Here is a 121,896-nt window from a genome sequence, read left to right on the forward strand (position 1 = left end):
TGTTCTGGGGTTGATTTGCACTTTTCGCACCAAAGAACTTTCATCTCCAGGAGACAGAACACATCTTCTTCCTGAGCGGTATGATGGCTGTGTGGTCCCATGGTGTTTATACTTGAGTACTATTGCTTGTACAGATGAACTAGGTACCTTCAGGCATTTGGAAATTGCTCCCAAGGATGAACCAGACTTGTGGAGGTCTACATTTGTTTTCTGAGGTCTTGGCTGATTTCTTTTGATTTTCCCATGATGTCAAGCAAAGAGGCACTGAGTTTGAAGGTCTTGAAATACATTCACAGGTACACCACCAATTGACTCAAATGATGTCAATTAGCCTATCAGAAGCTTCTAAAGCCATGATATAATTTTATGGAATTTTCCAAGCTGTTTAAAGGCACAGTCAACTTAGTGTATGTAAACTTCTGACCCACTGGAATTGTGATACAGTGAATTATAAGTGAAATAATCTGTCTGTAAACAATTGTTGGAAAAATTACTTGTGTCATGCACAAAGTAGATGTCCTAACCGACTTGCCAAAACTATAGTTTGTTAACTTCTTGGTGACAGGGGGCAGTATTTTCACGTCCGGATGAAATGCATGCCCAAATTCAACTGCCTGCTACTCATCCCCAGAAGATAAGATGTGCATATTATTAGTATATTTGGATAGAAAACACTCTGAAGTTTCTAAAACTGTTTGAATCATGTCTGTGAGTATCTCTGTATTCTTGCAGTTCCTACTGCTTCCACTGGATGTGACCAGTCTTTAGAAATTTGTTGAGGTTATTCTTTTGTGTAATGAAGAAGTAGCCCTGTTCAAAACGAGGGTCACTTCAATTGTACTGTTTGATCGAGGCGCGTGACCGAAAAGGTAGCGTCAGTTTGTTTTCTACCTGTATTGAACACAGATCATCCCGTCTTCAATTTGATCTATTATTTACTTTAAAAAATACCTAAAGTTGTAATACAAAAGTAGTTTGAAATGTTTTGGTAAAGTTTACAGGTAACTTTTGAGATATTTTGTAGTCACGTTGCGCAAGTTGGAACCGGTGTTTTTCTGGATCAAACGCGCCAAATAAATGGACATTTTGGATATATATCGACGGAATTAATCGAATAAATGGACCATTTGTGATGTTTATGGGACATATTGGAGTGCCAACAGAAGAAGCTCGTCAAAGCTAAGGCATGATTTATATTTTTATTTCTGCGTTTTGTGTCGCGCCTGCAGGGTTGAAATATGCTTCTCTCTCTTTGTTTACGGAGGTGCTTTCCTCAGATAATAGCATTGTTTGCTTTCGCCGAAAAGCCTTTTTGAAATCTGACATGTTGGCTGGATTCATAACACGTGTAGCTTTAATATGGTATCTTACATGAGTGATTTCATGAAAGTTTGATTTTTATAGTAATTTATTTGAATTTGGCGCTCTGCATTTCCTCTGGCTTTTGGCCATATCCCAGAGAAGTTAACAAACAATTTGTGGAGTGGTTGAAAAACGAGTTTTAATGACTCCAACCTATGTGTATGTAAACTTCTGACTTCAACTGTAGTATTTGTAGATGTCCACATATTCTAAGTCAGATCTGTCCAGAGTAGTGATGCTTGACGGGCTGGCGGGTGCTGGTCTCGATCGGTTGAAGAGCATGCATTTAGTTTCACTTGCATTTAATTAAGAGCAGTTGGAGGCCATGGAAGGAGAGTTGTATGACATTGAAGCTCGTCTGGAGGTTAGTTAAAACCTATTTGGGATAGGCGTGCCGCTAGCGGGACACCTCGACAACATCTGGGGAAATTGCAGAGGGCCAAATTCAAATTAAATGACTATAAATATTAAACTTTCATAAAATCACAAGTGTAATACATCAAAATAAAGCTTAATTTGTTGTTAATCCAGCCATCGTGTCAGATTTCAAAAAGGCTTTAAGGCGAAAGCAAACCATGAGATTATCTGAGGACAGCGCGCTGCATACCAACACATGAAAAACATATTTTAATCAGGCAGGTGCGACACGGAAGTCAGAAATAGCGCTATAAAAAAATACCTTACCTTTGATGATATTCTTCTGTTGGCACTCCAAAAGGTCCCAGTTACATCACAAATGGTCCTTTTGTTCGATACTGTCCTTCTTTATATTCATAAAAGCTCAGTTTAGCTGGCGCGCTTCAGTCAATAATTCATCCAGTTTCCCTCCATCAAAATGCATACAAAATTAATCCCAAACCTTACTAATAAACTTTTCCAAACAAGTCAAACAACGTTTATAATCAAACCTTAGGTATCCTAATATGCAAATAAATGATACATTTAAGACAGAGAATAGTATGTTCATTACCGGAGATAAATAAGAAAGAACGTACTTTCCTCCACGCACTTGGAAACACTACAGCCAAAATGGGATCCACCTAGAAAAACTACCATTACTGGGTCATTTTTCCAAAAAAGAAACCAAGGAACCAAGGCTGTTGAGTGTGCCGATAAGAATGTGGGGATTGACAGAGTCAAAAGCCTTGGCCAGGTCTATGAATACAGCTGCACAGTATTGTCTCTTATCGATGGAGGTCATGATATTGTTTAGGACCTTGAGCATGGCTGAGGTGCACCCATGACCAGCTCGGAATCCAGATTGCATAGCGGAGAAGGTATGGTGGGATTCTAAATGGTCGGTGATCTGTTTGTTAACTTGGCTTTCAAAGACCTTAATGACAGCTTTGCACACTCTTGACATTATGTTTTCACTATTATTTTACAATGTAGAACATAGTAAAAATAAAAAAAAACATTAAATGAGTAGGTGTTTTAAGACTTTTGACCGATAGTGTATATGTTGAAACAAAGATGTCTTTACTGCGTATGTCTTCACACCCCAGAGGTAATACTTGGTGGAACCTCCTTCAGCCATTACAGCTGTGAATTATTTTGAATAAGTTTCTACCTACATCGCACAACTCTTAGAGCAACATATATCCATTGTTTTGGTCAAAATTTCTCAAGCTCTTTATATTTGGTTGGAAATCATTGATGGACAGCAACATTTAAACCATGTCACTGATTTAAAAGCTAATTGAAGTCAGGACTGAGACTCGACCACTCAGGAACAACATCACCTCTTGGAAAGCCATTCTGGTGTGTCTTAGGCATTAAAATTGTCCCGCTGAAAATGTCAAATATATCCCAGGGTTAGGTTTTCAGAAGACTAAGGTGGGTTCTCCTATAACTTTTTATCCGGGCTTTGCTCCTTTGATATTTATTTTGATCCTGACAAACTTCCCAATCCCTGCCGGTGACAAGCATCAAATCAAATCAAATTATATTGGTCACATACAGTGAGGGGAAAAAGTATTTAATCCCCTGCTGATTTTGTACGATTGCCGACTGATAAAGAAATTATACGTCTATAATTTTAATGGTAGGTTTATTTGAACAGTAAGAGACAGAATAACAACAAAAAAATCCAGAAAAACGCATGTCAAAAATGGTATGAATTGCATTTTTATTGAGGGTAATAAGTATTTGACCCTTCTGCAAAACATGACTTAGTACTTGGTGGCAAAGTCCTTATTGGCAATCACAGAGGTCAGACGTTTTTTGTAGTTGGCCACCAGGTTTGCACACATCTCAGGAGGGATTTTGTCCCACTCCTCTTTGCAGATCTTCTCCAAGTCATTTCGAGGCTGACGTTTGGCAACTCAAACATTCAGCTCCCTCCACAGATTGTCAATGGGATTAAGGTCTGGAGACTGGCTAGGCCACTCCAGGACCTTAATGTGCTTCTTCTTAAGCCACTCCTTTTTTGTCTTGGCCGTGTGTTTTGGGTCATTGTCATGCTGGAATACCCATCCACGACCCATTTTCAATGCCCTGGCTGTGGGAAGGAGGTTCTTACCCAAGATTTGACGGTACGTGGCCCCGTCCATTGTCCCTTTGATGCAGTGAAGTTGTCCGGTCCCCGTAGCAGAAAAACACCCCCAAAGCATAATGTTTCCACCTCCATGTTTGACGGTGAGGATGGTGTTCTTGGGGTCATAGGCAGCATTCCTCCTCCTCCAAACACGGCGAGTTGAGTTGATGCCAAAGAGCTCCATTTTGGTCTCATCTGACCACAACACTTTCACCCAGTTGTCCTCTGAATCATTCAGCTGTTCATTGGCAAACTTCAGATGGGCATGTATATGTGCTTTCTTGAGCAGGGGGACCTTGCGGGCGCTGCAGGATTTCAGTCCTTCACGGCGTAGTGTGTTACCAATTGTTTTCTCGGTGACTATGGTCCCAGCTGCCTTGAGATCATTGACAAGATCCTCCCGTGTAGTTCTGGGCTGATTCCTCACCGTTCTCATGATCATTGCAACTCCACGAGGTGAGATCTTGCATGGAGTCCCAGGCCGAGGGAGATTGACAGTTATTTTGTGCTTCTTCCATTTGCGAATAATCGCATCAACTGTTGTCACCTCACCAAGCTGCTTGGGGATGGTCTTGTAGCCCATTCCAGCCTTGTGTAGGTCTACAATCTGTCCCAGACATCCTTGGAGAGCTCTTTGGTCTTGGCCATGGTGGAGAGTTTGGAATCTGATTGATTGATTGCTTCTGTGGACAGGTGTCTTTTATACAGGTAACAAACTGAGATTAGGAGAGTGTGCTCCTAATCTCAGCTCGTTACCTGTATAAAAGACACCTGGGAGCCAGAAATCTTTCTGATTCAAATACTTATTTCCCTCATTAAAATGCAAATCAATTTATAACATTTTTGACATGCGTTTTTCTGTATTTTGTTGTTGTTACTCTGTCTCTCACTGTTCAAATAAACCTACCATTAAAATGATAGACTGATCATTTTTTTGTCAGTGGGCAAACGTACAAACGAGACAGAAATCTTTCTGATTGAGAGGGGTTCAAAAACTTTTTTACCTCCCTGTACATATGGTGAGCAGATGTTAATGTGAGTGTAGCGAAATGCTTGTGCTTCAAGTTCTGACCATGCAGTAATATCTAACAAGTAATCTAACAATTTCACAACAACTACTTTATACACACAAGTGTAAAGGAATGAATAAGAGTATGTACATATAAATATTTGGATGAGCGATGGCCGAACGGCATAGGCAAGATGCAGTAGATGGTAAAGTGTACAGTATATATATATATGAGAAGAGTAGTGCAGGGTATGTAAACCTTATATAAAGTGGCATTGTTTAAATTGGCTAGTGATACATTTATTACATCCAATTTTTATTTATTAAAGTGGCTAGAGATTTGAGTCAGTATGTTGGCAGCAGCCACTCAATGTTAGTTATGGCTGTTTAACAGTCTGATGGCCTTGAGATAGAAGCTGTTTTTCAGTCTCTCGGTCCCTGCTTTGATGCACCTATACTGACCTTGCCTTCTGAATGATAGCCGGGTGAACAGGCAGTGGCTCGGGTGGTTGTTGTCCTTGATGATCTTTTTGGCCTTCCTGTGACAGGGTGTGGGTGTCTTCGAGGGCAGGTAGTTTGCCCCCGGTGATGCGTTGTGCAGACCTCACTACCCTCTGGAGAGCCTTGAGGTTGTGGGCGGAGCAGTTGCCGTACCAGGCAGTGATACAGCCCGACAGGATGCTCTCGATTGTGCATCTGTAAACGTTTGAGTGTTTCTGGTGACAAGCCAAATTTCTTCAGCCTCCTGAGGTTGAAGAGGTGCCGTTGCGCCTTCTTCACCACGCTGTCTCTGTGGGTGGACCATTTCAGTTTGTCCGTGATGTGTACGCCGAGGAAATGCAATCATACCCATAACGTGATGCTACCACCACAATATTTGAAAATACAGGGTGTTTCACTCTGTTGTATTGGATAGGACCCAAATCTGTCATTTTAAATTTAGGCAAAAACATTTTTTATTTGCCTTATTGTCTTGCAGTATTACTTCTTGTCTTGTTGCAAACAGAAGGGATGATTTGGAGTGGATTTTTTTTAACACAGGCTTATTTTTTATGCAGGCCAGTAATGTCGCCTGAATGCAAGGTTGTTGATCCTCTGTATTTTCATGTATTATGGTGTCAGCATCATGTTATGGTCACCGGCAGGGACTGGGAACCTGGCTTGGTTTGGTTGGGGAGTTTGGAATGGTTCAGAATATTTAATTAGACGCACAAAGGTTTCAGTTACACATAATATACACTCACCTCTCCACATGCATGTGACTGCATGTACTTCTTAGAATAATAGATTATACATACAAATGTAATTGGTCTGTTGAGGTATTAGAGACATTACCAGTGCTAAGCATGCAGCCAGCCGGCTAAGAGGTATAGTCAAGATGATTTTGCCTCTGTCATGCAAACCTCCCACCTCCCCTAGCTGAGAGAGAGAGAGAGAGAGAGAGAGAGAGAAGCTGGAAGCAGGGGAGGAAGTGAGAGCAATTAAAGAACCATTAGTAGCACCTCTGAAAAAGCCATTAATCAGGCAGGCGCTGCCCACTTGTCACAACGGCAACAGTTACCACACACTGTACACAGGAGTGAACTAACCAACGACAGATGAACGAACCAGGGGAGGGATTCTTCATTTTACTTTGACTTGGGCTGTGCGGGCAGGGACCTGCAGTAGTAGAAAAATATGACTTTATTGTCCAACGTCCAACTCCTTTAAAAAACCTGTGCACATGCTTACATATACATACAGAGGTTGGAGAGTAGTTGTCCTGCTGTCTCAGTGTGGTCCAACTAGAGACGTGTGGGTCAGGGGTTAGCTTCTATAATGGGAGAGACAGACAGGGAGATCGTTTGGGGGTCTGACAAGAAATGCTGGAAAGGATATTCAGCTATTTTGGGCTACACTCTTCTGAGTGTGAAAGTAGCCTTAGTCCAAACTGAATTGCTCTGTTTCCCAATTGTTCCATCGTTTCACTTCACAATTTCAATTAACCTTTGTGTCAAATGAAGGTTTTTGGGAGGGTTGAGGGTTATTGTGGTTCAATCTCGTTCGAGACAGTTTGGTCTTAGCTTCCATAATGTGAGAGACAGACAGACAGACAGGCAGCCATACAGACAGACAGACAGACAGACAGACAGACAGACAGACAGACAGACAGACAGACAGACAGACAGACAGACAGACAGACAGACAGGCAGACAGACAGGTGCAATAGACAGGTCTATCATGTCAAATGATGTGCTGGTTGAGGGGAGCATTGGGGGTTGTTGTGGTCCAGTTAAGGACAAGACAGTCTTGGTCTTAGCCTTCATAATGTTTGTATAATGTGAGAGGCAGACAGGGAGACGGGTCATTTCAAATGAGGAGCAGATTGGAAGGGTTGGAGGTTATTGCCTCCAGGACATTGTGGGTGAGAAGTGACTACCATATCTCTCAGAGAGAAAGGTCAATCTTATCACAGCCGGTTTAGGGCTTCAAACAATCTGTTATGAGGATACACTGCACTGTATATATTTGACACTGGAAGTAGACAAGCAAGTAGACAATGCTGTTGGTTAACTATGACATTTCTGAAGAAGCCAAATATACATTTTGAAATAATATCTACGTTTTAATTCCTATACAGCAGGGTTTCCCAAACTCAGTCCCGGGGCCTTCCATGGGTGCAAGTTTAGTTTTTTTCCCCTAGCACTACACAGCTGATTCAAATAATCAACTCATCATCAAGCTTGGATTATTTGAATCAGATGTCTAGTGCTAGGGCAAAAAAACAAACTTCCAGCCCTGGGAGATCACAGGACCGAGGTTGAGAAACCCTGCTAAAGAAAATGCTAATATAGACAAAACCTCCAGTGGCATTTAACTACGAAACCGAGGGCCATTTAAATTAGCCAGCATAAGAGCAGCGTCAACATTCACACATTAAATGTGAAAAATGTTAACCAGCCATTGATTTTCATTACTCAGCCACATGGTATAAACACTGTCAAAAATATGGCGGGCGGCTATTAGTTAAGAATATTGATAAAACATCAATGAAGCTGGTTCAGCAGGTCACACATTATTAGGGAAGGTTAAGTGCACCGTGCCACAATTTAATATATTTTCTCTCCTTTTCATCTCTCTCTCTCTGTCTCTCTGTCTCTTTCTCTCTCTTTCTCTGCTATCTCTGCTATCTCTGCTATCTCTGCTATCTCTGTCTGTCTGTCTGTCTGTCTGTCTGTCTGTCTGTCTGTCTGTCTGTCTGTCTGTCTCTCTCTTTGTCTGTCTCTCTCTTTGTCTGTCTCTCTCTCTGTCTCTCTCTAACAGGTACTGGACAGTCCTAGGTAGTTGACTTATAGAGCACTAAACTAATCTCCACAGAAAAGTTCCCTACCTATTTCCCTCCCTTCCCCAAACCACCCTCCCCAGTTCCAGATCCCACTGCTCTCTGCTCGCCGCTTCTCTCCTGTCACTTGGCAGCATCCCCTTCAGCATGTGTTTTCAAGATGGATGCCCACTCGCGCGCATTCATCCGGCAGGTGCCCTAGTGCTTTATTATCAAATTTTGACAGGCCGGTCCCGCCCACCGTGCCGCCGTGTCGCTCCCCCGGACGTGTCCCTCGGGACAGCCTCCGCTGAACCCAATCGCAATGTACTAAACGCGCGCCGCGGCTCGAATGCTAATTTACTGTAACCAATGCGCCCAGTCTCTCACCACCTACGGTGCTGAAAGACCTCCTGTCATTGCAGAATGCAGAACCACCCACCCCACCTCTCCACCCGAGAACGGAAACTAACCCCCACCACGCCTGCCCCAAGTTGACTGTTTTTATTTCCCGTCCATACAAATCTACATCTCAAATGCTAGTCCGGGGTCCAAGGTTTACGGACGCTGATAACCATGACGATTTGGAAGAGAATGTATCTCTGGCTCAGCCTGAAGGGAAAGATGACACACTAGATTGAATTGAGGTCTCACTGACTGCAGAGAGAGAGAGAGAGCTGTGGTGATGAAGGATGGTGTCTGCTCCCTCTGCAACCTGAGCGGATGAAACATTAAGCCACCGTAGGATAACGGATGGTACGTTGATGAAACATTAAGCCACCGTAGGATAACGGATGGTACGTTGATGAAACATTAAGCCACCGTAGGATAACGGATGGTACGTTGATGAAACATTAAGCCACCGTAGGATAACGGATGGTACGTTGATGAAACATTAAGCCACCGTAGGATAACGGATGGTACGTTGATGAAACATTAAGCCACCGTAGGATAACGGATGGTACGTTGATGAAACATTAAGCCACCGTAGGATAACGGATGGTACGTTGATGAAACATTAAGCCACCGTAGGATAACGGATGGTACGTTGATGAAACATTAAGCCACCGTAGGATAACGGATGGTACGTTGATGAAACATTAAGCCACCGTAGGATAACGGATGGTACGTTGATGAATCACAGTAGTTATTATCATCGTCATTCATCGCCACTTTTAGCATGATTGTAATTCATCAAATACATTACAGTTTATATTGGGATTAGCCTGCCCTTGTTTTCTCTTTGTCATTCAAGTCTTGAAGTGTGGTAATATAGCATCTTCATAATGCTGTCATACTATGTCATGACAGGTGATGACAAGTGACATAACACTGATGTTGCCATTGTTTTTGAACTGATGTAAGAAGTGATGAAAACCTCTGGATCCAGTGTCTTCTCTGGATGGCCAACAACGGTGTCCAGTTGGGATTTTAGGGTTGCAATAGAGTTGGATCCAAAACCAGTGTCTCCCCTCCACTTTGGCAGAAGCTGAAATGAAATACAGTCTGAAATGGAATACAGTCTTAAAATGGAATACAGCCTAAAATGGAATACAGTCCTAAAATGGAATACAGCCTAAAATGGAATACAGTCTAAAATTGAAATAGTTTGAATACGGACTGAAATGGAATACAGTCTGAAATGAAATAGTTTGAATACAGTCTGAAATGGAATACAGTCTTTACTGGAGTACAGTCTGAAATGGAATACAGTCTAAAGTGGAATACAGTCTGAAATGAAATACGTAGTTTGAATACAGTCTGAAATGGAATACAGTCGTAAATGGAATACAGTCTAAGTTGGAATACGCTCTAAAATGGAATACATTCTGAAATGGAATACAGTCTGAAATTGAATGCTGTCTGAAATGGAATACAGTCTAAAATGGAACACAGTCTAAAATGGAACACAGTCTAAAATGGAACACAGTCTAAAATAGAACACAGTCTAAAATGGAACACAGTCTAAAATGGAATACAGTCTAAAATAGAACAGTCTAAAATGGAACACAGTCTAAAATGGAACACAGTCTAAAATGGAACACAGTCTAAAATGGAACACAGTCTAAAATGGAACACAGTCTAAAATAGAACACAGTCTAAAATAGAACACAGTCTAAAATGGAACACAGTCTAAAATGGAATACAGTCTAAAATAGAACACAGTCTAAAATGGAACACAGTCTAAAATGGAACACAGACTAAAATTGATTACAGTCTAAAATGGAATACTGTCTGAAATGGAACGCGGTCTGAAATATAATCTGAATGTGGTGTCAATCTGAGGCCTACCATTCAGCAGATGACAGATTGTGACATCAGGCATTTCCCTGGAGCACCAATGCTCTCCTTAGATCATCTCAAGTGTTTTCGCTATATGACTCAGTAGCGAGGTCTTCTGGAATCTTGACCAATTAGCATTCACTTTGACGTATGGTAGATCACATCCGTTTGATCGAAATTGGTTGAAATGTACTGCAAGGCTTTATCGTCTTCAATTAGAATTCATCAGATAATTTGGAATCATTTTCCTCATGTCTCATCGCACTGTATCTTCATTTTCCCTTTCTCCTCCCACCGTTTTTGGTGGAATATGTCAACATGTCAGTTAGAAACTGGAGGGAAAGTGGAAGAGATCGTATAGCGTATGTAGAATGTCAACTGTCGTTGTAGTGGTTGGTATGTCTTTTTTAAATGAAGAAATGTCATCAGCCAGGAAATCTTATTTTCCCCTTCCCACTCAATAAGTGAGCAATTCAACAACTGTGTGCATCGACTATATCTCAGAAAATCCTATTTTACCAGTTCTTCTCCCCAACCAAAAACATCATTATACATTTTTGGCCTGGAAAGAATAGACTTCGAGCAGATAATTGCCAATGCAAACGTGGGGCTTTTATCTCTTGACTATTTGTGTGGAATCTACATACCACCTCCTTCTTCCCTTCTCCCCACCCCACAAAATTGGATAATCCTCATTTAGGTCTGGTGTTTACAACAGTGGTGCGGTGCTTTAACCAATTCATTGGTCATTTCATTTCAGGCGCCCCCTAAAACCACCTCGGCCTCCCGCTTCAGCTACCCCCGTACCCCACTCCACCACCCCCGCCTCCCATCCTCATTTTGCAGGGGCCCCGCATTTGGTCAAATTGCCCCTAAACCCAGAGCTGTTGTAATTTGTGGAGAGGGCTACAGAGTGGGTGCTTTGAAGAAGGGAGGAAAATGAGAAAAAAGTAACAAAAGCAAAAACAGTGATGGCGATGTCATTGGGTGTACGGGCAATCAGAGGAGAGGAGAGGTGAGAGGTGGGGAAGGCGGAGGCTGTGTTAAGTGCTCTCAGCGAGGAGTCGAGTCCCCCTCTCTCCGGTCGCCAGCCTCGCTCTAGGCAGTCAGATCCCCTTTGAAGTAATTACCCTTTAACCTGGACAAGCTCATCAGACCCCCTCAACACACACCACTCACACACACATACACACACACAGACAAGACTGGAGGGGAATAAGACAAGGAGGGAAAGAGGAGGAGGAGGAAGTAAACAAAACAAGACAGATATGTCTCCTGGTCCACCTTCTATCCAGACACTGCTGTATGGATTTCTAGAAGTGAGCATGGAATAGAAAGAGATACTATTGAAAGATGGCTCTGTTAGCACTGCTGTGGTGGTTAGCTGTAAACAGTCACCTAGCTACAATTGTTGTTGTGTGGGTAGCTCTAAACAGTCACCTAGCAACAACTGTTGTTGTGGTGGTGTTTAGCAGTAAGCAGTCACCTATTGTAGCTACAACTGTTGTGGAGGTGATGTTTAGCTTTAAACAGCCACCAAGCTACAACTGTAGTTGTGGTGGTTAACTGTAAACTGTCACCTAGCTACAACTGTTGTGGTGGTGGTTAGCTGTAAACTGTCACCTAGCAACAACTGTTGTTGTGGTGGTTAGCTGTAAACAGTCACCTAGCTACAACTGTTGTTGTGGTGGTTAGCTGTACACTGCCACCTAGCTACAACTGTTGTGGTAATGGTTAGCTGTAAACAGTCACCTAGCTACAACTGTTGTTGTGGTGGTTAGCTGTACACTGCCACCTAGCTACAACTGTTGTTGTGGTGGTTAGCTGTAAACAGTCACCTAGCTACAACTGTTGTGGTACTGGTTAGCTGTAACCAGTCACCTAGCTACAACGGTTGTTGTGGTGGTTAGCTGTAAACAGTCACCTAGCTACAACTGTTGTGGTAGTGGTTAGCTGTAAACTGTCACACAGCTACAACTGTTGTGGTGGTGGTTAGCTGTAAACTGTCACACAGCTACAACTGTTGTGGTACTGGTTAGCTGTAACCAGTCACCTAGCTACAACGGTTGTTGTGGTGGTTAGCTGTAAACAGTCACCTAGCTACAACTGTTGTGGTAGTGGTTAGCTGTAAACTGTCACACAGCTACAACTGTTGTGGTGGTGGTTAGCTGTAACCAGTCACCTAGCTACAACGGTTGTTGTAGTGGTTAGCTGTAAACAGTCACCTAGCTACAACTGTTGTGGTAGTGGTTAGCTGTAAACTGTCACACAGCTACAACTGTTGTGGTGGTGGTTAGCTGTAAACTGTCACACAGCTACAACTGTTGTGGTACTGGTTAGCTGTAACCAGTCACCTAGCTACAACGGTTGTTGTGGTGGTTAGCTGTAAACAGTCACCTAGCTACAACTGTTGTGGTAGTGGTTATCTGTAAATTGTCACACAGCTACAACTGTTGTGGTGGTTAGCTGTAAACTGTCACACAGCTACAACTGTTGTGGTAGTGGTTAGCTGTAAACTGTCACACAGCTACAACTGTTGTGGTGGTGGTTATCTGTAAACTGTCACACAGCTACAACTGTTGTGGTAATGGTTAGCTGTAAACAGTCACCTAACTGCAACTGTGGGGATGGTTACTGGTAAACAGTCACCTAGCTACAACAGTTGTTTTGGTGATTAGCTGTAAACAGTCACCTAGCTACAACTGTTGTTGTGGTGGTTAGCTATAAACAGTCACCTAGCTACAACTGTTGTTGTGGTGGTTAGCTGTAAACAGTCACCTAGCTACAACTGTTGTTGTGGTGGTTAGCTGTAAACAGTCACCTAGCTACAACTGTTGTGGTACTGGTTAGCTGTAACCAGTCACCTAGCTACAACTGTTGTTTTGGTGGTTAGCTATAAACAGTCACCTAGCTACCACTGTTGTGGTGGTTAGCTGTAAACAGTCACCTAGCTACAACGGTTGTGATGGTGGTTAGCTGCAGACTGTCACCTAGCTACAATTGTTGCTGTGGTGGTCGTTAGCTGTAAACAGTCACCTAGCTACAATGTTGTAGGACTGCTGCTATTGTGATTTATATACAGAACAGTGGTTTCTTTGTTTTCTCAAGGTTGCTTTAAGTGAGACCTTAATTAATGTCACATATATCTGATAGACAGTATTATGCTAATATTCTACTTCTCCCAAGGCCTCAATGCATCTATGACATACTATAAGACAAAAAATGATGTATTATGCTTCTAAGTTTTGGAATTGTAGAGACCACCATAGATACTAAACAAATAACTAAGCCTCTGTGTATATAGCTACATAAATAATATATATGTATATATATGTAAAGTATGTGTACAGTGGCAAGAAAAAGTATGTGAACCCTTTGGAATTACCTGGATTTCTGTATGAATAACATTTTATCTGATCTTCATCTAAGTTACAACAACAGACAAACACAATGTGCTTAAACTAATAACACACAAATTATAGTATTTTTCTTGTTTATATTGAATACATAATGACTTAATTGGAGTCAGGAGTCAGCTAACCTGGAGTTCAATCAATGAGATGAGATTGGAGATGTTGGTTAGAGCTGCCCTGCCCTATAAAAAACACTCACATTTGTTTTATTTGCTATTCACAAGAAGCATTTCCTGATGTGAACCATGCCTCGAATAAAAGAGATCTCAGAAGACCTAAGATAAAGAATGACTGACTTGCATAAAGCTGCAAAGGGTTGCAAAAGTGTCTCTAAAAGCCTTCATGTTCATCAGTTTCCGGTAAGACAAATTGTTTATAAATGGAGAAAGTTCAGCACTGTTGCTACTCTCCCTAGGAGTGGCCGTCCTGCAAAGATGACTGCAAGAGCACAGCGCAGACTGCTCAGTCAGGTTAAGAATAATCCTAGAGTATCAGCTAAAGACTTACAGAAATCACTGGAACATACTAACATCTCTGTTGACAAGTCTACGATACATAAAACAAGAATGGTGTTCATGGGAGGACACCACGGAAGAAGCCACTGCTGTCCAAAAAAAAAACAATGCTGCAGGTCTGAAGTTCACAAAAGAGCTCCTGGATGTTCCACAGCACTACTGGCAATATATTCTGTTAAACTAAAGTTGTGTTGTTTGGAAGGAACACACAACACTATGTGTGGAGAAAAAGGGGCACAGTACACCAACATCAAAACCTCATCACAACTGTAAAATATTGTGGAGGGAGCATCATGGTTTGGGGCTGTCTCAGGGCCTGGACAGCTTGCTATCATCTACAGAAAAAGGAATTCCCAAGTTTATCAAGAAAATTTTGCAGGAGAATGTAAGACTATCTGTCCGCCAATTGAAGTTCAACAGAAGTTGAGTGATGCAACAGGACAACGACCCAAAACACAGAAGTAAACAACAACAGAATGGCTTCAACAGAAGAAAATACACCTTCTGGGTGGCCCAGTCAGAGTCCTGACCTCAACCCGATTTGAGATGCTGTGGCATGACCTCAAGTGAGCAGTTCACACCAGACATCCCAAGAATATTGCTGAACTGAAACAGTTTGTAATGGTTTGAATGGTCCAAAATTCTTCCAGACCATTTTGCAGGTCTGATCCGCAACTACAGAAAACATTTGGTTGAGGTTATTACTGCCAAAGGAGGGTCAACCCATTATTAAATCCAAGGGTTCACATACTTTTCCCACCCTGCACAAGACATGAAAACGCATAATTGTTTGTGTGTTATTAGTTTCAGCAGACTCTGTTTGTCTATTGTTGTGACTTAGATGAAGATCAGATCAAATTTTATGACCAATTCATACAGAAATCCAGGTAATTCCAAAGGGTTCACATACTTTTTCTTTCCACTGTATATATGTGGGTGTGCATCTATGTGATTGCATGTGTGCGCATATGTTAGTGTGTGTGTGTGTGTGTGTGTGTGAGCCAAATTCCATAAACACACACTAACACACACACACACACACACACACACACACACACACACACACACACACACACACACACACACACACACACACACACACACAGTGCCATCCATGCGTTGGTTGGTCCTAGGCTGTCAGAGGTCTGTGTAGCTAATCTTTATGCACTCTGTGACCTCCTCACTGCAAACCCTGCTAAATATATTATTCCCGTGGGGCTTTCATTGCTGCTTGGTGTCAGAAATCAATATGTATGAGGCGCGTAGATGGGAATTTCTAATAGATCTCCGAGGCCCCGCGCTGCTCTTCAATATCTGCCTGGCGCTATTAGTGCCGGCTCAGTGGCAGTGAAATAACCGAGATAATCTTTTAAGGTACCTTTCTTAAGGTGGAACGGCGACGTTGCCAGGTCTCATGCATTCTCTTTTGCATCTGAGTGCCTGAATGCCTGACGCTGAACGTCAAGGAAGGTTTTTATGGATGGGGGGTATTTGTACAGTGATACATAGCAGCGTGTTTTATCATGATTTGAATTGGATCATTTGTGTTGTTATATACAGAAATGTTACTTTCCCACCTAAAGAGAAAGCGTTGACTTTTACAGGCTCAGGAGATCACCCTCCTCTGCATCCACCTGTGTTTAAATGAGGTGATATGGTATAGCCACATACATAGCATATCATATACACACACACACAGGAAACCATCATTTACACAAACAGACCGACAAATGGAAACCCAGTACAAAACATCTCTCACACACAAACACAAACACACATTCAACATGCAAACTGTAGACATACACACTACCTTTTTATAATTTATGCGGAGAAAGATTAGAAAGGAAAACTGAATGTAATAGTTGTGTGTGTGTGTTTATGTTTGTGTGTGGCTCTCTGTATGTGTGTGTGTATGTGTGTGACTCTCTCTGTATGTGTGTGTTTGTGTGTGTGTGTGTGTGTGTGTGTCTCTCTCTGTATGTGTGTGTGTGTGTGTGTGTGTGTGTGTGTGTGTGTGTGTGTGTGTGTGTGTGTGTGTGTGTGTGTGTGTGTGTGTGTGTGTGTGTGTGTGTGTGTGTGTGTCTGAAGGGATGTGCCACAGTGCTAATTGCCCATATTCCTAATGTGGGGATGATTTGCTGCAGCACTTAGCTGCAGAACATAGGAGACAGAGTTTCTCTCTCTCTCTCCTTATCTCTCTCTCTTTCTCTCTCTCTTTCCCTTCCTACCCTATCTTTCTTCCCCTCTCTCTCTCTTTTTCTCTCTCTCTCTCCCCCTACGCCGTAGAAGATGAGACATCCGGCTTCAGCAGGCAGTTAGGGGATTGGAGGAGGAGGAGTAGGAAGAGGGGAGCAGAGGGGAGTGGAGGGGGCTAGAGCGAGGGAGAGGAGGAAGAGAGAGAAGAGGAGAGAAGTGAGGGAGGGAGGGAGGGAGGGGGTTGGCTCTGAGCTCAGACAGCGTGAGGTCCCTGGGGAAAGAGAGAGGCTGGAATTATTCTACGGTCATGGGCTTTTTTCCCCTCCCATCTCGTCCCCTCCCTCCCGCCATCTCACACGGCGAGGACCTCTGAGTATAATCCTCCACCGCTCAGCCCAGCTCGTATATCTCTCTGCCGTCCCTGAGACAAAGGTTATCACTCCCCCACCTCACGGTTGGCCGGCGGCTGTAGAACCACTAACCACATCCTGGGCTGGTATACATTGAAACAACAGGAACAATCCTATAGAATATTATAATATTAATTATGATATTAGGGAAAATGCTTATTAATTGTTAATGAAAGCATGATTAATTACACCCACAATCATATGATCATCATGAGAAATCACAAATAAATATTGTTGTACTGTATATTAGCCATAATGCTGATTAACGTGTTTTTTAATATTGCTACATTTTAAATTCCAGGTAGCTAGCCTACCACTGTGGTTTAATTCATCTCCATTGTTGACTCAGTGGCCTGCCAGAGCATGTAATTCTCCACATTCAGAGTGGGAGAGAGCCTCTCCTTCTCTACTCCTTCCCTCTCTCACCGAGCCACATACCTTCAGCAGTGATCACCCATAAGATGAGAGTGAATACCCCTCCTCATTCCCCCCATCTCTCTCTCTCTCTCTCTCACTCCACCCCCCCCCCCCCCATGTTAAGCCTCTATACGGCTCAGCCATTACCTGTCGTTGTCCAAGGCACTTGATACCATTTCTCTTTAAAGATAGACTTAGAAAGACATTCAGATTCATGGCACCTCTGTCCCTATGACTCAGAGAGAGAAATAAGACACACACACACACCACAAACACACACACACACACACACACACACACACACACACACACACACACACACACACACACACACACACACACACACACACACACACACACACTCATTAGACTGGGGTGAGAAGGGCAGGATCGACAGAGGAGGGGAAGTAACAGTTAGGATTTGGTTATGAAGACCCTGCTCAGTGAGTGGCTCAACAGGGAAGAGAGGGATGGAGATAGAGAAAGGGGGATGGGGAAAAGAAAGAGAGACAGAGAGGAGGGCGAAAGCGAGAGGGACAGGAGAAAGCAAGGTACAGAAATAGAGAGAAAGAAAGAGAGAGAATTACAACCCCCCTTTCCTAGTGATTGGAGACCCTTCTGGCCTGGCGGGCTGCCTAGGTGTTAGGTATGCAGCAGCAGTGTTAGCCAGGGCCACGCCCCCCTCGCTCTGCTCATCACCATAATGACCTCCCCCAGGTATAAGTACACAGGGACACGCCGCCACCACACGCGCCACGCCGCACACACGCCACCACCGGGGGCACTGCGCCAGGGACGGCAGACGGCGACCAGTCAGGGAGCAACAGAGGGGGATGGATGGAGGGGAGGAAGAGAGGAAAAGAGAGGGGGAAACAGGGGGGCTTCTGAGAGACAGGTGTCATGGCAGAAGGAAGGATGACTAATTACACAAGGTATCTCCCTCTATTAGGAGCTGGATGTGACTGGCTATGGAACAATAGAGTAGGAAGACCGTGTTGCTGCGATGTCCTGATGCCGTGTCCATATATTTAGACTGATTTATAAACATTTTTGTGACATCACATTTCATGTGGGTTTCTCCCATATGGACAATGATGTAAAACAAACCTAAACTTGAACCTGAGCTTAAATCTGAACTTAAACCTGAAATTGAACTTGAACTTGGCTACGTTATGCAGGCATCTTCTTTTACCTTTCAGTGGAAGGTATACTGAAATGAATGTTCTGTATAGAAATAAAGAACACAGTTAAGGAGACACAAGGATGGTAGACATGTGCAATGTGTGGAAAGAAAGTATTAACAACCAAAAAACAAAAGGTTGAATAATATTCATCCGTATAATATTAAAATGACTGCATTTCATTTCATTTCATGTGTGCACACTATAAATAGAGATTTTTTTTAGAAACAGTTTTTTTAATTGATGTATTTACATAAAGCTTGGATTTACAAGACCACAAATGCGATTGAAATATATTTTGGTGACAGCTTTCATATACCTCAACATTTCAATGTTTGTTTATCAAAAACATCCCCTACTTTTACATCAACAATGAATCTATTCTGTCATGAATAACAGACATGATCCTTAATAATCAACAATCGAGCATTAGATAGACGTCCAATTAGAAACCCACGAAATACAGCACATCACACCATGATTGGCCGGGGTCAAGCAGGAAGTAGGAACTCAATAGTCATGAGGCTGCATGACACCAATTTCCCCTCAGTCTAAGCACATGGACCCAACACACATGGAAATGGATAGATGATGCTCGCCCCATCGCTGCCATGACTCCATCTCCCTTATGGAAGTCAACCTTGCTTAAAAAGTGGTGAAATTGGAACTCCCTGAGGAGCTTGAAAGAGAGATAGAGAAGGGAAAACTATTCTGCATCGGGTGGACGTTTGTTTGTGTGGTCCTGATTACAAACCATGGTACTGTGATTTCTTAAGGACTGTGATGTCATACTGTCAGGATCTATCCCATGTCACGTACACTGGACTCTCCCAGTGCGTGAGGTTTGCCAGGTCTGTCCTACACTGTAACAGGGTGAGAGGAGGTGCTGGCTCTGTGTAGTTCCCTCTGCTTCTCTGCCACAGCCAGGCCGGGGGTGCAGGACGCAGCAGGTTCTGGCAACGCTCCAGAGCGGCCCAGCCGACTGAGCTCATTTGGGCACGCTTCTACAAAGCCGTGCATCTGCACCCCTGCACCTGTTTAAAGTAACCCCTCCCCCTCACTCCTCTACCCTGGTAACCAGGTAACAGGAGCAGGCGCCAACGACACCAGCCTGCCAGGGTTACTGCTGTACCAGTCAGGTGGTGTGCTGCATATGATAAGGAGAGAGAGAGAGAGAGACACAAACACACACAGAGAGAGATATTTGTGTGTGTGTTGTGTGAGTGAGAGAGAGATACACACAAACACACACAGAGAGAGATACAGAGAATAAAGAAAGGAAAAGTATGAAGGATTTTTGCTGATTAAAGTGTATCTAAGCCTGTCTATGTTGTATCTCAGTCCCAAGACACTGTTCCTTTCCTTCCCAATGTCCTTATTTATCACCAAAACAACAGACACAACGCGTATTTATCACCAAAACAACAGACACAAAGCTTATTTATCGCCTAAACAACAGACACAAAAGTTATTTACCACCAAAACAACAAACACAACACTTATGTGTTGCCTAAAGAGACAAAACTCTTATTTATCACCAAAACAACAGACACAACGCTTATTTATGACCGAAACAACAGACACAAAGTGTATTTATCAACAAACAGACAACGCTTATTTATCACAAAAACAACAGACACAAAGTGTATTTATCACCAAACAGACAACGCTTATTTATCGCCGAAACAACAGACGCAAAGCTTATTTATCACAAAAACAACAGACACAATGCTTATTTATCACCAAAACAACAGACACAACGCTTATTTATCACCAAAACAACAGACACAACGCTTATTTATCACCAAAACAACAGACACAACGCTTATTTATCACCAAAACAACAGACACAACGCTTATTTATCGCCGAAACAACAGACGCAAAGCTTATTTATCACAAAAACAACAGACACAATGCTTATTTATCACCAAAACAACAGACACAACGCTTATTTATCACCAAAACAACAGACACAACGCTTATTTATCACCAAAACAACAGACACAACGCTTATTTATCACCAAAACAACAGACACAACGCTTATTTATCACCAAAACAACAGACACAACGCTTATTTATCACCAAAACAACAGACACAACGCTTATTTATCACCAAAACAACAGACACAACGCTTATTTATCACCAAAACAACAGACACAACGCTTATTTATCACCAAAACAACAGACACAACGCTTATTTATCACCAAAACAACAGACACAACGCTTATTTATCACCAAAACAACAAACACAACGCTTATTTATCACCAAAACAACAAACACAACACTTATGTGTTGCCTAAAGAGACAAAACTCTTATTTATCACCAAAACAACAGACACAACGCTTATTTATCACCGAAACAACAGACACAAAGTTTATTTATCACCAAACAGACAACGCTTATTTATCACCAAAACAACAGACACAACGCTTATTTATCACACAAACAACAGACATAAACGTATCGCCAAAACAATGGACACAACGCTTATCACCAAAACAACAGACAGGTCGCTTATTTATCACCAAAACAGACACTAAGCTTATTTATCACAAAACAACAGACGCAAAGCTTAGAAAGACTGGGGGAGCACAACACTGTGTCTGCATGGCCTCTAGAGTAGCAGTCTGAACGGTTGGTATCAGACATCAGACCAGCGTCACTCTGTGCTGTCTACCAGACTAACTCATCTCCCTCTCCTCCTCCTCCCTCCTCTCCTACTCCTCTCTTCTCTCTCTCTCCTTAGTTTCTGTCCGTCTTTGCCTCTTTCCCTTTTTAAAGGCGAACGCAGGCGGGTAGCGGCGTCCGTGGCGCTCCTCTCGACACGTGGGCCCATCTTCTCACCTTGGAAACGGAGGATGGGCATGCGTGGCGCGCTTTGATGGCTTAATTATCGCTGTGGAAACAGGCAAGGGCCAGACAGAGAGCGGTAACGGACACACAGACACAGCCAGGTAAAGGCTCCAGTAGTCATGCTAACGGAGCTGAATAGGCGTGTGAGTGATCGTTGGCATCGTTAGCTCCCCATCAGGCCGTTGTGTGTGTGGTTGACTGAAGGAGAAAGGAAGGGGGTTTGTTTGAGGGTCTTAATGTGTACAGTAGCTGCATGTGTCCTTATACGCCCAATTACGCTCCCTTCTGTTGGTTTGAAGTTGCTGCTTGGTCTAGTAATGGAGAGTTGTCTAAAGGAAAAGATTGTTGATATTTAAGCCCCACAATACATCACTAGAAATAAGTCTCCTTCCTGTCATTTCAAATGTCATTACATGATGAATTGAAGACCTATGGCATGAAGACCTATATACAGTTGAGGTCTGAAGTTACCATACATTTTGGTTGTAGTCATTAAAACTTGTTTTTCAACCATTCCACAAATTTCTTGTTAACAAACTATAGTTTTGGCAAGCCGGTCGGGACATCTACTTTGTGCATGACATTTTTCCAACAGTTGTTTACAGACCGATTATTTCACTTATAATTCACTGTATCACAATTCCAGTGGGTCAGAGGTTTACATACTAAGTTGACTGTGCCTTTAAACAGCTTGGAAAATTAAAGAAAATGATGCCATGGCTTTAGACGCTTCTGATAGGCTAATTGACATAATTTGAGTCAATTGGAGGTGTACCTGTGGATGTATTTCAAGGCCTACCTTCAAACTCAGTGTCTCTTTACTTGACATCATGGGAAAATCAAAATAAATCAGCCAAGACCTCAGAAAAATAAATTGTAGACCTCCACAAGTCTGGTTCCTTCCTTATACAGAAATTACTGCCGAGGCATTTTCTCCAAGCTATGGCAGAGTACTTTAACTAACAGCAGGCTGGACCCAGAGCTCTACTATAACTAACAGCAGGCTGGACCCAGAGCTCTACTATAACTAACAGCAGGCTGGACCCAGAGCTCTACTATAACTAACAGCAGGCTGGACCCAGAGCTCTACTATAACTAACAGCAGGCTGGACCCAGAGCTCTACTATAACTAACAGCAGGCTGGACCCAGAGCTCTACTATAACTAACAGCAGGCTGGACCCAGAGCTCTACTATAACTAACAGCAGTCTGGACCCAGAGCTCTACTATAACTAACAGCAGGCTGGACCCAGAGCTCTACTATAACTAACAGCAGGCTGGACCCAGAGCTCTACTATAACTAACAGCAGGCTGGACCCAGAGCTCTACTATAACTAACAGCAGGCTGGACCCAGAGCTCTACTATAACTAACAGCAGGCTGAACCCAGAGCTCTGTCCTTCCTTATACAGAAATGGCTGCCGAGGCATTCTCTCCAAGCTACGGCAGAGTACTGTAGCCTGTGTTACTGTTTACAGCATATTAGGAATATAACACATTTGATTATTTGTTATATTCGTTTGATTTATTATAGACAGTTTGACTTTCAAGGCCTTTGTTCCCACTATGATTGTCTGAATGGTTCCTATTACTTGTAACATTTACACTATATGTGTGTTGTAAACACACCAATAAAATGACGTATTTCATATTCATTTCATTGGGCATTGAGGTACATTCTTGATGTTGTTACAATATGTGTCTCACACCGACATGTGTCTAGAGATGTGAGATTTGATATTAGAATTTGCGTATAATCTCATCAAAATGATTTCAGGCTCCCAACCGAAACCTATCTCATATCTGATAACCAAAAGATGTCAATTTCACTGATGTTTTTTGGAAAACAGATGGTTTTCTTCCCAGAATGTACATTTGTTCACAACCTTACAACACTGTATTTTTGTGTTACTCTGAATATTCATAGCAACTCTCAATAACCCTAGAAAAAAATACATATTTCTCATGGTCAACCCTGAATTCATCATAAACTTTTAAATGAATTATGTGACATAATTGCTGCAAATCAAGCATCTTTTCTCCTAATATTAATATGAACCAGTTCAACAGTTGTATCACTAGGGACTGGAGGGGATCCTGGGTATGTGACCCAACTAGACACAACTCTGGGCCTTATTCATCACAGAACCCCCTCCGTTAGAGAAAGTCGTGATGTCAGCAGGGGGTAGCGAACCATTTAGCTTTGGAAATAGGGGGGTGCCTTCTGTCTCCCACAGATGGGGGAGGGGGGTGTTGGGTCGAGCTCGGTTTAATTGAAGATTATCTGCTTAGCTACTCAAGCATAGCCAGCGCTAAACAGCGCTGTGTGTGTGTGTGTGTGTGTGTGTGTGTGTGTGTGTGTGTGTGTGTGTGTGTGTGTGTGTGTGTGTGTGTGTGTGTGTGTGTGTGTGTGTGTGTGTGTGTGTGTGTGTGTGTGTGGGCTTGGATTAAGAAACCGTCCATGTAGCAGAGACCTTGGGGTCTGGTGCTGCGCTCAATTAGCGAGAGAGGGCCCTGATACTCCTCATTCTCCTCCTCCTCCTCTCCTCTCCTCTCCTCTCCTCGACTCACCTGAACTGCATGTTAAGAGATGGATGGGTCATAGCACACACACACATGCAAACATGTAAATCCAAACATTTGCAAGCACACACACACTCACTCACTCACTCACTCACTCACACACACACACACACACACACACACACACACACACACACACACACACACACACACACACACACACACACACACACACACACACACACACACACACACACACACACACACACACACACACACACACACACACACACACACACACACACACACGAATTGACACACATTGAGGTTTATCTCTTCTTGTACACTGATGGGAGATGTTGAAAAGTGACTGTCTCCTCTCCCTCTCTGCCTCTGGCTTATTTACACTATCAACCACCACAGCAGCTTAATGATGGCAGACTGCTATAGGTTGACTTAAAAAATGCCTTATTCAGCCTTCCACCCCCCCCGACACTCATGTTTATCTGGCCTCTGTACACTGACAGGGGGATGGAGGGGTGGAGGTAAGAGGGCCTTGATACTGTGAAGACTGAAAGGTCCTTTTGTCTGGGCCGACCCTAGTGGTGAGGCGAGGCCAGGGGGTCACAAGGTACCCCCCCCCCCTCCTCCTCCCTCCTGCGCCATGGCCGCTTTTTTCCTCTCCTTGACCTCTCCCTCATCCCTCTTTCCACCTGCTCTCCCTCCGTTCAACCATCGTTCCTCGGCTCGTGTCAGCGAGACACTGAGGGATGGGGGGAGCGCGTGCCACGGCAAAGGACACATTTTGGGAATCCAAGGTTAGCTAGACTTAGTCAGGCTCTGTGTGTATTTCTCCTATACAAGATGACCTCCTGTGATCTCCTGCATGAAAGCCCGTGCTTGTAAAAGACTTGAAGACCATTTTATCAAGGCTGGATCATGAATATCAGTAACAGTCATAGTCATTTATTTAGTCATAATCTATGTAACTATGTCACATAACCACAGATGTCTTTGCTGTTCTATTCTCATACGGTACATTTCTATGGCAGTAATATCGTCACAGAATGTTAGGTACTGTTTCCCATATCTCTGTTTCCCATATCCGTCTCCTACACTGTGACTTTGTCCCGTGTGGCTCGGTTGGTAGAGCCTGGCACTTGCAACGCCAGGGTTTTGGGTTTGATTCCCACGGGGGACCAGGACAAACAAATATTAAAACGTATGCACTCACTACTGTAAGTCCCTCTGGGTAAGAGTGTCTGGTAAATTACAAAAAAATTACGAAATGACAAAAAAAAATGTTTGAAGATTCCTCCTTTCACACTATGGTCTGATATCTATACTGCCATATACACGGTTCATCAGACATGTGTTCTGAGGGATTAGCTATATTATGGACATGGGAACGTAATGGACGTTTGTAGCCTTGTTCTGTCTTATGAGTGTCCAGCCTCCCGCTACGGTCAGAATGAAGCAGATAGGATTGTGGGTAATGTAGAGTGAGGGCAGGTTTTTGGACGGCCTGATACGGGGGCAGCCGTGACCTTGGGGCCCTTTCTGCTCCACAGCTTAATTAAGAAGAAGGCTAGTGTTTCTGTGAAGCCCCGTGACCTTGGGGCGCTTTCTGCTCCACAGCTTAATTAAGAAGAAGGCTAGTGTTTCTGTGAAGCACTGTGACTGTCTCGCTCCTTTCTCACAAAAGGCCTGTCTTCCAAGGAGCTCTTCTACCGGCTGCATATATTCCAACTACTTTGTATTTCTAGTCATGCGTTCTTCAGAAAATGATGCCTACCTTCCTGACCGCAATACAGGCCGGAAGAGTACAAAACAGTGGTTGGCTGGCATGGAATTACCACGTTGCCGTGCCGACTTCGTGCTGCATGAGAAGAAAAACGTAATTGGCTACTCCTCAGACAACAGTTACCTTCAATTAGGCATGAAAAGACACGTTCATGTCGGATCGGGGGGAGAGAGATGGCCCCTTTTCGCCTGGCATTCTTTTTGCTGCTACCTTCGGCTGAGGTAATCTGAGGGAAAATCTGCTGGCCCGGCTTTGTTTCATTGTGCCGTCGTGTAATAATTGAATCATCGCATAACTGCAATACCACAAAATCAGCCGAATAAAGACACACAGAGACAGAATGAGAGCGAGAGAGAGAGAAAGAGAGGGTTAGGTAGAAAGAAAGAGAGGGAGAGAGAAAGAGAGGGTTAGGTAGAAAGAAAGAGAGGGAGAGAGAAAGAAGGAGAGGCAAGGAAGAGAAAGAGAGCACACTTTTGAATCGGACACAAAGGCCTTTTTGGGTGTTTTTTTTTCTACCTTGATTGTCCAAGCGCATTGGTGGACGAAATGCTAAAAGGCTAGCAACGCTAACGCTGAGCAGTTAGGTACTGTTCTGGTTACTCTTTGCATTGGAGAGAAATGACACTAGAGTTGTCATTTACAATGCACCGTTGTAGCAGGCCTGTGAACATTTCTCAAAGCTAAATGTATCAGAAAATATTTTTGAGAAATGAAAATAGAGTTTCATGGGCATTTGGCAGGTGATTGGATTAAATAAAGCTCAGTTAAATCCAATATTTGCCACATAAGGAGCAGGAAGAGGGAATAGGGTGCGACGCTTTAATCTGACCCCGGGGTAAGGTGCCATCCAAGCTAAATAGGGACGGGGGACAATGGACGGGCGGGGAGTTTTTAGAGGACAGACTAGGCTTGTTGCCACCATCCCATTACACAACCATTCTGCACCAAACCGGTAAACAACATTCAACAACCAATGACATTGTATCTGCAGTCTTTTGAAAAGGCCTTACAATATTATACAAGTTACATTATGTGATGGTGGCACCTTAACCTTAATTAATTAGGGAGGACGAGCTCGTGGTCATGGCTGGAGCAGAATAGGTGGAATGGTATCAAATACATCAAACACATGGTTTGATGCCATTCCATTCGCATCGTTCCAGCCATTATTATGAGCCGTCCTCCCCTCAGCAGCCTCCGCTGGTATAGTGTAATGTGTACGCATGCGTGTGTGTTTACAGATGTGTGAAGAGGCCTGAGCTAACACTCAAAGAGCGTATTTGTGTCCTGTCTGTCTGTGGTTTGTATGTAACTTAATTGAGGCGACAGGAGATAGCAGAACACAGTCTTGTGCAGCACTGTCAAGCGTAATTCTGTGGCTATATTGTTCTCCTTCTGCTGGCTGAATGAGACAGACAGGGCTTTCAGATCAGAGAGCCACACACACACACGCACACACACACACACACACAACTTACACTCACACTCACACTCACACACAATGGCAGTGAAGCCTCTATACACACTTGGGAATTGTGTGTGTCTGTTTGCATGCAAATATAGATGTAGCCTATTAGCTAATTGCAGTCAGTGGAGGAGGAAGTTGAGGACCACCCTCCTCAGTGAATTTCAGAAAAATAAAACTAGTGAAACATTACCAAAGTTACATTTTTTATAGAAAACTATACTAAATATATTTGTCACCAAATAATTGTTTAAAACAGCTAGTTACCATCCTCCTCTGGGTACATTGACTTCAAAAGGAGGCCTAGGAGGGAACCTAGGAGGCTCCTGGTTCTCACCCCATTCCATAGACTTACTCAGTAATTATGACAACTTCCCGAGGATGTACTTCAACCTATCAGAACTCTTGCAGCATAAACTGACATGTTGTCAAACCAATCAAAATATCAGATAATTAATTTAGTACTGAAAGCATAAGCTACTGTTAGCTAGCACTGCAGTGCTTAAAATGTGGTGAGTAGTTGACTCACAGAGAACGGAAATAGTTGAACAGTTTTGAAGAAATGAATTTCTTCAAAAATAAAGAAAAGAGAGAGAGAGAGAGAGAAAGCTGGCTATATTTGTTTCACTTTCACTTACTTAGCTAGCCAGCGAATGCAGCTACAGTAGCTAGTTTAGCCGACTCAAACATCCAAATCAAACAGAGAGGGATGCTATGTTACCTAGCTGGCTTTGGCTATCCAACACTGGAACTCTTCCAACTTTTGTTTGCTAACTGTACACTGTACTGCATGATTGTAGCGGGTTTACTAACGCGTTAATTATAGTAGCCATGTTGACTATGATGCTAGCTAATATGGTGACAGCGATGTAGGCTGTGTGTAGCGGTTAGCGGTTATGATATAAAGGTATGGCTTGGATTTTTTATTTTCTTGGCCTGGTGACAGACAGCTGATGTGTTGTGCACTGCAGTCCACAAGCGAAGGGAAAAGATTAGAAGAGTAGAGTGCGTAGATGAGAGAAGGAATGATCTAATGATCAAAGGGATCATTCTGTTTATATGTGGCTGTTACGAAAGCGAACTGTGTTTGCGTGTGATCATGGGTGTATTCATTCCGCCGATTCTGTTGAAAAACAGTTCTTAAAACGGAAGCCAACGGAACAAAACTTGCATAAACATACCTGCATTTGTCCAATAGCAACTCTTGTTTGTAACTGTTGGACTAATGATTACACCGTACAACAGCTAGATGCAGGCAAGACTGTGCAAGGCGGAATTAAATGTGTCAATGTCACCTTGATTACTCACATTTCTCTCAACCTGTGCACCTACGTTGTAAACTTTCATTCATAGGCTAGCTTGTAGCAACGTCATGATGGGTAAAGGGACAATTAGAGTATCATGTAGTAGCCTAAACCTATCGCTGTTACATTGAACTGGGTGAATGGAATATGAATGACAGTCATTCAATATGCTGTAATAGAAATAAGGCCATGCTCATGAAAATAATATTATATTCCCTCGTCTTAAACTGCACCGGCCACCACTGATTTCAGTGTGGGTTCATACCTAATGTATGGAACCAGGTATTAGTAATCAAGTCTACAGTATGTCTTTGTGTTGCTATGACTGTCTTTGTACCTGCAGTGGGAGCCATAGAAATAGATCTACCCCTCATGTAATCAGTCAAATTGCTGTGGTATGCAGGGCTGAAAGGGTCATTTAACCATTTTGTGAAATGCCCCTTGAACCTGTTCTATTAATTATATTTCTATAATGTGAGTGTCTGGCTATTTGTTTGTATGACATGTTGACTTCAACTATGTGAAGACTTATATGTGTGTATTGTAGACATACTGTTACTAGATGGATAGAGACTTATACCATGAGTTTGTATTGTGGACATTCTGGTTCCAGCTGGGGTAACTCCTCCTCTCTGGGGTAACTCCTCCTCTCTGGGGTAACTCCTCCCCTCTGGGGTAACTCCTCCTCTCTGGGGTAACTCCTCCCCTCTGGGGTAACTCCTCCTCTCTGGGGTAACTCCTCCTCTCTGGGGTAACTCCTCCCCTCTGGGGGTAACTCCTCCCCTCTGGGGGTAACTCCTCCTCTCTGGGGTAACTCCTCCCCTCTGGGGTAACTCCTCCTTTCTGGGGTGACTCCTCCTCTCTGGGGTAACTCCTCCTCTCTGGGGTAACACCTCCTCTCTGGGGTAACTCCTCCTCTCTGGGGTAACTCCTCCTCTCTGGGGTAACTCCTCCTCTCTTGGGTAACTCCTCCTTTCTGGGGTGACTCCTCCTCTCTGGGGTAACTCCTCCTCTCTGGGGTAACTCCTCCTCTCTGGGGTAACTCCTCCTCTCTGGGGTAACACCTCCTCTCTGGGGTAACTCCTCCTCTCTGGGGTAACACCTCCTATCTGGGGTAACTCCTCCTCTCTGGGGTAACTCCTCCTCTCTGGGGTAACTCCTCCTTTCTGGGGTGACTCCTCCTCTCTGGGGTAACTCCTCCTCTCTGGGGTAACTCCTCCTCTCTGGGGTAATTTAATTCTGACAGCGACCTGGTGTTTTACCTACTAAAGTCTATGCACAAGCGCGCACACACACACACACACACACACACACACACACACACACACACACACACACACACACACACACACACACACACACACACACACACACACACACACAAACACACACACAAACTGAGGCTCTTAGAGCTGTATAGGATTACTCTGCTACTTGCATAAACATACCTGCATTTGTCCAATAGCAACTCTTGTTTGTAACTGTTGGACTAATGATTACACCGTACAACAGCTAGATGCAGGCAAGACTGTGCAAGGCGGAATTAAATGTGTCAATGTCACCTTGATTACTCACATTTCTCTCAACCTGTGCACCTACGTTGTAAACTTTCATTCATAGGCTAGCTTGTAGCAACGTCATGATGGGTAAAGGGACAATTAGAGTATCATGTAGTAGCCTAAACCTATCGCTGTTACATTGAACTGGGTGAATGGAATATGAATGACAGTCATTCAATATGCTGTAATAGAAATAAGGCCATGCTCATGAAAATAATATTATATTCCCTCGTCTTAAACTGCACCGGCCACCACTGATTTCAGTGTGGGTTCATACCTAATGTATGGAACCAGGTATTAGTAATCAAGTCTACAGTATGTCTTTGTGTTGCTATGACTGTCTTTGTACCTGCAGTGGGAGCCATAGAAATAGATCTACCCCTCATGTAATCAGTCAAATTGCTGTGGTATGCAGGGCTGAAAGGGTCATTTAACCATTTTGTGAAATGCCCCTTGAACCTGTTCTATTAATTATATTTCTATAATGTGAGTGTCTGGCTATTTGTTTGTATGACATGTTGACTTCAACTATGTGAAGACTTATATGTGTGTATTGTAGACATACTGTTACTAGATGGATAGAGACTTATACCATGAGTTTGTATTGTGGACATTCTGGTTCCAGCTGGGGTAACTCCTCCTCTCTGGGGTAACTCCTCCTCTCTGGGGTAACTCCTCCCCTCTGGGGTAACTCCTCCTCTCTGGGGTAACTCCTCCCCTCTGGGGTAACTCCTCCTCTCTGGGGTAACTCCTCCTCTCTGGGGTAACTCCTCCCCTCTGGGGGTAACTCCTCCCCTCTGGGGGTAACTCCTCCTCTCTGGGGTAACTCCTCCCCTCTGGGGTAACTCCTCCTTTCTGGGGTGACTCCTCCTCTCTGGGGTAACTCCTCCTCTCTGGGGTAACACCTCCTCTCTGGGGTAACTCCTCCTCTCTTGGGTAACTCCTCCTTTCTGGGGTGACTCCTCCTCTCTGGGGTAACTCCTCCTCTCTGGGGTAACTCCTCCTCTCTGGGGTAACTCCTCCTCTCTGGGGTAACACCTCCTCTCTGGGGTAACTCCTCCTCTCTGGGGTAACACCTCCTATCTGGGGTAACTCCTCCTCTCTGGGGTAACTCCTCCTCTCTGGGGTAACTCCTCCCCTCTGGGGTAACTCCTCCTCTCTGGGGTAACTCCTCCTCTCTGGGGTAACTCCTCCCCTCTGGGGGTAACTCCTCCCCTCTGGGGGTAACTCCTCCTCTCTGGGGTAACTCCTCCCCTCTGGGGTAACTCCTCCTTTCTGGGGTGACTCCTCCTCTCTGGGGTAACTCCTCCTCTCTGGGGTAACTCCTCCTCTCTGGGGTAACTCCTCCTCTCTTGGGTAACTCCTCCTTTTAATTTAATTCTGACAGCGACCTGGTGTTTTACCTACTAAAGTCTATGCACAAGCGCGCACACACACACACACACACACACACACACACACACACACACACACACACACACACACACACACACACACACACACACACACACACACACACAAACACACACACAAACTGAGGCTCTTAGAGCTGTATAGGATTACTCTGCTATCTACTGGTGCTGCTGGCTGGAGACACAGAGGGAGGGGGAGAGAGAGTGAGAATGAGAGAGAGAGAGAGAGAGAGAGAGAGAGACAGGAATAAGGAGGTGAAGATTTTCTTCCTCCTGAGTGCTCCGCTCATGCGGCGGAAATGCTGCGGAGGTCAGTTGCTACCCCCCCTCCCTCCCTCGGCTCCATCCTTCCCTCTCACTCTCCTCCTCCATCTCTCCCTTTCTCTCTCCTTCATCCTTCCCTCTAACTCTCCTCCTCCATCCCTCCCTCTCTCTCTCTCCCTTTCTCCTCTCTCAGCCTTATCTCTGCCCGTATTTCCTTCGCTCTCATGCCACGCGACGTTTTGACAAACAGATTTATTGGTTACGTCATATTTCTTCCCTGTTTTAATCAAATGCCGGGGCAGCGGGGCTGACTGGCGCTCAGATTAATATCGCCATTGATCAGATTGGATGGAGGTGTCCTCGAACCCGCACCCGCTCTTACCCCCCTCACTTAGCCTCTACGCTACCACTGCTCCGAGAATTCCGGTAATATGCCTCTTCTCTATGTGGCCTTGATGTGTGTGAGGATGCGAGCTGGCACTGTAGGCTGATTGGCTGGATGTGTGTGGGTGGTTGGGTGGGTGTGCGTGGGTCTGTGTGTGTGTTTGTCTGTACAGATCGTGTGCCCAAAGTGAACATGTATGTTTACAGGTGTGTGTGTGTGATGATGACAGAAAGAGTGAGAGAGACAGAGAGAGAGAGAGAGAGAGAGAGAGACACGGAGCTCCAGACAAGGATGAGGAGAGATGACAGCAGGTACAGCACAGGATCCAGCCTGACAATACCACAGGAAGTCATTTTAACAAATGCACTGGGGCTACCCGGGGTTAGTGACAGCCTTCTCCATCCCTTTCTCTCTCCCTTCCTCCCCTTTCCCCTCCTCCCCTCACCCCCTGGTCCCCGGCCTGCCACTCAGGCTGCGGCAGTCCGCCACTCTTGCCGCGCCGATCATGCGTGACATGAGGGTCAGCGGCGGCGGGCGGCGAGGTGAGTGGCTCCGGGGCCCCCCAGGGGGCCAGGCAGCGCGGGGGAAATTACCACACATCTTTTGTTGCTAAGTGCACGGCTGAGTGATGAACAGAAGCGGCCTTTGGCAGACGCTAACTGCAGGGGTGTAGAGGGAGCATGAGGTGGGGGAGGGAGAGAGAGAGATGGTGGCGGAAAAAGGGAGAGGGGAAGAGGAGAGGGGGTGCGCCGGGGAGCCGCAGCCTTCTGATTAAGGGTGAAAGACTGCCGGCTGAGGGAGGAGGAGGAAGGAGGAGGGAGAAGGGGGGGAGACAATTTAACCGAGCTCAAAGCCTGCCATCTCTGAAGAGTGAGGAATGAGACAGAGCCAAGGAGATTGGGCTGGTCTGTGTTAGCAGTCTGCTAGGCCTGCCCCTGTCTTTCTCCCTCTCTTCTTCTTTATTCCATCAACCTTTTTTGTGACTTGGTGACAAAAAAATGTAGCAAGGATTAGTCCATGCTTTTAAAAGATACACAATCCTTTCTGAAAAACATACCACAGTTAAGCCTTTATGTTTGTTTAGAATTATTGCAATGGGGAAACGGTGTAGACTGAATTAGCTTTATTCTTAGCCGATGATGAGCATCTTTACTAGAACATGAAAATATAATGTGGTTATTGTACAGAACACCTTCGACGCACCCTGGAATTCCCTTCATCCTAGACAATATTGTGGGGAGAAATCAAGAGCTTTTCTTTTTCTGGATGTTCTAGAAAAGTTGAACTGAAATGGCACCCTTTTAACTTTGGAAAGAGAGGGAAAGAGAGGGAAAGAGAGGGAAAGAGAGAGTAATAGAGGGAAAGAGAGAGTAAGAGAGAGTAAGAGAGGGAAAGAGAGAGTAAGAGAGAGTAAGAGAGAGTAAGAGAGAGTCAGAGAGGGAAAGAGAGAGTCAGAGAGGGAAAGAGAGAGTAAGAGAGAGTAAGAGAGGGAAAGAGAGAGTCAGAGAGGGTAAGAGATAGTAAGAGAGGGAAAGAGAGAGTCAGAGAGTGAAAGAGAGAGTAAGAGAGAGTAAGAGAGGGAAAGAGAGAGTAAGAGAGTAAGAGAGGGAAAGAGAGAGTCAGAGAGGGAAAGAGAGAGTAAGAGAGTAAGAGAGGGAAAGAGAGAGAGAGGGAAGGATGAAAAACCTTCCCACATTTGACGAGGAGATAGAGAGAGTGAGCACCTGTGTCATTGTTATGCCTGTTGCCTAGAAACAGCATTCTCCACCCCTGGCCAGCCGCTCCACACTACACAGCTAACGGAAGCCATGCATGAAGAAAGCCTTCATAAAAAAATAATAATAAACAGCGAATTCCATATTTCACGGACGTTTGAATATGGGCATTTATGTTGGGATGCAACCTCATCTCAACTCGCCGTGGTTCTCAGCATAAGCAGGTGTCTACAATTGAATTAACAAGAGCTAGCCGTGCTATGCCGTACCGTAGCCAGCTTGGAAAATCTCTCGGTTGAGGCGTTTCAAATGACCTGTTCACACGCACTCCCTCCCACACCGTTTCTGATACACAGTATGCAATGCATAGTCTCGCATAGGAGTATGCAAGTCAACCAGATTATATTCTGCAGGACACGTAACCTATATGGTTCATTGGACAATTTCTTTTGCATTTTCTACATCAGTTAATTTCAGTATATCATCATAATTGTGTTTTTATATATCTTACATTTATACATGTCCCACACAGCCTCAAAACATCCTTTTAATATGTGAAAAAGATACTTTGATCCAACTATTTCTAAACATGGAGATTTCTGTATGGAAGGCTGTTTATCCGTCATACCATCTTGTGTTTGGTGGATACTGGTGTTATGGTGTGTTTCTTCTTCTTCTGGATATTATGATGTTTTCATTGTCTGCGTTGCCTTGGTCGGTGTGGTCGCTCTCTGTCTCTCTCTCTCTCTCTCTCTCTCTCTCTCTCTCTCTCTCTCTCTCTCTCTCTCTCTCTCTCTCTCTCTCTCTCTCTCTCTCTCTCTCTCTCTGTCTCTCTCTCTCTCTCTCTCTCTCTCTCTCTCTCTCTCTCTCTCTCTCTCTCTCTCTCTCTCTCTCTCTCTCTCTCTCTCTCTCTCTCTCTCTCTCTCTCTCTCTCTCTCTCTCTCTCTCTCTCTCTCTCTCTCTCTCTCTCTCTCTCTCTCTCTCTCTCTCTCTCTCTCTCTCTCTCTCTTGCTCTCTCTCTCTCTCTCTCTCTCCCTCCCTCTCTCTCTCTCTCTGCAATGATGGTCCTTGGGGGCACCAGACGAGGCGATGGAGGCGAGGCCCGTGCGTTAACAATATAAACCCTGCGCCTCGCCACAGCTCCTGTCGCCTGCATGAAACACTCCTGCCTTTGATGGCTGTTTCCATCAGAACTCACCCCCTCCCCCTCCTCACCCACAGCCCTGCATCCAGCTATTCCCCCCCCACCTCCCAACCTTCCTCCCAGACCCTATCTGAAGTAATGTGGATGCTGGTAGTGCAGAGCAGCAGTACCTTGCTCTGAGCTCAAAGCCTTCACTGGTCTCCTTGGATGATGCCAACCCCGCCATCCTTCCCCTCCTCCCCCCCAGCCAGTCAGTCGATAAGCAGAAAGCCCATTTAGAATTTCAGGGCAGGCTTGGGATGGACGGCTGGGGAGAACGTTGGACTGCAGCCGGGTCACCTGTAATAAAAGTCAGGATTAGACGTCTATCCATGTCTGAGAACGTCAGGAGATTGGGTAAACACCAGCCACTAGGGGCATCAGTGAGCGCTACTAGCTTCAAGCAGGTTTTGGTTTTGCTGGGGCATAAGAATCAGCCTCTGGTGCAAAAGGTTGCATGTTCAAATCCAGCGATAGAAAGTTGTTTTTGAGATTTTAGTTTTAAGCCTTTCCCACACCTTAACCCTTAACCTTAACCATTCAGAGTTCATCCCTAATCTTAAGATGTCAGAGTTAATACCTAACTTTAATCTTAAACACTTTGAAATGTGACTTTGGAAAAACTTCAAAATTTGACGTTTGAGAAACATGGATGAATGTCTAATCCTGACGTGACACTGCGAGAGCTGGTTGGGGACAGACAAGTGTGCCAGCAGCAGCCACAATCCAGCTGCCTCCTCAGCCAATCCTAGACTCTGTATTTTCTTCCAGTGCAGTCAAGAATGTGACTTTCATGTGTTTAATATTTCCACACTACTAGATTGGAATAATACTGTGAATTTGTGAAAGTAATGATAATGCCCTTTTAGTGTAAGATCTGTTTGAAAAGAACACCTGAAATGTCAGCCTGTTGTGGTGGGATGGAGTTTTGGTCTGCTTGGTGACATCACCAGGTGGTTCATTAGTTAATAGACCAATAAGAGAGAGTTCCAAACTCTCTGCCAATAATAGCTAGTTTTGCCCTCCCCACTCAAACCACTCCCAGACAGTCCTAGCTAAGAAGCTATTTTTGTTTCTTTATCACCATTTTTATTGAAAACAATCACAGTAAGGTACTTAATTGTTACGCAGAAATGATTTGATATTGATATTAAAACAACTGCATTGGGCCTTTAATGTTTTTGTTTTTTTGTATTTTTTTTTACATGGGGAGTGATTACTCTAAAGAGCCAATGGCTGAGTACTGTAGGGCTCTGGTCAAAGCAAAGCACTATAAAGGGAATAGGGTGCCATTTGGTAAACAGCCAATGAGTTGGAGTGCGTGATGCCTAACTTGGTGATTTATGCCGCTCATTCCTTTTGGCAGATATTGAAGTCGTCAGCGTTTTAACCTTGTGACCTCTTAATGTGATTTGATAGGTCAGGCTGCTTTGTTGCCGGGCGCCCCTGCCAGCGCCTCGAGTGCTGTTGCCGTGCACGCTCGCCCGCCGCCGCCTGGTCCCACGGCCGTGACACTTTCCAATTAGTTTATCGGTTTTCACCCTCTGAAAAAAAAAAACAAAGAGTGAGAGAGAGACAAAACGTTAGAGAAAGAGAGGGAAAGAGGAGGGAGGGATAGAGAGAGAGCGAGAGAGAGACAGAAAAGGAAGAGAGGGAAGAGGGAGAGAAAGGAGAGGAAAGTGTCACAAGACCCATTTGAGGATATAGAATACACAGGGTGGAGTATTAGTGTGAAACAGGGCTCTGTCGCCCCCCACCCCCACCTCTGTGGCTGGCGCAGAGCAGAGAGAGAGAGAGAGAGACAGAAAGACAGAGAGCGAGGAGAGGTTTGGAGAGAGAGAGCGAGGAGAGGTTTGGAGAGAGAGAGAGGGGAGAGGTTAGGAGAGAGAGAGAGAGAGAGAGAGAGAGAGAGAGAGGAGAGAGGTTTGGAGAGAGCGAGAGAGAGAGAGAGAGAGAGGAGAGGTTTGGAGAGAGAGAGCGAGAGAGAGACAGAAAGACAGAGAGAGACCGTCTGTCTTTTTGTATGGAGCTGGTTCATGTTACTGTTACCAGGGTCACATTCCAACAAGCTCTCAATAGCGAGAAGCCAGAGGAAAGAAAGCTTGGCCTCCAGCACAGCTTTTTCAAAAGAACCACGCACATTAAGATTAAGCAACAGCTGAGCTGTCCAGGAAATTCATCCTGTCATTATGTGTGGAGATGCATGATGTCTTGTGGAACAGCTCAGCTATCCTGATCAGTCTGGACTGTGTAGCATTCAGATGTAGTCTTCATTTCACTTCCTGCTTGGATGGATAACTTCGAAACAGATCACCAAAGTTCCTAAAAAGTGATTGCCTGCCTGTCAGTATTACCACATAGTAATCATGAGAGATGATAGCCAATTATCTTTCGCTACCACCCTTTGTACAGCATCTCCTCAAAGAACACTCATCTGACGATTCCCATTGGCCATAGCGTAGGAGTTGCCTTTCAACACCGAATCAGCCATTGGCCAATAGGTGTTGCCTCAATCAAACAATAACACACGTCGCCGCGGTGACTCAACGCTAATCATCTAGTGTCTATCCCAATCATGATACCAAGGTATAGAAGCCTGGGCAATTCTCCAAACGAGCTATCGCCCAAATGCGTGCTGATGGTAATGAAACTATTATTTGCTCATCAGTGTGTGTGTGTGCGTGTGGGGGCCGCCGCCGTCGTCGCTCTGGTCACGTCTCACTATGATAATAAACCCCGGAGCCGTTGTTACCGAATCAGAGGCCTTCTGCGCTTCGGCTTCAAAGTGCAGCCTCCCTATTTAAAAGGAGGCTGGAGACATATTACTGGGAGAAAGATGGAGATAGAGATAGAAGAGAGAGAGAGAAATAAGGAGAGGGAGAGTGTAAATGTGTATCTGATATCTGTGTATCTGATATCAAAAGAGAGACAGAGAGTGAGAGAGGAAGAGATGGAGAGATGGAGAGAGAGAGCGAGAGAGCGAGAGAGGAAGAGATGGAGCCAGCCAGCAGTGTGGTAGCAGAGGAATTGATTTGAAAAGCTCTGTGGAAAGGCAGTGTTTACTACCCTCCCTGGCCAGCCCATGACAGCACCACTAGCATCAAAACAACATTTGTTTTTCTCCCTTCCTGAAAAAAGAGAGTGGTTTTAGGAAGGAAGGAAAGGGAGCGAGGTAGGTGTTCGACCACACAAATAATGGTTTGCCACTCGGGCCAAATGATTAGTATTTCTGGAAACTAGCTTGTTGCCAGTCGAGTAAGGCTGTGTTATGTTTATCAGATGTTGCTTCTGTCTCCAAAACTCAAAGTAGCCTATCTGTACTCTGGCATGAAAGAGATTTGATTTACTTATATGGAATAGTATAACATTGAGAGAGACATCTAGATTCTGTCTTACTCCAACAATATATCACCAGGTAATGGAATTGGCTTGAATTGTCCCTAATGGGCTGCAGTAATTCATTAGTGGTGGTTGTTTATGACTTGGACATGACAAGTGCCAGACTGACTGGGGTTCCCAGGTTTCTACGGTTACTACGGTTACTAGAGCAGACAGGCCTTTTAACCCTGGTGACATAATGAGGAAACTGACAACCAATCAGTAGATGATTAGATAAAACGTTATTTCAATTAAACTGACATATACAGTAACGTTATACAAGTTAAGACTACCGTAAGAGAAACACTCGAGAAGACTGATTTGTTGAAATTGTAAAGTAAGAAAATATGTATTTATTTATTGCCTTTATTTAATGATTCTGTACAGCAAAGCAGACAAGTTAAAACAATATATAGAAAAAAGTTCCAGATCCAGGGGCAACAACTGCCCTAATTTGGGCCAATTCTGGACTTAGATCCCCTGTATCCATTAGTGGACCTCTAATAATGTTTGGTGTTAAAGGTCCCGAACAGTGGAAATCATGTTATTCATCTAATTGGATGATGTTTGGATGAATCAAGGTCAGAGTAGGTTGACTGTGGTATGAAAAATGACTGCAGCTGGTAGATTGACAAAGTTAATCATAAAGTTACTGGTCATCTCCCCCGTGTCAAACGCTTGGATTCAGGATTCAGGATTCAGGAGGCAGGAGGCAGGAGGCAGGCATTGCTACCGGCTTTATGCAACATCACGTAAAGCCGGAAGTGTTATACACCAATGGTAGCTTCTCCTAATCGTGACTAATTCAAATATGCAACGCCTTGAAACCGTCCTCACGTGCTCATCATATGTCTTGGTGCACAAACCATAAGATAGCTGAAGAAGCATGTGTCCGAACGATACTGGTAACGAACCCCTTCATCTGTGTGTTAACTTTTAGCTAGCAGACTAACACACTGTGTTGTGACTGGATGCCATAGTGTTGATTTAACGTTACACTATTTCCCAACCCTTAGGAAAAAAGATTGCAGTCAGAGTACAGTATAACTGCAGTTAGAGTGCAGTATAACAGTATGCTGCAAATACTGCATCCAAAAAAACACCGTTTTTTTTTTTACTGCAGTAATTGTTCAGTGTAACTGCAGTTAGAGAGCAGTATAACTTCAGTAATTGTTCAGTGTAACTGCAGTTAGAGAGCAGTGTAACTTCAGTAATTGTTCAGTGTAACTGCAGTTAGAGAGCAGTGTAACTTCAGTAATTGTTCAGTGTAACTGCAGTTAGAGAGCAGTGTAACTTCAGTAATTGTTCAGTGTAACTGCAGTTAGAGAGCAGTGTAACTTCAGTAATTGTTCAGTGTAACTGCAGTTAGAGAGCAGTGTAACTTCAGTAATTGTTCAGTGTAACTGCAGTTAGAGAGCAGTATAACTGCAGTTGTTTTTGCAATTACTGCGTCCAAAATACCACAGTCAACTGCAGTTACTTCACTTTTACTGCAGTTAGATACTGCAATAATTTTTTTGTAACGGGAAGAATGATGACATCCTACAGCAGGGGCTGCTTTCATTTCGGGTGGACAGGCTGCACTGAAAATTACAGTCATGTCGTGTGTGCAGTGCACATTTGGAGCGAAGTTGCTTTACCAATCAGGGAGAACATTCAATGGGTCTTGCCAGGAAACTAATCCCGAAGACGGATGCTGTACCATCACTGACAGTGGATCAGTGGATCGTGCAAGCGCTGACCGTAGTATAAGTATCAGAGTTTGATGAGTCAGACACAGTGGCTGTGGCTGTAACTGAGGCTACTCTGACATGTGAACGATTGTTGTCCGTCCATCCCTAAGCCCCCTGCATTGAGTCTTAGACCACTGCAGCAGGAACGTTGTGATACAAAATCAGCTTTCCCAAGGCAAGGAAGGGGGATATGCAGCGAAGCCTGTGAAGACAGACCCAGCATACTGTAAGTCATAGTTATTCATTTTAAACCAATTGAGCATTTCAGGCACACCATTTTAAATACAAACATTGAAAAGTTACGACCAAATATTTAATATTTCAAATTGAGTACTTCAAAAACACCAGAAAACACATCGTAGAATTAGTAAATCACTACATCAATTGAACAGTAAATAAAATAATATGAAATTCCCTACGTATTTTAACAAACATTTCCCTTTTCAAAAACATTACAGGCTACGTAGACCGGCTCCTGGATCTCCTCTTCAACGAGGTCACCCTTGATCCTGCACCATATGTGGGGAAGCTGTGGGAGCTGTCCACCCCAGGACCCCTGTCTGCCCAGTGTGAGAGGCCTGACAAGGAAGAGGCCATAGCTGGATTGGTCTCCCGCTTCAATCTTTGGGGTGACTGAAGCCAAGTGGGTGACTGAAGCCTGCTTGATTGAAGTGTTGTACATGACTCCCGGTCCTCTCCCGCTCCCCTCCCCTCCCCATCAATCTCTGTAGTTGCTTGCATTTCCTAAAGCATAAGTGATTCACTTGTACGTGATATGATATCACTTTGTTACGTTGTATTGGTTTTTTTCAAGCATTCGGACAGGAGACGAATGTTACAAATTGTAAGATTCAATGGGGTCCTGCACACTGTAGGACAATGCAATTGTGTATTGCTGCTGTTTGTCTGATATCCAACAGTCCATGTTCAGCGCTGTTGACCATGATGGATTCTGCAGAGAAAAGGGGTTGAGGCATACTACTTCGGCTCGAAATTACTTGTGGCCCATTGTTTACCTGGTCATCAATGACATGTGGCCCATTGTTTACCTTGTTACCTGGCAACCACCACAAGGGAGTTTCAAAGAGCTGCCAGTCAAGGCGAGCTCATGAATTTAAGCTCCCCGCCCACTCAGCCTGTTCTTTTAGGCTTTCTGATAGTTGGAGATTTTTTCAATTCTGAGCATTTTAACAGGGTACAAATATTATGGGTGATGTTTTGGTCATTCAAAGGCTATTTTTACTTGGGAAACAGGATGACTGTGTGGGACCTTTAAATTATTTTATTTACCAGTGAGATAATTCACATTAAGCAGCCCATTCAGAGATCTCCATTACATAAAGCCATACAGTCACCTATTGGCCCAAATTTCCCCTCACAATGTGAAAGAATCAAGCCTTAAATACTTAACCCAATTTGGAGGGGTGGGAGAAAATTCCTTTTCGTGCCGTGGCCACGCTCATAATTAACGGATTGCGGCTGAGCATTAGGAATGTGATTTATTTTTCAGTGGCAATTTCGATGGGAGGTTTTCACCCTGGCTACGGACGTGTGTGAACTGCACAAGTCTGCGGGTTGGCTGCTGGAGAGAGAGAGAGAGAGAGAGAGAGAGAGAGAGAGAGAGAGAGAGAGAGAGAGAGAGCAGAAAGAGACAGGAAAAGAAGAAAGAGAGAGAGAAGAGAGAGAGCAAAAAAAGAGCAGAAAGTGACAGGAAGAGAGAGCGAGAGAGAGAGTAGAAAGAGACAGGAAAAGAAGAAAGAGAGAGAGAAGGGGAGAGAGAGCCAGGCAAACAAAGCCTGCCAGGGAGACCCCTACGCCACTTGTTAAAGGAAGTTTAGCCTCGCCGTGCCTCCAGCCATGGCGTTAATTATTAACAACATGGCTTCCTCTGAAGCGGTTCAGGAGGCAGCGAGGGACGGGCAGGCGGCTCTCTGAAAAAGCTCTGTGGAGAACAAGCGAGGGGAGCGAGGGAACAAAATGAGAGAGGGTACATTCTCTCATTTTGTACAGAGTACAGAGACACCCAGTAAATGGATGGAGGAAAGGAAAGGGTTGTGAAACTGTGTTTCTGTTGTGTTGTTTTCTCGCTCTCCCCAAGATGAACTTCTGGCTGGCTTGGTAATTGCCCCCCCCACACCCCCCCGCCCTGCTTGTAAACACACAGCGACAACTTGACGAGACCACGTGATTCGATGTCGTTTGCTTTACTCACGTGTAGGGCAATTATCACCATCTATTCAGCTGTCAGCTGATGTTACTGACATTTTCTGTTTTTGGAGAGAAAATCTCGCTTTGAGAAAATTCTAGAATTTCTATCAACATTTACCTAATGGGGGGGCTAGAGATTGAGCTCCCTAATCAACATGGTAGCATTGAGTGGATCTTTCTCTAAGAGGAAACAAGAAGTCGTGATCTTCCTGCCCTTGTGGTACACTGTAATGAAGCTGTCTCCGGGTAGCCATGGCCCTGTCCAGAAACAAAGCTAGACCCTATACTCACATAGTCACTAGATCTAAAATAATTAGATAAATGGAAAGAATATGGCAAAATCTTCACCCAGCCTATCAGAAGACAAGATGGAACTATTACCAAAGATGGTGGATAAATGAAGATGTCCCACTGAGGCCGTTTACCATTGAAACAATGGTCAGTTCGGTCTGCTTAAATGGCTCTCCTATAGTCACCAATGCATTAGCAGGTGGGTCTGGCCTGCTTAGTTCATTTACTGTATATGAACTAGAAAAAATGAGGTAGTGGGATCATGTCTCATGTCCATTTCCGTTTCTGCTATTACCATACCTATCGAATGATTTCAGACCAACAGGAAGTGCCTAGGGGAATTCTATATAAGCTACTGTTTCTGGACAGGGCCCATTTGTTCCTAGTATAGGTTTTCAGTCAAAAATCTTCCTCCAGGAAGTAACTTGTGTTCCACCATGTTATTGTCAAAACTATAAGCCTAGTCGTGTTGTAGCATCAACAGCTATCTAATAGAATGGGGGTGCTAAATAGACTTTGGCATGTAATCAATACATGTCTGTTTTCATTTCAGTTGCATTGTAATTATCTGACAGTCTGTCCACCATAATTATCAATTACAAGATTGAGTTACAGTGATAATTAGCCAATGGGATCAAGTCTACCCCTTGGCGTTAAAGGCACAATCTGGTATATCGTGATGATTTCCTGCAATGGTTATCTCAATTAATGATATGAACCAAGTGACCGGGCTGCCGTTGGACTGCTTACTAAACAGACTCAGGACTGTGGCTGTAAAGCGAGATTTGGGTCAAGGTTTCTTAGTTCCTCGACACTAACATAGCAGAATCTATTTGGATCATTATCGTACATATACTACAATGGGAAACTCACAAGGGAGTAATTGATTGTGATTCAAAGCAGACAGCTGCCCTTTTAAAGAGAATTCCAAATGGAGAGTCTTCTCATTCGCATCAAATAGAGTTCATCAAGGACGTACCTTTCATTCAAAGACGTGAAACATGAGTAAGTGCTTGTTGTTCAAATGTTAGATTTTTTTTTGAAGAATTAGTGAAGAAATTGCCTTCTTTAAACTTTTCACAGAAGTGACTAACGTACAATGATTAGAGATACATGTTGAACTGAAACAAAAGGAGAAACAGCTAAAGCTCCCTGCAGAAGTCCCAGTTTGCAGACTGGTTCCCCCCAAGCAGACAGCAGATTACTGGACGGGCAACAACAGCAGCTACAAACTGAACACTCCCTTGACACGCACAGGCCACTATCAGAACCCTCCCATTCCATACTTCCCAAACGGATCAATGCACACGCCATATAGCCCAGAGGCTGTAGAAATACCTTTCTCTCAACTCTAAAGATATATTTTCTAAAGCTGCCACTCCAAACCTTGTATTGTGGTTTTGTATATGTTGCATATTTTAATTAACATCATATTATATTTAAAGTGTTTTGCTGGTTTAGGATTTTACTATTTGATAATGATTTATGGTTGTTGTTATGATTGTACATCTGTGTATAATTCAGTCTATGACTGCAAGAAACCAATAAAACTACTACAGGCATTGCTGATTGAGTGCGTGGCTCTACAATCAGGAAGATTCGATACAGGTGTAATATCCACACAACCAGAGATGGGGAAGACCTCAAATTGCATACTTCTCACATCCTCTCTCCTCGTCTTCTTCTTAAAATCTATTTGATGAGAAAGCCAGAGGTCCCGCCCCTCTGACCTTCTCCCCCAATGGGTTTTGAAAAGGAGACGAGGACCTGAGGAGTACCTAATTGAGATCGTCCCATGGACATACAGCCAAGATAAAGAAGTCAACACAATGCACATTAGTGATATCGGATGGTTAACAATAAAAAGAAACGATTGAATATTTGATTTCCACAATATTCATAAATATTGCTACATGAAAAAATCCTAAGTACATTCGTCAGTGTTTGAAGCAACTTGAAAGCAACTTGGAATCCAAGAAAGCTCCAGAAACACAGTGAAAGCAGTGGGATCTCGCATTTTTCAACCCACTGTTTGAAAAACCAAGTAATCAGATGAAGCTCCACATCATTGATCACGTGATAATATTTCTTTGAAATGAGCATCGGTACATTAGCTGCGTTTCAAACTCATAAAAGACACACCCTCGTCCACTTACCCTCGCCTTATGCCCTTGTGGGAATCCCAGTCACCATCTTGGACGTCGGACCAAACGATTAGCCAAACAAGGGAAGTTCGCAACGTAAGCCCATAAACCCTTATTTTTGATTACGTTTGCGAGTGTACAATTATGTTCACTTCGGGGCCTGAAACGCCCCATAATTAAATTTGCGATGATTGTACATCCGCGAAGAAAAGTCTGTCAAAACGTCAATATAGATAAGTCAACATACCAGTGTAAGTAAAAATGAATGTAAAAATTGTAGAAATTATGCTACTATTGCACATGACGGCACAAACACACATTGTAAAAGTAATTCTGTTTTTGTTTGGTTAGCTTTTGGAAATGGTTTAAATAAAAATGTGTCCTTCTTCAGAAGTTCAAGCTAGGCAAGCTAATGTTAGTTAGCTAATTCATTTGCCAGCTATCATACAGTAGGCGCATATTAATAATTATATAGTTGGAGTGGAGTTGCTGTGTGGGAGATTGACCATCATTCTAAGATAAAAGTTTGTTTTTAAAGTCTAAATAAAACATAATAATAAAAAGTACATTTGAATGACACTAAGTGGCAGTGATTTTACAACTAATACCGGTTTGCCTGAGGCTGATGCCGTGCAGGTGTTTGTACACATGCATATACACACACACTCATTCAAATAAACACATACAAGAACACACACACATGTAATAGTGCCAGACATGCACACAAACATATACAGTTGGCATGCTGTTATGATTTTAGTTGTCCTTGATGTCCTTTGTTTTAAATGTATTATTTTGTTTTATAATTTTTGTTGCATTGTTGTTTTCTGTTTTCTTCTGTCTTCCTTTTTTCTCTTTAGTTCATTGTCTTGGTTGTTGGTTCTTGGGGGAATGGAATTAATTGTATTCTTTATTTTTCTTCCTGTGGGGACTGTGGGAGGGGTCTCGAATGGTTGAGGGACAGCTATTGGGGAACTGTGGGGGGATCTTGGAGGGATTGGGTTCACGCTTTTTGGCCTGGTGGTAGATCGGTCAAGGTGCCCTTGAGCAGGGCTTTGACCCTGGATGCTTCTGTGTGTCGCTCTGAATGGGAGTCTGTTGGATGACTGGTATGATGTGGTTGTTGAGCGGCTTCAGTGCAAGTATATTGCATGTTTCGAATATTCAATAAATAAAAGATAAAACATTGACTCTGTATCGGTACCCTCCTGTATATAGTCTCACTGTTGTTATTTCATTGCTGCTCTTTAATTACTTGTTACTTTTATCTCTTTTTCTTATCTGTATTGTTTGAAACTGCATTGTTGGTTAGTGGCTCGTAAGTAAGCATTTCACTGTAAGGTTGTATTCATAGCATGTGACTAATAACATGTGATTTGATAGGTGATGTTCCTGATTTATTAGCAGTGTAGCCTTTAATTGAACCCACTCAATAAAGGTGTGGGAGCCAGAAGGAAACTACAGCCACGATAGAGATGGTAACTTTGTACCTTTGCTTGATCAAGATTTCCATCCTTGTCTCTCTCGGTGTTCATGGTCCATGTGGCCCAATCCGGTGTAGATTTTGTTTTTCACACTAGCTTAAATAGCTTTAGGAGCGACCTTACATTTGGGAAGACATTTTTATAATGATGCTAATAATGGTGTTTAGATAAAAAATAAGATTTGCTACAGCAATCTGTATGCTCTTTGTGATAGCTGTAACTGTATTATCACTACCAAGTTTATAACATCTCAAAACACTACATGTTGTGCAACTTTCATACTGTAGCAGCATATTGCATGTAGATTCCATCTGCAGGTTCACATACAACCATTCTATGTTGAACTAGATACAGTAGTGATGTGTCAACAACAGATAGTGGTGTTATATAGTCCAGTGGTAGTGTGGTAGCATCAGTGGTAGCATGTGTAGTTATTCATCAGTGGTAGTGTGTGTAGTTATTCATCAGTGGAAGCGTGTGTAGTTATTCATCAGTGGAAGTGTGTGTAGTTATTCATCAGTGGTAATGTGTGTAGTTATTCATCAGTGGTAGTGTATGTTGTTATTCATCAGTGGTAGCGTGTGTTGTTATTAATCAGTGGTAGTGTGTGTAGTTATTAATCAGTGGTAGTGTGTGTAGTTATTAATCAGTGGTAGTGTGTGTAGTTATTAATCAGTGGTAGTGTATGTTGTTATTAATCAGTGGTAGTGTGTGTAGTTATTAATCAGTGGTAGTGTATGTTGTTATTAATCAGTGGTAGTGTGTGTAGTTATTAATCAGTGGTAGTGTGTGTAGTTATTAATCAGTGGTAGTGTATGTAGTTATTCATCAGTGGTAGTGTGTGTAGTTATTCATCAGTGGTAGTGTATGTTGTTATTAATCAGTGGAAGCGTGTGTAGTTATTCATCAGTGGAAGCACGTGTAGATATTCATCAGTGGAAGCACGTGTAGATATTCATCAGTGGAAGCGTGTGTAGTTAGTTATTCATCAGTGGAAGCGTGTGTAGTTAGTTATTCATCAGTGGAAGCGTGTGTAGGTATTCATCAGTGGAAGTGTGTGTAGTTATTCATCAGTGGAAGCGTGTGTAGTTATTCATCAGTGGTAGTGTATATAATTTTAGAGTACCACAGTATGAGACATAATAACCATAAAACCTACCGGTCAAACAGGGAAATGGTTCCAATCGTTTTGCCACCATACATTTTTTCCATAGGGGATTTTAGAAACACTTTAAAATAAGGGCTGTGTTTTGTGTAGTCTTACCCTTACCATGTAAATCTCTTTCGGACAAGGTGACTCTTATCAGTATATAAGCCTGTAAATAACCACCAAAAATGAAATGCTAATTAGCTGCTAATGTGACTATGATAAAGAACAACAAATACCATGGTGATCTGGATGAGACTACCGAATTGAGGCAAAGGTAAGAATCTCTGGAATAGCCTTCTAATGTTAGCTGAATGTAGTAATTAATACATAGGCTACTTTCTTTAAGTGGACAAATGTGACCTGTCTTGTGCATATTTGAAATTGACACAATACTGTTAGCAAAGGTATCAGCTAGAGATGACGTGCTGGAACTTGCAGGAATTTGTGGTTTTGCATGCTGTCTATTGTGTTGCTAATTAGCATTTCCGAATCTGAGCGTAAAAAGAGCCGAATATATTGACAAAAAGTCCCCTTTGTCCGAGAGAGAATTACACGGTTATCAAAACACAGCCTACGTAAGCCTACACGAAACACAGCCTACGTAAGCCTACACAAAACACAGCCTACACAAAACACAGCCTACGTAAGCCTACACAAAACACAGCCTACGTAAGCCTACACAAAACACAGCCTACGTAAGCCTACACAAAACACAGCCTACGTAAGCCTACACAAAACACAGCCTACGTAAGCCTACACAAAACACAGCCTACACAAAACACAGCCTACGTAAGCCTACACAAAACACAGCCTACGTAAGCCTACACAAAACACAGCCTACGAGAAAAATGATTGGAACCATTTCACTGTTTGACAGTTGTTTTTTTGTTGGTATTATGACACCTCCACTGTGGAGCTCTATTAATCTGTGATAGTATGTGTTTCCCTAATGTCTCATTCAGGCCGGGATTGTCACGTATTAACAAGGTAGGTGGAATCAAGCGCAGAGAGCAGGTGCAGTGAGTCGATAGTTTATTCTCCGGAACAAACACTGACAACCCGAAAACAGGGTGAAATAATCCAACACAGGATTAAGATATATCGGAGCAAATAACACAATACGTATTCACTAAAATACATGAAACCAAAACAATCCCGCACGAAACAAGGGCGGGACAACCTACTATAAATAAGGACGTCAATAAACTAAAATACACACAGGTGAAACTAATAAGACAAAACCAACAGACAAACGAAAAAGGGATCGATGGTGGCTAGTAGGACGGTGACGACGACCGCCGAGCACCGCCCGAACAGGCAGGAGAGCCAACTTCGGCGGAAGTCGTGACAGTACCCCCCCCCTGACGCGCGGCCCCCGCAGCGCGCCGCCACCGTCCTCGAGGACGACCCGGAGGACGAGGTGCTGGGCGATCCGGGTGGAGGCGGTGGAAATCACTCAGGAGAGAAGGGTCCAAAATGTCCTTCGCCGGAACCCAGCATCTCTCCTCCGGACCGTACCCCTCCCAGTCCACGAGGTACTGTAGGCCCCCCACCCGGCGTCTCGAATCCAGAATGCCCCGAACTGTGTACGCCGGGGACCCCTCGATGTCCAGGGGGGGCGGAGGGACCTCAGGCACCTCACCTTCTTGCAGGGGACCAGCCACCACCGGCCTGAGGAGAGACACATGAAACGAGGGGTTAATACGGTAATACCTAGGAAGTTGTAACCTGTAACACACCTCGTTTATTCTCCTCAGGACTTTAAACGGCCCCACACACTGCGGCCCCAGCTTCCGACAGGGCAGGCGGAGGGGCAGGTTCCGGGTCGAGAGCCAGACCCTGTCCCCCGGTGCAAACACGGGGGCCTCACTGCGGTGTTGGTCAGCGCTCCTCTTCTGCCGTTCGCCCGCTACCCGTAGTGAGTCCTGAACGGCTTTCCATGTGTCCTTGGAGCGCTGTACCCATTCCTCCACCGCAGGAGCCTCGGTCTGGCTCTGATGCCATGGAGCCAGGACCGGCTGGTAACCTAACACACACTCAAAAGGAGACAAGTTAGTTGAGGAGTGGCGTAGGGAGTTCTGAGCTAGTTCAGCCCAGGGAACATACCTTGCCCACTCACCAGGCCGGTCCCGGCAATAGGACCGCAGAAACCTGCCCACCTCTTGATTTACGCGCTCCACCTGCCCATTACTCTCGGGGTGAAAACCTGAGGTTAAGCTGACCGAGACCCCCAGTCTCTCCATAAACGCCCTCCATACTCTGGACGTGAATTGGGGACCCCGATCAGAAACGATGTCCTCAGGCACCCCATAGTGCCGGAAGACATGGGTAAACAAGGCCTCAGCAGTCTGCAGGGCCGTAGGGAGACCGGGCAACGGGATGAGACGACAGGACTTAGAAAACCGATCCACAACGACCAGGATAGTAGTACTTCCCTGGGACGGGGGAAGGTCGGTAAGAAAGTCCACCGATAAGTGTGTCCACGGCCGTTGTGGAACGGGGAGGGGTTGTAATTTCCCTCTAGGCAAGTGCCGAGGAGCCTTGCTCTGAGCACACACGGAGCAGGAGGAGACATAAAATCTCACGTCTTTAGCTAGCGTGGGCCACCAGTATCTCCCTCTCAGACTCCGCACTGTCCTCTCGATGCCAGGATGACCCGAGGAGGGGAGAGTATGAGCCCACCGAATCAGCTTGTCCCGAACCCCCCTCGGTACGTACTGGGTTCCTACTGGACAGTTGGGAGGGGCCGGCTCTGACCGTGAGGCCCCCTCTATCTCTGCGTCCACCTCCCATACCACCGGTGCCACGAGACATGACGGTGAAATGATGGGAGTTGGCTCAACGGGCCGCTCCTCGGTATCATAGAGGCGGGACAGCGCGTCGGCCTTGGTGTTTTGGGAGCCGGGCCGGTATGAGAGGGTAAACCGGAATCTGGTAAAAAACATGGCCCATCTAGCCTGACGTGGATTCATTCTCTTCGCTGCCCGGATATACTCGAGATTACGATGGTCAGTCCAGATGAGAAAGGGGTGTTTAGCCCCCTCAAGCCAATGTCTCCACACCTTCAGAGCCTTGACTACAGCTAACAACTCCCGGTCCCCCACATCATAGTTTCGCTCCGCTGGGCTGAGCTTGCTCGAAAAGAAAGCACAAGGGCGAAGTTTGGGTGGCACGCCCGAGCGTTGGGACAGCACGGCTCCGACCCCAGCCTCGGACGCATCCACCTCCACTATGAACGCTAAAGAGGGGTCCGGATGCGCCAACACGGGCGCATTGGTGAACAGCTCCTTCAAACGAGTGAATGCTCTGCCCGCCTCTGCTGACCAGCGCAAGCGCACCGGTCCTCCCTTCAGCAGCGAGGTGATGGGAGCAGCTACCTGACCAAAACCCCGGATAAACCTCCGGTAGTAATTGGCAAACCCTAAAAACCGCTGCACCTCTTTCACCGTGGTCGGAGTCGGCCAATTACGCACGGCTGTAACGCGGTCATCCTCCATCACCACCCCAGAGGTGGAAATACGATATCCCAGGAAGGAAACGGACTGTTTGAAAAACTCACATTTCTCCGCCTTGCAATACAGATCATGCTCCAGCAGTCGCCCAAGTACCTTACGCACCAGAGACACATGCGCCGCGCGTGTGGCAGAATAGATCAAGATGTCATCGATGTACACTACCACTCCCTGCCCGAGCAGGTCTCGGAGAATCTCGTCTACGAAGGATTGGAAAACGGCTGGAGCATTCTTCAACCCGTATGGCATGACGCGGTACTCATAATGACCAGATGTAGTACTGAATGCAGTTTTCCACTCATCCCCTCCCCGGATACGCACCAGATTATACGCGCTCCTCAGGTCCAGTTTTGTGAAGAAGCGCGCCCCGTGAAATGATTCCACCGCCGTGGCGATGAGAGGTAGTGGGTAACTGAACCCCACTGTGATGGAATTTAGACCTCTATAATCAATGCACGGACGCAGACCTCCATCCTTCTTCTTCACAAAAAAGAAGCTCGAGGAGACGGGTGATGCGGAGGGCCGAATGTACCCCTGTCTCAGTGATTCAGTAACGTATGTTTCCATCGCTACCGTCTCCTCCTGGGACAATGGATACACGTGACTCCTAGGAAGTGCAGCGTTCTCCAGAAGGTTTATCACGCAGTCCTCTCGACGATGAGGTGGTAATTGGGTCGCCTTCTTTTTACTGAAGGCGATAGCCAAATCGGCATATTCAGAGGGAATGCGCACGGTGGAAACTTGGTCTGGACTCTCCACCGTAGTCGCACCAACGGCAACTCCTCTACACCTACCTGAACACTCCTCTGACCACCCCTTAAGAGCCCCCTGTCGCCAGGAAATCACCGGGTTGTGTTGAGCTAACCAGGGAACCCCCAACACCACCGGAAACGCAGGTGAATCTATAAGGAACATACTAATCTGCTCCTTATGATCCCCCTGCGTTACCATGTCCAGTGGCACCGTAGCCTCCCTAATCACTCCTGACCCTAATGGTCGGCTATCTAATGAGTGCACGGGGAAAGGTTGATCTACCGACACCAGGGGAATCCCTAGCCTTAACGCAAGCCCACGATCCATGAAATTCCCAGCTGCGCCTGAATCGACTAGCGCCTTATGCTGTAGAGAGGGAAAAAACCCAGGGAAAGAAATCAAAACATACACATGACCGACAGGAGGCTCTGGGTGAGTCTGGTGCTTACTCACCTGGGGTGATCGAGCAGTGCTCCGCCTGCCCTCCCGACTCCCAGACGAGTTCCTCCAGCACCGGTCTGACGTGTGCCCTCGTCGACCACAACTGGTGCAGGAGGACACTCCTCCTCCGGTCTCCCTCGAAGCTGCCCCTCCTAATTCCATAGGGATAGGGGCAGGAGGGCTGGGAAGTGGAAACGACAGGGCCTGATCCGAACGCCCGCGAGCAGCCAGCAGATTGTCGAGACGGATAGCCAAGTCAATGAGCTCATCCAGTGTGCAGGTGGTGTCCCGACATGCCAGCTCCCTGCGGACGTCCTCCCTGAGACTGCATCTGAAATGGTCGACCAAGGCCCTGTCGTTCCATCCTGCTCCTGCGGCCAAGGTCCTGAACTCCAGAGCAAAGTCCTGAGCGCTCCTCGTCTCCTGCCGCAGGTGGAACAGCCGTTCACCAGCCGCCCGACCCTCTGGTGGATGGTCAAAAACAGCTCGGAATCGGCGGGTGAACTCTGGGTAATTATCCCTCGCCGAGTCCGGGCCATTCCATACTGCGTTGGCCCACTCGAGGGCTCGCCCAGTCAAGCAGGAGACGAGGGCGCTCACGCTCTCCTCTCCAGAGGGAGCAGGACGCACGGTAGCCAGGTATAGCTCCAGTTGAAGGAGGAAACCCTGGCACCCAGCCGCCGTTCCGTCATACTCCCGTGGGAGTGTCAACCGCAGAGCCCCGGAGCCAGATGTGGTCGTAGGAACAGGAGGTGCTGGAGAAGGGGGTGCTAGCGATGATGTGGGAAGACCACTCCTCTCCCATCGATCCATCCTCTCCATCATTTGGTCCATGGCAGAACCAATCCGATGGAGCACGCTGGTGTGGTGGAGGACTCTCTCCTCCATCGATGGGAGAGGAGACGCGGCTGCTCCTGCTGATTCCATGGGTGGTGCGGGATTCTGTCACGTATTAACAAGGTAGGTGGAATCAAGCGCAGAGAGCAGGTGCAGTGAGTCGATAGTTTATTCTCCGGAACAAACACTGACAACCCGAAAACAGGGTGAAATAATCCAACACAGGATTAAGATATATCGGAGCAAATAACACAATACGTATTCACTAAAATACATGAAACCAAAACAATCCCGCACGAAACAAGGGCGGGACAACCTACTATAAATAAGGACGTCAATAAACTAAAATACACACAGGTGAAACTAATAAGACAAAACCAACAGACAAACGAAAAAGGGATCGATGGTGGCTAGTAGGACGGTGACGACGACCGCCGAGCACCGCCCGAACAGGCAGGAGAGCCAACTTCGGCGGAAGTCGTGACAGGGATGCAGTCCAATGTGCATTATAGAGCAGCTGAGCACAGACCGATTACAATGTGCCTTATAAAAGCACCTTGGATTGAATCGCGGTCTCAGTCTTGTTCTGAGGGAAGTTCCGTGTCTAAGGGCAGAACTAATGTGATTGGTTAGATAAATGTTCAGTGGGCAGAGCTTAGAATGACATGTCAGTGGGTGGACTTTACAGATGAGTCAAGCAAACAAAAAAAGCCTTATGGGTGGTAGGTTGGAGATAGATGGGGGTTTGAATCCCAATTGCAATTTGTTTTTCAACCTGACCAAACATTCTAAACTAATTACATTTGTAATCTATTAACTTTCTGACTGAACAGCTTTAAATATGTGAAACAACTACTTTGGTAGTTGTGCTTGGTCCACTGCTGGCACAGTGGGCCAAGCACTGGTCACAGGTTTCTCAAATAAGGTCTATTTATGTTGCCTTTCCCTAGAAAGCAATTCTCACCGTCAACACCCAAACCATCCTTCCACTGTAGTGGGGCTGCAGAATATTAGCTAACATCCTGGACTAGGATGTCTAGTCAATGGAGAAATCTCAATTGTATCCCTTGTCCTCTCTACTTGCCTCAAAACAAATTGAAGGAGAAGATCCAAGGCTAGGAACCTCAGATATTCTGCTCCAATGTCCTTTGAGAAGGAGACGAGGTGGGACGATGTGAGGAATCAAGGAAATACAATTGAGATTCACTCAATGTATTCATTCCGACCCTTTCCCAAAATATTGTTTAGAGTCAATATCGTAGAAATGCAAAATAAAGGGTTTTAATGACAAACTTACAAATGCAAAGTCAAACTGTAGGCCTTTTGTTTTAACTCTATCAGAGCATATATTTTTAATTATTGGTCACATAGACGTGATTTATACACCATTTTAGAAGCAACCTACACCATTTCCGTGGTTGCGGGTGCTTCTAGCTCCGACAGTGCAGTAATATCTAATTACACAGCATATACCCAATACACACAAATCTAAGTAGGAAGGAATTAAGACTATATACATATGGACAAGCGATGTCAGAGCTGAACAGACTAAGATACAGTAGAATAGTATAGAAAACAGTATGTACATGAGATGAGTAATGCAAGATATGTAGACATTAAGTGAATGAGATACTGTAGAATAGTATATAAAACAGTATACACACATGAAATGAGTAATGCCAGATATGTAGACATTATTAAAGTGACTGGTGTTCCATTCCTTAAAGTGGCCAGGGATTCCTAGTCTATGCCTATAGGCAGGAGCCTCTAATGTGCTAGTGATGGCTGTTTCACAGTCTGATGGCCTTGAGATAAAAGCTGTTTTTCAGTCTCTAGGTCCCTGCTTTGATGCACCAATACTGACCTTGCCTTCTGGATGATAACGGGGTGAACAGGCAGTGGCTCAGGTGGTTGATGTCCTTGATGATCTTTTTGGCTACACGATTTCACCAAGAACTCGCCACGTTTTTGCCATCCCAGACAAATGTTCATGATCGGGTGAAATCCTATGAACTTGGGCTAGGATCACTATGTCAGGACTGGCGTAGTTTGAGCGGGTCAAGAACGCACCGATGATGGCTGTTCCGTTCTCCAGACCCCTGGCGGATGTCCTGATCATTTTCTGACAGACATTTTGGTCGTACATCTTGTAGTATGAGTAGTGTTACAACGTGATTGGGCAAGGACTACCACCAAGAGCCAATAAGCACTCAGGTGTGAGACCAAAACATTTATGGTGAAGAAACAGCAACACTCACCGTGCGGACCGACGTGATGGGAGACAGATTTGTGGAGCTGTGGAGTGAACGTGGCTGCATTTTCAATAATACAAGTTTCATATTACCTCCAACTTCCTCTGTAGAATAGAAACTGCATATTGTCCACGTCTACCAGCCATTTGTGGGTCCATATTCTGCACCTCTGGGTCCATATTTCTGTACCTCTGGGTCCATATTTCTGCACCTCTGGGTCCATATTTCTGCACCTCTGGGTCCATATTTCTGTACCTCTGGGTCCATATTTCTGTACCTCTGGGTCCATATTTCTGCTCCTCTGGGTCCATATTTCTGCACCTCTGGGTCCATATTTCTGCCCCTCTGGGTCCATATTTCTGCACCTCTGGGTCCATATTTCTGCACCTCTGGGTCCATATTTCTGCCCCTCTGGGTCCATATTTCTGCACCTCTGGGTCCATATTTCTGCCCATAATAATGTGCACACCAATAAAGCAGCTTGCTGTTGGCATTTTTTTCAGAAGCCAACCAATTAAAACGCAGGGCAGGATCAACTAGGGTGTCACAGTGTAATGTAAGCATCCACGTCCAGGGGTTGAAGATTGACTGAATGATAGATTTGGGACGAGGAAATGTTAGCAAGTTAAGATCCTAGATTTTTTTGTGTGGTGTATACCCAGCATTACTACATTAACATTTGTCATTTACCAGATGCTCTTATCCAGAGAGACTTACAGTAGTGAGTGCATACATTTTCGTATTGGTCTCCCATGGGAACTGTGGTGTTGCGAGCACAATGATCTAACAACTGAGCCAAACAGGACATCAAAGGGAACCAAAGTCCTTTGTTTAAACAAAGTTCCCTGGAACTTGGATAGTCTTCAGCTGCTCTCTGTGTGGAAAACCACCAATGCAGCGCAGATGCTGTTAATTTAAACCATAATGAGGCCACTCAGGCCAGGTGACCTTTAGAGCAGGTGGTTATGGGCCGTGTAGTCTTTACCATGGCAGCCATCTTAGGCAGTGGTGTGAAGTACTCAAGTAAAAATACTTTTAACTACTACTTAAGTTGTTTTTTCATGTATCTGTACTTTACTGTTTTTACTCCTTACATTTACCCTGACACCCAAAAGTACTCATTACATTTTGAATGCTTAGCAGGAGAGAAATTGTCTAATTCACACACTTATCAAAAGAACATCCCTGGTCATCCCTAGTGCCTCTGATCTGGCAGACTCACTAAACACAAGTTCTTCATTTGTAAATTATGTCTGAGTATTGAACTGTGCCCCTGGCTATCAGTAAATTTAAAAAAACAAGAAAATCGTGTCATCTGGTTTGCTTAATATAAGACATTTTAAATGATTTATTTAAGTACATTTAAAACATAATACTTTTAGACTTTTACTCAAGTAGTATTTTATTGAGTGACTTTCACTGGAGTAATTTTCTTTTACGGTATTTTTACACTAGTATGAAACATTGGGTACTTTTTCCACCACTGATCTTAGGGTAGACACCTCCTGTGAAAGCACAAGGCTTACTGTGTGGCATGCCCGCAGGTGGAGGGGCTTGTCACATGTGTGTGGTAGTATGAAACATTGGGTACTTTTTCCACCACTGATCTTAGGGTAGACACCTCCTGTGACAGCACAAGTCTTACTGTGTGGCATGCCCGCAGGTGGAGGGGCTTGTCACATGTGTGTGGTAGTATGAAACATTGGGTACTTTTTCCACCACTGATCTTAGGGTAGACACCTCCTGTGACAGCACAAGTCTTACTGTGTGGCATGCCCGCAGGTGCAGGGGCTTGTCACATGTGTGTGGTAGTCCAACAGCATGAGAGACAGGGGTTTAAGCAAGAAACATTTTACTTTAATAAACTATTTAAATGTGATTTATTAGGATCCCCTTTAGCCGACGCCAATGACGACCGCTCGTCTTACTGGGGTCGGACACGTAAAGAAAAGATATTACAGACAAAATACTTTACAATTGACATATATTTAAAAACATGAAGTGTTTGTGTGCATCGATCAGTTCCACATACATGTCAGTACGTACACACAACAAGTCGGTCACATGGAGGAGAGGCGTTGTGCTTTATTCGTTTTTTGAAACAAGGAGTAACTCAAACGGGAAAATGCATCTCGGAATGACAACTAGGGGAACTGCCTTTTACCCCATGCAGTCTTCTCCTATGCAAGGGAGCTGCCTCTTAGCCCAGGCAGTCTATTCCTATGCAGGGGAGTTGCCTCTTACCCTACACAGTCTATTCCTATGCATGGGGAGCTGCCTCTTACCCCACGCAGTCTTCTCCTATACAGGGGAGTTGCCTCTTACCCCACACAGTCTTCTCCTATACAGGGGAGTTGCCTCTTACCCTACACAGTCTATTCCTATGCATGGGGAGCTAATGTAGCACATGGGGATGTGTGAAGCCCCAGCCTGAAGTGTCCCCACTTGCGCCGCCGAATAGCTAGCTTTTAGCATGTAGCAACTGGCAAGACACTTCGGGAGGGAGGTCACATGTGCTAGTAAAGCAGAGGTCCTGGTTCCGAGCCTCGGTGTGAGCCCAATCAGGAGGAAGTGGTACCCGCTAAGCACCGTGACATCCATTATACTAACCCCTAACCCCTGGAAAGCTGTTTGTGGCTGCTGTGCCAGGAGTCTACTAAACGTAGCTCACAGCAATAGCACCCACTAGATATTTTACTAGCAGTTCCACTCTTGTGTTGGCAACCCTTGATTGCAGCCAGGTGTCAGGGCTCCACATCTGCAGTCAATAAGATGATTAATTCACCAGAAAACCACACCCCTGGCTACGTCCCAATTCTCCCAAATAGTGGCTACATCCCACTTCTCCCAAACAGTGGCTAAGGAGGGTGAGAGGCACTTCCCTATCCACACACCCCTCAAGATGCCACAACTGAATGTGGAATAAGGCCAATTCTATTTGATCCGGGAATTAGTGCGCTTGACATTTACAGGTAATTTCAGATTGAGCCGACATATGCAGTGTTTACCATGAATGTGGTCTCCACGAACATTGCCTGTAAAAGGTGCATAGCTGAAAAGGGGGATACGGGATGAAATACCGGCCTAAATGCATTAACTGAGTCACTATAAATAAGGACATCTACTAAATATTATTGGCGTTATATTTGATCCAACGTTGGGATGTTCCTTCCTTCTCTGTGTTATTTTGCTTCTCTTAATATGCTGTCATCCAGCCAATTATCACGTTTTAAGACAATGAGACTCTGTGACCTTTACACCCCCCCCCCTCTTTTTATTCCCCCTCTTCTTTCTCACTCTTTTTCTTGCCCTCATGCCCCTGGGGAGCCTACGGTTCACCGGCGTAAAGCATCTCTTCTGGATCATCACTCTTTACTTCTGTTCGCCCCACCTCCTTATTATCCTCCCCCTCTCCCTCTTCTTCTCTTCCTTCCTTCCCTCCCCCCTCCTCTTCTCCCCTACTCTTCCTCTCCTCTCCTCTTCTCCCCTCTTCTCCCCCTCTCCCCTCTTCTCCCCCTCTTCTCCCCTCCCCCCCCCCCCCTGCCCCTCTTCTCTCCCTCCACTTCCCTCCCCCTCCTCTTCTCCCCTACTCTTCCTCTTCTCTTCTCCCCCTCCACTTCCCTTCCTCCCATCTTCTCTCCCTCCACTTCCCTCCCCCTCCTCTTCTCCCCTACTCTTCCTCCCCTCTTCTCCCCCTCCACTTCCCTTCCTCCCCTCTTCTCTCCCTCCACTTCCCTTCCTCCCCTCTTCTCTCCCTCCACTTCCCTCCCCCTGCTCTTATCCCCTACTCTTCCTCCCCTCTTCTCCCCCTCCACTTCCCTTCCTCCCCTCTTCTCCCCCTCTCCTTCCCACATATCAGGAATTCAGCAGCCTTCCACCTCCAATCACATTTTAATGGGATGCCGATATCCTTTTCCAGAAGAGGGTATCTGGGTCAGATGAGTCTTTCCCACACACACATACAGACACACACACACACACACACACACACACACACACACACACACACACACACACACACAGCCCAGTGGAGCTGCCATCAGTCAAAGAGGCACGGTGGGTCTGGGGGCATTTACATAGATAGATGATGGAGCGATTACAGGGCACCAGGGTTATTAATCATGCTGGTGAGGAGAGCGAGAGGCCCACTGTGCTCCTCTATAGGTGTGGCTCTCTACCTAGGGTATAGTCTCTACTGTAACTCCTGAGCCTTGGTCTATGTGCCTAACCACTGTGTTTGATATAAGGCCTAGAAATGCCTGGTTTCTTTCACTATTAACCACGTTTCCATCCACAGTTTTATGCGAGTAAAGTCATACCGTATTAAAAGAAAATCATGACAGCTATGATGGAAACAGGAAGTATCGGTACAATTGTATAAACGCCAACAGTTAATTTGTTAGTTCGACATGGTGGGATCTTTTAGTGTCGGTAAAATGAATTATGTGAGAAGTGGTGGTGGAAATGCCTTTATGCCCAAATATTGATATAAGAGCCGTCGTATGGAAGTCAACTTGGAGTCACCCGATGATGTGGTGTGTGGTCTTCTCCTAGGGAAACCATGCAGTTTATTAGTCTACAGATGAGATAATTTATGATGAACTTCCTAGGGTGGTGAAAGTGCACAGTGATGATCTGGATGCTCCTTTCCAATAAATATTGAGGGTCTGATTCTGGTAACATGATGATAGATGCTTGATAGATGCTATGACTTAGTTAAATAAAGGTAAAATAAATACAAATCTAGCCTTTCAGCACAGCCTACCTGTACTGTATCTGCCAGCTGTCGGTGAGAGCGCACGTGGCAAGACCAGAGTAGGTACATTTGCTATTTAACGCAACAGTTTCTGTGACAAAAGTAGAGTTGAAAATGTGATGGAAACATATTCAACTTTAGATTATTACTCGGTACATGAAAACTGAAGCGATAAAACACATTTTGTGTGCACTACATCTCACACGGATTTTAAACCGCAACACGTCCGTGTAGAAAATGCGCATATTTTCTTTACGCAGATTCTAGAATATTCACATGAACATTTGTCGCCAATCAGATGGAAACCCAGCTACTGAAGTACTTAAATGTCAGTTTCATTTAATGTCAGCAACACTTTTATGGACATTGGGAAAATCCTTAAAGTCGTCATATGTAATGTTTTCACATGGAGCGACCCCATGCTTCCTGTAAGTGTACTAAAACATGCCATCTTCAGCACTTTAACATTTCATACCACCCTAGTTTCTGGTGGTTTTATGAATTTTGAATCGTGAGTGGTGGCTCTCAATATGACGGGCTGGGCGGACGAGGTGATGGCCTAATCTACAGAGACAGGTGAAGTACTGAGCTTCTCCTGGCGGTTTGCTTTGGTAAATGCATCTGCCATTCCGTGACCTCAATGGGACGTGACACATCAACCCCCGCCCCCCACCCCCACTACTATATCCCACCACCATGTTTCTAAGAGGGAGACCAGTGTTTTGGCTATGTTGCTCCTGATCATCGTTTTTATCTCAACCATGTTGTGAAGCCAAAGGCACATTTTCACATGTGGACAATTATGTTATTCAAATTCCAATGTATTGAATCCAATTTATTGTATTCTAATAACTTATTCTATCCAGTCAAAAATGGCTGCTAGGCCATGCCTTAACTGACATTGATAATGTTATGAATACCCAAGAAGGGTTGTCTAATATAGACGGACGGATAGATGGATGGATGATAAACGAGTGGATGAATGGATGCATGGGTGGATATAGATGGATTGACGTATATCTTGGTAGATCAGTCACAGTGACAACGCTCTATGAAGGATGATGCATATGGGCTTCTGGAAATGAAAAATGTGATGACTGGGAATTTACATTTGATCCAGCTGGCGAGATTATCAGTATAGGCTGCTGTCACACACTAGCGTACGGTCTCCCCACAAGCACAGCTGTGTCATGCCACAACAAGTCAACACATTCATATAAACATAGAGGTTTGAGGTGTGTGGGAGTTATGCGGTAGCCGATTTCATTATTTTAAATGAGTCGGATCCACATCTAAAACAACTTTATCGCCACGTTTGAAAAAGATTGCTGTAAATAATTGAATACGTTACTCTGGGAATTTTTCTAATTTGATAAGTGTAGATATGCGACTTGTCACTCTGCCAATCACTCCATTAGCTCTGAGCCTTGGTAGCGTTGCCCGATGACATCATTCTGTGTCCTTTTGACACAAGTCAATTTGATTACCCTAGGAGGCTTAAAACAGATTGGAAGCAACACAATGGTCTGAAATGATATTGTTTTAGAACACACAGATGGAACACTGATCTACTTAACACCTGACTTCCTATTACGTCAGATTGGATTTGAGTGGTTAAAAGCAGAACATCAAAACTGTGTCCAACCTCAAGCAAGGCAACACTTTGTCTTGTTTATAAGATACAATATGAATGCTGTATGAGCAGTTCCTTTACTAACTACAGGCAGTTCCTTTACTAACTGAGGCTCCTTTCCTGTCTTCCATGATGTCCAGTCCCGGTCTCTATTCCAATGTCCACAGGCCACACTAACATACAAAATGAGCATGAAACCATATATCAGAGATGCATTCTAAACAGTGGACATTGGAACACAGCCTCCGTCTGCATAGCGAGCCTCAGTGCTGCCGCCCTGAAATACACCTCCAGTGAGTGACTTTGATTGGCTAATTCCTCAGTGGTCAGTCTGGGGCCTGCCACCGGGGGGAAAGGAGGGTTTAAATGATGTGGAGAAATGTCAGTGGACGTCAGGAGGCTCACCACCCCGATCAATCAATCAGGCTGGCCTGATCCCCCTGTGGTGTGTGTGTGTGTGTGTGTGTGTGTGTGTGTGTGTGTGTGTGTGTGTGTGTGTGTGTGTGTGTGTGTGTGTGTGTGTGTGTGTGTGTGTGTGTGTGTGTGTGTGTGTGGAATGGTGGGGGACGTACCCTAAACATATTAACTTTCCCCATTCATCAATTACCCTGGAAACTGGAGTCTGTCAGAGGGATGAGCAGATGGTGTGTATGTGTGTGTGTGTGTGTGTGCGCGGGCGGGAGCGAGAGACAGCAGGGTTCAGTACGCTCACTCAGGAGGCTGCAGGATAACTAATCAATCTACCTGCCTCAGAGAGCAGGAGAGGAACAGGGAGAGCCAATGAGCAGAGAGCAAGCCAAGGAGGTGCCTGCACATTCTTCAGGAAGGGGGTGAAAATATGATTCTCTGCATCCTTCTCAAAACACATTGGAGAAGGTCTGCGCTTCCTCCCTAATTTTCTCCAATGTGTTATAAGGAGAGGAGAGAGAATGCCAGGAATTGAGGCAAGACTTTTGAGATTCACTCAGCTTCTAAAGAGTCTATTAAAATCAAAACAGAATGGGAGCCTTCAGAGGTTAAAACACAACAACATTTCTTCTGACCCTGCATGAGTACACATCAGATTAATTGAATTGATAAAATCATGTTTATTGTGAGCAGCAAATAGTGAACTGAATATTAATTCAATCAATCAATCACACAGCTTGGAAAGAGAACTGAATGGTCTCCCCCCGCAAACATCTGGATATCGGTACTGATTGAATATAGTAGTCACCAACACTGTAGAATCCCTTTGTCAGTTTCGGCCAAACTCTCTCCACCTATGTCTTGTACAGCAATACAGCTACAAATAATTGAAAATGTTAATGCATTTATGTGTGTGGGCTGTAAAACATTCAAGAATTTTGAGGCCTACAATCAAATGCTCAAAGATTCAGGCAAATGGGTAGGTCTCTCCAAGTGCCTGATTTCAATCACTATGGTAAGCAGGAAATGAACTGGCCCTCGAAAGTCCTACCTGGTACATAAAGGCTTGACCTTCTATGGGTCCTTCCTGTTACACCTGCATACGGGTAGCTGAGTCTTGTCTTGAGGAGACTTCATAACCTCAGACAATATGAGCCCAGGTGATTTTTTTCCTCCCCCCAAAAAACGTTTTGAAGTTCCTTAAAAACACTTCTCACCCTGAAGACTAAACTACAAACTCCTTTCAGAGGGCAGATGTGTTTTCTCTCTCTCTCTCTCCCTCCTCCTCTCCTCCTACCTGCTCTTAAATGTGTACCGGCGGCTCTAGGCCTGTCATATAGCATCAGCGCTCCGCTGATTACTTCCACCTTGTCTCCCTCGTCAGGGAATGATTCTGACACGCACTCACACCCTGCTTTCTCCGCATCAATATGCGTGCGACGGAATAACTGCAGACAGTAAATAAATAATGAAAGAGGAGAGAGAGAGAGAGAGAGGGTGGGAGAGAGAGAGAGAGAGAGGGTGGGAGAGAGAGAGAGGGTGGGAGAGAGAGAGAGGGAGGGTGGGTGGGAGAGAGAGAGAGGGAGGGTGGGTGGGAGAGAGAGAGGGGGGGTGGGAGAGAGAGGGAGGGTGGGAGAGAGAGAGGGGGTGGGAGAGAGAGAGAGGGAGGGTGGGTGGGAGAGAGAGAGAGGGAGGGTGGGTGGGAGAGAGAGAGAGGGGGTGGGAGAGAGAGGGAGGGTGGGAGAGAGAGAGGGGGTGGGTGGGAGAGAGAGGGGTAGGGTGGGAGAGAGAGAGAGGGTGGGTGGGAGAGAGAGAGAGGGGGTGGGAGAGAGAGAGAGGGTGGGTGGGAGAGAGAGAGAGGGTGGGTGGGAGAGAGGGAGAGGGTGGGTGGGAGAGAGAGAGAGGGGGTGGGAGAGAGAGAGAGGGTGGGTGGGAGAGAGAGAGAGGGTGGGTGGGAGAGAGAGAGAGGGAGGGTGGGAGAGAGAGAGAGGGTGGGTGGGAGAGAGAGAGAGGGGGTGGGTGGGAGAGAGAGAGAGGGGGTGGGAGAGAGAGAGAGGGAGGGTGGGAGAGAGAGAGAGAGAGGGAGGGTGGGAGAGAGAGAGAGAGGGGGTGGGAAAGAGAGAGAGAGAGGGTGGGTGGGAGAGAGAGAGAGGGAGGGTGGGAGAGAGAGAGAGGGTGGGAGAGAGAGAGAGGGTGGGTGGGTGGGAGAGTGACACATCGAGCTTCCCTCTCTTTTTCTCTCTGTCTCGTTTTCCTCTCCTGTGTGGTGTGACTCACCCAGAGTGGCCAAGTGTTATGTCGTGCACTGGGGAAGGCGCGCGCACGTGTGTGTGCACTGTGCATACATGAACTATCGCCTCACAGACGGAGTTGGATGTGAGGGTGTAGGTTTGATGGGTTTTGTTTGGGGAAAGAGACCATTTAGAATACACATTAGGATGAACATAAAACGGATAGAAAACACAGCAGCTGTATACTTTGAAATGAATAGCTAGCTAGGCCCATCCGTGTACATACAGTACATTAGAATGACCACATGACCTGATCAGGAAAAACTCCTGGCCCTAAACCACAGCCTGTAGTGATAAACGCATGTCTGGTCAGATCACGTGATGAGGAAAAACACCTGGCCCTTAAACTAAAACATTATTTTAGATGAGGTGGCAGTTAAAGATGCACTATGCAGAAATCACTATGCCAATTTCTGGTTGCTAAAATTGTAATAGTTTGCCTGATTTCAGTTTATGTAAAAAAATAAAAATAAGTATAGTGTAGAGAATCATTGTACCGTCTAACTGCTGTTAAATATATTTTCTATAACCAACAATATAGTATTTTCAGCTGTTTGTGGCTGGTGTACAAAACACAAAGGAAAAGATGCAAAAACAAAACTTAAGAACGGGAAGCATAGAAATAACACATATAGAACACTGCTTCTTATACATGCTTTCAATAAGAATGAATGATCTATAAATCACATTTCTATGTGAATTTGGTCAGGTCACCCAAAAAGTGACATATTGCAGGTTTAAAGGAGGAAAAAACCTGCACCGTCAGGATACAGACGCATCACTTCCGCCCAACTGGAAACTCCATATTTCCCATCAACAACATTCCCATTCCCTGAGCAGCATTCCAGTATTCATTCATTCCAAGAAAGTGACTGTGCGTTTTCCCTGTGCTAGTCCTGTGTGCCAGGGATAACTCCTTAACGGTGTGAGCATCCCTCCCCTGCAGTCAGAAATCCCTAAAGGGATTACCAGGAGGACCACAAGGACTCCAAATCTCAGTGAAGGGCATGGTTGGGGGTAAGCATCTAATCTCCTGGATGTATTCCCCCTGGAAGATAAAAGGGCATCACCATAGAAATAGAATCCATAGAAAGGGCTTGCAACGTCCACTCATTATGCCATCATGGATTTAAATGGAGAAGCCCGTTCTATATTCCTATGGGCAACTCACTAATTATAACAGTGTACAGTTAGGTGGTGTAGGTTTGTTGTTTAGGGCTGTTTTCCGAGACACAAATTTAGATTATAGTCTGGACTAAATTGCCTACTCAATGGAGAATATAATTTCTGAATGCAGGGGAGGGAGGGATGCTCACCCGGTTAAGGACATGTTTTTGGGCCCTAGGTCTAGGTTTCATTTTGATCCGGGAAAACGGACGTTAGAGTTTCCATTCTATGACCCAACCACCCTAATGAAATCCTATGAAGGGGGGCTGGAAATGATTTTGAACATTCTAAAACCAGATAGAAAGTATTTAGAAATGATAATCAACCTACATATTTTTAAACACCTGCACTTTTTCTGGCCCACAAATTGCTTTTGACAAACAAACCGGTCTGGAAAAAATGTGTGGCCCTCTGCTGATTTTTTAAAATCCTCATGTGGCCCTCGAGCCAAAATGATTGCCCACCCCTGCTGTATAGAGTCCTCCTGGCACAGCCTGTCTCACCAAGTCCCCATCCCTAGTTCCATTCCCATCTCCATCGAGATGAGCGCTGCACACATTTCATGGGAGAATACTCAGCTCATATATCTTCATCCCGTATACTTTACCACACTCTCAGTGCAGGAGGGGGAAAACGGTACCACAGGGGCCTGAGGACTTTAAATCCCAGTTTCCAGACTGATCCAGGAGAGGAGAGGGAGGAGGAGAAGAGGGGGATTAGAGGAAGCCAATCTCTGATATGGTTTAATCTCAGCGGCCGGCGCTCCCGATGCACGTTATTTATCACCTTCCCATCACCGGCGGTGGCGGGGATTTGCCACACAGACGCATCTGCCGCGGAATGCACGCAGAACGATTTCCAATGTAGCTCTCCTCTCTCAGGTCTTTTGCCGCCAGCAGCTCAAGACGCAGGTTACGGCTGCGTGGGTTTCGTTACCGAGGAGGAAAAACTCGGTCCCGGATGATTTCATCTTCCACCGTCTCCTCAGCGACCCCAGTAATTCACAGCAAACCCGAATGCACCCCTCTATCCCCTCCTCCACTGTCCCCCTCACTACTCTCGCCAACCCCCCCCCCAGACCTGGAAATCATTCGGGCTGCACAAGCCATCTCAGGCACCCCCCTCCCCTCCTCCTTCTACCAGTGTGACAAACCACATGGGATTTCACTAGTTCTTTAAAGCCTGCTGCCTCTGGGAATGACTCTCTTCCACCATGCGACATTTTAGTATTCCGGGGGAGACGTGACTAGGGATGCAACCAATGCCGTTTATATATCCTCTCCTCGTTGTTGTTTGAGTGATGCTTCGCAGCAGCAGCAAATGAGAGAGGAAAAACATTGCAGGTGAATCATAATCCAATATTTAATTGTACAATGTGAGGATAAAAATGTTGCGTTATTCGTTGACATTCAAAATATTTGTTTTTAGTCCTTTTTTTTTATTTTAACACATAAAAGCATCACAACAACAATATACAAATTCTTGTTAATCTTTAAAACCAAAACACATTTACACATGCAACAATAGGGTTTTGAAGACGATGAGTCATTTATTGAATAATTTTTTGTCGTTTTTGGAATGTGTTCAATTCTTGCTTCAGCTCAACAGACATTTGTTGTTATTGTGGTCTCTGCAGGAGAAAGGTATGGAAAGTCCCGTACTTCCAGAATAACTGTAGTCAGACAGATACTCACAGTGAACAATGTATAACTGTTGTCAGATATGTAAACTGTACTGTTGACTTAATATCCCATTTGAATAATGTTAATTTAACCTCAGAATTCCTTTACTAGTATTATTAATAAGTCCCTTTTAGACAGCGTGGGTGTAATAACCAGTAACACTTTACTTAGTCTGCAAGTATATATCATAAACCTCATAAGACATTCTAACGGACATTACATGCTTATAACAAGTAATGAAGCATTATACCTGCTTATAAACAAGCAATAAAGCATTATACCTGCTTATAAACAAGCAATAAAGCATTATACCTGCTTATAAACAAGCAATAAAGCATTATACCTGCTTATAAACAAGCAATAAAGCATTATACCTGCTTATAAACAAGCAATAAAGCATTATACCTGCTAATAAACAAGTAATGAAGCATTATGCCTGCAGGATATAAGTAATGAGGCATTATACCTGCAGGATTTAAGTATAGTGTTACCTATAAGATGACCTGTGTACTTCAAACAAAAACCAGATGATGGTCAGGAGGTGGCAAGACAGTTACATGAAATAGCCAATCATAACACCATCTTTGAAGCGTATCAAAACCGAAGAGAAACGCAGTCTGGCTCGTAACCACCCCTTTGTGCAGTAACTAACACAACGATGCTCCTTTTTGTTTTCCAATAAAGTACAACCCGCTACACAAGACAATGTGCCCTGTTTCGGTAACGTGCTGGACAAAAACTGAAAGAAAGCCCAAATGAAAGCATCTAAATAATAATGCCGTTCTCTCTGGCATGGTGCGTCACTTATATGATACATGACATTTACCAAGGAGGACCTTATAGTTTCTCTCAGTCAGAGGCGCTCGCACACACAAACAGGGAATGCAAGCATTAAACAAAAATGACACATTTTATAAAAAATAATTCAGCTTCGATATAATAATTTGAAAATGGAAATAAAGGGAAAACACAAGCAGAATAATCAACTTTAAAGATTATTGCTCAGGGGTTGTGTGTGACGATCACATGATCAATCCCAGCAGCGGCCATCTTTGTTGTTGACGTATTGGTGATGATTGTCCATTGAGTCCTTTACATAAGATTGACTGTAAACTTTACAGCCAAACGACACGGAAACACATTCATATACACCGAAAATAGACATTATGATACTGTCAAAAGGTACAATAATTACACAGGAAAGGAAATTACAGAGTTAAACCAACACCATAATGTTTATCGTTTCATCTTTTTAGAGTTTCTGCCTCCTGGTTTAAAAACTGGGAGGTTGTTTGGGTTCTCTGAACCCCCAGTGCTTCCTGCAGTGATGTCATCAGAGTTCTAACTGGACCTCTGACCGCGTGTTGATGTCACTAAGGTCGGGCGCTCTAAAAGAACCACCGGAATGCCTCGCCATTGTTGACTGGTGTCCTCTGTAGGAGAAACGAAAAGAGCAAAGGCAAACGGTTAGCAACAGTTACCAAGGCGAAAGGAAAAGTGTATCTTTCTTCTTTTGAGCATTTTAAAACCAAGGGGAAAAAATGTGAGTACAATATACAAGGCCACTGGGACACCAGGAGGCCTACTGCATGTTGTCTGAGGTGGCCCGGATTTCACCTTAGAATCTTTATTTTCTCTCACAAAGAATACTTTGTTTGTAGAAAGACCACAACAGCTGAGCAGTCAAACCACTCACTTCTTCAACCCAGACATACCTTAGTTATCCCCACGTCTAATTTCCTCTAAGAGCGTCCCAAGGTTAAAGACACCTCCAGTACCTACCACCCACCTCCCTAAAAAACACCCACACCCAAATAATCACTACACCATGATGAAATATTCACCACAAAATTCCCATGATGCAACAATGAGGCGTTTAATTACGGGAAGCTCCAGCCGCAGTGAGGGGGAACCAGCGCGTCATTTCAATTTGGGGCCACGCCAGCCCCACTACACTGGAGTGACAGCCACTTCCTTTTTGGAAACCAACTACCATTTTTAATTCACAACATAAAAAAAAGTCCCCGGAAATCCCCATAACCAATTAGCTGTTTTGTGTGTGTTTTTTTCCCCTCCAGCTCGATGGAAACGGTGGTGTCTGATTGAAACAAAAAATCACTTTACTCTGAGCAGAGAGGAGTGGAAGAGAGAGGAGGGGAAATGTGATATTTCAATATGAGTATAATCACTGACTCTTCACAGAGGAGGTGGATGAGTGTCTTAGGGCTAGGTACTCTGATATTACCAAGATGTGGGCTGCATTAACAACAAGTAGCTAGCCAATTCTGGTGCTATGATACAGTATGTCATATAATCCTACGTGGGATGAGCTTAAATATTGGTACGCAAATTATGTATTCATTCAATCACCCGTTCATGCATATAACAAAAGATCCAGCAACATACAATTTATTCAACTTTCCTTCTGTATTTTGTCAACAAAACTGCCATGTGAGATATACCAGGTACACAACTTTATATTACAACATTATATTGCAACATTATATTGCAACAATACAACATATTGCAACAATAAACAAGGATGCAAATGCACATTTTCCCACCACAAAACAGGTGTTTCACTAGAAAGTCACACAGATCGGACCTCAAGAGGGAACATGGGTAGAGATCCAGCACTGTGTTAGTGAACCAGGTGATGGGTTAGCGGCCAAGCATACTGCTAAGCACTTGTGTAACAACAACCAACTAATTGATGTACCAGCGAGTCAGTCAGTGAACCAGTGACGCAGAGGGAGGGAGGCTACAATTCTATCAATACGGCCAAACACTAACATCACTGAATACAGGCCTACTCATCCAAATATGGAATTACAACCCCCCCGATCGCCTACATCGTAGAACAGCTTCTAATATATTCTGAGAGAAGCTCACAAATACAGTACGTTAGGCCACAGCAACAGGAGGGTTGACGTCGTGTAAAGATTAATACTAGAGCAACCGAGGCAATCAGAATGGGTTACGACGCACAATGGTTTTATCATAACCTCTCTGGTCCGTTATGTCACCTGCCCCTTTCCACTTTACAAAACCCACACAAGCACAGTAATGTCTCAACTAATTAGACGGGAAGCATTCATACATTAAATCGCGAGACACCACTTTCCTACAGTGTGAATTCCTACACTATACAGAGAAAGTAAGCAGTTGTACAATTAGAAAATACATTTTTCATTCCTACAAATTCCTACAGTATTTAGCTGGCTAATTGAAAAAATGGCACTTTACCACTTTAGTAATGTAGGTTAATTTACAGGCCCAGTTAATGGAGTTTACAGACTACCTCCCCCTCAGTGTAACCGTCAGCCAACCAGGAAAGCATTTAAAGTACATCTTATGGCAACATTATTCAATTAGTAAGGTTCAACACAACCATGGATTCATTTATTCAATTAACACACTTTTTTAGGTGGTTATTTCTCTGCTCTTTGGTTGAGTGCTCTGTTTACCATTATTTCAAGTGGGCTAAAACGCAGGATAACCCCACACTTACAGGAACCTATTCCCCCACATCTACTTCCCACCTGTACTGGCAGGCTAACGCTACTGTCGCCTGTTGGCGATACAAAAAGGCTCAATGAAATACTGGAGATCACAACGTGGAAATTACTGAATGTCCTCAAAGCTTCTCCTCTGGTTGGAACAGAGGAGGGAATGGAAGATGGGACACAGCAGAATCCAGGAGAATGGAACCCGGTCGAGACCCAGAAAACAGAGAGTTAGCCAACATCATAACGTGTCATGCCTTAACAAATACTGAAGTAACATACTGAAAGAGAATATAGCAAGGCTGTGAAGGTTCCGAACACATGGTTCCCACAAACGTCTCAAACTATCTATGAATGAAGGCGAGTGTCAGAATAATGTTGGCTAATACAAACTGAAAGAGTGAAAATGTGTGTGAAATTTGGAGTGAAACGTGGAGAAAGGGAGACAGAGATTCTTGGCAACAGAGAGAGCTACAGAGCTGAAGCAGACAGCTAGAGTGTGAGCGAGAAAGAGAGAGAGAGAGAGAGAGAGAGAGAGGAATAGAGAGAGAGAGAGAGAGAGAGAGGAAGAGAGAGAGAGAGAGAGAGAGAGGAATAGAGAGAGAGAGAGAGAGAGAGAGAGGAATAGAGAGAGAGAGAGAGAGAGGAATAGAGAGAGAGAGAGCTACAGAGCTGAAGCAGACAGCTAGCGTGTGAGCGAGAGAGAGAGAGAAATAGAGAGAGAGAGAGAGAGAGCTACAGAGCTGAAGCAGACAGCTAGAGTGTGAGAGAGAGAGAGAGAGAGGAGTGGGAGAGGAGCCTAAAAGTAATCCGCAGTACGAGACGCATTTCCATGTTCACACGTAATTAAGAAGCGGCCCAGCCATGGGAAATAACCTCCACCAGGAGCAGATCCTTGAAATTAAACCCCAAAATAAGAATGTGAAAGAAATAGATGGGAGTGCCGCAATGTGTTAGTCCAATAACCAGGATCTACATTCTAAGAGCAAGAAAAAACAATAAGCAACATGGAACCCTGTGCTGAAGCTCACTCCACCACCACACTCCTAAAACATGATACTTTAACAGAGGGCATTTGACATGACAGAGCCATGCCAAACCATGCTGTACTGAGCTAGCCGGGTTACACATCCACCAAAGTCGCTTGAACCATGCAAAAAAAAGACACTGCTAAAATAAATGATGGAGCCGACACAGTTTGCTTTGAGTGTGCAAAAAGGTATAAGCTTCCCTAGTCCAGAAACATGACAGTTTGTTAGGTAGAAGACTGAGGCAGTGAGAGAAAGGAGGGTAAAGGGGAGGATGTTTATGTTGATCCATACATTCGGTCATTGATCAGTCCCTGGATGGAAGTGAGATGCTCCACTCTCCACAATAATGACCCTGATGTGGGCGCTCGCCATGTCTCCGTTTTGTTAAGTCCTGCGCTATCGATCTATTTGGCGGTGGGGACTCTTGAGTGCTGCTTGCATTGTGTGTCTGAGACAGAGTATGTGTGTGTGTTCTCAGATTCCCTCGTTCTCCCAGGTCCCTTGCCTTGGCTCACTGCAGTGACCAGGCACAAAGGCAGCTCAATTAGCACAGCTCCACGTCTCCTCGCTCCCCTGCCTGCCTCCGCAGCATCCCATCGAAATCACTCCATCAACCCACCGCCAGAGAGAAAGGAGGCAGAGAGAGAGAGGGGGGGGGGTGGTGGAGAGTAGATAAATGGAGAAGAGAAATAAGATGAGGGAGGGAGAGAAAGAGATGGAGAAACGAAACAGAATGACACAGCGTGTGAGAGACCAGAGAGAGAGCAGAGAAGAGAGAAAGGGAAAAGGAGGGTGAGGAGGGCTGATAGTGTTGCTCCCCTGTCCCCGGTGTAACACTGAGGTTTCACCTCATATCAAGCCAGGGTAACGCAGCGGCTCAGCCTCACGTCAACACCACTGGAACTCTGAGGCCGCCAGCGGAGCATAACTACCCAGCTACAATAACACACAGGTAAGGAACACAACGTGAGCCACTACTGGGTTGGACTTTAACCGAGTGAAGAGATTCACAACTCCCCTGAAAAATACAAATGACTCCAAACCCCCAAACTGGAAAGGCCCTGACATTTAAAACAGAACCACAGAGTTCAGGTAAATATCTTTAAAAAGGGACATGGGGAGACAGGAAGTCAGAGTTCACACGGACTGGGATGTGTTCCAGGTTGCCCCAGAATAACATTGCGTTCACGAGGAAGTGTGGACCGTGGAAAGATTCGTGCAAAGCTGAAAGCGTGAACCACCACATTTAACCATGGCCAAGTACAAACAGTCCAGTTATGCCCTCCATAAGGCAATCAGACAAGCAAAACGACAGGAAAAGTGAAGTCAAAGTGAGACAAAGAGACAAAGTGAAGTCGCAATTCAACGGCACAGACACAAGACGTATGTGGCAGGGACTCCAGACAATCACGGATTATAAAGGGTAAACCAGCTACGTCGCGGACACCGACGTCTTGCTCCCAGACAAGCTAAACACCTTCACCCGCTTCAAGGAAAACAGTGCCACCGACGTCTTGCTCCCAGACAAGCTAAACACCTTCACCCGCTTCAAGGAAAACAGTGCCACCGACGTCTTGCTCCCAGACAGGCTAAACACCTTCACCCGCTTCAAGGAAAACAGTGCCACCGACGTCTTGCTCCCAGACAGGCTAAACACCTTCACCCGCTTCAAGGAAAACAGTGCCACCGACGCGGGTCACGGCCACTCCCGAGGATTGTGAGCTCTCCATCTCAATGGCTGATGTGAGTAAGACATTTAAGCGTGTTAACCCTCGCAAGGCTGCCGTCCCAAACGGCATCCCTAGCCGCATCCTCAGAGCATGCGCAGACCAGCTGGCTGGAGTGTTCACGAACATATTCAATCTCTCCCTATCCCAGTCGGTTGTTCCCACTTGCTTCAAGATGTCCACTATTGTTTCTGTACCCAGGAAAGCAAAGGTAACTGAACTAAATGACTATTGCCCCGTAGCACTCACTTCTGTCATCCTGAAGTGCTTTGAGAGACTAGTTAAGGATCATATCACCTCCACCTTACCTGACACCCTAGACCCACTGCAACTTGCATACCGCACCAATAGATCCATGGATGACGCAATCACCATCGCACTGCACACTGCCCTATCTCATCTGGACAAGAGGAATACCTATGGAACAATGCTGTTCATTGACTACAGCTCAACCTTCAAAACCATAGTACCGTCCAAGTTCATCATTGCGTTTTGGGCCCTGGGTCTAAACCCCGCTCTGTGCAACTGGGTCCTGGACTTCCTGACAGGCCGTCCCCAGGTGGTGAAGGTAAACAACAACTCCACTGATCCTCAACACAGGGGACTCCCAGGGTGCGTGCTCAGCCCCCTCCTGTCCTCCTAGTTTACACATGACTGCCTGGTCATGCATGTCTCCAACTCAATCATCAAGTTTGCAGAGGATACAACAGTGGTAGGCCTGACTACTAACAACAACAACAACAAGACAGCCTACAGGGAGGAGGTGAGGGCCTCCCCCTCAACAAAGCGAAGGAGCCCGCCCTGTGCTGAACTTCACGAGGCTAAATAAATTTGGCTTGGCACCTAAGACCCTCAAACTTTTACAGATGCACCACTGAGAGTACTCTGTCGGGCTGTATCACCACGTGGTAGAGCAACTGCACTGTCCGCAACCACAGGGCTCTACAGAGAGCGGCGTTGTCAGCCCAACGCATCACCGGGGGCACACTGCCTGCCCTCCAGGACATCTACAGCACCCGGTGTGTCACAGGAAGGCCAAGATGATCATCAAGGAACTCCGCCACCCGAGTCACAGCCTGTTTACCCCGCTACCATCCAGAAGGCAAGGTCAATACAGGTTCATTAAAGCTGGGACAAAGAGACTGGAAAAAACAGCTTCCATCTCAAGGCCATCAGACTGTTAAATTATCAACACTAGCCGGCCTCCGCCCAGTACATTACCCTGTACAATACCCGCGACCAAGTCGTTCTTTCTTTGGTCCGTTGCCATGCTCCGTGGCAACGTTCTTATCTCCTGCTTGCTGCTAACCAGCTACACAGTCACAACATCTGCAGCCAGAATAACAGCAAAGTAGCTTTCTATTGACATTCATTTGGATACATCCATAACAATAAGCTGATAATGCCTGATTTTGCCTGGTAGACCTAGAAAAGCTTGCCTTCTCGTCAGAACACTCGTCAACTCTGTTAATTACGAGGAGACCGTATTGGATATCAAAGACTACGCTAAAAGCTAGCAAAATATTTGTTGGTAGCAAACTTGCCAATATGACAATCGAATTCAAAAATATCAGTTGCTGAAAACAGCTGGTGAAAATAGAAACATGTGGGAGGATTTGACAGTTTTAGTGGCGGAGAGGACCGAAGAAATGAATTAATGTTCATCACTCACCACGTTAGGGCATCAGATGCTCCAAAAAATGTGTCTCTAAAAACAAATCAATACTAGCTAACTTTTTTCCTCGTTGGACCTGCGTTTACAATGTAGTTTTGTGTAGTTGTTGGTTTAGCTTTCTGTGACTTTGTAGCGAGTATGGTCTGAATGTGTAAGCGCATATTGCATCTTGATTTCAAGGTGTCCTGTTATCTGGTTTTAATGTCCATACTAAAATACCCTTCTAGCCAATCAGAAACAAGTATTCAGCAATGCTGTGGTATAAATATATGTATACTCCGGACTCTTCCTAATATTTATTTATTTCTAAATTCCATTATTTTACTTTTTAATATCTGTATTGTTAGATATTATTGCACTGTTGGAGCTAGGAACACAAGCATTTCGCTAAACCTGCAATAAAATTAGCTAAATATATGTATGCGACCCCAAAAAATAGATGTGAACTAGTCTGGCCTTCCTCTCCTAGAAGGATACAGTGAGGTCCTGACGACAGCTGATGCTGATTGGCCATGGCAGTGTAGTTAATGGTGGGAATCTGGCGTGTCCTGATTGAGGAGGATGGGAGGAGGGGTGAGAGGAGGAGGGTTGAAAAAGGGATGAGGGGGAGGAAGAGAGTTGAAAAGGGGAGGAGGGGGGTGAGAGGTAGAGGGGGAGGAGAAAGGTGGGATGAGGAGTAGAGGGCTGCTGACTCATAATCAACCCCCCTGATCTGATAGTCTGTCAGGGCTGTTGTGATAACACACACCAGATAGCACCCAAACACATCCCTCCTCCCTTTCTCTTTCTCACATTCACAGTCTAATGCGCACACACACACACACACACACACACACACACACACACACACCCCCGGCAGGCAGGCGTCACACAGAGCAGAGTGTAGCATTGGTAGGGTCCAGAGATAAACCACTCAAGACGATGAGGACGATAATGGGCCACGCCGCAGCACCTCAAATTCAATCAACGGCCGCACGTCAATGTGAATGAGCGTAAAAGTGAAATATGCTCACCGGCGTGGGCTAAAAGACGCCACCCAGGGCCGGGCTTGAAACAACAACATCTAGGAGAGACGAACAGAGGGGAAAAAGGAGAGAGAAAATGAAAATACTGTCTCTTCCGTCTCTCCCGCCCTCCCGCTCTCTCTACACGGCTCAGCAGCGACGGCTGCTTCCAGGAGGAAGAGTCCCACTGGCATTCAGAGCAGCCCTACTTTAACCACAGACGGTGAATAAATTACCCTTTTGAACTTGGGGTGATTGCAAATGTGCCCTGGTTCCCTTGAGACATGTCTGGCACTAACCTTCTCTTACAATCTCCCCTTCCCTTCCCCAAACACACACACACACACACACACACACACACACACACACACACACACACACTCTTCCCCACCGCTACGGTCATGAAACTTAATCCAGCCGTAATTACGCCAGACCATTTCTGAGCAGTACTAACTCCCTGCTCGGCCACACACTCTCTCTTTATGCTTCTGACTGAACAGAATATTCAAGGAACTTTTACTACTTTCTCTCCCTCCCTCTCACTCAAAGAAAAAGAAACTGCGCTAGGGATGAAAAAAAAGAGGCTGGGAAAAATGTGTGAAGTGTCTGAAAAATCAGAGCAGAGGGAGAGAGACAGACAGACAGAAAGACAGACACACACACAGAGACAGACACACACACAGAGAGACAGACAGAGACAGAAGCTTCTCAGGAGACACACATAGTTCATTGTCACTGGGCAGACCTCCTTCCCCTCCACACTCTCACCAGGGGAGGCTGAACTGAAGTGAATAGCAGTCTGGGGAGAGTGGTGTTCTTCTCGACTGCCTGATGTGCTCTGCTCCAGAACGCCTCATTATAACACACCGCCCCCATCCATACGTTACCCTGACACAGCCATTATTTATTAACGGCTAGACTGACTGGGAACCAGGCCACCTTCCAACAACTGCTGCAATCCTTTGGAGGAGTCAATCCTGACAGCCCTGGTGTTCTGCTAATAAAATACAACACACACAAAGCTATAGATACACACGTGAGGACACACACACGCACCCGCTCGTTGACACTAGGCTAGCAGTCTCTCCCAACGCGCTGCCCCTCAACTGTAATTAAAAACACATTCCACACGCCGTAACAACTGCAACCCAAACTGAAACTCAAGTACAAGCGAAGGTCAAACTATTTGGTTCTTTTTTTCCGCCCCAAAGTTCCCGCTGCCACAAAGCCCAGCAACGCCACGTCAAGGCAAAGCAGGCTGCTACTGTCTAGATAGGCCCCTTCATCATGTCGTAACATCTTGAAATTAAACGGTTAAGAGGAGAATAAAAATCGCCTTGATGAATTTCTTTATGCTCTTAAGTGGAGGCAGACAAAGGTAAAGAGGAAGGATGTGGGGGAAAAGAAACTCAAGCTGTCAGAACCAACCAAAGTGTAGCCTAGGTAGGAGAGAGAGCCAGTCACAGATTCTGGGCTGCTCTCCACGGCTGTGTTCCAAATGGCAACCTATTCTCTATACAGTACATCGCTTTTGAACAGGGCCAATTGGCCTCCAGTCAAAAGTAACGCACCAAGTAGGGAATAAGGTGCATTTGGGACACAGCCCAGTTCTCCCTGCCTGGAAGAAGTTTCAGCAGCGGTGCAGTCAGCCTTAACTGATGGGTTATATACTGCCTGTCACGTCCTTCTGAGGGAATATTGGGGCGTTGCAGAGACTCACACCTGGAAGATACGGCAATCCATCACCACCTGCACTCTGAGGGGTGTGTGTGTGTGTTTACGTGCGTGCTTCAGATCTCATCGACGCTTCTAGCCAATATTCCAGCCACCCAACGCCTGCTTATAACCCTACTCCTCATCCATCCAAGACCGCCATCACGGACAGACCAATCACCTACACGCCATTGCTCCACTCCCAACACACACACACACACAACCTCGGCCGCCTTCCCTGCATCAAACGTCAGCCATAACGCAAACACCTCCCTTCTACATCTATCTTCAACCAGAGAGAATATTACCTACGCAACGATAACCATCAAAAAATGTTGGGTTGGTCTGTTGGCACTGCTGGAGATAAGTTAAATGGGGAGGGGGGGGGGGGGTCTGGGAGCTGAGACGTAGCAAAGGGAATAAACCATTTGCGCTGAGATGAAATCCTCCTCTTCCTCTCCAGTATCAGATGCATCACTCTTCCTCGTGGATTAGCAGTATGGTTTGTGGCCGAGCTCGTTTGCTCCACTACACTAGATACACACGTTCACAGTGCAACAGATGAACTAGTGTTAGCCAGAACAGCTGTGCAGCAGCAATAGTCACAGTGCAACAGATGAACTAGTTTTAGCCAGAACGGCTGTGCAGCAGCAATAGTCACAGTGCAACAGATGAACTAGTGTTAGCCAGAACAGCTGTGCAGCAGCAATAGTCACAGTGCAACAGATGAACTAGTTTTAGCCAGAACGGCTGTGCAGCAGCAATAGTCACAGTGCAACAGATGAACTAGTGTTAACCAGAACGGCTGTGCAGCAGCAATAGTCACAGTGCAACAGATAAACTAGTGTTAGCCTGGACGGCTGTGCAGCAGCAATAGTCACAGTGCAACAGATGAACTAGTTTTAGCCAGAACGGCTGTGCAGCAGCAATAGTCACAGTGCAACAGATGAACTAGTTTTAGCCAGAACGGCTGTGCAGCAGCAATAGTCACAGTGCAACAGATAAACTAGTTTTAGCCAGAACGGCTGTGCAGCAGCAATAGTCACAGTGCAACAGATGAACTAGTTTTAGCCAGAACGGCTGTGCAGCAGCAATAGTCACAGTGCAACAGATGAACTAGTGTTAGCCTGGACGGCTGTGCAGCAGCAATAGTCACAGTGCAACAGATGAACTAGTGTTAGCCAGAACAGCTGTGCAGCAGCAATAGTCACAGTGCAACAGATGAACTAGTTTTAGCCAGAACGGCTGTGCAGCAGCAATAGTCACAGTGCAGCAGCAATATTCTGGCATGTTTATCAAACACAGTTAGGCTTTTACTCATAAATCTATGAATCATACCAAAATAATGCTCTAACATGTAATTTAACAAAACCACAATGACTAATCCTATATTATAAACTGGGCAGTTCGAGCCCTGAATGCTGATTGGCTGACAGCCATGGTATATCACGGGTATGACAAAACATTTATTTTTACTGCTCTAATTATGTTAGTGACCAGTTTATAATAGCAATAAGTCACCTTGGGGGTTTGTTGGTGCATGACCAATATACCACGGCTAAGGTCTGTATCCAGGCACTCAGCGTTGCGTCGTGCCTAAGAACAGTCCTTAGCCGTGGTAAATTGGCCATATATCACACCCCCTTGGGCCTTATTGCTTAAATAACAGTCTTAATTCTAAGAGTTGCATGTTTCTGCTAACCCATCTACTAGTAAGGGCATCACGGCAGTAAAAGCCTTGTCGAGTGCAGCCCAGCTATGGGAATGAACAAGTTGGGCCAATCCTATAGATGAACCCTTCTCTTTTCAGTAGCCATGAGTCCTAGGCCTATCAGTACAGAGAGCCATCAGGATATCAACCCCCACATTTCCTCAACACCCATGATGACTAAGTGTAGCAATACAACTGTAAAGATCAGTCAGATAGATATATCACCCGAGTAACAAAAGCCTTTTAAGATCTTTATTTCATTTTTTTTTTAAATACTCATAAAATGGTAAATAAATATGAACAGGTCATGAATATTTAAACAATTAAAAGCTCTTGAACTTGAAGCAGTTGAGATGGAAATCCTCCAGCCAGGTCTTAAAATGGCTGCAGACAGTACAGCTGGTGAACACACACACTGTTAAGTAACGTTGTACTTCTATAATGATCCTGTAAGTGCTATAACCAAACCGCTATAGGACACCTTTAACAAGCTTTATGAGAGAAGTGTCTCATAAATGTCATTGAAATGACTTTAGCCTCTTATTAAGCAGCTGATAAAGACGATTACCATGTTTTTTTTCAATGCAAAGCGAGACATATTAAATAACATAATAATACATGACAGGAATGCAAAGTGTCAAACTATTCCATTGGCCCTTGAATAGGCCTTTCCCAAAGCAGCATGTACAGGAAGCAAAACGTTGGAATAAAGCTGTTACTTTCACCTGAGCCAGATCTTTCTTCCACACCATCTGTCTTCCAATGAGAACGCACGACAGACACCACCTCAAAAAGACATCAACCAACCAATCAAACCTCATCTCAATCCGCAACACTGCACTAATACGAGCAGACAGAGAACCTAAGTTACCCAAGTCACTCATCTAATAGTATAACAGTGGGTTAAATGTGCCCTGGCGTGCACCGGGCGAGCGTGCACGTCCCACGCTCCAACTGATCATGCATCCTCGGAGCAAATCACGCTAAGTGTGTTGCGGATGTTTCGTGAGTAATGAGGAATTTGGGAGGTTTTTGCTGACTGCTCGATACGGAGTGGAGGGGCGGGGGTGTATGTTGGCATGCTTAAGAGAGCTGGTGCTCGTGGGTGGGGTGGGGGGGGAGTGGTCACAGGAGAGGGATTGAGAGAGAGCGAGAGAACAGATAAAAAGAGATTGTGAGAAGGAAGAGAGTATGGGAAACGGAAGGGGAGAGACAGAGCGGGGGAGAGAGAGAGGAGGAGGGCAATTAGCATAGATGCAATACTGGCGCGGTCCTCCGACTTGATATTTGACCTTCTGCGAGAGCCTTGCCAAATATCGCCCTGAGAGACCCAGACAACCATATGGCAAAGTGCCGCCGGAGGCCCTGCTCAGTTTGACTCTCCTGGGCCACCGTATGCTAATGTGGGGGAACGTAATTACACTACAGTATTCCTATAGGAGCTGTACTTTACGGCGTCTCTATAGCAGCAGATTTACACTGAGATAGCCATTGGGACTAATGTCATCTTGGGGGACGCGTGGAGTGGAAATGTACAGTTTTATCCAGTTTAGCATTGGGCTGGCAATGGGATGGAGTGGAACCATTGCGTTAGAATAACAAGAACAGACATTCCCAGTCAAATTGACAAGGTCTAAAGGGGTTTTTACCATTCTAGGGATTCTATTTCTATCAAGTAAGAGTAAAACCTGGTCTAAACATGGAAAGGTAGTCCTATTGCTTGTGCTATATATTTCACAGTATAGCTCTACTGTCAATGCTATAGTCAGTCACACTTCACTGCCATAATGTGTGTTAACGTCCGTAATATCAAAATAGGTATTATTTCGAATGAAAATAGCCTAGTGTAAAATAAAACACCCACAGTCCAACATTGATGACCAATGTATTGAGCTGTATCAACCTAGAAACACCACTCGTCATCAAAATCCAATACAACGAAGGGACAGAAACCTTTGAAAGCAGGATTTGTACATATTTGATTCCTTTTTTAGTCTGAAGAATGTATTATTTTGAGCCCTGTAAAGAAACTAATTCAATATAAAAAGTACTCGCTATTCAGCCTCTTTGACAAAGAACGAACGGATCAAACTGCTCCCACTGTTTAAAAAAGTCACTCCACGTCTGTGATATATTAGAAAGATATTTAGGTTCAAATGAAAAAAAGTCCTTGTTGCTCTCGAACGCTGCTCAGACAACCACCCCCATTTATCACGGCTGGTAAATCCCAACACATAGAGTCAGAGGGGACTGACCTACTACAGAGGGGCAGCAGATAAGATCACATTGGCTGTGTTCAGTAGGGAGAAAACATTTGGAAGTGGGGAGGTGCTAGTTTGGAATTCTCCAATAAGAAACTCAATATGTTTGTTTCACAGACCAAAACATTTCTAATACTTTGTACCCTACAGGACTCCATTTAAATTAGCCTCACCTAATTCCCCTTGTGAAACTAGCAGTCCGGCCAAGCCTTTCCGCAGAGAGCTAGCCAACACTCCACTGGGAGAAAACCCTATCTGGGGTACTTTGGAGCGACAGAGGTTTCCAGAAAACAAAAGGAAGACAGAGAGAGAGGGTGAGGTCAGTGGCGTTCTAAAATGGGAAAAACAGACAGACAGAGAGAGAGAAGGCAAACAGGGGGGGGTTAGATGGGAAGGAAACCGAAAACCAAACTACGGGACACACGTCAAGTGTGCAGGCGCAGGGTACCTGAGGGATCTGGAGTATAGGAAACTTCCAGCCCTTTGAACGAGCGATGTCAGTGAGCGCCTGTTGGCGTGGCGGCCAGAAGAAGCCATGTGTGGCTGGTGGAAAGAGGGCCTAAGGGAGGCAACATATTGCCAGCTCCTCTGAAATGTTAAATCAAAATGCAAAGTAGGAGAGCTGAGTGAGTGTGTGTGTGTGTGTGTGTGTGTGTGTGTGTGTGTGTGTGTGTGTTGAGTGAGAGCAGCTCTCCACAGATTCTCCACAGCATCCAGAAGAGGAGGACTGGCGCCAACATACAGGTCTGTACTAGGGGGGGGGGGGCTAAATTAGGAGGCAGGGATATTTATAGAGAAATCTACATATTATAAAGTATACCGCATCACAAACAGTACAGTTTTAGTTGTGAAAACCCTGATGAAGGCTATGGGCAGACAGTCATCAATAAAGGACTGCTGAATAGCCTCTTCACTGTAGTTGAGATGTGAATTATACTGTACAGGTACTGTAGCACCACACAGAGATGAGTAATATTCTGGGAAAATTAACCAATTAAAATTAGACAATTAGAAAAAGCCAAAAAATGTGATATCCATTACCTCTCAATGAACTATTACCACTAGTTAGCAGACACTATGACCATACAAAAGCGGCAACAACATTTGACCTAACAAGCATTAACACATTCCCGGGGGACAAAGACGTGGATGTTGATTATGGCAGCCCCCTGCACCTCTCTGATTCAGAGGGCTTGGGTTAAATGCGGAAGACATATTTTAGTTGAATACATGCAGTTGGCCAACCGACTAGGTATCCCTCTTTCCCTTTCACATGCATGTGTAACCCAACAGGTGTCTAACACACGCTAAGTCACTATTAGTATAGCCCATGGCTAATTAACACACAATTATTCAGTATGTTTCATTATTTAATAGTATAGTAATAGTATTGATACATGATCAAATTTAAGACTGAAACCAGAAGACATTTAGACAGTAGATTACAGTATAGACCAGGGTTACTCAATTCTGACCCTACGAGATCCTGAACCTGCAGGTTCTCTGTTCTACCTGATAATTAATTGCACCCACCTGGCGTCCCAGGTCTAAATCAGTCCCTGATTAGAGAGGAACAATGAAAAAAACTTAGTGGAACTGGCTTCGAGGTCCAGAGTTGAGACTAGAGACTAAAAATATAAAAAAACATTGAACTATATAGATTAGAGGTCGACGGGTTTAATCGGAATGGCCGATTAATTAAGGCCGATTTTCAAGTTTTCACAACAATCGGAAATCTTTTTTTTTTAACACCTTTATTTAATCTTTATTTAACTAGGCAAGTCAGTTAAGAAAACATTCTTATTTTCAATGACGGCCTAGGAATGGTGGGTTAACTGCCTTGTTCAGGGGCAGAATGACAGATTTTTACCTTGTCAGCTCGGGGATTCGTTTTTGCAACCTTCCGGTTACTAGTCCAACGCTCTAACCACCTGCCTTACATTTCACTCCACGAGGAGACTGCATGGCAGGCTGACTACCTGTTACGCGAGGGCAGCAAGAAGCCAAGGTAAGTTGCTAGCTAGCATTAAACTTATCTTATAAAAAAACAATCAATCTTAACATAATCACTAGTTAACTACACATGATTGATGATATTACTAGTTTATCTAGCGTGTCCTGCGTTGCATATAGTTGATGCGCTGCATGTTAATTTCTTATCGAATCACAGCCTACTTCGCCAAACAGGTGATGATTTAACACTGTCGTTGCACCAAACCTAACCATAAACATCAATGCCTTTCTTTAAAATCAATACACAAGTATATATTTTTAAACCTGCATATTTAGTTAATATTGCCTGCTAACATGAATTTCTTATAATTAGGGAAATTGTGTCACTTCTCTGCGTTCTGTGCAAGCAGTCAGGGTATATGCAGCAGGTTGGGCCGCATGGGTCGTTGTGAACTGTGTGAAGTCCATTTATTCCTAACAAAGGCCGTAATTAATTTGCCAGAATTGTACATAATTATGACATAACATTGAAGGTTGTGCAATGTAACAGCAATATTTAGACTTAGGGATGCCATCCGTTAGGTAAAATAGGGAACAGTTCCGAATTTCACTGAAAGAATAAACATTTTGTTTTCTAAATTATAGTTTCCGGATTCGACCATATCAATGACCAAAGGCTCGTACTTCTGTGTGTTATTATGTTATAATTAAGTCTGTGATTTGATATTTGATAGAGCAGTCTGACTGAGCGATGGTAGGCAGCAGCAGGCTCGTAACCATTCATTCAAACAGCACTTTAGTGCGTTTGACAGTAGCTCTTCGCTGTGCTTCAAGCATTGAGCTGTTTATGACTTCAAGCCTATCAACTCCCGAGATTAGGCTGGTGTAACCGATGTGAAATGGCTAGCTAGTTAGCGGGGTGCGCGCTAATAGCATTTCAATCGGTGACGTCACTTGCTCTGAGACTTGGAGTAGTTGTTCACCTTGCTCTGCAAGGGCCGCGGCTTTTGTGGAACGATGGGTAACGATGCTTCGAGGGTGGCTGTTGTCGATGTGTTCCTGGTTCCAGCCCAGGTAGGGGCGAGGAGAGGGACGGAAGCTATACTGTTACACTGGCAATACTAAAGTGCCTATAAGAACATCCAATAGTCAAAGGTTAATGAAATACAAATGGTATAATAAGAGAGAAATCGTCCTATAATTCCTATAATAACTCCAACCTAAAACTTCTTACCTGGGAATATTGAAGACTCATGTTAAAAGGAACCACCAGCTTTCATATGTTCTCATGTTCTGAGCAAGGAACTTAAACGTTTTTACATGGCACATATTGCACTTTTACTTTCTTCTCCAACACTTCTCCAACACATTATTTCAACCAAATTGAACGTGTCATTATTTATTTGAGGCTAAATTGATTTTATTGATGTATTATATTAAGGTAAAATAAGTGTTAATTCAGTATTGTTGTAATTGTCATTATTACAAATAAAATTAAAATACGTTTTTTTTTTTTTTTAATCGGCATCGGCTTTTTTTGGTCCTCCAATAATCGGTAGATTATTATTACAGCCAACACATTCACAGTGTAACCAACCAACACATTCACAGTGTAACCAACCAACACATTCACAGTGTAACCAACCAACACATTCACAGTGTAACCAACCAACACATTCACAGTGTAACCAACCAACACATTCACAGTGTAATCAACCAACACATTCACAGTGTAACCAACCAACACATTCACAGTGTAACCAACCAACACATTCACAGTGTAATCAACCAACACATTCACAGTGTAACCAACCAACACATTCACAGTGTAACCAACCAACACATTCACAGTGTAACCAACCAACACATTCACAGTGTAATCAACCAACACATTCACAGTGTAACCAGCCAACAAAACAAGGTGACACACTAACGTCATGCTATAGGAGAAGAGGTTCAAAAAGGACACAGATTTGATTGACACCAAGACAAACTACTAAAACAGAAAACCGACACCCAGTCACAGCGTAGCCAGAAAACAGCCAGCCAACGGTGCAACGTGATACGCTGAAGGCAAAGCGTTTAAAACTGAACTAATCTAAGCAGACGACCCCCTGCTCGGTCATCCAGCTCCACACTGATCAGACACAGAAAGTGGTCACACCGCGTCAAAATAAACCAGCTCCTTTCCAGATCCTCCCACTGCTCTTCACGGTGGAACTACTCCAACCATCTCTCTCAAAGCTTTCCAGATCCTCCCACTGCTCTTCACAGTGGAACTACTCCAACCATCTCTCTCAAAGCTTTCCAGATCCTCCCACTGCTCTTCACAGTGGAACTACTCCAACCATCTCTCTCAAAGCTTTCCAGATCCTCCCACTGCTCTTCACAGTGGAACTACTCCAACCATCTCTCTCAATGCTTTCCAGATCCTCCCACTGCTCTTCACAGTGGAACTACTCCAACCATCTCTCTCAAAGCTTTCCAGATCCTCCCACTGCTCTTCACAGTGGAACTACTCCAACCATCTCTCTCAAAGCTTTCCAGATCCTCCCACTGCTCTTCACAGTGGAACTACTCCAACCATCTCTCTCAAAGCTTTCCAGATCCTCCCACTGCTCTTCACAGTGGAACTACTCCAACCATCTCTCTCAGTGTGACAACCATAGAATAATGAATGATATAGTTCTATGGTGACAAAAACTACTTCCTTTTAGAATATAAACAACATTCTATAGTTCTATAGTGGATTATAGTTCTACAGCCATAGAATAATGAATGATATAGTTCTATGGTGGATTCTAGTTCTACAACCATAGCTATACAATACATTTGTCATTGAACGTAAACAGCAAAAGTGACAACGGCTCTATATTTCAATGGACATACCGTCCTTCCTGGTTTGTGAATGGAAAATACGCCTCCTGATGTCATCAACAGAGGCACCATCCATTCTATCCTCTTTGCTCGGGGGGGGCAGCGATTGACTTCACTCCTCTAGTGACATTCTCTAACCCCGAGGGGTTCAATCACAACAACAACAAAAAGCCTTAAAATGTCTCGCTGCACACGGTATCAGATGCTTGGCATGAAATATTCATATCTGAAAGCAGAGCCGGAGTAAAGGGAGGTGGTGGTGATAGGCGTGGATCTGACTTGCAGAAATTGAGACGCTTTAACCGCACTGACCGATCTCTATATCCACCACAAATAGATGTCAGAAACTCACTTCCTTGTCAATTCCCTTGGATGAGAGAAAGAGAGGCAGAGGGATATTGGAAAGGGTTTTGTCAATGGCTGTGTTTGAAATGACCCCCTATCCTCTACAGTATATAGTGCCCTACTGGTAAACAAGGAATAGGGGTCAATTATAGTGCACTACATAGAGAATAGGAAGCCATTTCAGACCCAGACAAACAGGTTGTTTTCCCCTGATTCTTCCTGAAAACAATAGACACCTCATCATTGCACCTACCATATTCTAAATGATTAGCTATCTGCAATGATAGCTGAGAAACACTATATTACAATTAGATGAATATCCTTCTGTAAATGTGCTAAGACCTAAACTGCCATGGTTGACGCAGTGGCCTCGTTGCACTTACTAACATCCACTCTTCTCCCTTCACACGGGTTCCCAGTAATGACGCGATACCTTTAAGTTCTCTGCCAGAGCCGACCATCCATAATTTACCATCTGTTTAAAATTTAAAGGTGCCACACATTAACGTCCTCAGCACCTGCACTTTCACGCTGTCCACCCCGCCACGCTCCGTTGCGCTCCCTCATCCCACCTTCTTCCCCCGCTCCCTCATCCCACCTCTCGTATTATTCAGGCCAATGACAACGAGTTCCCTCTCTCCACCGAGCCGTGGGATGTTAAATCAAAACGGGGGCAGAGGGAGGAGACGGGCCGCGGGGCTGTAAGGGCACCTCCGATTACACCCCAGACTTAATTGGTGGCAGTGGCAAAACTATCAATTCTTTAAGAGCTTTTGTGCTAGCTGCTGGCAGGACTGGGAGTATAGCCTAGCGGTGTTGCAAATGAAAGCTGACAGAGCCACCGCTGCAGCAAGGCAAATCTTAATAAAATAAATAAAATGTTAAAAAGACAAGAAGGGAACAAAGACCGAGAGACCCTGGCTTCTCATGAGTAGCCCAGGGTAGAGGGTAGCATGCAGGAATGCAGCAGGAAGGAGAAGAGAGGCTAGGTATGTATAATTAAGCGGTCTGCGTGGCAGCTCGGTTGGCAAAATCCTATTGTCTTGACAGAAGCTTAAGGTTGCCCTTCAGGTTGAGACCACGCGCGTGTGAGGAGGCGTGAGGGTCTCATCCCCCCCCCCCCCCCCCGTCTTTTATTCCCTCACTCAGACCTCCGTCAAATTAAATCGGTGGTTTTAAAACTCAAATAAATCCAACAAGACAGAAGATCAGCCGATCTAAAAGGCCGTCTGTCCCTCAGGGTTATTTTATTTAATTCTCGCCACCCTCCACTCTACCTTGCTACTCTCTGCCTGAAGAGATTGGCTGGGAGGGGGGGGACTCTGCGTTATCTCCAGGGAGGCAAAGGTTGGGGGAGAGGGAGAGGGAAGAAAAGGCCACAGATTGGTCCTTATCTATTCTGAGCACACCTAAAACAAATTAGACTTGGGGCGCAGTCCCGCCGACGCGTCCGGTGATTATTTGGCGCGGCCTCTCTCTCATTAAGGGGCTTGAGATGGATCCCTGGCTCTATTTTCTTCAAGGTCCTGCCTCCCACCATTTTAGGGTGCCTTATCACAATAAAAAAAATGTTGTTTTTTTTATGCCAGAGGATGTTGTGCCGCTGCTAACCGCCACCGTTTCATCTGGCCATTTCATGTATTTCACAACACGCCACAAAGAGAGGAGGACGAGAGAGAGCGCTGCATGCACGCCATTTTCCGTGGCACTCTGTTTTTCCTGGGGCCGATGCCATGGCGGTGGCCTTTCAGATTCGCTAATTGAGAAGCGGTTTTCTGTTCAATGGGATTGTGCTCCATTTCTCTCTCTCTCCTGCATGTTAAGACAACCCATGGTATCAGAGATAGCCTGTAAACACCTTTCCAAGGCTAGCTAATCATCTCCTTTTAGTATATAGTGTCGCGGTGAACAGTGACTCTGTTTACAAGATACAAGGATACATTGGAAGCCTCAGAAACTCAATCAATAAAATATTACTTGAAATGTCTGAGGAATTGTCCCCTTGTCTCTCAAGCAGGCTAGGAAGACATACTCTTGCTGTTGACATCTTGCAGTAAACGTGAGCCTTATAACATCTTGTGTACAAATCTCAGATGTATTGAATCATTCTAAACGGGATAATATTTATTTATTGGCCAGATGGTAAGGAGGTTAGATTGTACAATAGAGCACCCATTTGTCAAGTAAAGTGAAGAACTAGCAGAGAGACTGGGAATAAAGGAAAATGTAGCAGACCGTCGGCCCCCGAATTTGTTTGACTGAAAAGGATACGCTATAGATCTGTACCAAGTACTACAATCTGAATGGGGAGTCTTAGGGCCTCACCCTGTATTGAATAGAAAAAGATGCTGTTGAACATTTCTCTGGTCTGTGACATCACAAAGCACTATGATACACCAACACACTCGGGGGGGGGGGGGGGGAGTCCTGCACAATGCCTTACTTCTCAGCGCACAACACAGCAGCCATCTTTAAAAACGAACAAGCCAACCATCCACAATCACAGTTTGTCGTTGTCGTCTTAACTCGCGCATCGTTATTCGTATGAATTTGTGAAGATCGCTCAATGAGCAATAGTAGCTTTACCACGTGAGGGAAACGGAGTATCTCATTCCCTCTGACAGCCCCTAGCGATCTTTCAATAATTCATGGTGCATTTAAGCTGCATCTCTCTCACACTTTTAAACTGTTTATGAACACAACCTCTGAATGGGGCTGGTAGAGAAATGGATACACATTAGTCCTGGAAACTGAGTCCTTCCCTAAAATCAACTACAGTGTAACAGTGTGATAGCGCTCCACACACTAAGTGGTAAGACTGAAGTAAAAGAAGGGAAGAGATGAGAAATAACATGTGGGTTCAGTAAACACTTCAGTTGGAAGGTGCCTTCGGAAGCAGGACATAAGCATTTGGGATATACTCAGAAACTGTCTGAGTCACAGCCCTGGTGAGACCTGGCCTACCGTACCAGGGCTACAATGACATTGTGTTTAACTGTAGGACGCAGGGCCCCCTTGCGGAGGAGACTTTGGTCTCAATGGGACTCCCTGTTGAAATAAAGAGTGAGTATAGGTTCTCTCAGACACACGAACACCGACTGCACCTAGAACCCTGGAGCCACACCAGGCAGAGTTAGCTGCTGGTGAAATGTTAGGTTGGGTGAGATGCCTCCTCTACGCCACACTAATCCATTATGGGGTCAGACAGAGAGAGAGAGAGAGAGAGAGAGAGAGAGAGAGAGAGAGAGAGAGAGAGAGAGATGGAAAGGATGGAGAGTGAGACAGAGATGAAAGGGATGGAGAGAGAGAGACAGAGAGAGAGAGAGACAAATGGAAGGGGTGAGAGAGAATGAGAGATTGCATTGCTTGCTGGGTATCTGTATAGCACTTTGACATCGGCTGATGTAAAAAGGGCTTTATAGATACATTTGATTGATTGATTGATTGATTGATTGAGAGAGGGAGGGACTGAGGGAGTAAGAGAGAGGGAAAGAGATATGGAGACAAAGAGAGAATGAGGGAATGACAGATTGAGAGAGCGAGAGAGGCAGACAGACTGCTGCAGAACAGAACAGCACAGCGGTGACACAGGGCAATCCTCCAGGGTCCTGCATTAGTGCGCTAAATTAAAGGGGGTATTAGATTAAATTGGCTCTCCGATTTCAGGGGTGTGAGTAAAATTCTGATTTGCATTTATCCAGCGCTACTTAAGATATAATTAGTTCAGGGTGATTCCCATGTGGAAAACACTGACAACCAAATCTAACTGGCTTCTGCCGCTAGCTTATAGTCTCTTCCTCCCTTCCTAGGTGAGAGGTACAAGCTGCTAATGTTTACGTGTGTGTGTGTGGAGTGGGGGACTGTGAGTGTGACTGTGTGAGTGAGACTGTGTGAGTGTGCCTGCGTGCGAGAGACTGTGTGCGTGCGACTGCGTGTGTGCGACTGTGTGTGTGCGACTGCATGCGGGCGTGCAACCCCGTGACTGCGTGCGTGCGACCGTGTGCGCGCGACTGCGTGCGTGCGACAGCATGACTATGTGTGACTGCGTGCGTGCGACTGCGTGTGTGCGACAGCATGACTGTGTACGACCGCGTGCGTGCGACTGCGTGAGACAGCATGACTGTGTGTGCCTGCGTGCACCTGTCCTGAAGTCTATACAAACTCGTTGGAGTGCTTATTTTCACCACGTTTGCGTCTCAACATGGAACCATGCAGGATAGTTTACAGCACTGAGATGTGGTGAAAAAGGACTGAATCTGAACATATACAAAAATAGATCCAGCCCAAGTGGGTGTGTAACTAACTTCACACCTTCTACAATGCCTTTGAACCCCAACACACACACACACACAGCCTCCTCGGCACAACCTGATTCTATAATTACAGGTACCGAGACAAAAATAATCATTACCGTTACCGGTAGAAGAGGAACCCCATAATCTGAATGACAGAACTCACAATTCAAGTACCTATCTCTCTTTTAAAAGCAAGTTTGGATTTGTTTTTGTTTTTCACACCCTCCCTTCCTTCCATGGTAATTCCAACGGTCTTAGTTGGCAAATGGATGTTTTTCCCCGAACCCAGCCAAACCATCCATCAGGCATGAAAGGGCATCTTCCTGAACACCTCGTTTGAGAACACCTGTTAGGACCTGGGATGTGGAGTCAACATCAAATGAGCCTCTATTAGACACCTGCAACCTCCAGCATTTAACGACATCCTGTAGTCATTTTTTTCACTTTTCCTGTTGAAAAACGAAGTAAACACACATGCTAAAGGATACCAAAATAAATTGCTGCACAAAAGAGTGTATTTTAGACAACTTCAAACTTCCAAGGAGTAGGGCATTCAAAGAGTTGGTCTGATAGTGACAGTGATGTCATCAGGCCCCCCCTTGCTTGAGGAACAATAGAGAACAAAAAAGGAAAGCCCCCCCCCCCAGGACCACCTACTGAGATCTGCCTTTTGTTAAGTGAACTGGGTGTTAAATGAGGTGAAAAGGAGACTGGAGTAGGACTTTAAAACCCACAACAAGCAGGTTTCAGAGGGAGGTGCAGAGGGAATGTGTCTCTTGTGATTAAAGGAGTTATATGGCGTAAAGCTGATGTTGATGTACTGGTAATCAAGCCAAGTATCAATAACACTAACCTGGTCCCAGGCTGTATAGCCAACGCCTAAGGTCTTTGTCAACAGATCAGGGACCAGTCTAGGAAAACACGGACCTACCTGTAACACGGGTAACAAGGATTGTGTGGTTTAATGGAGGCAGCAAAGTGATCAATATTTTACCACATGCACCATACAGTCAACACTGAAGGCAAACCTGATGTAGTCATCGCACGCTAGAAATATGGGACCAAATCATTAACTTGACTAAAGTGAATGCACTATCAATTCTTCCAAACGTGACACCTTCAAATGAGGTACGAGATACATAAAGTGCTTTAATTTCTAAATAGTTAAACAGACGTGTATGAAAATACCCTCAAATAAAAGGTGACATTTTGTACTATCCCTTCATAAAATATTTGATCTCAAATCCAAAATACTGGAGTGTAGAGCCAAATGTTTAGCTTCTCTGTCCAAATAAATACACAGGGTAGTATATGCGTGTACCATACAGTCTAAACTGAATCCAAAATTTGAGGTAAACAAACTAAACCTCCATAGTGTACCGTTAACACAGAAACCATTAACTCACAACCCTTCAGACGGACCTAGAAGACAGTTCAGGACAGTATCATTACTAATTCCATCATAACATTCAGTCTGAAGCATGGAACCAGCCAACAATCTCACTTTCTTATTCACAGTCTGTTGGAACCAAACAAAATCCTGAACAAATTGGCGGTATGATTTATAAATAATAAAAATATGTCCTGGGTCATTACTTCACTAGATCCACAACAAGGGGCGGCAGGGTAGCCTAGTGGTTAGAGTGTTGGACTAGTAACCGAAAGGTTGCAAATCACCGAGCTGACAAGGTTCAAAATGTCATTCTGCCCCTAAACAGGCAGTTAACCCACTGTTCCTAGGCATCAGTGAAAATAAGAATTTGTTCTTAACTGACTTGCCTAGTTAAATAAAGGTAAACAACATGCATCCATCTGCATATTCACTCAGATCCTGTGCATTATTTAGGAGTTATGAATCAATGTTTCCATTGTTTTCTATAAGGTAGGCAAGAAACATCAAGGGAAGCAATAAGAAAACAGCCTAACAAGGAACAACATGCTTTCTTAAACCTGTCTCCTCCCTTTCATCTACACTGATTGAAGTGGATTTAACAAGTGACATCAATAAGGGATCATAGCTTGTCACCTGGACTCACCAGGTCAGCCTACGTCATGGAGAGAGCAGGTGTTCCTAATGTTTCGTACACTCAGTGTATGTCTGTATCTCCAAAGGAACAACAAGCTTTCAACACATTCATAACCACGACCAAGTTCTGAAAAAATGTACGAGGGAAAAAAAGTAGACGAGGACTATTAAACGCTGAAGAGAGACGTACTGTACAGTAAGTTATTCAACATTAGACCAAGTGATATTATATTAGGACCCCTTTTTAAAAACTCGGCTCTACCTGCCACTTAACTATTGAACCAATCGCTGGCCCGTGCTGGCATACCGCGCCATAGTGTGTTGTGGTGGTGTACCACAATAGAAACCTGTGTTGTGTCAGAGGAAGTCATTACCATGAACACAATCTTACAACTATCTGTATTCCACCACAGTCCTTTATAAACAAAATGTCAGGCGCCAAATAAATCAATTAAAATCAGCAATTAAAAAAAAAACAGCCCTGCCCTCTGAATGTAGAGGGCACTGAAACGAAATGCTCTCGCTAGCTGTCAATTCTGTTTATCCATTTTCTCTCTTTCCTTCCTTGGTCTAAAAACCAAAAAAACACCCATACTAGTTTTTCCAGCACTATCCCATTACTGTAAGTGCATCACCCAAAAAACTTCCAGACATCTTTGCATCACAATTGTTTTCTAGGGCCCATCATTACTGTATTCAAGTATGTGAAAAGTATCACCCCTAAAATATTGATCCACATTCGGTCATAATGGCCTCAAATACAATAGAAAATGATTTCACCTCAAAAACCCGCTATCCTCAATCAATTCCTATAGGATCAGGCGAACAGAATGTGTCTGGGGGGGATTTTATTTCATTACACCCCTCCCTCCGTATTAAACTAGGGGAGTGTTATGAGACGGACGCCATCAGCGGGCCCTGCCATCACTCTCACGGTGGTCGGCCCTGGTGCTTTGTGGGTAATCGATCTTCACCGTCCAGAGACGGTCTCCATAATTGGTTAAAATGACCGGGGTGCAGAGAGGGATGACTCTCTCACCCCCTCTCTGCTGAAAACCATTTCCCAGCTCTGGCTTGGAGCCGAGCCAAGCCCGGGGTTGTTCGGATGCGTTCCAGCCCCAGCCTGACTGGCAGCAATTACGGGGTGTCTGAGCCAAGCTCAGCTTGCGCTCCGCACAAACACCCCTAATTACTGCCAATTAGGCTAGGCGGGTAGGCAGATTGGAGAAGCCGGGGGGATGTTCAGGCATGGGTGGGCATGGAAACTATTTTCAAGGGCTTAGAAAACGTGACTGGATGAAAAGGTTAATACTTTGGAGTGCGGGGAGGGAGGGAGGACGGTGAAGGAGGGGAGAGAAGGATAATAACAAAAGAAAGGAAAAAGGGGGAGGGAGTGAATGCCCCCCCCCCCTGGTTTCCTGGTTCTATTTTCTCACCTCCAGCGACGAGCCGGGTTTCTTTTTCAGCTCCTCACATTTCCTGAACTTGCAGATCTGGTGGCCCGTCTTACGGTTCCGACAACTGCTGCACACGCCGCAGTTGATTAGCCGCCGGCAGGGCGCACACACCCCGCACCGCTTCCTTTTCTTCTTCGCCGGGTTCCCGCCGGACGCCGAGGAATTATTCTGTGGGCAGTCTGCCAGATTGGCAATTTGAAACGCACTGTCTGTAACGGCTGCCGAGGCTGCGGGGGAGTGAAGGGCTGTCATGACGATGACCCCGGGAGGTAATGAGATGCCCCCTAAAGCCGGAATGGCGGAAAAAGTTCCGACACGTTCCTGGAGATTCATTATCTCTGCTTCGCCGGCGCCGCATTTCAGCTTGTTCATGCATTCTCCCGCTAAAGGTCTGCAGTGTTCGGGGGATAAGGTAGAGAGGAAATTATTATTTGCCATTTGCTGTAGCGTTTCTGGCGGCACGCCATGCTTCCCCGGCCTCTGGGAGTCATTCCTGTGCATGCTGGTCCTATTAGGGTTTATTGTGGCCGATTTCCTCCCCCAGAGCATGGCGTTATCGCAGTTCCACGGGGACATGCCTATCCGGGCACTGGGGAAAATGGGGGTCGTGATGCGGGCGATCTTGGCCGTCTGGCCGAACGCGCCGTTGGTTTTGTAAAAGTTTGCGAAAGAGCGGTACCGTTCCATCTCGGCGTTATAATCCAAAAGTTGGCTTAATCCACCATCCTGGAGGTTCTGCAAGTTCTGCAGGTTCTGCAGGTTCTGAAGGTTATCCTTTTGCAAGAGAGACACGTCTGCGTTCTGTCCGTTCTCAATGCAGAGAGCATTGTTTATATTAGACATGGCTGGGGGGCGGTTGAGCAGGGTTCACTGGGGAAGAGTCCGGGGTCGCCGTCAACGGTGGCCTTCGTCAAACTAGAAGCTGCTGGTTACCACCAACAATATGTTACCATCCTGCTTCTGTCTCCTCCAGCACTAGAACACAAAGAACAAACAATTACAGACACAACAGGAAAACAACATCCTCAGCCTAATCAATTTCCATTTTCTCTCCAAGTTTTTCCATGAGATAAAAAGCTGATGAAAGACGTTTGACGAATCAGCTGGCATGTCATTCATTTTCTTTTTTCGGACTATTTTAATAATGAAACGCATCTCAAACTATTGGAGCAGATCCTTATCTGGTGACAATAATATAATAGCTGTGACACACCAACATGTCATAACGGGATACAGGAATTAGCATGCTGGAGAAGACAGCACTAGCTTCGTGTCAGAGAGAATATCAACAGATTTTTTTAAATATGGTTGTCAAAGGATTCCTGGATATATTGGAATAAGTCTTATCAATTATGTATTTATGGTATATTCTGGCAGAGGATAAACAAATACATATGGATGGGATATAAACAACACCAGTCACTTTAACAATATAAGCACAATAATCAACCAAAAAGCATCATCCATGCTCACTGAAACTAACTACTCTGGAACGTCAACACAAAATCCCTGACATTATCCTGATGCTCTACAGTCTCCAAAACAATGTGCACATTGAACACCTCACGAGGGACAACATTTTATATTATCTTCACCATCACTGATGCTCTTCTAAAGCCATAAGGTCTCTTCCATGTAAACCCACTCCCAGTCGGCCTCTTAATAGCACCTGCTATTCATTCATGGGTCCCGGGTTCTATTACAATGACAGCGGAGAGAGACCACCACTGGTGAATTTCAATCCAACCCGTGAAGCCACAGACAGACCTCCACAGACAACCGTAGTGTCAAGTGCCTTAGGGGGGAGAGTCCATTTCCTCTCTTCGCTCCCTCCCTCCCTCTCTCTCCCCCAGTCTGTCTGGAATTGGTTTCCACTGATAAAAGCCCCATTAGACACTTCTCTCTTTCCCCCTCCCTCCATTAACTTTTGCAGGCTCTTTCATTCTTTGTTTAATTGCCAAAGCCAATCCATTGCAGGTAAACACTGAAGCATTTTGAGTGTCTTCCATGGTACAACCCAACAGCTAGCTCCCAAAATGAATGATAAATATCCACACAGGAACAGTGGAAGCACAGAGAGAGAACATTTATACAACTGCCCAGCAAGCAGTAATTGTGCATACATCTCCTCTACCACAAAATGAAATTCCTGAATGATGAAATCCATGCCAAATAATGGATTAACCGTTTCTGTTTCATTAATATTCAACTTGAGGACAAAGCTAAAATAGATCATTTTTCTAAAATCACAATATTAAACAAATGTAATAGTAACGGTTTGAACACAATGACAGCCTACCTGATCATATGAAGCAAATATCCATACAAATGGATAATATAGATATAGATAGATAGATAAGATAGATAGTAGGTGGAAACAAAAAACATGCCATGGTGTGCCATCCCAAAAGCACCCCACCGCCACCAGTAAACAAAACCGTCCATGCCTCAATGATCGGCCCGGCTCGCAGTCATTATTACTTAATCAATTCACCCCAGGAGCAAAATAGGCAGCCCAAAGGCAATCAAGTCACGGCTATCGATTCTCCGCCTGTAAACAAACTTTGGAAAGACAGAAATGTTCGATACTTAGAGAAAGAGAGGGAGGGCGAGAGAGGGAGACAGAGAGAGGACCACAGTAGTGTACGTCCGATGACGACTGACGAGCCCTTGTGTGACTGCTGTGGCTTCCATTAATTATCGCTAGTCTGGTCTGTCGGAGACACTCGGAGACCAAAGGTCATGCAGAAACAATCCATGGAAGGCTCTGGACAGTACAAATAAACCGTTACAATCAATCCGACAGCGCCTGGATCACTTTACCGCCAGCTTTAGCCGACGTAAATCGGGGGAGGGGGGGCAGCAGTCTCAGAAAAGCATGCAAAATATCATATGACGCTGCCTGTACTGGGTAAAATGGAAGAGCATCACCTACCTACCAGGTTCCTGGCGAGAAGAGATTCCAGACGCCTAGCAGTCTGCTGCCAACACAGAGCGGCACATTACCGCAAGGCGCGATGGAGATAAAAAATAACGCGAGGATGTGGGAAGAGCACAGCCACACTGAAAAAGAGCGCTCAAAACAAAAGGAGCATGTTTACAGACTTATTTTCCTGGCTTGAGAAAAAAAGTACAAAAAATAGCAAACTTAAAGCGATAGCTTATCGAGCTTTTTAGAAGAAAAAAAAACGGTTTATTATTATAAAACCACGGCGCTGTAGGGTGGAAATAACGGTGCGTTGTAGGTGTTTCCTCTGCTTGGTCCGAGGTGTATTGTGTGTGGCTGCCTAGTGTTAGCTCCGTGCTGTCTCCTGTCGCTGTGTGTGGCTGATTGGTGCTGAGGTGAGGAAGCTAGGATGTGGACACCTACTGATCATTGGTTAGAAATTACTATAGAAACACTAGGAGCACTCGGGAGGGGGCTGGCTTAGGGCCAATGACTGTGGCTTAGGGCGCTCTGCCGGGAAATAACTCCGGGAAGCTGCGTCTTAACCTTTTGTCGTTCCCTTTCTCTCCTCTTCCATTTCATTCGGACACGCGAAGCGTTTAGAGGGTTGTCATTTACAGTATGCGTCTTTTAATAGGGATTTGCGCTTCGCGTGAGGGAAATCTTGTCAAATTAATTGGAATTGAGCGGTCCAGTGATGAAGATAAAATGCCTCCTATCAGGGTGTTTTTTTTCTCTCTCCCCTCTCGGTTAGAACGACTGCCATAATTACGAAGACCTGCGCGTGCCACCACGGGGATTCATCACGATTAGGCTATAAATCCTTCCCGATAGCCACAAATGCATGGCTCCCGCGTAGAAACACATGGGTGCACGGCACATTTATTCTATGTGCCCATGTGAGATGCACTCCATTCACAATATTATGGAATATCATTTCTCGCTAATGCACGTGAAATATGGTAATGTAATGAATAATGAAATTATGGCGCCAATCAATTACCGAGCCAATCATTCAACCAACACAAATTAGGCCTATAGATGTGCAGTTGGTGGTGTAGGCTAGCCTGAAATTATTAAACATCCCTCAAACTCAAGATAATTAATTTCATGAATAGACTATGCATGAAAAGTGCCAACACAATGCGATTTCAATAGATCTGGGCTATTTGCCCAAATAGAAGTTGATCCCAATTTGACCGAAATCTACCTTTAGTTATAATTAGTGACAAAGCTGTCAGATCACTTGTCAACTTTAAAATGTCTTGAAAATAAACTTAAATAAGTAGCTATTTTAAAACGGTAAACTTTAAAGTAAAAATTGCTTGCGGCTAAAACAATGGCTCTCCCAAACAGACAGCAACACACACCCCTGATTACAAATGACGGGCACCTGTGCGGCAATTAGCCACTCCCACAAATCAGCCAAGACAATGAGCGGAGCAATTAACAGAACGTCTGGAGCTATCTGCCACATTCACAAACAACTGGGAACTCGAAAAATACGAGGTCAAATAAAGACGTCAGTGATCTTCAGGTCGGAAAGTCGGAGCTCTAAAAAGAGGCTCGAGTTCCGGTGCTGGAATTCCGAGTTGGATGACCATTCAAATCGATTTTCCCCAGTCAGAGCAATTTTTTTCTCCGGAGTTCCCAGAGATTGTGGCAATAGTAAGCACTGATTATGGAGAATGATTGAATGGGTAAATTACATAATTGTATACACAAGTTTAAATACTCTAAAAATGTAAATTTATTCCATTGTGAAGGACTACCCTTCACAGTTATACACTATATATACAAATGTTTGTGGACACCCCTTCAAATTAGTGGATTCAGCTATTTCAGCCACACCAGTTCTTCACATTTCGGCCCTGCTAGAGCTGCCCGGTCAACTATAAGTGCTATTATTGTGAAGTGGAAACATCTAAGCGTGTCAACTGCTCAGCCGCAAAGTGGTAGGCCACACAAGCTCAGAGAACGGGACCGCCAAGTGCTGAAGTGCATAGCTCATAAATATCATCTGTCCTCGGTTGCAACAATCAACACCGAGTTCCATTAGGCCTCTGGAAGCAACATCAGCACAATAACTGTTCATCCGGAGCTCCATGAGGTGGGTTTCCATGGCTGAGGAGCCACACGCAAGCCTAAGATCACCATGTGCCATGCCAAGCGTCAGCTGGAGTGGTGTAAAGCTCGCCACCATTGGATCTGGGTTTGGCGGATGCCAGTTGAACGCCACCTGCCCTAATGCATAGTGCCAACTGTAAAGTTTGGTGGAGGAGGAATAATGGTCTCGGCTGTTTTTCATGGTTTGGCTAAGGCCCCTTGGTTCCAGTGAAGGAAAATCTTAACGCCAAAGCATACAATGGCATTCTAGACGATTATGTGCTTCCAACTTTGTGGCAAGAGTTTGGGGAAGGCCCTTTCCTGTTTCAGCATGACAATGGTTTGTTGAGATTGGTGTGGAAGAACTTGACTAGCCTGCAGAGCCCTGACCTCAAATACCATCAAACACCTTTGGGATGAATTGTAATGCTGACTGCGAGCCAAGCCTAATTGCCCAACATCAGTGCCTGACCTCGCTAATGATCTTGTGGCTGAATGGAAGCAAGTTGCTGCAGCAATGTTCCAACATCCAGAAAGCCTTCCCAGAAGAGGCTGTTATAGCAAAGGGGCAACCAACTCCATATAAATGCCCATGATTTTGGAATGAGATGTTCAATGAGCAGGTGTCCATATTGGGGCTCCCGAGTGGCGCAGCGGTCTAAGACACTGCATCTCAGTGCTTGAGGTGTCACTACAGACACCCTGGTTCGATTCCAGGCTGTATCACTACCGGCTATGATTGGGAGTCCCATAGGGCGGCGCACAATTGTCCCGGCGTCATCCGGGTTTGTCCGGTGTAGGCCATCCTTGTAAATCTGAATTTGTTCTTAACTGACTTGCCTAGTTAAATAAAGGTTAAAACAAATTAAAAATATACGGTCATACCTAAAAACGGTTAATTAATGAAATGTCTCAGAAATGTCTCAGAGGAGGAATGCTGATTTCCCTTTTAGATCATAATGAATACGATTGTATCCACCGGGTGGATCTGATCCTAGATCCGCACTCCTGAATAAGTTGTCTGCCTGAGCCAGTGGGATGCCAGTGTGGCCTATTCTATAAAAGGAGACGGGTTCTAATGGTTTGCCATCATTTTAATTTATAGTGTTGGCACTCGCCAGTGTAAGGAACAAGCCAAATTGGCATTTCATTCAACACAGCCTACCTCTGTAGTTATATGTAGAAAGTTGATTATATTTGTGTAGTAGGCTAATGCTGTAACTACAGTATACCGACAACATTGTATTGATGGCAGTGTAGCCGTTGCCTTTAGCCTATACAGAAAACCATGCAACCTATTCTCAAAATAGTCTTTAGATGATGCATACATTAATATTGCCAAGTCATGCATCCTACTATGAGCTTACATTACGCAGAGATCCCCCTCATGAACAATTACTAATAGAAACAACAGCTGTCCTTGTCGTTGGATACAGGGAACCATGTGGTGGTTAGCTATAACTCAACATTACTCGTATGCTCTTATTTCTGCCTCTAATTAGGGCTGGATTCAATCCATATTGCCGAAGTATCGCGGAAGATGAGAGGTCAAATTAAAAGGTCATTTCCGATTGAGCCGACATATGCAGCGTTTACCGTGAGCGAATTGAGTCTCCGCGGCCGCGGGAACGCTGCCATTTAACTGTCAATCGCACTATAAAGCGTATCTTCAGTGCTACGGGTTGAATAGAGCCCTCAGTCCTTTGGGAGAGTTTCTTGGTTAACCCTTCTATTACATGTAAACCATCAGTATCAGCCGCTGCACATTTACACATCACATCTGTGTCTACGTAGCCTAACCATCACCGACTGAAAATCATTCATCTTACCAGCGTCCACACCCCCCTGGGGAAATCTGCCTAGGTGGTCCTAACCTCTGTCTCGCTAAGCCACACAGGGCATTAGGAAGCAGGGTCTCGACTGGGGCGGCTGTGTCTCTAGGATAGTTGTGGGAGGAATGGGCTCCACGTGGCAGGCCTTTGTTCCTGGCCGTGTGCCCTAGAATCCCCCCCACCATCACCACCACACACACCCTCCTCCTCCTCTGGATTTTAAGTGAACTCCAAGGAGTAATTAATAATGACGATGCCAGATTTAAGTGTAGCCAGCGTTTAGTCGATGGAAATGGGATCCAGGAGGAGTAAGGTCATGGTATGTGAGACACGGGCGGCTGGGCCAGGCGGCCTGGGCGTGTGGAGGTTGGACATGGGAGGATTGGCAATGCGGGCTGGGAGTGTGTGTGTGTGTGTGTGTCTGTGAGAGAGAGAGAAAGAGCATAATCTTTCTTGTTCTCCAAGTCCTCATATCTGTTGTCAGAGCCCCTTTAAATAAATTAAATTACTGAGTATATAAATGGCAATTCAACAAAATCATCAAAGTATGGGCATAAATTACACTCCAGGTTAAACAATACATGTGAAATTATTCCTAATATTGGTTAATGAATTCTATAAAAATAGAATGGCACAGTCTTATCATTGGAGCTGTTTCTCAATGGAATGATGAAAAAAAGAGATGGAAAGGGGGAGGAGGAGTAACGTTATAGTGCTATTCATCCTGGAGGTGCATCTGATGAGCTCATCCAGTTTGCCTGTTATGGAGACTAGCATCCCCCTGAGCCCCCTAGAGCATGAGGAGAGAGAGGTAGAGCGAGAGAGAAAGGGGGAGAGATAGAAAAGGGAAAAAGAAAGAGATGGGAGAGAGAGAAAGAGGGATGAGACAGAGAAAGTATAGAGTAAAAAGAGAGAGTGTGATAGAGAGAGAGAGAAAGAGAGAATGTGAGAGAGAAAGAGAGAATGTGAGAGAGAGAGAGAGTGATTGACTGCAGGCAGGGAAGGGAACAAACAGTGTGAGGAGATTACTGCACGGCAGTGGCGTCGACAGTGATGCGCCTCCTCAGCACGCCAGCGACCTTGGCTGGTGTTTATTTAGAAACCTGCCTCATTTCCCCCTCCCCTCTGAGGTAATATATGGTGCTGTCTCACCTCACGCACATTATCCCTCCATCTGTGGCAACATGATGCAGATCACCTGTATTCACCCTGGCTATCTTTCTCTGATATACTGGGGCACACAAGCACAAGTGCGTGCACACACACACACACATACACACACACATACATTCTTGGAGTTGAGTTATCATTTTACCTAATCATTTTCTTACATGTGCCAGCTGTTGGCATTTGGCGTTGTATAGACATCCACCTCAAACCAAGACGCTCTCTCAAACAACAATGTCTGACTCATTAAACAAGGATCAGTGCTATCTGGGTTCCTTGGGACCTCCTTACCCTAAACATAACCCCTACCGTACCATTTTACATTTCAACTTCAATGGGGTAGGGACCTCCCAAGGATCCCGGCTAGCACGCACCATTAAATAAGTGACTTCCACGTGTAACGGCCAAAGTGTCCCCGTTTGCAATAGAACAGGAGCGTAATCATTAGTCAGAAACATTTTGCAGTGGAAATGAGAGTTTCTATTTGACAAATTCATCTAGGTCCCTCCCCGTTTCGTTCCATTTGGTTCTGTTTGGTTCCTAGTGAACACACCACAGGAAAATGGGAGAGTGCTCTCGCTTTGCCTCCGTGCCAATATCAGCAAACACTGAGGCGTCGTGCTCATCTGAGGAAGCAGGTGAGAAAGCAGCCTTGGCAAATACAAAGACATTGGAGACGCGACGCTAAGCCAACCAGTCACACTCAGAATGTGGCTCAGGAGGACAAAGCTTCAAACGTGTATATTTTACACACCTTCTGCTCGCAGGAAGTCTTTACACACAGTGCTTTTGCTCTTAGAAGGTATTTTCTGACTATCCACCACTATGTTATGTTTCACATCCGTACAGAACCGTCTTTCTGTGCTCTGTCAGAGATGTGGAGTGATGGAGAGGCTGTGGTGTAGTGTAATATCTGATGATTTAACCTGAAGGTCTGCTATAGGTAGTTTAAGACAGGAAAGGCACTACCTAAACACTGGCCTATCTGTAAAGGGAAATAAATGTTCATTGAAAAGAGCAGGTCATCTCATTCTGTCCAAAACCTGGCAATGTTTTGAACCTGATCTTAGGTAAAAAGACAGTACTGTCAACACATTTGACGTACATCTGTGTCTGTGCCTCCTTTTATGTCATAGACAGGCTAGCAATATTCCATCATGCTGTCCCCCACTAGACGGAGGGTCAACGGTGTCCTCCATAAAATGGAGAAAACAGATCATCATAAAAAGCCTGCCAGCTAGATCAGGAAGAGGTTCAAAGAGAAGGTTGGAAATGTACACATAAAACGTCATGAATGCTCTACGGGCTGCAGGAGCTGAGCCACAAACATTCTGGATCAGTTGAAAAATGTAGCACACGAACACACACACTTTCACAGACACGTGCATACCTGCACGCCCAAACACACACACACACACACACACACACACACACACACACACACACACACAAATACAATGAATCATCATCTTACATCAAGCAACATGAACACAACTTTTGATTCCTCTCTGTCAGAACGTTCAACCATAACTAGCTTCTATTTATCTGACTGGATCCCGGTATTGAAGACTCGGCCAGACAAAGTCGACAATGGCAGACTCAGTATAAATCGGTACCGAGCACAATGGTGAGAGAAAAGAAAATCGATGTAATAGAGGAAAACAGTCTAAAAGCACCGCTCCTACAACGAGTGGACTTCGTGAGACGCAGTTTACTGCCACCGCTGTAACCTCCATAGCATGTCTGAGCAGCAGTGTTCTCTGAGATGCAGTGTATCTCTGCACGTTGTCAGCTTCCGTTTTATTTGGATTCAGATGCATCTGGGAGTTTGAGGTTGGAGACTTTGTGATATTGTCCCATTTTTTACTTAGGAAGAGAATGCAGGTAGGCCTACACACCAGAGCACAGCCAAACATCATTTCCTCGTGGTTTGTGGTTGATGGAGAATCCCATGTAGAACTAGAGAGGACAGCGTCAAAATTAATTAAAAGATAACAATTTCTTATCATTTTTTTTTGCACTAATTGTTGGATGGAGTTTGTAGCAAAAGTGTAGAAGCCTAGTCTAATTGTAAAAACACCAGTGTGTGTGTGGGTGTGTGTATTGGGGGTTTTGGCCTGGGGCTAGCAGTAAAGAACAACATCAAACAGGTAGCTAGCTATCAACATTGAATAAGTAATCATCTCCACGCATCAAAAAGTTCAAAAACACAAGCTAAGTAGAAACATCTCAACTAGGCCAGCTGGGTGGAAACTGCACCTCTGGCTCTGAGGTGTCAGTCAGTCCATCTGCATTGGGGAGAGTTGATGATACACACACACACACACACACACACACACACACACACACAACACACACACACACACACACACACACACACACACACACACACACACACACACACACACACACACACACACACACACACCACCCTGTCATAGTACATACACACATGCACACACAGTTCTCCCCTAAAAATCATGGATGGATGAAGCATCTCTGAAGCAGACATGTCGGCAGCCCATAAAACAAACATGGGCAAAATGGAGGAGAGACTTGCTTGCTGCTCACGCACACTGCCGCATGTCACAGTTCTCTAATGAGAGGGCCTCCCTTTCCCCTCTTTGGAGAGCGCCGAGAGAGGTGCGAGGAGAAGCGGGAATTAATTGTGAGGGGCGATGCTGGCAAGCGAGGAGCAGATCATTACCACACGCCTCCTACCGGAGCGCCGCGGGCAGAGCACACAATTCCCATGATCCTACAGGAGGGATAGGATAGGGGGAGAGAGGGGGGGGGGGGAGAAGGGGGGAAGGGAAACAGAGAGAGAAATATACTGAACAAGAATATAAAAGAAACACACAACAATTTGAAAGGTTTTTCTGAGTTACAATTCATGTAAGGAAATCAGTCAATTGAAATAAAAAAATTAGGCCCTAATCTACGGATTTCAGATGACTGGGAATACAGATATGCGTTTGTTGGTCACAAATACCTTTAAGAAAAGGTAGGGGCGTGGATCAGCAAACCAGTCAGTATCAGGTGTGACCACCATTTGCCTCATGCAGCACGACACATCTCCTTCACATAGAGTTGATCAGGCTGTTGATTGTGGCCCGTGGAATGTTATCCCACTCCTCTTCAGTGGCTGTGCGAAGTTGCTGGATATTTTGGAGGGAACTGGAATACACTGTCGTACTCGTCGATCAAGAGCATCCCGAACATGCTCAATGGGTGAGTATGCAGGCCATGGAAGAACTGGGCCATTTTCAGTTTTGTGTACAGATCCTTGCGACATGGGGCCATGCATTATCATGCTGAAACATGAGGTGATGGCAGCGGATGTATGGCACTACAATGGGCCTCTGGATCTCGTCACAGTATCTCTGTGTTTTCAAATGACCATCAATGAGATGCAATTATGTTTATTGTCCATAGCTTAAGCTTGTCCATACCATAACCCCACCGCAACCATTGGGCACTGTTCACAACGTTGACATCAGAAAACCGCTTGCCCACACGATACCATACACGCTGTCTGACATCTGTCAGGTACAGTTGAAACCGGGATTCATCCGTGAAGAGCACACAGCGTGCCAGTGGCCATCGAAGGTGAGCATTTTCCAACTGAAGTCGGTTACAACGCCGAACTGCAGTCAGGTGAAGACCCTGGTGAGGACGACAGAAACGCAGATGAGCTTCCCTGAGACGTTTCTGACAGTTTGTTTTGTGCAGAAATGATTTGGTTGTGCAAACCCACAGTTTCATCAGCTGTCCGAGTGGCTGGTCTCAGACGATCCCGCAGGTGAAGAAGCCGGATGTGGAGGTCCTGGGGGTGTGGTTACATGTGGTCTGTGGTTGTGAGGCCGGTTGGACGTACTGACAAATTCTCTAAAACAGCTTATGGTAGAGAAATTAAAATTCAATTCTCTGGCAATAGCTCTCATGGACATTCATGCAGTCAGCATGACAATTGCACGCTCCCTCAAAACTTGAGACATCTGTGGCATTGTGTTGTGGGACAAAACTGCACATTTTAGAATCGCCTTTTATCGTATTTTTCCCAGCACAAGGTGCACCTTTGTCATGATCATGCTGTTTAGTCAGCTTCTTGATATACCACACATGTCAGGTGGATGAGTTGTCTTGGCAAGGGAGTCATGCTCACTAACAGGGATTTAAACATATAATTTGAGCACATCACTTGAGAGAAATACGCTTTTTTTGTGCATATGGAACATTTCTGCGATATTTTATATCATCTCATGAAACATGGGACCAACACTTTACATGTTGCGTTTTATATTTTTGTTCAGTGTAGATAGAGAGAGCGAGACGAGGAGGTAAGCTCTCCCCTCTATGTGAGGGTAAATGGATGCTAAACTTCTTCAATGCTGAAATGAAGAAGTGAATAGTTAAACCATTATACTCTCCTTTGGACATGGAGAGAAGGTCCTAGAGACACAGTATAAGACATTAGGGCACCCTGTTGTTATACTCTCCTTTGGACATGGAGAGAAGGTCCTAGAGATACAGTATAAGACATTAGGACACCCTGTCATTATACTCTCCTTTGGACACGGAGAGAAGGTCCTAGAGATACAGTATAAGACATTAGGGCACCCTGTCTTTATACTCTCATTTGGACATGGAGAGAAGGTCCTAGAGATACAGTATAAGACATTAGGACACCCTGTCGTTATACTCTCCTTTGGACATGGAGAGAAGGTCCTAGAGATACAGTATAAGACATTAGGGCACCCTGTCTTTATACTCTCCTTTGGACACGGAGAGAAGGTCCTAGAGATACAGTATAAGACATTAGGACACCCTGTCATTATACTCTCCTTTGGACATGGAGAGAAGGTCCTAGAGATACAGTATAAGACATTAGGACACCCTGTCATTATACTCTCCTTTGGACACGGAGAGAAGGTCCTAGAGATACAGTATAAGACATTAGGACACCCTGCCGTTATGCTCTCCTTTGGACATGGAGAGAAGGTCCTAGAGATACAGTATAAGACATTAGGACACCCTGTCATTATACTCTCCTTTGGACATGGAGAGAAGGTCCTAGAGATACAGTATAAGACATTAGGACACCCTGCCGTTATACTCTCCTTTGGACACGGAGAGAAGGTCCTAGAGATACAGTATAAGACATTAGGACACCCTGTCATTATACTCTACTTTGGACATGGAGAGAAGGTCCTAGAGATACAGTATAAGACATTAGGACACCCTGCCATTATACTCTCCTTTGGACATGGAGAGAAGGTCCTAGAGATACAGTATAACACATTAGGACACCCTGTCGTTATACTCTCCTTTGGACATGGAGAGAAGGTCCTAGAGATACAGTGTAAGACATTAGGACACCCTGTCATTATACTCTCCTTTGGACACGGAGAGAAGGTCCTAGAGATACAGTATAAGACATTAGGACACCCTGTCATTATACTCTCCTTTGGACATGGAGAGAAGGTCCTAGAGATACAGTATAAGACATTAGGACACCCTGTCATTATACTCTCCTTTGGACATGGAGAGAAGGTCCTAGAGATACAGTATAAGACATTAGGACACCCTGTCATTATACTCTCCTTTGGACATGGAGAGAAGGTCCTGGTGGTTGTGTATTAGTGGTTCTGGGCTGCTTATGAAACTACAGGAACAGACTATTAGATGACGGTGGATATGAGGCTGGATATTGGATTTGAACACTGTAATGGAGATGTAATACGCTATTAAGGAACACACACGCACACATTTTTCCTGCGTGGTTGAGTTTCATGGACGACCCTGAAAAACCTCTCGGTACGTGACATCAGGTTGAATACATTGGACACATTGCCCTCTGGTGGCGTGTTGACACATTACTAATTCCTACACAACAGGATTCGGGAGCAGTTCCTATTCCTTGTGTAACTGCAAAAAGCACTCAACTCTATTCCCAAGCAATGGAAATGCAATTGACTCATACAATGCAGCATGTTGTTACTAGTGTAATACCAGTGTTACTACATACAGCATGTTGTTACTAGTGTAATACCAGTGTTAGTACATACAGCATGTTGTTACTAGTGTAATACCAGTGTTACTACATACAGCATGTTGTTACTAGTGTAATACCAGTGTTAGTACATACAGCATGTTGTTACTAGTGTAATACCAGTGTTACTACATACAGCATGTTGTTACTAGTGTAATACCAGTGTTAGTACATACAGCATGTTGTTACTAGTGTAATAACAGTGTTAGTACATACAGCATGTTGTTACTAGTGTAATACCAGTGTTACTACATACAGCATGTTGTTACTAGTGTAATACCAGTGTTACTACATACAGCATGTTGTTACTAGTGTAATACCAGTGTTACTACATACAGCATGTTGATCTCAAACACTGAGCTGAAGCATTCAAGTTCATTGTAATGAACTTCCCACAGTAATTCATTTCATGCAGAGGACATATTGTTTCACACAGTATAAACACAAACTCACTTCAGGTGGACATTTGGCAAAAGTAGAAATGTTGCCATTAGAAATGGAAAGTTTGTTCCAAGTCAATCCAACGCACCTGCTGTTATTAGCAACAAATGCAATTCAAATTTTAATTGGGACCTATCTGTTACCACAAACCCAGTAACACATGACTCAGCAAAGACCGAACTCAGACATATGGCTACTAAAATGTAATTCCTAAAATAATAACTGTCAACACTTTACAACACATGTCATATTTGAGCGTTACACCATATTTCATAGAATTTCCCCCTTCTTAATACGAACCCCAGGTACATTTTGTTGAGCATTAAAGAAAACAAAAAAGAAAACAAATGAAGGAGAGAAAAAAATTATGGATGAGAGCCACACCTCTTTGATGGTGGGTTTAATGGCCCCATTCAGTGCTTTGCCTTTCTCAGGACTCTGCCAATTAGAGCTTCTAATGAGACGGGTGCTGCTAGACCCCAGGGGAGGGTGGCAGGTCCAGGCCCATCACATTTGCACATGAAATCACTTCGGCCATGTCTCACTGAATAAAATATCTTTATGTTGGAGATCTGTCTCTCTCTCGGTTGGTCTCGCTCTCTCTTCCCGGTCGATCTCTCTTTCTCCCCCTGTCTCTCTTTCTCCCCCTGTCTCTCTTTCTCCCCCTGTCTCTCTTTCTCCCCCTGTCTCTCTTTCTCCCCCTGTCTCTCTCTCTCTCTCTCTCTCTCTCTCTCTCTCTCTCTCTCTCTCTCTCTCTCTCTCTCTCTCTCTCTCTCTCTCTCTCTCTCTCTCTCTCTCTCTCTCTCTCTCTCTCTCTCTCTCTCTCTCTCTCTCTCTCTCTCTCTCTCTCTCTCTCTCTCTCTCTCTCTCTCTCTCTCTCTCTCTCTCTCTCTCTCTCTCTCTCTCTCTCTCTCTCTCTCTCTCTCTCTCTCTCTCTCTCTCTCTCACATTAGATGGGTGATTTGTTCGTTAAGCCAGGCAGTGACAGCGTTCACATCACATGCCCTTGCCTCCCTCGGCATAAAGACATTAGGCTAAAACGTTCCCTCTTTGCCCACAATCTCGTTCTGTGTTTTGAGCTCTCAGATGCATTCACTGAGTCAGGAAGTAAACAATCAACATGTATGTTCATTTTGAGACTTCTCATGTCACATATTCATGTTGTGTGGTTAAAGTCAGTGTATTAGGCATTGCCATATCGTGAATGTCTGCGAACACAAATCATCATCATTTACACTACCAGTCAAAAGTTTTAGAACACCTACTCATTCAAGGGCTTTTATTAATTTTCACTATTTTCTACATTGTAGAATAATAGTGAAGACATCAAACTATGAAATAACATATATGGAATCATGTAGTAACCAAAAAAAGTGTTAAATAAATCAAAATATATTTTATAATTGAGATTCTTCAAATAGCCACCCTTTGTCTTGATGACATCTTTGCACACTCTTGGCATTCTCTCAAGCAGCTTCACCTGGAATGATTTACCAACAGTCTTGAAGGAGTTCCCACATATGCTGAGCACTTGTTGGCTGCATTTTCCTTCACTCTGTGGCCCGACTCATCCCAAACAATCTCAATTTGGTTGAGGCCGGGGAATTGTGGAGGCCAGGTCATCTGATGCAGCACTCCATCACGCCCCTTGGTAAAATAGCCCTTACACAGTCTGGAGGTGTGTTGGGTCATTGTCCTGTTGAAAAACAAATGATAGTCCCACTAAGCCTAAACCAGATGGAATAGCGTATCACTGCAGAATGCTGTAGTAGCCATGCTGGTTGAGTGTGCCTTGAATTCTAAATAAATCACAGACAGTGTCACCAGCAAAGCACCCCCACACAATAACACATTACTACAGGATTCCATATGTGTTATTTCATAGTTTTGATGTCTTCACTGTTATTCTACAATGTAGAAAATAGTTAAAATGAAGAAAAACCCTTGAATGAGTAGGTGTTCTAAAACGTTTGACCGGTAGTGTATGTAAATTATAATTTGTGTGTTTGAGGATAAATGAGGGGAAGGGGGAGGTTGCATGAGTGAGTGTGTGTATGTGCCTAAATCATGCCTAACCACGTACCATTCTCCCCTGCGTTGCACACACACCTGAAATTGATCGTCAACTACTTTTCTCACAACATGTAGCCAACATGGGAAGCAGGAGCAAGGTCACATCCAAGGTCACACCACCATCAGCGCTGGGGTTTGGAGAGGGCTTTTGACATCAACATTCAGCTTCCTGTAGCGACACACACTGAATCACCAACCAACATACTTCTTCACCTCCTAAAGTGGCCTGTGACCTTAATTACTTAAAGCTACAATCTGGGACATGATCAGAATCCCAGATTGTACCTTTCACGCTGTACACGTCTACAGTGCCTTGTGAAAGTATTCGGCCCCCTTGAACTTTGCGACCTTTTGCCACATTTCAGGCTTCAAACATAAAGATATAAAACTGTATTTTTTTGTGAAGAATCAACAACAAGTGGGACACAATCATGAAGTGGAACGACATTTATTGGATATTTCAAACTTTTTTAACAAATCAAAAACTGAAAAATTGGGCGTGCAAAATTATTCAGCCCCCTTAAGTTAATACTTTGTAGCGCCACCTTTTGCTGCGATTACAGCTGTAAGTCGCTTGGGGTATGTCTCTATCAGTTTTGCACATCGAGAGACTGAAATTTTTTCCCATTCCTCCTTGCAAAACAGCTCGAGCTCAGTGAGGTTGGATGGAGAGCATTTGTGAACAGCAGTTTTCAGTTCTTTCCACAGATTCTCGATTGGATTCAGGTCTGGACTTTGACTTGGCCATTCTAACACCTGGATATGTTTATTTTTGAACCATTCCATTGTAGATTTTGCTTTATGTTTTGGATCATTGTCTTGTTGGAAGACAAATCTCCGTCCCAGTCTCAGGTCTTTTGCAGACTACATCAGGTTTTCTTCCAGAATGGTCCTGTATTTGGCTCCATCCATCTCCCCATCAATTTTAACCATCTTCCCTGTCCCTGCTGAAGAAAAGCAGGCCCAAACCATGATGCTGCAACCACCATGTTTGACAGTGGGGATGGTGTGTTCAGCTGTGTTGCTTTTACGCCAAACATAACGTTTTGCATTGTTGCCAAAAAGTTCAATTTTGGTTTCATCTGACCAGAGCACCTTCTTCCACATGTTTGGTGTGTCTCCCAGGTGGCTTGTGGCAAACATTAAACAACACTTTTTATGGATATCTTTAAGAAATGGCTTTCTTCTTGCCACTCTTCCATAAAGGCCAGATTTGTGCAATATACGACTGATTGTTGTCCTATGGACAGAGTCTCCCACCTCAGCTGTAGATCTCTGCAGTTCATCCAGAGTGATCATGGGCCTCTTGGCTGCATCTCTGATCAGTCTTCTCCTTGTATGAGCTGAAAGTTTAGAGGGATGGCCAGATCTTGGTAGATTTGCAGTGGTCTGATACTCCTTCCATTTCAATATTATCGCTTGCACAATGCTCCTTGGGATGTTTAAAGCTTGGGAAATCTTTTTGTATCCAAATCCGGCTTTAAACTTCTTCACAACAGTATCTCGGACCTGCCTGGTGTGTTCCTTGTTCTTCATGATGCTCTCTGCGCTTTTAACGGACCTCTGAGACTGTCACAGTGCAGGTGCATTTATACGGAGACTTGATTACACACAGGTGGATTGTATTTATCATCATTAGTCATTTAGGTCAACATTGGATCATTCAGAGATCCTCACTGAACTTCTGGAGAGAGTTTGCTGCACTGAAAGTAAAGGGGCTGAATAATTTTGCACGCCCAATTTTTCAGTTTTTGATTTGTTAAAAAAGTTTGAAATATCCAATAAATATTGTTCCACTTCATGATTGTGTCCCACTTGTTGTTGATTCTTCACAAAAAAATACAGTTTTATATCTTTATGTTTGAAGCCTGAAATGTGGCAAAAGGTCGCAAAGTTCAAGGGGGCCGAATACTTTCGCAAGGCACTGTATCTCCTGTCCTGATTAATCCTAGCCTTAAACTAGATCACCTGGTTTAACAAGGCTAGCAGAAGGCTGCTCTGATAGCTGATATCTATCCTCTAGTCTCCAAGATGATTCCAATAGGGGGTCGGGTGAAACCTTCCAGTTGTGCCCTGCTTGCTTCTGCCTGACAGGGTTAAGTGCCGTGGCCCATGTTGGTTCAGCAGTCCGTTCGGAGGGGGGGAGGAGGAGGGGGGGATGTGTTGACTGGTGAAAACAACATGCCTTGGAGCGTGTGTCGTGTGTGTCATGCTGGGCCAGGCCTGTATCAGGTGACGGGATGATTTCATGTCAGTGCTATCTGGTAAGACTGCCTCAGCTGTCACACACACACTCGCTAGTGGTGCAACGGATCACAAAACTCACGGTTCGGATCACGGTTTCGAGTCACGGATTGGATCATTTTTCGGATCAGCAAAACAAAAGAGAGACAAATATAATTTGCCTTCCATTTATTACGTAAAGAACACTTAAAGCAAGGACCTTTCAATGTTTAAATAACATCTTTAAATAAAATATTCAATACTCAATTGTTCAATTAAAGTGCAATATGCGGCGTGATACCTTCTTCCTCTGAACAAATAGCCTGTGTCCAACGTCATCAAACAAAAGTAAAGAAAAGAAAGCAAAGCAGACCTGAGCTTGAAACTTCAAATGATTATTCAAAAAGATGACGATGTCTACATTGTCTGGGGAGAAGGTCGACCTCTTTGCAGTCACTATGTCTCCTGCCGTGGAGGACACCCTCTCACTAGGAACTGAAGTGTCAGGCACAGCCAGGTAGCATCTTGTCATCATGGCAATGTGAGGGTATTTACACTCATTGTTTTTCCACCATGTTAGTGGATCACCCTCCAGTGGAACACCAACCTTGCTGCCTTGTAGGATGACACCTCCTCTTTGATGGTGTTGGCAAACGTCTTGCCTGTGTCCTTTCCCGCAAAGGTCTAGGTGAGACAGGGACTTGAACCTTGGATCCAGTGCAGTAGATCTATGAAGGTAGTCCTGTCCGTTAGGGTGGTATCTGGGGGTTCAGGTCCTCTCTAATGGCAGCCTTGACATCTCTAGTGATGGTGCTGTCTTCCTCACTTGGGGCCATGGATTGTAAAATCCTTGAATCCTTGTTTTCACCCCATACTGAAGTGGGTGCGCGAGGGGATTTCCTAGCGTGGCTAAAGCACTTTCACCATATTTTTAACCCTTTGTTTTCCACAACAGAGTACGACCTCATGTCTGCAGTGATAAACATCCCAATATATTTGGTGATGGCTTTAGCCCGGTCTGATTCTGCTGCAAAGGGCTTAAATGCCGCGGTGAGAAGTTGTTGTCTCTTGGCTGAGTTGGCTCCCGTCACTGACACACCAGGGTGATGACGCTTTAAATGTGTGGCCATGCTCGATGTATTTCCATGATCATACCTAAACACCATAATACTGTTGTCCACCACCCTTCTCCCATCATCATATTTGACAGGGAAGCCAACATGCTCCCATACGAGAGACTTAAATGAAGCGGGAGGCTTTTCCAGTTGTTCAGCTCCTCCGCTAGCTCCATGTCTGTCACTGCTCTTTAGTCTTCTTTGCTTTTTGCTACGTGAGCATCCAGGATTGATTCGTTGGGATTCAGCAGGCCCCGTTCACGTGAACAGTACACACACCTGCTGACATTTGTTTGTCTTTATCTTTTCACTGCAACTCTGCATCCAGATTTAGGGAATTGTTACTTTAAAAAGTAAATGTGGCAGTAGAACTGCATTTCACACTATGATTAAACTTTGCAATTGATCCGCGGTTCACATGCGTGCCGAACCGTGGGGATCGCAGATCAACTACGGTCTGTTACACCGCTAATGCTCGCACACAGACACTGACACACACACACACCAACACGGACAAACACACACACACACACACACACACACACATACATACACACACACCAATATTGACACAGACACACATACACACACACCAGGCTACACCAGCTATAAGACATCTGCTGTAACCGACCAACAGCTCTGTTGCAGGCTGTTGCGGCAAGCATTCCAGACGGACCAACGTGATGAGCAACACTAGCCCAGTCATTGTTCTCGCTCACACAGAGAGGGTCTCTATTGTGTCTCTGTCTGAGCTGGGAACATTGGAAAGGTTTCTCAATATTTGAAGGTTCCTCAAAAGAGCAGAGGTCCCATAATCGGAGTTATCATCACTAGGTATCGAACAGTAAATCTTTCAGAATAAAATACAATAAAATAGAATTCCTATTTTCTAGGTCCATAGAAATACAATTAAATTAATAGGAATGTATTTTCTAGGACTTATATTTCTATGGTCTAGCCTACCTATGAAGGGACTTACAGTTTTTTTTTCAATTGCTAACAAGCATCGGTCAATACTGAAGCCACTTTTTCAAAACTCTTCACACAGTCTGTATTACCAACATGCATCCTGGCCAAACAGTTTATCTCACCTCCAAAACTCACTCAAACCACCAAAACACTTCATACATGTCTCAAAATAAGCTTGTTCGACCAGAACACGGGCCACAAATCTCACTCAGAAAGCAGACATTGTCACTCATAACACACTGACCTAAAAACCACTAACAACAGGGAGCATTACATGAATTATTAACTTTTCTCTTTGAAGTTAGAATGATGTTTCACATAGATCAGTATTTCATTATTGTGCCAATGTGCGTCTCGGTGGTAGGTGTAGGAGTCAGGAGAGCAGGGATGTCTGGGAAGCGTGTTTTTAATAAGAAAGTCCACCAACACAGGAATGGCACAATCAAAAGGTACAACGCCCTCGACCACAGAGAACCCGTGCAAACGCACAGAGGAACAAACATAGTTCCGACACTCACATACTTCAGAACCCATGAAAACAAATAACAGGAATACCGAACCGAGCACCTCACAATAAAAGACTAATCCCGCACAAACTTAGGCAGGCAACAGGTTACCATTATACACACAGAAATGAACCCAAATGAAACCAGGTGTGAAAAAGAACCAACGACAAAACACACAGAAAAGGAAAAAGGGATCAGTGATGGCTAGTAGACCGGCGACGCCAACCGCCGAGCGCCGCCTGAACAGGGAGAGGAGTTACCTTCGGTAGAAGTCGTGACAATTACAGAATAGGAACAACACCTTTTCACTTTATTGACTGTACTAAACAGGAATGAATCAGAAATGTAGCAATTTGCTTCAATAGTCGTTATTTTTTCGATATCTTTGCATATAGTAATTTACTTGTGAAAAATTAAAAGTTCAAACAAAAGCAAATTCCTGAAATTCCAAGGCTGCAATAATAATGACAAGAAAAACATCAACAACATGTATAATATAACACTCCTACTGTACAGTACTGTGAGGGTTCTAGTTCTCATCAACATGTATAATATAACACTCATAATGCACAGTACTGTGAGGGTTCTAGTTCTCATCAACATGTATAATATAACACTCCTACTGTACAGTACTGTGAGGGTTCTAGTTCTCATCAACATGTATAATATAACACTCATACTGTACAGTACTGTGAGGGTTCTAGTTCTCATCAACATGTATAATATAACACTCATAATGCACAGTACTGTGAGGTTCTAGTTCTCATCAACATGTATAATATAACACTCATAATGCACAGTACTGTGAGGGTTCTAGTTCTCATCAACATGTATAATATAACACTCATACTGCACAGTACTGTGAGGGTTTTAGTTCTCATCAACATGTATAATATAACACTCATAATGCACAGTACTGTGAGGGTTCTAGTTCTCATCAACATGTATAATATAACACTCCTACTGTACAGTACTGTGAGGGTTCTAGTTCTCATCAACATGTATAGTATAACACTCCTACTGTACAGTACTGTGAGGGTTCTAGTTCTCATCAACATGTATAGTATAACACTCCTACTGTACAGTACTGTGAGGGTTCTAGTTCTCATCAACATGTATAATATAACACTCATACTGCACAGTACTGTGAGGGTTCTAGTTCTCATCAACATGTATAGTATAATCACTCATACTGTACAGTACTGTGAGGGTTCTAGTTCTCATCAACATGTATAATATAACACTCCTACTGTACAGTACTGTGAGGGTTCTAGTTCTCATCAACATGTATAGTATAACACTCCTACTGTACAGTACTGTGAGGGTTCTAGTTCTCATCAAAATGTATAGTATAACACTCCTACTGTACAGTACTGTGAGGGTTCTAGTTCTCATCAACATGTATAGTATAACACTCCTACTGTACAGTACTGTGAGGGTTCTAGTTCTCATCAACATGTATAATATAACACTCATACTGCACAGTACTGTGAGGGTTCTAGTTCTCATCAACATGTAAAGTATAATCACTCCTACTGTACAGTACTGTGAGGGTTCTAGTTCTCATCAACATGTATAGTATAATCACTCATACTGTACAGTACTGTGAGGGTTCTAGTTCTCATCAACATGTATAATATAACACTCCTACTGTACAGTACTGTGAGGGTTCTAGTTCTCATCAACATGTATAGTATAAGGAGAAGTGTCTACACACCCTGGCAGTAACTGAGCCTCTCTGTATTGTAGGGGCCAATGAGTGGTTTGTGTAACAGCAAACCATCCTTGGACAGTGCTGCACACATTATGATGTTAACTCCTCTCTGGCCTGGGACATCCACTCTCTGTCCAATCCCCTGCGGCGTGTTTTTGCCAGGTTGAATCCAGCTTCATCCACAAAGATGAATGTATGTTCAGTTTGCCTGGCTTCCGTCTCCATTACTCTCTAAAATACAGTAAATCCATAGTTTTACAGTACTTTTAATTATGCATAGCTGTGTATGTACCCTGTTGGGTTATTGAACAGACATCTTACCTGGACATATTGATACCTGAATTCTTTCACACGTTCACCATTTCTCTCAAAGGGTGCAGTGTACAACTCCTCCCTCCTTATTTTATGTCTCTCTAGGACTCTGGCAATTGTTGTTGTGCTGACCATATTCACATTCCCAACAGTGATATTGTCTGCCAGCACTCTGTCCCGAATTTCCTGCAGTTTTATTGCATTGTTGCCAATTACCATGTCAACAATGGCAATTTCCTGCACATCTGATAATATTCTGCCTCTCCCTCCTGTGGGAGGCAACATTGGGATCATACTGAAACACACAAACCAATCAATATATTTCAAAATGTCAGTACATGTAAAAATGTGAACATACTGTATTGTACTGTAATATGTAGTTCAATTATCATTGAAGGATGCACATCTCACTGGGAAATTCATACTATTGATGAAACTGTTGAACGCTGCAGATTTGGTAGCACCCTTAAGCCGGCCACTCTCAAAGAGAGGCCATGGTTTACAACATGGTCAATAATTGTGGCCCTTGTCTCATCAGAGACCACCGCTCTTAGTCTTCCTCTCCTTTGTCCTCTATGCATTCTCCCTCTCCCTGTCACACTTCTCTCCCCACCAACCTGTCTCCCTCTCACTGCCACTCTTCTATCCCCACCAACGTGTCTCCCTCTCCCTGCCACTCTTCTCTCCCCACCAACCTGTCTCCCTCTCCCTGCCACTCTTCTATCCCCACCAACCTGTCTCCCTCTCCCTGACACTCTTCTCTCCCCACCAACCTGTCTCCCTCTCCCTGCCACTCTTCTCTCCCCACCAACGTGTCTCCCTCTCCCTGCCACTCTTCTCTCCCCACCAACCTGTCTCCCTCTCCCTGCCACTCTTCTATCCCCACCAAACTGTCTTCCTCTCCCTGCTACTCTTCTCTCCCCACCAACCTGTCTCCCTCTCCCTGCTACTCTTCTCTCCCCACCAACCTGTCTCCCTCTCCCTGCTACTCTTCTCTCCCCACCAACGTGTCTCCCTCTCCCTGCCACTCTTCTCTCCCCACCAACCTGTCTCCCTCTCCCTGCCACTCTTCTATCCCCACCAACCTGTCTCCCTCTCCCTGCCACTCTTCTCTCCCCACCAACCTGTCTCCCTCTCCCTGCCACTCTTCTCTCCCCACCAACCTGTCTCCCTCTCCCTGCCACTCTTCTCTCCCCACCAACCTGTCTCCCTCTCCCTGCCACTCTTCTCTCCCCACCAACCTGTCTCCCTCTCCCTGCCACTCTTCTATCCCCACCAACCTGTCTCCCTCTCCCTGACACTCTTCTCTCCCCACCAACCTGTCTCCCTCTCCCTGCCACTCTTCTATCCCCACCAACCTGTCTCCCTCTCCCTGCCACTCTTCTCTCCCCACCAACCTGTCTCCCTCTCCCTGCCACTCTTCTCTCCCCACCAACCTGTCTCCCTCTCCCTGCCACTCTTCTCTCCCCACCAACCTGTCTCCCTCTCCCTGCCACTCTTCTCTCCCCACCAACCTGTCTCCCTCTCCCTGCCACTCTTCTCTCCCCACCAACCTGTCTCCCTCTCCCTGCCACTCTTCTCTCCCCACCAACCTGTCTCCCTCTCCCTGCCACTCTTCTCTCCCCACCAACCTGTCTCCCTCTCCCTGCCACTCTTCTCTCCCCACCAACCTGTCTCCCTCTCCCTGCCACTCTTCTCTCCCCACCAACCTGTCTCCCTCTCCCTGCCACTCTTCTCTCCCCACCAACCTGTCTCCCTCTCCCTGCCACTCTTCTATCCCCACCAACCTGTCTCCCTCTCCCTGCCACTCTTCTCTCCCCACCAACCTGTCTCCCTCTCCCTGCCACTCTTCTCTCCCCACCAACCTGTCTTCCTTGATCCATGTTTCCAAAATAAATCATTCCGATGCCGTCCTCTTTTGTCTGTTTGGTAACAAGAATAAAAACAGGACATTTGGGTCGGCTTTCAGCTGAAACTGCAATCAGGTGTGTTTAGAATTATTAAATATTCTGCTGAGATTTTCCATATGTTTCAATCTGCTTACTGTAGAAATGCACGACATTTGCCATCGTTCTGTTTAGAATGTGTTTTTAACAGTTGTGGAAACTGGAGTATGAATGAGAAAAGAGTTGATGGATTTCGGAGAATGTGGTCATTGATGCATTTTGTGTGAAAGCAATGAAAAATTATTCCCAGTTTGGTCCACATACAGTTCTGTTTTGCTGACTGTGTGAAGAGTTTTGACAATGTGACTTCAGTTTTGACTAATGTGTGTTAGCAATTGAAAAACAACTGTGGTGATGGGTGTGACAGTGGTGGGTTTAGGACTGCCTGCTGTAGGGACAGTTGTTGGAGTGTGTGTGTGTGTGTGTGTGTGTGTGTGTGTGTGTGTGTGTGTGTGTGTGTGTGTGTGTGTGTGTGTGTGTGTGTGTGTGTGTGTGTGTGTGTATGTGTGTGTGTGTGTGTGTGTGCGTATGTGTGTGTGTGTGGTAACCTGGATGGTAATGTTGAATTAGGTTGTTGTTTGGTTGTTGTTTGGTCGGTATGGGGACCATGTAGGCTACACAGGGCTGCCGTGAGGAGATGTTGAATTAGTGTTGGGGCACAGACAGATGTCCAGGGCCAGCTGTCTGACTACTGCAGCACAGGGACACACTGTTTCCCTCTCTCTAGTCGGTTGAGATTTACACTCACAGATACTGTAGAGCAGGAATCCCCACCTGCCGGCCCGCGGGCTGAATTTGGCCTGCAGAGGATTTTATTTGGCCCTCTAAAATGTATCTTTTTTATTATTTAATTGTTGAACATAAAAAACTGTAAAAACACCAGCAAATCAGCTCTAAGTGATTTTAATTTTGTAAATGTGTTCCAAAGTATTCCCACCTGTATTAAAGAGATATTTGACCTAGAGATTTTGTGTGTACGTGTGAAGTTTTACATGTATGTAGTTCTGTCATTGAGCTGTTCTTGTCAATGAATGTTCTGTAGTATTTCATGATTCATGGTGTGTGGACCCCAGGAAGAGTAGCTGCTGCAACACAACAGCTAATGGGGATCCTAATACAATACCAAATACATGTGATCGTATGCAAATGTGAGGTAGGTCTGAATTTTTTTTTGTCAAATATTATATCTGTTTGGGCCTAGAGGTCAATTTGCAGTCTACACATTTCTTGTAATTATGTTCCCGGCGCCCTGACCATCCGCTCAAGAAAAAAATCAGCCAGCGGCTGAATGTAGTTGATGATCCCTGCTGTAGAGAGACTCAAAAGAACTGGCGTTTTGTTCTTGAGCAAGCCACTTAACCCTACTTTCTCCAGGGTCATCGTCATTAGTGGCTGATCCCCTGGCCGTGATCCCACTCTCCGAAGGTATCTCAGGGGGAGTGAGATATGCAAAAACACATTTCCATTTCACACTTCACACCTGTACAGGTTACCCACTTGTACATATAGTGAAACAGGACTATATAAGCAACCCTAATTATTATTCATATTATTATTACTATTATATACAGAACATAGCCAACATTGGAGCAATACCCTGACCGTGACTAAATCTGTCTCTGTTTTCAGTCTATTTGGTTGAACCCGTAGTCTCTCTCGTGTGCATGTCAGGAGGGTTGGGAATACCATCAGACAATC

General features: G+C 44.7%; 1 protein-coding gene across 3 annotated transcripts; it reads right to left on the reverse strand.

Annotated features, from left to right (window-relative positions):
* Nucleotides 1-66,876: 66,876 nt before the first annotated feature.
* Nucleotides 66,877-98,121, reverse strand: LOC110498627 (CXXC-type zinc finger protein 4). 3 transcript variants are annotated; one of them, XM_090210262.1, is made up of 4 exons: nt 97,731-98,121; nt 94,775-95,770; nt 92,166-92,243; nt 67,456-68,647 (listed from the first exon to the last, which is right to left on the reverse strand). In XM_090210262.1, the coding sequence occupies exons 2-4, from the start codon at nt 95,636-95,638 to the stop codon at nt 68,603-68,605; spliced, it is 987 nt and encodes a 328-aa protein (XP_090066388.1). In that variant the 5' UTR covers nt 95,639-95,770; nt 97,731-98,121; the 3' UTR covers nt 67,456-68,602. The 3 variants fall into 3 exon arrangements, with proteins under 3 accessions (XP_090066389.1, XP_090066391.1, XP_090066388.1); XM_090210263.1 differs by lacking the exon at nt 92,166-92,243 and having other exon boundaries at nt 66,877-68,647; XM_090210265.1 differs by lacking the exon at nt 92,166-92,243 and having other exon boundaries at nt 66,877-68,647; nt 97,735-98,120.
* Nucleotides 98,122-121,896: the final 23,775 nt, after the last annotated feature.

This window comes from Oncorhynchus mykiss, chromosome 19 (assembly GCF_057628025.1).
Source record: "Oncorhynchus mykiss isolate SJ-2025 chromosome 19, ASM5762802v1, whole genome shotgun sequence".
NCBI lineage: Eukaryota > Metazoa > Chordata > Actinopteri > Salmoniformes > Salmonidae > Oncorhynchus > Oncorhynchus mykiss.

Bases quoted from the DNA above. Each gene is read 5' to 3' on its own strand.
- LOC110498627 (XM_090210262.1), bottom strand. From the start codon at position 95,638: ATGTCTAATATAAACAATGCTCTCTGCATTGAGAACGGACAGAACGCA. The intron at 92,244-94,774 runs GTGAGAAAATAG...CCCGTGTTACAG, and splicing joins AACCCGGCTCGTCGCTGGAG to GTAGGTCCGTGTTTTCCTAG. The intron at 68,648-92,165 runs GTTAGTGTTATT...TTTCTCCTACAG, and splicing joins GCTATACAGCCTGGGACCAG to AGGACACCAGTCAACAATGG.